The sequence below is a fragment of the Antennarius striatus genome, chromosome 20, assembly GCF_040054535.1.
Source record: "Antennarius striatus isolate MH-2024 chromosome 20, ASM4005453v1, whole genome shotgun sequence".
Taxonomy (NCBI): domain Eukaryota; kingdom Metazoa; phylum Chordata; class Actinopteri; order Lophiiformes; family Antennariidae; genus Antennarius; species Antennarius striatus.
In genome coordinates, this window is record NC_090795.1 from 11,459,025 (window position 1) to 11,602,372 (window position 143,348).

The following is a 143,348-nucleotide window of genomic DNA, read 5'->3' on the forward strand; positions in this document are numbered from 1 at the left end:
TGGGACCTTTCCGCTATAAAATAAACTGAAAGTGTTTTTGCAAGCGAGGACATCCAGTCACACCACTTCTAGACTCAAAATAGACATACCACTCAATATAGACATACCATGTCTGCAAAGCTGGGTTTTTTAAAAATTTGACATAGTTCTTCCAAAGTCATACAAATGAAGATTTTTCTTGGATGCTTTTATTTTATGTTGTTGAATAGATAGATATATGTTGTGTCTACTTGACGATGGATAATAAAGCATTTTGGATTATTTTCATTATGTCGTTGAAACAGCATGGTCTCAACGACATAATGAAACCATGTCGTTGAAATTGCACTGGAAATAATTTATTATAACTGAGGGTTTTTTTAATTTTTATAAGGGTCTAATTTTCACTGAGCAGGAACACTAGGTGTGAAAACATACATGTCAAAGAACCGTTTGCTAAATTTAGTCTTCTTATTGCATTGTTGTCATTACGATGACCTTCAGGGTTCTGCGGACACTAATTGTTTCCTGCCCCTTTAGTGCCACTGATCACTGCACCACAGCAGTTATACTTCCCCATATTGAATTTTCCACACAAAGAAACTAAATGAAAATGATTCAGTAGTCCAGAGTATCATGTGACATTTGTGTAAGCAGAAATGAGCACTTGTCTCCATTTAGCTCCAAGTGTTGTCTCTATGCCCACCTCCTGTTTAAAGCCTGAAGGAGTGCATTTAAAAGCACAGCAGCAACAGATCCTCAGTACAATGCATTTGCTCATGGTGATACATTTAAATGAATAATTCACACACACCCAAAAATAGTTTTATCTGTAGTTCTGATCATCCTTATAGATTGTTTGCTCACAAGTTCTGTGAATCATGTTGAATTAAATGGATCATAATTTACAGAGGGAGGAATTGGTGATTTCTTCATGTGCTCTTTGGTACTTCAAGAATCTTAAAGGGCATCTTACTCCAGTCCATTCCAGAGAAGGCAGACATCTCGTTTCATGAACATCAAAAAATAAAAATCCCAGTGGGTGATTTACTTGTTTTTTTTAAAGAGAGGTTTTATTGTTTCAGAGAGTGATGGATTTTAATATAAACACCTGGAAATTGCATATACAGATCAGTGCTTTTAATCTTTAACTTTTAATCTCCCTTCAACCTCAACACATTATCACTTACATTCAAATCTTTTCAACCAACCACAAGTTCATGTTGGCAAACAAAATGTTTTTTTTTTTTTTCCTTCAAGTCAATTCATGGCTTGAGTTAACAGAGTCAGTGCTGACCCAGGATCAGCTGTAAGACTAAGACAATTGCTGTGCCTGAAGAGGATGCAGATCAAAATCATTGTGATTCAAACAGCAAAGCAAACAAGAAATCAACTTGTTATGCAGAAAATCCTAAATGTAGGAAGTTGCCCTTCAGCACCTGAGTGAAGTCACATGGTCCAGGTTCAGGACTTGTGACTAGGTAATTGGCAAATCATGTACTGGATGTATAATGTGGACTATGAACATGATGGGCCCTTAAGAGGACAGCTCATGCTATTTATAACAGCAAAGTTAAAACTTAGTCCGTCAACACTGACTCTTCAAATAAACTCCCTGAACATACACACACACACACACACACACACACACACGTGATTACTTTACATTTTTACAGATGGTTATCCTTGGTTTCTAACTTATTATTCAATTTCATTTCGCATTAGATCACCTGCAGTGTTTCTGACCAAATTCAGCAGGTTTAGCCTGCTCACTCGGTGAAAAAAACCAAAGGAAAAAAGAGAAGTGGAGCCTCAATGTGACCTGATAATGCCTCACACCACCACACTATGACTGTAATCATTTATAACCAGCATTAAAATTAAAATATAGTCCAATCCCTCCAGGTCACCCTGAGATCTGTTCTTGTTGTCCTCCATTAGGGTCCACCTCAGCCCTCTTGCAGTGACGTCACTTCTTCTGACATCTCCTTTCTGTCTCCTTCTTGTCTCTGCCTCAGTGTTTTGCATCTGTTGTCAGTCTGTCGCCCTCTCTCTCTCTCTCCTCCTCTAGAGGATGGGTCTGTCTGTGTTCCCACATTCGCACCGCTCCGTCCCACTGTGGACAAATGAAGAAGAATGGGAAAATGTTAGAGGTGAGATGTCTCGATGTTTTTAACGTTGATTTGATTTCTTGCTGTGAACAACAAACATTGTGTAGTTTAATTCTCCTTATATAAAACTATTTTTAAAAAAAAAGATTTTTACACACTTTTTAATTGTACTATTTGTGATCTAAAATTTTTACGCATAAAGATCATCAGTTTGTGTTCTGAAAGTGTTAAAGAAGTAACACAAAAAGTGTTAAAGAAGTAACTTTAACACTTTAAGTGCCCTTAAAGTGTTAAAGAAACAACACAAAATACATTACCACTAAATTAAAACTCACAAGCTAAGAAAACAAGAATTCCAGTTTTTATGCTGCTGGTATAGTTTTATTTTGCTGTATTTATCCTCTACACCTTAAAAGCCGGTCTGTGAAAACATTATCTGACGTTAAACCTGTCTGTGCCACAAAAGAGGTTGGGGACCACTGGTCTGGGGGACTCTGGATCAGAATAACCAGGAGAAAGCTAATGGATATGTCGTAATCGGGAGCAGCCAGTGAGTCCAGTCAAATGGTTTGCCTGAACAGAACTCACAGAGCTGCTGATGATGTTGTCCTCATACGGGTGCCAGCTGACGTCCCTCACACACGCATCATGGCCCGACAGTCTGGAGACCACGGCACCGGTCAGCACGTCGTAAACTAGACACAATCAGAGTTCAACATACTGTATTTAGCTCATTATGGGGATGGAATGTACAACACACCCCTCCATCAGAATTGCGACTATTCACTGAGACCCACAAAGACACATGGGGTCACTCACTGATTATTTTGCCAGTGGAGCAGCCAGAGTAGATGAACCTCTGTCCGGTGCTGAATTCTGGGGAGAAACGGCAGCGGATGAGGGTGTGCAGGACGCCGTGGCCACGGTAGGTCATGACCGATGTGTCACCCGTCAGTTTGTGTCTCTTCAGGGCTGAAAGGGAGACCAGAGTCAGGAAGAAAGCAAAGACTCAGTTCAGTTTTCACATTTAAGATCTTATGGTGTCATAATCTACTTTAAATCAGTTCTATAGATTAAATAGGATTATTGTATAGAAAGTTGGCAAACAAGATTTTTTCTTATTTCCTCCTTTTAGAATTTGCAACTTGCATCAAGGCTTTATCTTTTCTTCTCCTTCCCGCCATTTTGACTTCCAATAGGGATCACTCATTTCTCTACACTTCATTTTAATAATATCATATCCCCTCACCCTCATCGTGCACATTCACCTTTCTGTCATTAGCTCCCTCTTTTTATAACATCACTTCATTTTAATCTCTTCCTCTTGTCTTCCTCTGTGTGTCTTCTCTAATACCTCTCCTTTCTCCTGACCCATTCACTCTACTAGCCCCTCTCCTCCTCCCCGTTCCGTCCCATCTGCCTCACCTCTCTGGGGAACCTGCTGCCAGCGGTAATCCCAGTTTTGCTGGGTGACGGCCATGCGGGAAGCAGCCAACCCCTCTTCAGGTGAGAACTTCCTGACATCCCAGAGCTTGATGGATTGGTCCTTCGAGTTGCTTATAAGATAGCGTGCATCACCCTGGTCCAGTCAGGATATAGATGAGCCGGATTTAAAGGAAAACAAGCCTTAGAGTGAGTCCATTTTTGCTGAACAACTATAATTGTACAGATGATAGTATTTGATCAATAGATTTCAACCCACTCATTATCAAAAAATATCCATGACGATCTAGGAATTTTTTTAAATGTCAGACGAATGAAGTGTTTGCTGCATCCCTTTCTCCTCTCCCTCACCTTGCTGTGGATGAAGGTGATGCCGTCTCGGTGGCCGGCCAGTTGTCCAACAGGCTGTGGTCTGTCCTCCCGTAGCGTTCGTCGATCCCACACTTTACACAAAGCGTCATCGCTGCCAGAAAACAGCAACTGAGACGAGCTGTCGGCGAACGCCACCGCATTCACGTCGTCCTCGTGAGCATCAATCTAACAAATGGAGAGGCAAAACAAAGAGTCGTTTGAGACGTGTGTGTGGACGTCAGCAAGTGTGTGTGTACCAGTGTGATTTCCTATGTAGGAGAAAGTTGTAAGAACATGCTGAAATGTTTGCTTGAATGTATTTGCATGCTAGCATGGTTCAAAAACAAATCCTATTTATTTCCTGGTTTATGTAACATTTAACATTATTGTGTCTCCTTCTAATTACTATGTATAATACCAGGATAGAATTGTTCAGAAAATAATCCCATCTTTAAAGTAGTCTGTAAAAATGTAGTGACATTATTACATTAATAACATAATTTATTGAAGACTACTAAAGTGTAATGATGGCAGCATGTCTCCAGAGAAGGAACTTTAGTCCAGATTGATCAATTTGGCACAGACCCATCCGATGCAACCATTTCTAAGTTGTTCAACATTAAATTTATGAGATAATAACATGAACATTCACACCCTTCTTTAAACATGTCAAAAATAACAGTAAAATAATGATAGAAATCAAATTCACTGTCATAATGAGCATGTCTGTAACCATATCAGCATTTATCTCAATGCCTAAGACTATAGATTTGGTCTATATTAGTCTCCTTCTGCTACTGTGCACAAATCCTGAGGAAAGATCTAAACCAACAATCATTTGGTCCAACTCTCAATACTGATCCCTCCAGCTCAGCTATGGCGTTCAGTTTTAATACTAACAACGAAAGTTGGTTAAAACAACATTCACATTCATTTTTAAAAGGATTATTTACACCCACTAATTTGAGTATGTGGCATTGATTCAGATAAAGTAATAAAATCTTGTCACCTGGAGTGACTCATTGGTGTGTTGTTATAGTGTTTTAATAAGCAGTGCCTCAATGGTTACACGTTAGGATCTGTTATAGTTTTGGCCTTTTGATGGGATTTTTAAAGGATGAAAAAAATGAAATAAATAAAACTCCAATACCAGCAAAAAAAAGGGCAAACATAACAAGGTCAGAGATTAATGACAGATACACTGATGCAGAGGTAACGGGGAGGACAGAATGAAAAAGAACATTGGACGTAAGTGATGAAGCAGATGGTGGAGGCCAGCTCCTGACTCCTATGCAGATGGGGCTTGTGAGGGGAGGAGGGAGAACAGTTTAACTCCCCCCATCCTGCTGCAGGGCAGAGATAGACCTTCTGCGCCTGCATTACAGACAGTAAGGTGTTGTACAACTTTATTTGAGCAGGAGAATTTATAGGTCCTGCAGTGTCTCACCTTGACTGCAGGTTGAGGCACGAGAGGCGGACATGACTCAGTAACATTTACAAACGGGCCCACGAGCAAAACACAAACAGCAAATGCATTCAAACACACCAACCTTCAAGGTTCGTTTATTCTGCTCAAGATCAAAAACGTACAGGCAGCCATCGTTTGCTCTGAAAGGAGAGAGTAGAGAAAGACTGAACACAATCTCATGTGAAGGTTTGAAATGAACCTGATCTGATCAAGCTTGACATTGTTTAGATGTGACTCATCTTCAGAAAGACAGAAAACATTCAACCTCAAATAAACTAAGAAAAAAAAAAGAAAAGCAGCGTGACTTAACATTTCTGAAAGGGTTACGATTTAGCTCCGTCAGTCGCTGCCTTGAAAAGAGCAAAGGTACTCACCCTCCGAGGATCTCATTTCCATCTGTGGACGCAGCCAGTGAGAACACACAGAACCTCCTCTCATCTGGACTACAAAACACAATGTCACACACACAGATGGGTTGACCACAGCAGAAACAGCACTGTTGAAACAGCTACGCTGTACTGAATGCCATCCCACACCAAAAAGCTTAATGAAGGCATGCACCACCTCTTATACAATGCTATTGTTAGGAGCGCAGTGGGTTTAATGTTATAGTGATATAATGAGCTGTCCAATTAACAAAGTGACACACACAGTGATGGACGAATGCTGAGGTGGAGAACTCTGGTAGCATCACTCATTCAGGTGGTAATGAAGGGAAAGCAGGACTGTCCGATAGGGAGTGATAGATTACCTGCTCCATAATAAGTTACTATGAGGGAAACACTAACTTGAGGGTCAGGGCGGTGTGGTTTTCACTGTCTCCATCTATACTGCACAAGTGAACTGCAGGGAAGACAAAAAGAGAGCACATAAAATATGATTAAAACTGGTGGCAGAACATAACCATACCATAGCAGTCATGCTGCAAAATGTTCTTACGCTTTGTTCAGAGGTCTGATCCTCTGGGCTACAATTGTCTTACTAGCTTTGGCTAACATGGAAAACAAACAAAGATTACCCTGAGTTAGAAATCACCTCTCGAATCCCATTTTTCACTTCAGTGTACCTGAGTTTAGGATAAACTAATTTTTTCATTCTTTTCCCTTACATTGTAGATCCCCTTTTGTTAGATAAGAGCCAAAATGCAGCTATAGAATCCTCAATAGAGTTATATCAGGATAGCACAGATAGTTACTGAATTATTCCAAGTCGTTATACTTATAAACAAAGAACTGTACTCCTTAGCGTCACTGGCTGATCCCATTGTATCGCATTTCAAAGGTCCCCTGGGCTTACTGTAGTCAGACCAGCTGGAGTAGAGTATATGGTGTGCATCAGGGGTGAAACAGACGTCTAGCACACTCCAGCCGACGTCACGGGCCTTCAACGTTCGCAGTTGGTGAAAACGCCCCCTGCTGGTGTCGTACAAGCGGATGTTCTGGTCTACAACCAGCGGAAAAAAGATTAATCAGTAATAACGGGTAACCTATAGCGGATGGGGGGGGGGGTAGCAGTGTGTGGGTGAAACCTATTGTCCTCACCTAGACTTTTTGCTTTTACAACAGAAATGCACTTAAATAATACACACTCAACCAACCAGTAATTTTAAAAAAGATTTACATTTGCTTGTTTTACCACAAATGATATGATATGTATGACGATTTACATAGTGTTAATAAACCCCATGAATGATTATCACGTCTGTTTGCATTCCTCCTGGTTTTCATGATGTGTCTCGGTTTATTTACCTTGGCAGGCAGACAGGAACATGTTGCCATCCTCGCTGTACACTCCACAGAAGGCTTTCTGCTGATATGTATCCTTGTGGGATATATAGTTTGGCAGAAAACTGTAGAAGGAACAATAGTCAACAGTGTCTGGTTGTAAACATCCCCTCATGTTCATGTTGCAGGCTTCCACAAAAACTAGGAAGCAGACCTTTGTCAGTCAATGATATACAACAAAATGTGCTGCTTTAACCTGTTGATGAATATTCAAATTTCAGCACTTACTGTGTGCGAATGCGATTGCACTCTCCATGGGAAAAACTGGAGCCTCTGCATCTGCCTTGTTCCCTCTAAAAAATAAAAGGTTAATCAGAATAGAAAACAGTCCAGCAGTACAGGAACAAACAGATTTAATGTTTATACGCGAATTACACTATTTGGCACAAACTAATTACAAACCATCTTCATTATTTGGCCAAACATGATTGAAAATACTTAATGTTACTGAATTGTTTCAAAAATGTCTTCACATAATGACTTTGAAAGTTAAATTCAGCCTGATATATGATTTTGTTCCTGTGGCCTGACCTCTCTTAGCATGTGGGTGAAACCATGTTGGCCTTTCAGGGATGAGGACGCTGTGGCCAACAAGATCTGAGTTCTGATCTCACTTCTGTCCACCTCATGTGTGTCAGGTGTGGCATCCACTAAAAAGATAGCATAAAAAATAAGTTTATATTTATTACTGACATGTTTCTTGCAAATAACTTCAAATAAATGTTAATGTTCATCTAGTTTACGCAAACATGTTCTAATGTTTGATAATGTGAAGTGATATAGAGGAGAGTCAGAAAGTAGAAACTGGCAGGGAGTTGAAGAAAACATAAAAAACTCAAGCTGACTATGTAAGAAATACAATTGGTTGGATATTAAAAGTTTTATAGAAGATATATAGTACTGTAATTTGATGAATATGCAAAATAAATTGTCTTGACATAGCAAAATATCAAAATCTTAAAGTTTTTACATTTTATATTTCTCCATTTTATCTCAAGCAAATGAAATCCATTTTTGACTGCATGGAAGACAATGGAATTACTTGCTTTGTATATTTAGAAGGAATACAGCAACACAGAACACAAACAGCCAAATGGACTCAATATACTGTTCTTCTTCTTTTCTTTTTGGCCTTCCCTTCAGGGGTCGCCACAGCGAATCAGTTGCCTCCATCTAACCCTGTCTTCTGCATCCTCTTCTCTCACACAAACTACCTTCATGTCCTCTTTCACTACATCCATAAACCTCCTCTTTGGTCTTGCTCTAGGCCTCCTGTCTGGCAGTTCAAAACTCAGCATCCTTCTACCAATATATTCACTATCTCTCCTCTGGACATGTCCAAACCATCTCAGTCTGGCCTCTCTGACTTTATCTCCAAAACCTCTAACATGTGCTGTCCCTCTGATGTACTCATTCCTGATCCTATCCATCCTGGTCACTCCCAAAGAGAACCTCAGCATAGGTCAACAGCACCAATGACGGTCATTGTTAATCTGGGCCTCGACCGATCCGGTATGGAAGTCGTAGGTTTGATTCGCATGTTTGATTTGGCAAAAGTTTTACGTCTGATGCCCTTCCTGACACAACCCTCTGTATTTATCCGGGCTTGGGACCGGCACCATAAGACACTGGCTTGTGTCCTCTTGCGCCCACATTACGACTCAATATACTATTAGCCCCACAGAAAGAAAGTGTTCTTGACCATAACTGGGTCTCTACAGTGTGTCAGTTGAAGTTTTTAGCTTCAGGAGAAGAGTGATAGCAAGGGACTGAAGTTCTCTACCTTAATGCTTGAAGAGTAAACAGCGTTGGTATGAGATTACCTGGAGGATTGTAGCGGTCACCCAGGCGACCCTCCCAGGCTCCATCGCTGTCCTCATCAGAGTCAGAGTAAGACTGGACCAACTGCAGCCCTGTGGCTCCGCTGCCATGGACCAGCCTTACCTGGCCCCTGCACACGAAAACACATCAATTCGAGAACTAAACACAGTGACATGTGATGATCAGAGATATCCAATCCTTGTTGTGAAGACTACAGGAAAAAACTAAGCGAAATATAATGGGAAACAGGGAAAACAGCCCAGCTACAACCCAGTGGTGAGAGAGCTGCTCGGGTAAGGACAAAGTCCTGGAAGGTTTTTCTGTGAGTAGCTCAGTTGTAACAGATGGGCTTCCGGTATTTGACTGAAGTGAGAAGTTAATATGCTATTTACTCATTTAAACACCTCATTATCATGGTACTATTTAGTTTTGACTCTTAATGCTGTGCTATAATGAAGAACAAATAATTAAAATCCTGTTTTCAAAAAAGCTGTGATGTAAAATTAAAACAGCATGAAATGGTTTACAAATCACTGAAACCCCAAACTCAGTTGACAATATCATAAAGGCCACATCTCAAAGGTTTAAACAGAAGTCATTGTTTTTGATTATTATTTTTTAGAAACTGAAGCCAACAACACGCTTTAAAAATGGACAATGGCATCTATAAGCGTTACAGAGCCTATGTTGTGATGTTGACCACAGAATTGTGTTTTTATTTTTGAATGTAGTCTTGTCTGAGGGCCTGAAGATCAAAATCATCACAATACAGTAATGGTTTTCAGCCTTGTCACTTACATGCAGATTTCTATAGACTCTCCAAAACTTTTTATGACATCATGACTGCAGATGATGAAATCTCCAAATCCTTTGCTATTTTTTTGTGTGAATTTCCCAGTTTGGGATCATTAAAGTATCTTATCTATTTTAGGTTGATAAACATTATTCTGAAACTATCTGCCAACACATAGTAGTGAACCTTCAGCAAAACTCCTCCTCCAGGGGATGTAGTTTTTACGAAGTCATGTTAATAACCTGTTGCCAAGCAACCGCATTATTTCCAGGATTTCAACTGAACTCTTTTTAAATGTTGCTGGAATCAGATATAAATAGGCTAACAATTTTTTAAAAAACAATGGAAATTCTCATTTTCAACATCTGGTATGTTGTCATCGTGCTTTATTTAAAAAATGGTGCTTCAAAGTTGTGCAAGTTGTCACATTCTATTTGTATTTTACACAGCATCACAAATTTTATGGACACATGGTTGCATATAGAATTTCTGATTTCCTCTTTTACAGCACTGGAATGTAGTGAATGCTGAATGCAGTGTTTCCATTATTTGCCACCTTGGCAGTGAGGCTTAAACATTTAACGTATTGTCTGACACATAACAAGTGCTATATCTGAAGTACCTATACCAAAAAGATCCACTTTATGCAGTTTAACACATTTCACAATCTTTATTCTTAATCACACTGTAACTGTCCCTCTCCCAAAATTTTATGTCTCATTTTCGTTAATTAATAGCACAGGAATTTTACACATTTCACATCAACATCTGATGACGCAGCTACATTCTTCCACCTATCTTTGCATCTACATAGTAGCTGAGTCACTGTGACATAAGCAAGACACTACATTGGACCCAGAAGGGGCATAAGTATGGATGGATTTCCCAAACCCCAGTTCACCTCCTCAGTAAGTAAGCCAGTACTTCAGCTAAGTCGACGTCCTCCTCCGGTGCTGGTCTGTCTGCCGTCCTGCGGCCTCGGCTGCGGTTCGGTTCCGAGGGTTCTGACTGCTCAGCTGGGTTGCCACTGGAAGAGCCCCTTCCACCAGACATCCCAGAACTGGACTGGGAGCCCATAGACTGAGGAGGGCCTGGCAGGGAGAATCATTACATATTAAACCTTCGTTAGCACTTACCTGAGGCACCACAGGTGAACGCGTGTCTCTTTATTTTAATTCGGAAGGGACGTGGAGGAACAGATGTTGGGTACATTAGCGGTAGCTACTCACACAGACCTGTCACTAATTTTATTGACATTATTCACTCAACAAACTATTTGCATATCTCCCAATGAACAAACTACCTTTTCTCCAAAGAAATCGTTCTACACATGTGTAACAACTGTAATCCTCCGATAAACAGAACTCTGGTGATTTTGTGGAGCTAACTAGCCAGCATGCTAACAACCCAGCGTGGATATTACCGATGGACGGACTTCGTGACCGCTCGTCAGTCCTGCTCTTCGTGTTTTCGTCACGAAGTTATCGATTTCGAACACGTGTAGCTTCCATAGGGTCAACCAAAAACGTGTTATGGCTTGACAGAACAGTGTCTGCTCAGTCCACTGTCGAGGCTCGTTGGTGAAGCGCCATGTTGTTTACAAAATGTGAAGAAGCCCCGCTCGCCCCCACCCCCCTCTGCCCCGTCTGTCACGTGATCAGCCCCGCCGCGGATCCTGTCAGATCTGCGCAGTAGCCGCGATGGACACCAGGTGGTATCAACGGAGTCCATCGTTAGCCACATATTCTCTGCTTCAAAAACACCAATGTTAAAGCTGTGACACTGACATTTGTTTTACATAATTTTACATCTTATTAATGTCCTTATAATTATGCTTTGATCTACCTATGCAGTAGCTTTGATCGCTAGTGTATAAGTAGATCAAAGCTTTGATCTACTTATACACTAGCTTTGAGCTGTGCACTTGTCAGGTACTACTTTCAGGGTACCTTGACCTACCCTTTGCGGGATGTTGCAGTCTGGCTGCTCTGGTTCTTGTTGTGTACTGTATGTGCATCGTAGATATCCAAATGAAGATCCCCACTGTGGGTGCTGGCGTCAGTTTTGCAGAGACGAGAAGAGCTGAACAAATTTCAACTTCTTCCTTCAACTATGATGGATTGGCCTGAAAATGAGGATGACAAGCGATGCATGATTATGGTAACTCATCTTTTATTAGAAATCTCTCAATCACAGAAGAAAAAAAAACATTATTTACTGTAGAGTATAACTTTTATTTATCCCTTAAGGAGGTTCCATCAGGGAAATTAATTTCTCTGTTGCACACAGCACAGTCAGTATACAAAACACAGAAAAAGCACACAGAACATGTACATCTAAGTAGGCTGCTGCTTACGACAAGTCTGTATGCTTATTGTAATTTAATCTATCTTGCTTAATAAGAGCATGCTGCAAACCTGAAGAGTAGTTCATTATTTTAACGATATATAAGTTTTTATACCCATCATGTTAAAGGCAAAAGCATCTACAGTATTGAGAAGAATAATCTTTTTTTGTCATATACAGTTGTACCCAATACAATGTCAATTAATTTGTTCTCTGCATTTAACCCATAGAGTACAGAGCCCTTCTAGTGCCTGAGAAGCTAGGTTTAAGAAATGCATCCATAGAACACAAACCCAAGGAAAAGACATCATCTAAATTTAAATCGCGAAGTAGTGATTTAGCAAGGTAGCTTGTTCACAGCATACAGGTAACACTTCACAAGGTGGGATTTAGCTAAATGTTCTTTGTACTTCAAAAGCCATTTTAATTAAATGTCAGTACATGCCTCCCACTTATGAGAGTCGACCCCGGCTTTCTGTCTTAGCAGTGTCCTTGGACAAAATGCTTACCCTTATTCCACCTTGTAGCTCCATATCACCACTTGAGTGCATGCTGGCTTTTGTTAAGTGCTTTAAATGGTCATTTAGACTTGACAAGTTCCATATAAATGCAACACCATTGACATCATACATTTAATTCTTTTTTTCAGCTTAAGGAGATTTCAAATTAATCACATACTTCAATTGTAAAGTAATACTTTAAACAGCTTAACATTAAGCAAAAATATCAGCCTAATACAACTTCATTAGTACTGTATATCTATGAAACATCTCATGACTATGTTCCCGTTTGCACATCATGCATAGGAAAATTCAACTGCTTACCTAAATATAACCACCAATTTCTGACAGGAATACATACAAAACTTCATGATCTGTATACTCTAACTAGGGTGACACAACCTCAAGCTTTTCACATGTGTCTATTATGTTTAATTTCCTGAACACTCAATAAGACCCAGATAATCATTGAAAATGAATTGACATCCCATTTATTCACAGTAACTCTCACAATCTCCATATTACAGACTACAGTATAGCTGTTGGGTGCCAGTAGACACAAGAAAGTGTAAATTTTACATGTCTACTTTATCAAGATTCAAATCCTGGATATGTCTTGATAGATTCTGGTGTTTACAATGACTGAAGACACCAAAATTCTGAAACTTTTTAATGTCTCTAAAATTACACTTTCTGATAAATAATGCCTCAATTTAACATAATTACAACTCAAACATTAATTGGTTTGCAACTGATATGTTATGTCTTAGATAATATTATTGCTCAACAGTTTTGCATAATGCTCTGGGTGATTTCTTTGAAGGTAAACATTCATTTTTCCATCTACTCGCTGATTTCCAGTCAGACCTGAAGAAGGACAAATATGAATTATTTCAAAGAACAATTTAAAGGATAGCAAATTGATGACTTACTGGATGAATAAAATACATTTAATTAAATGTTTTATATTTATATAAAGGGTTTGGCATTCCGACAGCTTTGAATTTACCTAACTTCTGAGCCGTTCTTTCAATCTTCTCCAAGGCAGATTTCACATTTCCCCCCTCTGGAACGAGGACCTCAATCTCTCCCACACTGTAGCCAAAGTCAGCTCGATCAAGATCTACCTGCACCCCATCTTCCTCTAAAGTGTATGACCACCGTTCTGTTATAAATTCTGCAAAGGGTACCAGATTCATTTCACCTAACCAACATTCATCCTCCTGCAAGGAGTTTGCCTCACAGTCAGAATTTGTTTTTAAGACTTCTTTTAGTCTTAGTTGAATTTCATGCAAACTAGTGATCTCCTTATATTGAGTACACATCGATACTGCCCTAGTTTGTTGTCTGCTCATCTCTTCTGTCCCATCGACTGCCTCGCACTTGAGCTCCCAACATTCTTTGTTTCGCTTACGAAGCCACATGTTTCTCAAAGTCAAGTCAAACATGGGGGTGTCGAAGTACTGGTCCTGAAACTGTCGCTGGCCAACACACACTGCTAAATGAAAGTGGGAGAAAGAGAGAGTGATGATTGAATAAATGTGTATATATGAATGAATAAGTAACACTAATGAATCTCCTACAGCTACCTTCACTTCAGTTTTGACAGACAAATGGCCCGTATCACTACAATTACAGTAGAAACCATAAAAATTGACATCATCAAATTTCAAAAGTCCCTCAGAGATTCGATGTTTACGTGGATCACATTATTAGTTTGTCTTCTCAGTTACAGCTTTACCCACATGAAAATGTGTTAGATAAATGAAACACATACCACCAATCTGCTCCAGTGCTTTCCGAGTGTCAGCATTGCATAAAAATTTTCTTTCTACTTCCACACTCATCTGAAATAATATAGTGAGAATAATACCAGAAATTGACTTTTTTTGTAGGACATTAGACAGGAATATTTATAAAAATTGTATATGAGGATTTTTTTTTAGTAAAAGGGTGTTCTAATTTAAACTACATTTGAAACCAGATGAATCCTCTGTCTAACATTGCCAGATGACCTTTACTTCACCTGTTACAATTAACATTGGTAAATGTTTATATTTTTACTTTTCCACATTTCATGAAATATTGTACGTGAAATGCACGACTTAAACACAAACATTACAGCACGATTTTCACGTTATAGTTATAGTTCGGTAAAACTGAACTTATACTGGAGACAGACATCCACTTTCTTCGATCTACATTTAATGCAACTTCAGTCATTCCAAATAAAATTACATATCTTCACCACAAACTGGCAAAATCCCAGTTAACGTAGTGAAAGCAACACACATACACAAACACACACCTTCAAAAAGTTAATAGATTTATCCCAGGAATCCTGCATAAGAATCGAGGCGACTGACCGGTCCAACAAGCGCGGTCAGGTTTTAATTGTGCTTTATTTTTGCTCAGGCGCAATTGGAGACACCTAACTGTGTATTCGGGAACATCACTTCCTGTCCCAGCAGCGCAGGAGCCTTCAAATGGTGCAGTTTTAATCCTGTTTACTTCATGAATATTTATTCCACATACTCGAGTGTTGATATGCGCCACACCTAGCATTTGATTGAAAACATGTGATAAATGCGAATAGTGACGAATAACACATCCTCGGTCATAACGCCATTATTCCACCTTAATTAACTCGTGGCAATCCAAGTTGGCAGAATGGGGTCTCATTTTTTATTTACCTTTAAAAACAGGGGGTTCGTTTAAAGGAATATCAAATGTAAGTGTTAGCATAGTTTTTTAAAGAAATAACATTGAATTATTCCTCCTCTTGTCTTTATTGCTTAAGAAGCAACTGTAGATGGATTAATACTATTTAATATCTGCGGGGTTACGTAAGAGACCTGATAGCCGCGTCTGTCCCCTCTGAATGTCAGCAATCAGCCTTGGGGGGAGCTGTGGTCTGTTTACTAAAGGGAAGAAGGAGAGAGGGATAGGACGAATGAAGGGAGGGGGAGAACAAGAGAGCGACAGCGAGAGAGAGAGAGAGAGAGAGAGAGAGAGAGAGAGGGAGGGAAGAAAACTTTTCACTTCTGAGGATCCACAGAGGAAGCGTGTGTGTGTGTGTGTATGTGTGTGTGCGTGCTGGAGCGGCGACCATGCAGGTAAAAAACGCATTAGCTAATTGCTTTGAACTTAATTAAACGTCATTCGCGATCGGTTAATTGTCTTGATTTGAGTGATGAGAGTGGCCTGCGACTGATAGAAGACCGAGCAAACGACGGATTGTGTCACATACTAATCAAATCTCTTACAGAAATCTAACATTAAACCCCAAACTTTTTCCCTGCCTCTCGTCTCTTCTCGCTTGCACTCCGCACACCACCACCAACCACCCCCCCACATCGTCGAAGCGAACACGGCGCACGTACTCCGCTTCAAGTAGCTTTTTTTAGCATTTAATTTGCGCCAATTACGAATAAAAACCGTTTTAATTGTTATAAATGGCCATGTGTTGCACCGTAAGTGCGTAAGGTATGGATATGAGCGCTAGTTTCCGTCGAAAGGGGGTCTTCTGGGCGGCGAGGGAGGAGGGGGTGCGAGTGTTTTCTAACACATCTGTAAACGGAGCCCACGTTCATTAATTAAATGGCTTTAGTCGGGCTAGGCCTCAATTTGCGCTGTTGAGCAGCAGGCGGCGGGCGGTGCAACACTAGATGCCCGATTGGCAGCCCACAATCACAGGGGTAAGGACACAACTCGAGGCCGAGGTTTTTTTTTGGATGTGAAGCTTGTGAGTTTTGTTGTCTGTCCTGGATGAACTCAGTCAGTATATTGGAGCTGCAGTTCCCACCTGGACCAGGCGTAGCTCGCTGGGAGCGGAGACAGGCCAGTTGCAGATAGTTTGAGGAGCGGTTAATTATGTCTGCCTGCTAACAGGCTAGCTAGCAAAGTGACACGACTGTTATTAGCCCAGTCGCTTTTTTTTTTGTGTTCATCGTTGTTAATTTAATGGCCATCTAAGCTTAACCGAGAGTCGGCGTCTGGATTAACCTGAAGTCTGTCCCGTCTTTTGCAGTTTGTCCGATGTGAGTTATCATTGCAGGATTATAAATAATCGCTAACCAGCTTTTCCAGAAACACGATCGTAATGCGACGTTCCAAAGGGGGCTCCTCCACCTAGCTTCCTAGCTAATTGATTCATCTCTGCTTGGCAGAGCTAATTAGATTGCTCATTAATTAGCCAACTATTAGAAGGGAGACGTCAATCTTGTTGTAGCTTGGCTTTTAATTATGAATTGTATGATAACGAGTACTTAAACGTGACATGTTCAGCAGAAATGGACTTGTCGGAGTGTAATTTGGTCCTATAACCCTGCTAGCTTGCTAATTGGCATGGCGAGGAAGTGAGGACTGTAGCTGTGTTGGTATTTCTCCTCATGGCATGAATTGCTCATTTAGATACGTCGAATGAATGATTGCTGCTGAATCAAGTCAAACGCTGTGGTTTGTCAGATTTTCTCGAAATGTCCGGGAAAATATCATTAGGTAGTTAGTTAGGAAAAACAATGTGAGCTTGGATCATATTTAATATATAGGCTACATTTGAGGTCGAAGGGACTGGCCTTCTGTTGGTCAAAATGGGGAAGTTAGTGCTCATAGGGACAATATAGTCATTGTAAATTGTCAAGTGTTCTGTGTTATATTTTGAAGAGTTACTCCACTATGTTATGGCTTTAATACATTTCATCTGTACATGTGATATTACTTTGTTGAAAGTTAGATTGAATGCAAAGCTGTGTGAAACAATGGAGCTTTTATGTGGAACCGGGTTATATATAAATGATGCATCCAGTGATTATCTACTGGGAGAGTGTGCTTTGAAATCTTATTAAAAACAGTACACACTTGAGCCCTTACATTATAACAGCGTTATTTAAACATTTGTATAATTGCGACGAAAATTCTGGAAACAATTCTGAAAGACGTGGATAGTGTAACCAATTAGTAATAAATCTTAAAAAAATATAATGAAATGCTGATCTAATTTTAAAACTGTAAAATGCCCCCTTGACAGATATAATAAACTGCTGCTGATTTAGGGTTCAAATTGTGAACTAGCGGTGCACACAAAGTGCTGGCCACCTGGTGTTGTTACAGTGTTCTATGTTCCTGGTCTCACCATTGAACATCCGTAGATCACCTTTTCTTTTTGTAGTCTAGCAAGTGGAAACAAATGCTGATGTGGGTTTTGCTAAGAAATATCAAAAGATATTTAATATCAATTGTAATTACTGAATTGTTTTCCACTCTCAATAGGTTTGCATAATGTTGATCTGCCAAATCATTATTCGAAGCTTGTGTACCAAAGTTGGAGGACATCAGATATATGTTTTTCTTGAATGTCTTCAAAGATGTCTTCAAGATTGACAATAACTAAAAATAAAAATGATTATAGGATGATAAATAATTCTGCAGTAAAAACTGGATTCTCAAAATTTCTTTTTGTTTTGTAGGAGGAGGCTGGAGAGACGTTAAGCAGCGACAGGAATGGGTTGGCAGAGTGGCTGTGCCCCCTATGCCAAAACGGACAAACTGACAGATCCTCCCTGTCTCAACATCTCACTGAACAACACAGTGTACTTACATCTTGTGTTGACAAACTTCTGGACATAGTAAGTATACTTGTGTATATGGTCAAAATATAAAATTGTCAACCTCATAAACTTTGTGAATCCACTAGATTTTCACATCACATTGTAGTACACGAAGAGTATAACTTGGTAATGGTTCAATTCCAAGCATTGTGCTAAATGAGCCCACTTGTTGCTACACGATAGAGCTACACTTTTACATTAAAAGGGTTTTCGGAATTATCTTAAAATGTTGGCACAACTTGATTGCGAGAGTTATTGCATATAATTCAATGTGGTAAATGAACAACTCTGTTGCCAATGAGGGGGGAGATCACAAGCAGTCTTTTACCAACATTGAGTCTTTTGTCATACACAACAATGACAAAATTGATATTGTTGGTGGGCTACCTTATTAAACTTTGCAGATGTATCTATGACTATATATAATGAAGTAATAAAAGGGCAAGCTGTTGGTTTGGATACTCATGCATAACAAGCAAGACCGGTTACATATTTGCAATGGGATGTTCTGCTAAGATGAAATGTTAATCCTTTTGGCATTCCAATTAATAATTTTTGGATACTGTTTTGTTATGACTATTTTATAGCATTTATTGGAGACCTTCAAGAAAATCTATTTAGTTCTTGATTAATCTGTTGTGACAAAATACTTGAATTTTTGTATCAACAAATGATCTATTCTGACTGACTCAGTGGATAACATTGGCTGACTCTCGCTGTCAGACTTCTTCTCTCCTCCTGCTATCTTTGTGTTACTGTTTTGCAAGGGCACTGTCAGTGAATCCTGGCCTTTGCGCTACCAAGATGATAGTGATTGGTACAAAGAAACACAAACAAGTCAGTGTGTATATTTTGCCTTTATAATAGAGGGAAAACATGTTCAGCCACATGTCCATGCTGAAAGGTGTGGAGCTCTGGTTTTGTAACACAACAAATCGTCTCATGGATATGGATGTGTAGTCCAAAGACAAAATCTGAACAAAATATGTTTTGGAACGGAATGATTACAGGGTTTCAGGAAAGATACACAGTCATAAATTGGGGCAGCAGTAGCGCCGTCCACATGGACCAAGTTCAGCATAGACCAAATTATGAGCATGAAGCTGGAGAAGTGTCAGTTCACCTCCAAAGCACTGCTGAGGTGCCCTTGAGCCAAGGCATAGACCCCAATAAACTGCTTCCAGGGCGCCCACACATGACTGACTTCGCTCCATCTCTCTTCATCATAGCATGTCTGAAGACCCTGTGTGTGTGTGCGCGTGCGTGCTCCGACATTTATATGTGTGGGATATATCTATTGTAAAAAGACAGAAATGTAAATGTTAAAATAATAGGTAACCATTTTTATTGCAAAGTTATTGCTGAAAGTGCTTTCTGTTTTTAAAGTATTTGCTGAGAAGACTTAAAAATGAAAGTTGGTAGTTCACTGGTTATACGCTTTCTAGCAGGGCTGTGGCAATGTAATATGCAGTATCGGTCAATAATTATGATAAACCTATTCATTTATACTGTTCTTTTTTATTTAGAATATTTTCCGTCTTGTAAAACAATGCTAACTACATCCAAACAATAACATGACATTTGAGGTTCATCAAATTACCCACGATTTGTCTTAATGGCATCCTTTTCACACTAGTGGTCTAGTCTTAAACAGCTTCCTGAGGTAGTATGTTGTGGAGGCGACCATGGCTAAGTGGTAAAGCGGGTCGTCCCAATGATTCAAGATCGGTGGTTCGATTCCTGCTCCCGCCGAGTCATTTGTCGTTGTCTCCTTGGGCAAGACACTTTACCCTCCGCAGATTGGCAGCCACGCCTCAGTCAGTCTGCCCCAGGGCAGCTGTGGCTATGTGCGTAGTTTACCACCACCAAGTATGAATGAGGTGTGAATGAATAATGGATCCAAAGTAAGCAACTTTGAGTGTCCAGACAAGAAAGCGCTATATAAATCTAATCCACTGTTGTTATTATTATTATTATTAGTCAGCTGGGATGCTTTTCAATCCACAGGTCTGCCTTGTCAAATTATAAAAAAAATTCTTCTTAATGCACTGTTATTGTGTAAACTATTGTGCCCAGGTACTGGGCACAATAGTATTGGCATACACTAAATAACCCCATTAGACAACTGACTAATTACGTTTTCAATTTAACTTCAAATTTGATAAAAACTTCAAATACAGGGATGAAACTGGCCAGAGAGAGCTACTGGGAAGAATCTATTACTATTGCTTTAGCATTTTTCACTTTGTTTTTGCTTACTACACAATTCCAAACCTTTGGCTGGTACTGTGTATGTGTTAGGAAATATCAAATAGTACAGTTGGATAAACTCCAAATAGGCTGAACTCATTTCTTCAGGCTGATTTTCAAACTAAAGGGTTGCCAGGGTTGCTGTGTGTAATAAACCCACACGTATGTTTGTGTCATGGCCAAATCTGTGCTGTGCAAAAGTGCAAGAATTATCATCTGATCTGAAAGAAGTGGGTTTTTTTTCTGTTAATTTTGCTGACACTGTTCTTTTATTTGCTTTTGATAGGCTGTTGTCCTGAAAGAGGCTTCAAGTGGAGAAGGGGAAAAAAGTGTTCAAAAGTCTGCAAGTAAGTCTGAAAAACCTTTTAAAATATACAAATTTTCAACCAAATAACTAATACTGTAAAAACAAAATGGTTTGCTTTTTAGTTTTGATTAACTTCACAATTAATGTATTTTTGTATAAATGTGATTTTACTCTATAGGTGTATTTTTATAATGTGGTCTCATTTGGTGTTGGTTTTGTGAAGGCATCATTATCAAGCGATAAACTGTCCAATTGAGTATTAAATTTTCATTAGTTTGCGCTCTACAATTTCCTTTCCTTAATTTCCTTCCTTCTTTACAATTACAATTTGTACAATTTCCTCCGGTATTAATAAAGTATCTATCGATCGATCGAAAATCTGCAGTTCTGCAGTCTGTAGTGTATAGCTTTGTAAATATAACTGTAAATTTCTGATATGATATATGTTAATGTTTGCAATATGTGAATATGTATATTTCATATGTTGCATATGTTAATATGTATATGTATATTATTTAAGTATTTATGTATGACCCCCGCCACAATCACACAAATTTCCCCACTGTGGGACAATAAAGGATGATTATTATTATTATCCATCTCTCTCTCTCTCCTCTCTCTCTATGCATTACAACATGAATGTTAAACCTGTGTTCATTTTATCAGATGCTGAATCTTCACAATCAAAACACGCTGAAGACATTTCAGATCCCTGCCAATGCAGTGACAGGTCAGTCGTTACCCAGGCTCTTGGAGAAAAAGAGATGGAGAAAGAGAGGATAACGGGTGATGAAGGAGGTGAAGTTGAAAAAGACAAGGAGGAAAATCACCATACCGGAGCTAAACAGCAAAATGTGACAGAAAACAGGGAAAACCCAGATGTCAATGAAAAGATGGTTGGTAAAGATTCAGTGCCAGCTGAAAATAATACTATGTCATTCAAATGCAATGCTTGCCTGGAAACGTTTCCCAGCAAATCCGCCTTGAGCGTTCATTACAACTCTGCTTCTCACATTCAGAGAATGACAACAGGCTCTGCTAAAAAATGTGGAGAAAATGATGTCCAAACTCCTTCTGTTCCTGTCTTGTCTCGGCCATATATATCAAACAAACCCTACCAGTGTGCTATATGCCGTGTCTCTTACAATCATGCCATCACACTTGAGAGCCATATGAAATCTGTCCTGCACCAGTCCCGCAGCAGAAGTGCTGGAATTGTCACACAAGGTGCAAACAATGCAGTATCCACTACTAGTGTTGGAGGCAGTGCCACCACTAATGCTAACACTGTAGTGACCACATCTGCTACTGGGACCAGCCAGCAAGTTACCACCACCAACTGTGCTCCCCCTGGGACATCAATGATCACAACACCAAATGATGGGGAGCAGGTCCAAACTTCCCAAGTGGCACCTTCCCTACTTGCATCTCCTGTGGCCTCAGCTCAGGCGGTCTCAGCCTTTCTCACCCTCCTCACATCTAGTCCCAACACCCTCTCACACTCCCTCATCCCTTCCCTTTTTACGGCTGGTGCTGCTCCTAGTGCCACTATGCCTCAGCTTGTGCCTCAGCCTCAAATGGTCATGCCCTTGATCTTGAATGGACTCCAGACCCAGCAACCCCAAGAGAACCAGCAAGGCCAGCTTCTTACCCAGTGTGTGCCATTTGTAGGTCTGAGTGCAGCCCAGCAAGCCCTCCTAACCCAAAGACTGAACAGTTTACGGAGCCAGTGGCCCTCTTCAGCTGTCTCAAATGTTCAACCCTGCCCAGAAGAGCAAAAACAGGCTCTTGCTTGTGAGACAGAAAAAGATAAGCAGGAAAGCAGAGACACAGTTGAAGAGAAGGCCTCAGATAAGATCAAGGAAAAGAATAACTGGACTTTGGGGATCGACACAACTCAGAACATTAAGGAAGAGGATAGTAAAGAATTTGCACAATGTCCTATTGTTGAAAGCAAAGTGAAGGCTGAGAATAATGAAGATAATGAGAAGGCACATAGAGATAGCACAACGGATGGAGACGGCTTGACTAATCAGTTGGACCTGGAAGGTGACAAAGCAACTAGCCCCAATCTCTCCCCAGTGACCGCAGAAAAAAGCCTCTACAATAAGAACCTGTCGCCTTCTGCATCTGTACCTAGTAATTCAAGCTTCAGTCCTGTACATTTAAACCTCACACTTAGCCCAGACTCTACTCCTCAAAAATCACAATCGGGCACTAGCCCTTGTGGCTCTCTTGGCACCCCAAGATCCAGCCCGAGTACAAATGCCTTAACTAACAACCAAACTCGACCCTATTGTACATCAATGCAATCCATTCACCCAGAACTTCCAGTACTGTCAGAGTTTCAGACAGAGGTTCTCTGGGCATTCTTTGAATCACGCAGCGAGGCTGATGCCGCAAGTCCTCCAGTTGAGGACTGTGAGGCACTGGGAAGAGAGGTGGGGCTGTCTGAAGAAGAGGTGCGTAGGTGGTTGAGCCAAGCCAGACATACAAAGCAGAGGCAGAAGTCTACAGAGGTAGAACATGTGAGAAGTTTGGCAAAGTACACTCTAGCTTCAGACAATGACTATGATGATGAAGAAAGTTCACTTATTATAGCGGAAGGTGAGGATGACACCGAAGCGTCAGGTAGTCATGCCATAGATTTGTCTCGTAAAAGAGGGAAACACAGACACAGAGTTATGGGAAAGGAGGGTAAGGGAGATTCTTGTCTCACTTCTGACTCTGAAAATGAGGTATATACATCTGTTATTGTGTCTGATGAGGAAAGTCAAAGCGAGTCTTTGAAGGTGGGTCCTGAGAGCCCCGCCAAAGACTACACACAGTGTGAGGGCCAAGGAGACAAGGGGTCAGTTGGAGGAAAGGTGTTGCGCTCCACAACTGTGTTTCTTTCTGATGCAGAGGATGAGTATGAAGATGAGGATGGCGGAGGGGGGCAGAGGGCTAGAAGGAAAAAAAGAAAGGGAGATTTTGAGTGTGAAGAGGTGGAAATCAAGAGGGAGAGACAGGACTCAGATTTAGAGCTAGAGTTAGAGGCTCAAGGGGATCCCCCAAGTTCACTGTCCCATGCAGGGGACCATTCTGAGATTCCAACCAGTGTCCTCCACTCACTTCCTTTGTCTATTGCTCCCTTTTCTACTCCGTTCATGAGTCCCTATATTGTGTCTCTTGACCCATCATTGGTTGGAGATGGGAGCAAGTTACCTATCTTTTCTAACCCACAGACTATCACACGCTTCTCCAACTCTCTTCTCTCACAGTCTCTTTCCAGCCACAACCAAACTTCCTACTACCTGTCCAATGGGGATGACTCTGAGTCTGCTCTAGATCTCAGCATGGGAAAAAGTGGCTCAAAATCTGCTTCTTCCTCATCAACTCTGTCTGATAAAATTGCAGCACAGAAGGGTCAGTTATTGGATGGACTGGGCCTAAGGCCCACTTCCAAAGGCCTGGTAGTTGTCCAGGTGAAGCCTGAATCTGTTACTGCAATGCCCTGTACCAACAGCAGTATGAGCCTGGGTAACTGCAACAGCATGGTAAAGTCAAGTATTTATATGAGGACAGCTGAGAAAATGAATACCACACTATTGGAAAGGGAGCGAGAAAAGGAAAGAGAAAAAGAGCGGGAGCAGCAGCAGAGGAAGTCCAAAGGAAAGCGTTATCGAGATATGCGGCGTTCAAGGACCATCATTCAAGCAGAACAACTGGACATTCTATATGGCTGCTATTTCAAAGACCCAAATCCTGGGAAACACGAATTTGAACAGATTTCGGAGTGGGTCCATCTTCCAAAGAAAGTTGTTCAAATTTGGTTCCAAAACATGAGGGCAAGGGAGCGAAAGGGAGAGGTCCGATTCATCAGTGATGGGACCTTGGCAGCGGTTGGCAAACCTCTCATCAAATTTACTTGGCCTCTTTCCAAACCCATATTCTCCAGCAAACCTCCCCCAAATAATACAGGGTGCATCACTTCTGCTCCAATTGTGCGCACTCTCATAAAGTCTGAGAGAGAACCTGTCAAGGACCTGGGCAAACCTGCTGGGCTGAAAAAACTGACCCCTGTTCCCATCAAGCCCAAAGAAAGTGGTTCCTCTGCCACGGCGTCTCCTATAAGCAGCAGTGCTTCTGCAGTGCCAAAGACCAAGCTTGAGACCACCAGCAACTTCACTATGGTCAAATTTGCACCCAAAGGCAGTAACCCCGGCCTTTTAGCACCTCCTACGGATCCTGTCCCTATTGCCCCTCGACCATCCCAGAAACGAAAGGTAGAAGAAGAGAGTGAGGAAGAAAATACAGATGAGGACAAGGAAGATGAAAATGAAATGGGTATTGTACCAGGTACCAGCAACCGCATGGTACCTAAGCTGCCCACAACTCCCATCAACAACAGGCCTCCTGCCTCTTCAGTGGTGCCTCAGAAACAGAACGGGCTCAACTACTGGACCCCCAAAGTTCCCATTAAGATCAACACACTATCAAGAGAACAATTGTCTCTTCCGACACACACATCTTCTAGAACCATCCCCCCTCCTCCTACCCCCAGCATTGCGCCAGTTAGCCCGAATACTCCCACCTCTGCTAAAGTGGCCAGTCCCTCGACCCCAGTGGTGGCCAAGTCAAGCCCAACAGAAAGCAGCTTTTTGCCCCATTCATCCAGCCGTAGGCCACGCACACACTTGTCATGCCTACAACTGTCTATTCTGCAGTCCTGTTATGAGACTTGTGCCCACCCTAATGCCATGGAATGTGAGGCAATCGGCACAGAGCTCCATCTACCACTCAAGGTGGTGCAGATCTGGTTCCAAAACACCAGAGCGAAGGAGAAGCGCTGGAGGCTGCAGCAAGAGAAAATGGTAAGTGTGATTTTATATATTTTAACTACATATTTATGCTGACTAATGGAGACAAAGCTCATTTAAAAAATTGACAAATTAGGTCACTTAAAATGTCATTCCTGCTTTGTACTTTGCTCCATAAGAACAATGAATAAATCCTAGTCTTAGGAACCCCCAGACTTGATGTTGTAGATATTTCTCTTCTCAAAAATATCTGACGAACAAGAATGGGTCATTAAGGCTAAAGTTGAACTGATCGTGTGAATCAGTTATGTTAGAGCAAGAGAACATATAAGGCCTTGATCGCTCGACAAGGAATGCAGGAATACATTAAAACAGTGTGGTGCATCTCTAAAGTGAGTCTGCACGTGCAAACTTGCTGTCAGAATAACTTTGACATAACTAATGGTGTGATTCCTGTGCCTTGTACATAAATGTTTAAACTATTTTAACTTTAAACTTGTATAAAAGATGCTGGAAGACCACAACACTCTAAAGAAGATAGTGGCATATTCCATAAACTATAAATAATAATTGTCAAAGGAATTTTACAGAGAGTGTTATTGTTAGTCAGATGACTCAGTCACACCTGTAATAGATACATACTTTAATATTCCCGGAGGAAATTGTACACTGCATAACAAATTTTTTCCCCCTTTCCTATCCTACCTATCAATCCAACTTTCCCATTCCCAGTCGCCTCTGACAGGTGGAAAGATGGACATGAGCTCAGGAAGCTACTTGCAATACAATGCTCTGAAAGCCAATCGTCCCATCCTGCCCAAACCTGTTCAGTTGACAGTTACTGAACCTCCAGCTTCTGCAGTGCCTGGCCAGCCAGTGCCAAAGGAGACGCTGACAGGCCGCTGTGATGCATGCAATGTCTCCTTTGAATCCCGGGCTGCAGCAAGGGCCCATGTGTTCTCCTCCCATCATCTTGCAACCCTGAGAACCACTAACTTTGGCCAGCCAACATCGCTTGTCAACAAAAATGGAACCAGTTCCGGCGGACCAGGCAGTGTTGTGCCAGGCTCACACACCCCTCAATCCACTCTGTTAACCAGTTCTGGAGCTGGTTCTGGAGGGGAGATGGTGATTGAGTCACCTCCACCAGTTGCTATCAGCAACAGTTAGACTCAGATCAGGATTGGTCTGTACACTGACTATTCTTGGACCCGTTTGGACTTCTCAGATTTTAATAAACAAATTTGAGCACTAATCCTCAAAAGCTCGGCTTCCCCTGCTCCTCCTATCCTATGCTCAACCTTCATTGACTAGATGTACGCTGATCTATCAAGTTTCCCTGGTTTCCAGACTATCTCGACACTGCTTCACACTTAATCAGTTGCTATTTGATAAGTGATGAACAACTCAAGTCTAGCACACTTTATCCCAATATTTCTGGTCCTAAGCCTGTGGTTATATTTTACCTTAATTTGACCTTCCTATCATTTATAGACATTCAACTTGCAATGCTTGAACTGTCCTACCCTACAGACTGATGCAAAAGTTTTTCCTATTTGGAAGTGGCCATTTAGCAGTCGGCCAGGAAATGCTTTTTTTGGATAAATACAAAATGGTAACTCCCTTTTTGCTCCTGTGGAATTGTTTTTCTCATGCCTACTTTTCTCTTTTAGGGCAAAGATTGCTTTGATATAACTGGACTGAAACATTTGGGGAGGAAGAACTGGTATTGACTGTCACTTTTTTTATTTGCTACAGGAGTGTGATCTGAAGAGTGTTGTGTCCACTCATTTGGGATATAAAAGGTACTTGAGACAGAATATAGCTGTTGAGTTGTCCCATTTACATATTCATAGATATCATGACAATCCAGATGGACAGGGCAAAAAGAGAGGCTGAGGAAGATTGAATCTTGGCATACCGCACTTTGACACATTTTACCTAGTTTGAAATGTTTTTAAGCATTCTAATGCAAGTGTCTTTTTATCAAAAGATACGTTAATGCATGTTGGATGCCTTAATATAAATCACACTTTTAAAGAAATAAACTTTTTTTTAAATTTTTTTGTTTAAGTTACTAGTCCAATGAAACAGGCTTCATTTGTGTGCAAAATATGTCAGATGCTGGCCAGGGTGTATGAAATGAAGATGAGCTTTGTATCAGAATGCTTTTATATCCATCTTTTGGGGAAATATCTGAATGTCAATATACAGTCTGTATAATCTAGAACTTAACAAAGCCTGCCTGCGAAGCTTGTCATTTTCTAGGACAAGGACCTCAATTAGAAACAATTTTTTTCCTTTTGGATTTGACTTACCCTCCAAAAGGTGCAAATGCCATTTTGAAATCTATCTCATTAAAGCTGTGATGGAGGAAAATAAACATTTTCATTGACTGTAGTTGTGTTAAAAACACGGCAGCCTTAAGACGAAACACCTCCAGGAATATGAATTGAAAGTCTGATGCTCCTCTTGATGTGTGGCCATTATTTTCTTCCTCACCTGGCGCAGAGGTGTAGCCCGAATTTTTTTTTTTTTAATTTGTATTTTTCTTTCCAATGAATACTGTGCATAACACAAGAAAGCCAAGTACCAATTTATTTACGTCAATGTTTCTACAAATTATAAAAGAAGCAATTAAAACCTGGTGGAACAGATTTTTATTTAGGTCAAAATCCATTGTTCATAGAAATATTAGGAAAACAGGGCTTGAAATGGGCTGTTTCCTGTTTTTTCCCCCTTGTGTTCTTCAGTTTTGATAATTACTAATGGTAATGTATGTGCTGTGAAAAGAGATGTCTGGAAAACCATGACAAGGGAGAAAGTTGAGTATTACTAGTATCCTCAAGAAACTATGGATACTCATATCTTGGAAGCAAATTGGGAAACATTAAATATGTTGACTGAGAGCTAGTAAGATGGTGCTGTGTTGAAGGACACATATATTAAAGATGTTTTCCTTCAATTTAAGTTGTATATTAATGTTACTATTGATAGTTTTAACGAAATGCAAAACTAAAACAGGAACTTTTTTAAAGAAATATATTAAAAAAGATATTCCAAAGTAATCCTCCCTTTGCTTTCTGTCATTCAAAACCAAAAAGCAATCTTGAGGTCGACAGAGAGCAGGAGAGGTGTTTGTAAATGCAAACTGTAGAGGACATCCCATGGCTTGGCACTTGCACTAGTCCACAATTTTTGCACAAGCTACCGACATTTCAAATGAACACAGCCATTAACATAAGAAGAGTCACAGGGTGTGGATTTTAAAACGAGGATGACAATATCCTTTTCACGAGTAATAATTAGTGCTCCTGTTGTAAACTGTATCTTGTGTGTAAAGCAAGGACTGGAGTGCTTCAAACTTACACACACTCAGACTCTGTTGCACTGTCCAATCTAGATATGTTTCTTATGGAGATCTGCTTTTTAATTCCCCTGTGTTTCATTGTCACTTTGAATATCACTATTGTTATAACTGTACTACTACTACTTATACAATTTATCATTACTACTCATCACTGTTTTTGATTATTATTGATCATGAAAGTTTTTAAATGCCACATCTCTGTTCAAAACAGTATGGTATTCCTAAGAATATTGAACAATAATAGTGGCAGTGTTGTTATGAATTGTTAGATTTTTGATTAAGCTTATTATTTCCTTCTCACTTGTTTTGCCTTTTGTGTTTGGTCTCCATTATGCTTTCTTTGATATACAGAAAAATAAAATCAGTTGAACAACAAAGCAGATTTTAGTGTTGTATGGGCATTTGTTGTGGAACTGTGACGTGGGTTTAAAGTACTGTACAATTAAATAGGTTATGTAGTTCGAGATTTCATATCTAAACATAAGTCGTGATGGTTACAGACAATTAACGTGACTTGATCAAGTGTGCTTTGAATTAATGTACTGTGCTCTACTCGGCTTTACCGGTCTTATTGTGACGAATTTGATTGACAGAATTTCCAACCAACTAGAGGAACCCATGGGATATAGGAACCGGAAGCTGACGCGATTGTCCAATAAGCATCTGGCAGACGGTAAGGTGACGGGTCTAGAATCATGTGTTGACGAATAGGATTGAGATGTGTACGCCTGCAGTACTCCATGACTCCGCCCCCGGCTTCCATTTCTGAACTGAAGAGATATCGCCGCTCGCGCTCAGACTTCCCTTCCATTTATATCTACTCGGTTAAGTAAATAAACTAGACCTTCTGTCGTGAATTAGGGCGATTTCGTAAAGGTACCGTGTTTTGCGGTAGTCTGGGAATGCTGTTTGAGCACTGTGTAGGATCGTAGCTGCCGTTTTATTTATCCCTTTTAACTTTATTAAGCGGTGTTTCCGCCGTTTTTTTTCTTTCCGCCACCCCGCTCACTCGACCCCCCTGTGTGTGAGTCGGGGCCTACAGCGTTGGTTTGGCCACGAGGCGAGTTGGTTCAGTTCGAACAGGGCGATGGCGGAGTTCGGTAACGGACTGGTGGAAGAATCTCTATTAGATTCAGACCCCGGACATCCCGAGCTGGAAGACCCGGGTGTCGGTGACGAAGAACCGGGGCTAGAGGAAGGAGAGGCCGCAATTGAAGACCCGGTAAGTGAAGGGCATTGTTTCTGCTGCAGGATACAACAAGAATAGTTTGGATGCGCCACGTTATGAAAAAAAAAAATTGAGAAGCGATTATCAAAACGGGCAATCCGCTTTGTGTTTTCCCCGCAAATCACGAATCTCGTGTCGCGTACATTAACTGGGAACGCCAGCTCGATGTTAACCGCCATTGTGGTTCACGCAGTGCAGTCGAATTGGGTGGCAACATGCGTGGTGTCGGCCGCCATCTTGGCGCAAAAGCGACGCTAGCTTCTCTGCACCAGGGAGCAGCTCGGGCACTGGAGGGGGGATCTTTGTCGCAAAAAAATGCGAGACGGAGATGCAGGAGATTGTTACGGGTGAGGGTAGGATAGGCCGCCGCCGTTAGCCGCCACCGTGCGAGTCTTCCCTCTTCAGACGGCGACCCGCTCACGGTAATGTCATTTTTTATCGCTTTTCCCGTCTCATTCATGCTGAGTTCCTGCTACATTTCAAAGCAACATGCAGACGACTGTGTGTGAGGCTAACAGGCCGTCTTTTCGCAAGCACAAGTACTGAGTTCCGTCAACTTGGCTAGAGGACTATCTGTCGTTCATAATATATGATCAAGATGATACGAACTATGTCCAGAAAGCTATTACCGACAACTACTCTTACTCATACTTCCGCTAGCAAGATACGCAATTACACGATTCTTACTGGCTAACAAGCTAGTTGGTTTTTTAAAGCAGAGGGTGGAGATAATCCACTTATTTAGCGAGACATGCAGTTTTCATGGGTCCTGAATCGTGTAACAAGATGCAGATCGGCCTGATTTTCATTGTCTAGTGCTAATTGCACGGAAAGGCGTGTTTCTCTTGACTGGTGTGTCCGGTGTTGGTAGTAAAGGGCAGGGAGAGCACGACATGCAACGCAGAAGCAGGGGATTGCGGTTTTTAAGGGGCTGGGTTTGCATCCTACACCGTTTTACCGGGGGAAGGAAGGAAGGAAGGGAGGGGAGTGAAAAAGATGCCACTGTATATGCGACAAAAATGGGAGTCACAACATGTGTGACGGATGTTATCCTGTTATCCGCGAATAAGGGTTGCTTGGTCAGATCCAGACGTGTGTAGTCATGCAGCAAATTTATGATTGTTGGTTTTTATGTGTCAGATTATCGGGTGCGTAGATTGAATAGAGAGGGCGTGTTGTGTCTGTCATCTCATGTGATGTAACACCTGAATTTCATATGGATTGTCGTTGACAGTGCAACCATTTTTAAACACATCCCTGGATACAAGTCATGTCTACACAGACAGTAACTCGGGATGGAGCTGGGATGACTGTGCTGCAGTGCACCACTGTCAGACAGGAGGGTCTGCTACCACGTGAGGACACTATCTGTCCTCATCCAACTATAAATGTGTAATGAATGAATGAATGGCACAGAATATTATTGATAGTTTTTTATAGAATACGTATATCTCATTCATCGTTTACCGCTTCATCTGACATACTGTATGTGAACAATAAAATTCTCGTCTTCAGGGTGCATGAGCTCGGACTGATGTCGGCCAGAAATTCACACATTCTTTAATTTGTGGCCGATTTTCAACATTTTTAATGAAACATATAAATGTATAATTTTGACTTTGTTTACAGTCCATCAGATACTTAACTTTGAATTTTTAAGTGAAGTTGAAATACAGGTTGACGGTGTGTATATCTCCTTCCACAGTGTCAGCATTGTTATTGCTGCTGTGTTATTTATATAGGGTGTAGTTGTAAGTGGGAATGTAAAAGTAACATTTGGGCAGTTTGTTAATCTTAATATATCATGTCTAGATTTGGTGGTTGGAGTATGAGGGTTTAGGGCACAAATTCATCCACCAAGGTGCATTGAAAGGTGAAATGTCCAGTAGCATCAGGAACATTTAGATTGTATAGTTGGTCAGTGTTTGTTGATGACTGTTGTGCACCTCAGTATGTGTTAAATGATGCAGAAGGAGTTGTCCTTATGATTGACTGACTTTTCAAACGAAATATATCTCTCTATTCCAGGAGCTGGAGGCAATCAAAGCCCGGGTGAGAGAGATGGAGGAAGAGGCAGAGAAGCTGAAGGAGCTGCAGAACGAAGTGGAGAAACAGATGAACCTCAGCCCTCCACCAGGTGTGTTTGTGTGTTCCTGACAAGCAAATGCTGTGTGTTTGCTTTTTTCAGTCCTCATTCATTATCTCTCTTTCTCTCTACTGTAAAATTGCCCATTAAAAGAAGAATGTGATGATACACGTCCCAATTTCGCAGTCTGAATTCTTCAGATTTGGAGGTGTGTCACACCTCATTCAAGAGACAGTTGATTGTCGTTCAGGCCACACATTAGCTCACATGAAAAGAAGTCAGAGTTTCTCTCCAGAGAGGTTCACAGTTGTTCCTTCTTTGGTTGGAATGAAACTAATTGAATGCAAACGACTCACATGACTCATTGGGCAAGTGATTCGCTCACGTCTTTGATGACTCTTGGTGGCCCAGAGTACTGTACCTTTGAATGGGCTGTTGGGGCGTGACCTCAACAACTAATGTTGTGTGAGGGGTCGGCCTTAGGGTATAAATATCTGAACCCCCCACCAGTCATAACTGAAGAGAAGCTTCCTGACGAGAGGTGAAACACAAACATTTTGTAGCATGTACTTGTAAAAACATGTAATGGTTATTTGGTTTTGCTTTAACTTTTTTTCCTCTTTGCAGTTGGCCCTGTCATTATGTCAATTGAAGAAAAGATGGAAGCAGATGGCAGATCAATTTATGTTGGAAATGTAAGTAAATGTTACTTGTTGCAACTTTTTATTTTCCCTTTTATAATTTTCTGCTCTCTTAATGTGTAATCTTTATTGCCCATGTTCAGGTGGACTATGGCGCCACAGCAGAAGAGCTTGAAGCTCATTTTCATGGCTGTGGTTCTGTAAACAGAGTCACCATCCTATGTGATAAATACACAGGGCATCCCAAGGGGTAAAGAATCATTTTAACTTTTTCACCTTAATGAAAGGATCAGCCACTCAAGGGGTGGATATTCTGTTTGTACGGAAATGACTGATTCCATTTTTTCCCCTCATTTTGTAGGTTTGCCTACATTGAATTTGCAGACAAGGAGTCTGTTAGGACAGCCATGGCTTTAGACGAGTCCCTTTTCAGAGGAAGGCAGATAAAAGTAAGAGTCTCACATTTTAATGCTGTTTTTTATGCTTCCTTCATTTTAATACAAAGTGTAAACAAATATCCCTTGCAAGAATGTTTACTGAATTGTCCTGTTAACACTTGCCCCTCAGGTGGGTGCTAAGAGAACAAACAGACCAGGCATTAGCACCACAGACCGCGGCTTCCCACGGGCTCGTTTTCGATCACGGGGAGGAAGCTTCCCGTCACGTACACGCTACTACAGTGGTTACACACCACCGAGAGGCAGAGGACGGGCCTTCAGGTGAGCTTTACCTACACAGCTAATCCCTTACACTGTTGGAGAACGTTGCACTTGCATGTCCTGCATCTCACTCACTGGGTGTCTTTAGTAAGGGGTTGGACAAAGGAGAAATTGTTGAACATTTTGAGGACGGATTAGAATGTTGCTTGTTTTCATCTTGTATAATAGTCACAGTTAACTTACTACCACAGCAGAACAAGGATGCTGGTGTCTCATTGGAACAATCGGTTCATCTTCATTTATCACACTTAATGAAATGTCACAGGGAACAGTGGTGGTGTTTATTTTAGGTTTTTTTCAATTTCATAATAGTTGTTGGTGTAGACTCACTCGTCTGACATGGTAACACGTGAGGGGTGAGTGAAGCTGTTGGACTTCTGTCTAGGGTTTGGAGGCATTGTCACTTTGTTTCTGCTGACTATGAAACTGATGAGGTCACTAACATTCAGTTACTAATGTGAGTCGTTGGGTTTGCATAAAAACTGTTCTCACTTTGAGTCAAGTGAAACTAATAGTGATGCTGACGAGTTACCTGATACCTATTAAGCAAAGGATCCACTTTTGTTTGTTCTCTTGATTCAGCGGCTAAGGTGTGGCCTTATTATTCTCAAACAGTTCCCATCTGTCAGTAGGACTCGAATATGTCTCTTGGATGAAACATCTTCAAGCCCTAGATGGAAGTCCAAATGCTTCTTGTTGAACCTTCAGGGATTCATTATGGTATTGACTTTATCAAGAGTTGGAGGTTTTAATAGACGCCGTTATAGAGACACAGAAGCTAAATACATCATGCAGCAGGTTAGAAATATAATTTGTGAGACTGAGACTCAGTGCAGTCAACATTACATCTGGAGCCAAACGGACTTGGTGCACATCAGTTTGCCCTACCCAGGCTGTTCGTAAACCATAGTTGGATTGCTGCCAGTGAAATCAAAAGTCACAGGTATAGACTGCTGGTTGCGGCACGTATTTTCAATTCTTTGCATAGATGACAATTTGGAACAGGGCTATTTCTTATGGGAGAGTAAAAACCACATTGCCTTACTGAAGGGTTTGGATCGTGTGGTCGTTCAAGTGACCTGCAGCATTGCTTCAGTTCTGATGGTTGTCTTTCATGTTCCATCCATTAATTTGGTTTTGGTCAAGAGCTGTTTCTGGAAATCATGTTTATGCTTGTGGCTTCTTTTTTTTATAGATCTGTTAAACACAAATGTGGTTGTTATAAAGCAATATAAGCAGCCTGGTGTTCATAAGAGTGATAGGCACTGGGATCCCGATGCCCTCTTTAGTGGTACTTTAATGGGCATTACTTCAGAGCTCTGCAGTGGGGTCCTGTGGTTGTCTAGTCTAGTTTCGATTGCAAAGCCTCATGGGGTGTCTAATTGGACTATTTTGGACATGTGTACAGCATCTGAACAAGTGCTGCTATAAATGAGATTATATTTCATAAGCGGCTTAAAGTGTAAGTGAACTACTTGCCTTACTGCCCCTTGATGTAAACTGGTCAGTCCTTGTAGGAAAATCAAGGCTACAAAGAATCTCACTGGGAATGCAGTATCAGCTCCACAGAGCTCTTTGTTCAGCTTTTTGTGTTGGAATCGAAAGGTGTGGTGCCAAACACATCCATCAGCATGCCAAATTCCCCACACATGCACTGAGCTTTGAGACGGAGAGATTCTGATTTGATCATCCGTGCAAAGCATGTGGAAACTTCAGACCTTGACTGTTGCTTATTAATGTTTAACTGAGAACATTTTCCAGAAAAAAAAGATGCTGCAGTGTTGTTTTTTTTTAAAGATTCTTAAAACTGACGTGCAGATGTCTTTATTTCAGTGATTTCATAGTCTACTATGCTCCCCAGGCAAGCCACAATTAATCTTATCTTGTGTGCTTTTCTTGTTTCATTTTTGGCCTTGCATTTGACAAGTATTTCTGGAATGAATTCCATTTTCAGCAAGGATGAAAATGAAAAACAAAGGGTAACATTGCTGCTTATTCTTTTGTGTCTGAGAAAGTGTCTGAAATTCAAGGTCAGAATCTCTCCAGTCACTCTGTGTACTTAACCCAGCCACTCCCCCACATACCAACAAACCAGAACCCTGCTAGTTTACTCATTGGTATTTGGCCTCACTGCAGGACAAGGCACACGAAGACTTTGAGAGATTTTCTAATTTGTAATTAAATCTCTAATCTTAAAACGCAGAGATTAATTCATATTTGATCAACTGAATGATTGAACATCGACCACGCTCTAAGTAAACCTGATTTGAATTTTGACAAAAATGTATTTTTCAAACTTTAAAACGTTTTACATTCATATCAAGATAAAACATTATCTTCACAGCTCAGCAAAACATTTTAAACGGGGAGTAAAAAACTAACATTGTCTCCAGTCAGATTGCATTGGGCAGTTCCAAGGCCGTGGAGGGATTTTGATTTGTTGCCAGTAATGATTTATTTGTAGAAATTGTTGCTGTACCTACTGATAACTGTATGGCATATCTTCCCACTGTTAACAGTATTGGTTTAAAAAGTAAATTGTGCCCCACAATGAGCCCTTCATCGTGTAGTGACTTCTCAGAGGGCAGTACAGTCGTTTTCATGAAGAGGCTCAGATCTGAACCTCATATGTTTCCACTGGTGCCTTGTCTTGTTGTGTGGACACATTCACCATAAGGAAAACAGTGATCAAAATCTTTGCATTCAGCCGTTGTGTGCTCAGGAAGATGTCACAGGGCCTGTTAATGGTTCAACTGCAGTGTTGATGACCTTTTGTTTATATGGCGTTAAGATTTAACAAACCCACACCATGCAAGTGCAATTGTTTGTTTTTCAAATACTGGTTTTTGTTTCACACCTCCAATCCTTCCACCCTCGCTAAAAACCATGGAAAGAAGATCAGTCATGTTTACATGCACTTCAAAAATTGGCTCATGGTGTTGGAACATTTTCTCCGCTGAATTGGCTCCATTACTCTTGACGTCTTAAAAGGTTGGAATGGTGAAAAGCAAAGATTTTAAGGTGAGCCAGAAGACATACATATTTAACATGCATAATCTGGTGTGTGTGTGTTCTTGCACGTGCAGGAACGCACACATCCACCCCAACTCAGACTCGTCTTTACAGTGTTCACTCCCAGAAACGAGGGTTCATTACTGCAGCCTGACCTCAGCATCTAGCCTAGCAACCACTGGCATCAGCCCCAGTGTGAGCTTTTGGTGTTTTGTTGCCACCAAGTAAAGTGTATGTGTGATTCAAGTGAAAGGATTGCTGCGTGGCTGCTGTGTATGTGTCCAGCTGTGTTTTTCAGTGTTTGATAATTACGGAGTGGGGAGTCCCCAAATCGTTGTGTGTGTGTGTGTGTGTGTGTGTGTGTGTGTGTGTGTGTGTGTATATATATATATATAAGTGTGTGCACCGTGTCTTGCTGGGGGTACATGTGTGGTGCTGTTTGTGCTCCAGGTCTTTCCCCACAGTGACCCCAGAGGCGACTCTCTCACAGAGAGAGACAGAGAGAGAGAAAGAGGGCGAGAGAGTGCCTTTGCTTTCCCCTCACACTCACACACTAATCACCATTCTCCTATTGGAGATTACAACTTTTTTTGTTGTTGACAAAGCTGCGTTCAGCGCCAGTCTTCCAGATTTGTTTTCACACAAACACTTTGTAAGAACAAAGGCACAATACCGTTAAGATGGTATGTCTTACATGAATTGTGAGCACTGTCTAAACATTGTCATTCGTTTTACTTATAAATATATTATTTACCTTCAGTCTACTTCTGGGACTCAAATCTCAGCAGATCTTTTTCTGTGCCCACATTCACACGTATCCATTCTACTATTATCACACCAGGAAATTGGTGTCCGTCTTCTTAAGCCAACCAGAAAAAAACTCACCCTCTTTTTCTCTCTCTTTTCCAGGGGCCGAGGGCGAGCAACATCTTGGTATTCCCCTTACTAAACACCCCCTCCCTCCCCAACACTCCCTTACTATCAACCTTCTCCCCCTCTTTGTTCCCATTTTTAAAAAAAAAAAAAAAGCACAGTGAAAAAAAAAGGTCCCCATCCCCAACAATAAAAGAAGAAATCCCAGAAGAGAAAAAAAAAGACAAAAAAGGAAAAAAAAACAAAAAAAACTTCTCCTGGACAGAGACTGACTGGCCGCAGTGTGCGATTGTGTGTGAGCGTGCTTGTGCGGAGGTTGATGCAGTCGCCCCTGGTAAGGTATACGCTGGCCTTTTGGGGGAAAATATGGTGGCAGATTTCTTTTGTTTCATTTTTTTTTTGAGGGGGCCAGGGGGGGAGGGGGCAGAGAGAAGATGATGGTATCTCAGGCTGCAGATGTGTCTCCTTTGGTCTGGCTGTGATCTCCTGCTTTCACACCATCACCAACACAGCCCAACCCACTCACCCTCCACCATCACCAAACCAAGAAAAAAAAAAAAAAAAAACCTGGGGGAGGCAACAAGACCAGATACTGTATATATATTTTTTAATGTTCCATACATTTGTGAAGCTGACACTAGCGACAGTCTCTGTTGTTTCAAGTTTGTGGTTTTGGAGTTTATCGTTACTTCCCCAACTCCCCTCGACCCCCATTGTGTCGCCCATCCTCTGCCCCCCTCACCCTACCCTTCCCTGCATTTTATAACTCGTGCTTTTTCTCCCTCCTCTTCCTCGTCCTCTTCCTCCCATCCCACCATTGATTGTGTATTATGTCTGTCTACTGTTGCTGTGGGCAGTGACGGACCTTCAGTGTTTTCGGGATGTTGTACATAATTTTTTTTTAACCGTCTTGTGGGCGGAGTCCTCGCCTCCCTGCCACCCCACATGGCTCGTCCATACCTTTCACCAACTCAGGCATGGTCAAAGCTCCTTTTATTCTTTTGACAGACATCAATGTTTTTATTTTGTGCAACCCCCCCCCCTGCATTCCCCCCTCCTCCCTTCTTCCCCTCTCCCCCACCCCTTCTGTGTTCCTTGTCTCCCCCCCTCCTCTCTCCCCCTCCTCTCTCTGTATATTAGACCACTTCTTGTCGTTTCAGGTTTCAGGACCAGTGGAGGCTGACGACCCCTCCCCAGGTGGCGCCGGCCCCCCCCACTGTCTCTGCAGGGTCTCTCTCTCTCTCTGCTCCCACTATGCACACTCACCCCATCCTGTCCGTGTGGGGGGGTGGTGGAGGGGGGCAGGGTGACCACAGGCCCACAGCAGGGGGCATTTACTACAACAGCAAACGCTGATAACATTTTTAGTCCCTCTCACACTTCGACTCACTCAAACACACATAACACCTGTTCAACATGCACCACAGCACACGGCAGTACAGGCAGCCAGCAACAGGCGGCCAATCCAACACATGATTTCTATCCAGAGAGCTGAAGCCAACATAGCTGAGTGGCAGGAAGGAAAGTCTGGGTGAGCGTGAGAGACAGGACCAGAGAGGAGGGTGTTTTTTTTGGGGGTGGACAGTGCAGACCACAAGACGCCCTCTTTTTCTGACTACATGCAGTGCAGTCACGGCTCGTCTGATAAAAGGCCGACGAGCTCAAAGATTACAATTATTTAATAAATGGAGTGGGGGTGGAGGTGTTATTTTAGGTCGAGGGGGGGGGGGAGTTGGGCTGGGGTTTGTGTTGCCTTTTTTCGTTTGGAAAGAGGGAATGGGTTTGAACAAAATGTTTTGCTTTTTTATTTTCATTTTTAACCCATGACTGTAATTAGAAAAAAAAATAAAGACATTGTGTAAAAATGAAAGTGCGTCTGTGGATTCATTGACAGAATCTGTGCTGATGTCGTTGATGATGTGTTGGTTTCACTTTTTAAATCACTATCAGGTGATTAAAGATTCTCGTCACTAAGAACGGTACAGTCATGATGTTATTGGTCTAGGGTGCAGAAAAAGCGTTAGAGCACTTAGTCACAAAAAAAATGAAATCAGATCAACCATGTCAAAACTTTTGAAGTTTTTGAATAAATCTGTAACCAATAAGGCCACTGGCTCGGCTTTTCCAAGGAAGGCGCTGAAACCCATACGGCCAAATAAAATTCGGCCTTTGATTTTATTTCTTCCTAGTGTGGAGTGACTCTTCTGTGAGCGAGGGCTGTAGGAATGCATGAACTAATGACAACTGCTTTAACATTTGCATCATACTGTAACCAAGAAACACATGTAATAAAAGGTTTGTGTTCAGCTGGCTGCTGTGCTTTGTGCACCGGGTTGTGATTAGGCCTTACATTGGCTGCTGGCTGGGAGTCATGGTTTCAAACTGAACCGGCTTTCTTTGCACATCTGCCAGGAGTTATGAAATGACTGCATAAAAATGTGCCCGACATTATCAAAGCTGTAGGTACGAGGAAATTATCCTGAAACCTATTGTAGATTGTTTTGATGGTGTCACTTTTCTAAAGATGCAGAGCTTACAAATTTAAGCAACAGATTATAAATGAGTCATACAGCATGTAGAGATGATGAAGAATTTATTAGCCAAGGACAATTTACAAATCACACTAAAGTATAAAAGTCCTCATGTCGTCATTGGGCCTCCCTGCTTCAGGGAATGTCAGATTTTCATCTGTGTTTCTTAAAAGCTGCAAAAGAGGACATCAAAGAGTTAACACAAGAACTGTCAACACTTTAAAACAGGAAAACCAAACCAAACCACTGCACATTTAGTTTGCTGTAAAAGACACAGCAGAAGCTGGAGCTTCATCTGTTCAGTTTGATTGTTCTCACCTTTTCTTTTGGTTTTCTTCTTCATGAGTTTTTTCTTCTTCTTGGGTCGAGGGTTATCACCATCCTTCACCAACAAACAAAGTGTTAGCAACGTTGGCAAAATTAAGAGCATCTCAATAAAAACAGACCACAATAGTCCCATTCATAGAGGATGGAGATAGGCCTATTAGTAACATCCTTCTGTGACTCGTGTTCTTTCCAAAATCTAAACATAGCTCCTGGATTTTCCAAGTCCTCAGATACTTCTAGCTGCATCAGATAAAAAACAGGCAGGCAGAGGAAGAGACAACATGAGGCTGGCCAGTCATTACTCGTATGTATGAATGAATTTTGACCAGGCAGATTATTATGTAAAACAGGAAACAGTTCACAGAGTGATGGCATGCCAAGCCTGTGGAGGCACAGAGAGAACTGCTGCCAACAGCTCTGCCAACTCAGCACCAGGCAAATGATGAACGTATAAACAGAGACGCACGACTTCAACAACAGTAGTCTTAGGAAGACGGAAACTCATGCTGCTCAATAGCAACTACAGTCTGTCCTTTCGTGTTCATCCCAGACTCATGTCAAGCAGAAGTCCACTGCTTGATAAAAGCCTCAGATTTCAGTCAGTATCTCCATTTATTTGCATCAAATACTTTGATTTAACAAAGTTAACTCAAACCTGTCTAGTGAGTAAAAGTAATTCCTTCCTGAGGGGTCATACTCTCACTACAAACGTACCTGCCCACCCTCACCGCCTGTCAGTGCTGTGATGTCGCTGAAGTGTGTGATGCCGCTCAGCTGGCTGGACATGGACATCATGCCTCTCTTCTTGTTCTTCTGCTGTTTTGGCACATTGAGACGCACCATCATCGACTCCTCGTAGTTTTTCCTGCGCAGACAGATGGTAAACTTAAACTATATACATTCAGAAGCATTTACCTGCTCAAAGAAAGCAAACATGTAAACACCTGTGCAGCTGATCTCGGCTCTCTCGCTCGCTCTGGAAGTCTCGTCTGTCCTTGATCTCCTCTGGAGCGTCGCTGTACTGCTGTCTCAGCTCCTGGATCACTGAACTCCTGAGTGCAGCTCGCCGCTGGCGCTCTGCCTGGGCCTTCTTTTTGTCTGCTTCTGTCATGTCACCATCTGGAAGAAATGGGTGGAGATGAAATTTTGTTTTATGCACACAAAGAAGAGAGGAAAAACAATTGGCTTGACAGAAATACTAAATAGGGTAAAGACAATTTACCCTATTTAGCTTAAGGATTAGAGACTCTTCAAAAGAGTAAAGCATAAGCTGTTAAAAAAGGAGAAAGGACATCACCATAATGCACAGCTGCAATCCTTGGCGGTACATATTTCCTGCCACTAGGGTGGGCTGCTTTCTTTTGAGCATTGTTCTCAGTTTCCTCTTCAGACTCCTCAGATTCACTCAACTGTTGACAAATTCAAGTCAGACAGTTAAAACACTTTAACACATTTTTTGATCAATAAAATCAAACATTGACTAACTGAATAAATGTTTGGTAGGAATCATATTCAAGAAAAAACACATTAAAGCAACCCGTTTTTGTTAATAACTACAATAATTAACTCTTACTTTGCTGATGAGATTCTCAGGATTAGGGCGCAACTGCAGCGGATCATTCTCAGCTGATATTAACAAAAACAAAACACATTGTGCATTGATGAAAATGGGAGGTTGAAACCTTGTAGCTCCCCAAATTTTATATTTATCCTGCAGCCCCCTTATTATCCATTTGAAACAATGTTTAAAAATGAGTTCTCTGCAGGCATATTTGTCAGAACCAACACAAAAGTTTTCTTACCTAAACTTCCAGTGATGGCTGTACGCAATAGTTTATCTATCTGGTACTTGAGTTTGTGGTCTAGAGGTCGCATCTTCTCCAGGACCTTAAAAACAGCATGGTGAAGCCCTGAAGGTGGATGTTCAACTAGATGGATAAGACAAAGCTGTTTAAGCAGTCAACTCACCGTCCTGATTGTAATCACTCTGTTCAAGGCTTCACTCTCTTTTATTTTGCCTCCCTCTGTTTTGATGCTGATCAGGTGAGTGAGGTCTTGAAGGTAGAAGAGGAGCAAATGGTACCGAAGGTCCAAGAAAGACAAACCCTGTAGGGAGATACAATGAACCCACTGTACTGCAACCGTGTGCAACAAAGCATCCTGATACTTTGTGTAACATGTTAACAGCAAGTGTTGAATAAGAATCAAATCAACTTGATAACCAAGTATTCATTTAAAATATTTACACAAAGGAGTTCTTGGTAAGTTAAATAATGAGTTCAGTTTGTACCTGAAACAAAACCAGGACCTGCATAACATTTTTAGTGTTAACTCAGCCTTGCTTACAGGATCTTTACATCTGATCAGGAATCTGCTCACCTTTGACGTCTGAAATGCTCCATCTTTGACCTGAGCGAGCAGCTCACGGACATGACTCGTCACTGAAGCCACCTAAACAAAGAACGATTTAAGGACATTAGTTAAAAGAATACTTTTTTTTTAATGTCAGGTCTCTAAAATGTAAAGTTTGTATAAACTGAAGAGGATTCACTGTTCCTACCTGTTCCGTGAGAGTTTTCAGCAGCTGTACAGCGTTGGGCAAATCACTTTCAACTAAATCCTGTCCAGAAAGCAAAATGACAGGTCTTACAGCGTCATAAAAAGCTGATAACATTATTAATCCTCAGAATAATGCTGGTAACTTTGTGAATGTGAAAAAATTCTTGACGGTGGCTAATGGCTAACTGGTCAGTTTACGTAACAGAAACATATTAGCACTGACTTTTATCAAGCTAACATGTCAAACAACACTAGATTCAAGCGTTATACAAGTCTACAACGTTAACACACAGAGGAAGAGTATAAGGTTATTGTTTTAGTAACAACCAGCTAGCATCTTCACTCACGTTGTCGATAGGAGCCGCCATTTTGTTTTCAGCGTAAACTACGGAAGCCGCAGAAAGACAAAAGACTTCCGTTTGTTGATTCACTGGAGACGATATTCAGTAGAAGTCATTAAAGTAACGCGTTAAAAGCAGTCAGTGGTAAAAAAAATAAGCAGAAAACCGCAAAGTGGGCTAATCAGATTTTTTAAATTGATATGTCAAACATGTGATGTGATCACTGATCAGCTGCTAACCTAAACTAATGAAAAAGATGATGATGGTGATGATGATGATGATGATGATGAAGAAGAAAAGCGTACTTTACCCCCAATCTTATTTGTATTTTGCGCGCGCACACGCGCGCCCACGCACACGCACACGAACGCACACACACACACACACACACACACACATACACACGCACACGCACACAATCACTTTTAAAATGAACGTTTATTCATAAAAGCCAAATTACAAGATAATCACGTTGACACAAAATCCAAAAAAAATCATGCAAAAAGGAATTCACATTTCAAAAACACACAATTGTAGGATTTTCAACAGTACTGTGTGTTTGCTGGACAAATAAAGCATCTAACCTTTTAACATTTATCAGACTAAAAACAGAAGCTCCATGTCCCCTGCTCCATTCACATTCAATGTGCCCAGTTTTAAAACACACATGTGAAGAAGGAGTTAAAAACAAACAAGTACATAAAACACAGGCAGGAAATATTCTAAAAACCAACTAATTGTTCCCCACAGTCATGACATTAGTTTCTTGAGAGAGAGAGAGAGAGAGAGAGAGAGAGAGAGAGAGAGAGAGTGTGTGTGTGTGTATGTGTGTGTGTGTGAGTGTGATGAAGTGATGACACCTGTCTGACTGTCTCCTCCTCCTACAGACCGTTTTCAAACAGTCAGAGGAGCCTGAATTATTTCTGGAGAGCTGAGTCATGGTAAGTCACTTTAAACCAATTAGACATTAAACACCTCTAATTCCACCACTTAACATTTAGTTAAGTTAAGTAAGTTTAAATAGTCATTGAAAATGCTCTATGAACAAAAGCTGATTTAACAAAAGGACATACAGTATTATTGGGAGATTTTAAAAATATGTATCTTTAATGCTTGTTTTACAATGTAAGGAGGTTTATTTTCTGATGAGATAAGTTGCAACAATCATAGGCCCCTTAAATTCTCATAATATTTAGGTCAAATGACATGAAAAAGATCAAAACTAATTGCTTTACTTATTCTAGTGAGAAGCAGTTAAGTTTTCCCCTGATGTACGTGGGATGCTTTGTGTCTGGGCTGCATTCAGCCAAAATCTGAACAACTCTTTAATCTGGGTTTTATTTTTGTATATCTACTGTTTTGTTAGAAAAATGTCAGAAAAGACTGAAAGAAGAACTCTCTGACCAACCTTCATGCATCTAAAGCAGCTGTTTAATCCCATCTACAGATTTAAAACTAAAGAGACAATTGTTTGAATCATAGCAGAGTAATACAAGCAGTAAGTACTTAAATGAAGCAGGAAAATGTTTATTGAATGAAATAAAATCCAGTTTAATAAATGATAATTAGAATTGTGACTCAGAACATTTGTCAAATAACTGTTCATCCCAGAATATCCTCTCAATTTTGTATGTTTTTTGTGTATGAATGAATCCAAATCTAAAATATAACATTTAATAATGTTATATAATACGTCCGATGTAATCTTGATGTGGCTCATCTTGAAAAGACAAAATACATTGTATGTAGAATCAGGAAGAATTATTATCATCCTTTATATTCATACATGTGTCAAAATTACGATTGCATGATGTACAGCAGGAGAGAGACGAGTGAGGCTGTATTAGTTTAGATCATTATTACCAACAGCAACAGATCAGCAGCTGTTAACGCGGAATATAATGTACTATTATGTAGCACGTTTCTTAATAGTTTACACAAAGTTTATAAATGAAAGACATATTAACATAATGCAGTTTAATCCTGTCAGCCAACCACAGATGTGAACGAATAGATCCTGATTCATCACCCTTCTGCTGTGCGTCATTACTAACGGTAGGAATGTAATGGAGGAAAGATGTTTGACAACTAATGATATTAAAAGTAAAACTATTCTTCTTTTTCTGCTTCTGAACTCCAGATGTCTGATTCCAGAGTGTCCTCTGTCATCCAGGAGTGGGCATATCCGGGTCCAGCCCACCCTCATGCTCTGGACCCTAGTACTTCCACGCACCCTGAGTCGACGGGTCACGTGGGTCAGATGGACCTGATGCCGTTCAGCCAGTCTCAGGTCCTAGCGAGGGGCTGCAGTGAAGACAGGGTGGCTGAGCAGGTGATGGGACTGTCCTACCTGCCCTACAACTCCTCTTTTGTTGGGAGCACAAACCAGCACCAGAGCCACACCAACACTCAGCAGGTGTGTGTTTATTCAGTTGTGGGATTTCCGTTCACATCTGATCTGGATCAAGCACAACTTATTTTAAACACGCGTCTCTCTCTGACTTCAGAACTTCTCCTCCTTCCTCCTGCCGACCCTGCGGGCGCCGGTGAACAAGAGGAGCATCAACAAGGACAGTGCAGAGTACCGCCAGCGACGCGAGAGGAACAACGTGGCTGTGAGGAAGAGCCGGGACAAGGCTCGCAGGAGGATCCTGCTGACCCAGCAGAGGGCCCAGCAGCTCCAGGAGGAGAACCAGAAGCTGCAGCTGAGGATAGGGCAGCTGACGCAGGAGCTGGACACCCTCAAACACATCATGTCGCAGCGGCACATGCAGGCAGCTGAGGAGGGGGCTGCCGAGTCTGAAATCCAGAACCAGATTTAAGGTCCTATTCATTATTAGTGAGCAGGGAGGCCTCTGAGACTCAAAACCCAAAATAAGGCTTCACCAGTAAGAAACTGCTTCTGAAATGGTGACATATAGAAGATATATTAAAGGTATTAAAGAGATAGAATGTTAGGAACCGACGGACAGGGCTGGTCATGGCCCCTGTCCTTTTTCTGGAAACATTTGGGGTTTATAGGGAAAATAAGGATTCTACAGTCATTCCTTCGCAGTACCGACTGATCCGGTGGCAGCGGTGAATTTTACACTCAAATGCTGTAATTTCAAACAAGAATGAACCATATTAACCGTAGTAACCGGTTAATATTGTTGATGTGCTGAGGCAACAATGAATTTAAAATGACATTCACAGCTTCCTCTACAATATGCAGACGAGTCCGTCTTCTTCAGTTCCCAGCTTACGATGTTGTGTTTTTGATAAAGCTGAAACTCTAAACTGGTGCAGGCCTGCAGCCCACCTTCAGCATGTGAAGAGGTCATGGCTGCTCATGGTTGCTAAGCTGTGTTGGACAATCATTTTTGTTTCGGGACAGTGCTGTAGTTCGTAGAAATGGCCAATCAGATTTGTGGAAGTGTGGATTAAGGTTTCAAGTAGCATTTGATGTGTGGAGACTAAATATGCATGTGATATATAACAGTTACGCAAACAAACAGCTGAATAAATAAATACATTTTTGAAAACTTGATAGTTTTCCAGATATGTTCTGAGTTGAGTGAAGACAGGGCACAGCAACAATAAGCAGACTGAGAACTTCCACAAACCTGTTGTTCGCTTCGCAAACAAAGAGTCCCAAAATCTTCATGTGCTCATAATTAACTTACCTGAAACACGTTTAAGGAATAAAACATCACTATGTATTAAACAGATGTGTTATAAGATCTGTTTTAAAAATCATTGCCTAATCACATGCTGGACACTTCTTGTCATTTTCAGAGATTATTACAAGCGTTGTTGCCAAACGATGTTACATAATGGCCTGTGGTTTTCAGGGGAAATCTTTATGTCTTTCTGTGTAATACTCAATCTGTTGTCACTAAATGAGTGTGGGATTACTTGAAATAATAGATATGAGCTCTAAGATGAGATGCCATTGAATGCATTTTACAGTTTTTAAAAAAGAATACATTGTTGAAGGAAATATTTGTCAAAATGTTTTTTTTTAAAAAGAAATTTTTTTTGCATGTGCTTGCATGAAATAGTACTGATGATTTAACTTTTAATAAAACCCCCACCATTGATATTTAAACATGTTTTTGGATGTTAAAGTGGCTTCGGCTCATTATCTGATTCCTCCTTCACTGCATCCGTCATCAGGGAACATGTTGTACATCTGCCACATTATTTACCAGAGGGTGTCAACCCACAGAAACGGACATCGTGCCATGGACGGTTGTGCACCAGCGGTTTCCCCTTGTGGGATAGGCAAGATTTCAACACAGCGGAGAATATAGATGAAGAGCGCAGAGATAGTATCAGTGTTTTGGGCTGCCAGGGCCTTCCTGTGGCTGTGATGGAAGCAAAAGGACATAGAGATAGGAGCCAGAGAGGAGGAGGAGGTGGGGGCAAGAAGCCAGACACCTTTAAAGTGTTTGCTTAAAAGAGTAGTTACAACATCTGGTCGCGATAGTGGGGATATTGTTGAGTATTTCCAAGATAACCAGGGATTCACTGCATCTGGGTCAACTTCTATGTTTAGTTTCCGCATGAAAAAATAGGTAATAAAGACCTAACAAGGCAACGTATGATGTTCACTTCCTTTTTTATATAAAATATTATATAAAACATTTATTAAAAACACAAAAGCAAATTTATAATAACCATTTCTGACCTTAGGTGTTAGTTTCCAATCAATGAATGTGACTCTGCTTTAACCAGAGTGTACTCTGTTCCCTGTGCAGTTTGATTAGTCCAGCGCGCAGAGAGAGAATGCAATTCTGCAAAAGTGATTCATTTTTACATAATTATGTGATAAAAATATACACAATATTACAGTCAGCCTTTAAAAAAGACATCTAACAGAGAGGTTTAAATGCCACCTACAAAAGTGGTACAAGTTGTAGAGTAATATAATACCAAGTCTAGATGAAGTATGGATTCAGCTTCTTTAATCAAGTTAGAGGAAATCTCTGATATGTACTCATAGTATAAAAATAATAAATTGCCTTTTGAAGGACCCTTTTGCTGAGGGTGTTTGTACAAATGGAAGTGAACCTCATGTCATGGTATAATAAAAAAAATTAACAGAACGGAAACTGTAATTTGACTTCTATTTATCCCATTCACGAGTGATGAATGAACAAATTAAGCATGAAGCCTCTTTAAGCACAAAAAAAGGACACATTTTCTTCATCATTGTGTGTGATTTGCATTCAAGGCATCATAATTACTGTGTGTTACAATCAAGTCAGATAGAAATCAGAAAAGACTGTCCTGCATGAAAACACAGCTATTTCTTGTCCTTGATATAAAAGAACCCAAATTCTTCTTCAGATTCATTTACCAGTGTTATGATGTGAGGGCCGTAGTGAATTAGAGACAGGCTGGGGCTATACACTTAAAAATCCTTTCTAAAACATTAGCAAAATAGTTGTAATGAAATAAAATGAAATATAATTAATAATATCCTTGACTTTATCCTCCATATGTGATCTGTGTGTCATATTAATAATAAATGGAGTGAAAGTGCGACAGAAGCTGCTCCCAGTCTGATGTGTGTTGAGAAGCACCCAATGACTTCTTGTGTGAGTGCGTCTGTTGAAATGTCCCTCAAAGTCCTGTGGGGTAATTTGTGGTCCCAGGACTGCAACATCTCTCCAGAGTGAAGAAAGACTGTATTTCTCCTCATATGTACTGTGTTACTCAACAGCAGCAGACTATATGAACCCCAACACAACTTCATTGAAACAGCTTCCATTTCACGGCTCCCGTTATTTAACGGTATTTTTATAGCAGTAGCAGACCAGCTATGATTGGATATTTCAAAATACAAACAGGATTCTGTCTAAATACAAAAAAAACCTTTATTATATCTCTCCTCCTCTTTCACAATGGACTGTTAGATTCTGCAGCACAATGTTTGGCCAGGCCCATCTTGGTCATCCTGTGTGGGTGACGCATACACGCTGTCATGATAGAATGACCCGAAAAGTGAAAATGAATAATAATGACTAATTTGATCTTTTTTTTGTTTTGTTACAGCCACAAATGAAGGCTCCATGTCTGAACTTTAAACCACACACCGCTGTAGACCCCTAAGCAGAGGAGTAGGCTCCAGGAGCTCAGAACCATTCAGATAATCACAGGGGTGGTGGATACTGTTCTATAATTCCATGAAAACAAACTTTGAATCCTGCAGTGTGAGGAGGATAAGAGGAATTCCATCGAGGTTTAAGAAAACCTAGAAAAACAACAACCAGCCGCTGTGAAGAAAATGAATGTTAGGTGTCATTGGACATTCCAAGAGGACAGTAATCTGAAGCAGAACCCACAGTCCAGCAAGCTGTGATTTCAGAACATTCTGCAACATTCCAAACATTCTACAGCCTAATATGATCAGTTTAACTGAAATCTTCTGCTAGGATTTGAAAAAGATGTGAGCAGCACAAAAAGTCTGGCACATTCAAGAAATGTTGGGCCTTTTCCACAAAGTATGGATTAAGATTCCTCAGGACGGCTGCCAGAAGCCAGTGTTTGGATATGAATCAGCAGGTCAGACAGTTGTACGACAGATGATTGGCATTAATGATCGATCCTTTTAGAGGCAGGATTCAGCAAATACAGCTTTTTGTAATATATTTTAATGTCTGTCACAGTGATCTGATAAAACTGTTTGTTTGATGAAAAGCTGATAAATACAGTGTGCCCTCGCGCATTCGCGCATCAACACCATTCTATTGGCTGACGGCAACTGGAAGTGTGCAACGTTCCGTGAGTCTCAAAATTATGTGAGGCTCAAAAGTGCTTTAAACAGTCGATAAGAGTGTGGGAAAAGGTAATACAGAGAGAAAGTGGTTTAATATCAGTATGTGGAGGGTTCATAAACATTTACATTACCATAAATTATAAAAATAAATAGTTTGTCGCTCTATCACGAAATTCGTTAATCGCGTGTGGTTCCTGGAACACATTAACCGCGAGGAACGAGGGCGCACTGTAGTTGGCAGTGAATCCAATATTTAGTTAGGTTTACTCTAACTGTAGCTCGTGCTGTTTTATTAAATGCTGAAATGGGATTATTTTTCTGTTCATCTTAAATCCAACAAATCTTCAACCATTTCCCACATAATAATTGTGCAGAGATGATGGCGATGGACATGAAATGTGTTATTTAATGTGAAAAGACTATGTGAATTATCTACAGTATGTAGTGGGTAAATAAAAGTTAGGACCTTTATTAATAACACTACTATGACGTCATCGCTACTGACCTGGTCATGTCAACAGTCCACATGAGCGTGGACCGCGGTGGATGACGCGTCAGAGCCCTCAGCCGGTGATTTATGGCTCCACCGTGCGGCATCACCATCACCATCCAGGACCTCTGTAAAGATAGCAAACAAAAAACAGATGCATCACTCTGCTGCTGCTTCTGCTTCTGCAACAATGCTCCCACAAATATTTACACTTTTTCTACTTGGCAACAAATAATTTTGAAATGTGAATCTTTAGAAAACATATGAAGTTTATTATACATCTGTAACAAGCAATAAACATGCCAAGTGCTTGTACTTGTTAAGTTATTATTTTTCAAAACATTCCCTGCTTTTAAACCAAACTTAACTGATGTACGAATTAAAACGGATATGATTTCTACACAATGTGAAATGCATAAGTCCTCCTCCTCCTCATGGTCTTCTTTGGTACACTACTCAGAAAATGTTAGGGATGTTTGGCTTTTGGGTGAAATATAAAGTTCCATTTCAGTGATATTACATCACTGTTGACCTGCTGTTCAAAAGTTGATGTATTGCTACCAGAGGCATGGCACCCCCTTCTTGAAGGTTGTCCCTCAGGTCATTCAGGTGCTGGGGTACAGAGTTAGGAGTGTTTTCACCCCGACTCATCCTAACCCCTGGGCGCCTGTGTTTGATGGTGTGGTCAGGGACCCTTGCAGGTTGTCTAGCATACAGTCCATGCTGATGTGAACAGTTCTGAATGGCCTGGAGTGACCCTTCCGTCCTCTCACCTCCCTTAAATGTGCCTGGATGTGAGCAGCATTCATCGTCTGGTTCCTCAGGGTGCTGTTCACAATAAAGCGGTCATCAGGACGTCCACTTCTATGCCTTCCTCTGTCTCTGTTGGAACCTGCTGATGACACTGTGTGATCTTCTAAGCTCAGAGGCCACTTTCTGAAGGCTCACAATGTCATGGTGCTGGTGATCTGGTGTTGTCTTGGTTTCATGATATCTGATTGTGAACAGCATGATGTTTAATTTCTAACTCCAATTGAACCAGTAAATTTATTGATCAATTCATTGAACGAACCCCTGTGGTGAATTTTTACTGCAGCGGTCCTTGTTAGAGAACAGCAAATTGTGCAACTCTGAACAGTTGGACAAATAAAAAAAAATGCATTCAAAGGTTTAAAGAAGGTCAGATTAAGTTCACCTGCATTTAAGATTCATCTTGAAATGCCACCCAAAAGACGTGTATCCCTAACTTACTTTAAAAAGTAAAATAAGAACAAGCTTAAAATTAAAATGACCAACAGCATAATAATTTTATAATTGAAATATCAATTATTTAACAACGTGTGTCAGTGCCAAGACAGGATTAGACTAGTAGAATAAACAGCTGGTCTGATGACTTTTAAGTCACTAGATGTTGAAGTGTAAATGTGCTATTTAAGTGATTTTAATTTGAATTATTCTGCATGTTTATTTAATAAAATTTTTTCTTGAAATGCTGATGATGGGGATCCATTTCTCCAGAACTCCCAAGCCAACCCAAACAGAACAGAAGCAAATAATTTTTAAGTGGTCACAAATCAAACTGGGGACTGTATTATATATAGTTTCTCTAACCTGATTTTAAAATTGTATAAAGGACAAATTCCCCATAAACCTATACAATCGTGTTTGCTTTTGTAGCTAAACAGTACATCATAGCAGCAGTATAAAGAAAAGAAACTACAAAACATGAAAACACGACAATTATTAATACTAAGTATATGAGGTTGATGGTGGAATAAAAAAATCTGTCATTAGTTTTTCACTGTTGAATTGAGAAAACCTTTGAATTCCTTACAAAAAGGAATACAACATAACTGTAGATTTACATAAATGAATGTAACATGTGTATTAATTACGAGTGTAAAATCATGATATATGACAATACGTATTACTTAAGTATTCTCTAGATTATTTTAGAATTATTTTGTATTCCTGATTCTGATTCCTGAGCAGCAGCCTCCTCCTTATAGACGATCTTTGACGAGTCTGGGAAGAAGCTGGGGGAGGTCTTCCGGTTTTAGCCGACTTTTGCCGAAGTGCGTCTCGGCTGCTGGAGACGCGTTCCCCTTTAAACAGACTCCTTGTAACGCAGTTCTCCAGCTGCTCTTTGTCCGCAGCTGTCCGACGGGCGACGCGTTTCCCTTTAAGATGACATCGGATTCGCTCGGACCTCATGTAACGGATCTGTGTGATGTCGGCAGGCGCAAACTCGGACTGAACAATAAGGTTAAGAACCAGTGACGCTGGAAAAGGGGTCCAGCATCCATCCACCCCCCCCCCCCCCCCCGGCGGACATCACCTCCTCTGGAAGTGGCGGGTCCGGTGTTCTTTGCTGGTGTCGGAGGCAGCGGTGATGTCGGGACGCACCGGTCTCATCTGACGGACAACAGCCGGCTGCCACGGGAGACGCGGCGGACGCCGTGGATCCGTCTGTCTCCTACATGTTGTGGATGTTTGACAAACAGCCAGCAGGAATTTGTCTCTCATTAAAAATCTGAAAGGTGAGTAATGGAATAAATGTGGACTTGAAGCCGGCCAGGGGACCCGGTCTGCCGAGGCAGGTGTGAGTGTGGTCGGCCTCGATCTCACCCCCCCTTCCCCTTCAATGCCATTTTATTCTCACACTGCTGCTCTATTTAATTTAGTGTGTTGCACCCCCCCCCCCCTCCTGTACTCTTATGTAAGCCTGTGGGATTCCTTCTTTTTTTTTCTTTTTTTTTTTTGACCGCCTTCCTGGCCCTGAGCGAGGAAAACACAGCCGCTCAGGCTGGTGGAGGCGCAGCAGGAGCAGACAGGGGGGGACTGGCCGCATTCCAGTCCTGGACTGGGAACACAGCCTGCAGCGCAGGGGGGCCAGAAAGGGCCCCTCCGCTCTGAAGAACAACGTGCGACTGCTTTACGTCAGCCTTTTGTACCCATCTGTCTGTTCTGGTCTAACATGCAGACTAATCTTTTATTTATTCCCAGGCACTCCTTTCAGATCTTGATAACACTACACGGAAGTTCCTCCACCTGTTGGGAATAAAAACTTTACGTTTCCCCCAATAACCAGTACCAATAAATACAAAGTGTGTTTAGGGCGCTAACGGTAGTTTTGGTCTCTATAATGACAGATATAGAGGAACATATGCGTAGGCAATGTCATCAGGATTCATGCAAACAAACCTCCAACAGGCTGAGTTGATTCTCCTGCAAGACAAAGAAAAGCAGGAATGCTGACATTTGAGCGGCTGAATATTCGAACCAATATTTGGTTTATATCCTTACAATATTTGTGTTCATCTACTACTGGTGGAAGTAAAACGATTCAACCCCTTTTGTATATGAGAGTAATTGGGAAAGTATATCAGCCGTTTAAGCGACTGCAGTGGATTTTATAATACTCCTACATTCAAACCATAACATAGCTTTTAATCTCGTCTTCATCTTCATCTTCTTATTCTTCCTCTTCTGACCCTTCGTTCTCCTTCCTCGTGACTCCCACTGAAAATGAACTCTGGTCTGGAAAGCTGTACGTCATAGCTGGTCTCACTACTGTTGTGTAAACTTTCTCCTTTGCAGAAACCTTGAAATTAAAAACTTCTTCTGTCACTCTTCTTCATCATCTTCTTCATCCTCTTCTTCATCCTCCTCTTCATCCTCTCTACTACGATCTCCACAACCAAAAGTTAATGCCCAGTATTTAAACCCACCATCCTCACCACCTCCACACCTTGCAACCTGTACAACGACTGACACATCAGTGTGTGTGTTCCCAAGTCAAAGACCTGTAAAGTTTAGTGCATTGTTGTCAGGGGAAACAATAAATAAGTAAATAAATATGTAAATATATATATATACATAAATAAATAGATAAAAGTGTAAATACAAAAGTAAATGGTGTTTTGCTATGTTGACTATCAAACTGTCCCCAGTGATGACGTCTTTATCCTGTCTTGTCTCCTGCAGAGTTCTCCCCCGTCTCACCCACCTCCCCTCTGACCACCCCAGAGATGACGTCCCCAGACTCCCCCCCTCTGGTCTCCCCTTCCCCATGCCCTGCTCCCCCTCCGTCTCTCCCCTCCTCCCCTGTGCCCTCCTCTCCTGCCCCCTCCTCCTCCTCCCTCCCCGTCCCCCCTTCCCTCCCCCCCACGGGTGAGGTGATGGTGCTGGCTCTGGGCAGGAAGAAGCAGAAGGTTCTGATCGCTCTTTCCATCCTGCCCACTCTCTTCCTGGCTTTCCTGCTGTCCTCTGACCCCCTAATCACCTTCTCCCCGCCCCACCACTGCCGCCTGCCGGGGTATCTGATGTCCCCTGAGCTCCTGAATGCCTCCCTGCCCTGGGAGAAGGGGCCGAGGCCCGGGGACGACGGGAGTCTGTCCCAGTGTAAGCAGTACGTCAACGGCAGCCAGTCGGCCGTGGAGGACTGCCAGGATGGATGGGAGTACAACATGACGGAGGGTCTGAAAAACAGCATCGTCATAGAGGTAAAGCCCCGCCCCCTGAGCTTTAGGTTTCAGCCTCATCTCGGTTGTCCGGACGACAGACCGAAGGGATTTGAGACGTTTTCCAACACAGACCCCCAGTTTGATCTCGTTAATGAATGAATGAAATAAAAGTAGCAGCCTGCTGCTTTTGTCACACACACACACACACACACACACACACACACACACACACACACACACACACACACACACACACACACACACACACTGATCTCTGTTGACAGAAATCTACAGTTCACGAAAATCCATCAAGTACAGTATTTTCCGCATTATAAGGAGCACCTAAAAGATTTTCATTTTCTCAAAAACCGACAGTGCGCCTTATAGTGCAGAGATTTCTGTAGTTATTGTTTAATCGTGGTGGAAGACAAACAAAGACGATTCAAATCAGCTGCTGTGGAGTTTAACCTGCTCAACCTCTGTCCTCCCTTTGCTCTTCATTCACTACCAGAGTTCCAAGGCGATAATAACACACCCAGCTCTGATAGACATGGGGTTTCACTTCCTTAGCATGTCCAGACATTGTTTACTTCATTTCAACTCAGAAGGTGGATACTTCACACACACATCCAGAGATGGATACACACACCTTTATTACATGTGTGTGTGTGTGTGTGTGAATCCTGCTTTTACCTGATAAGTTTCCTCACTAGAATATTAGTGGATGAGTTTCATTCTAGACTTCTATTAAAACATGTAGATGAAGGATCACGATTGATGATCCATTCAGCAGCAGTGGAGTCAGGGGCAGTGTTTTTTGGAAATCAATATTGACCGGTTGAAAAATAACAGCCTGAAAGCGTTGTGACTTTTACACTAGTGACCAAGGGGAGCGAAAACCCAGCTGGGTTCCACAGTAAAAGCTCTCAAGTGCTGGTGCTAATGCCCCAACAGGGCCCCGTCATCTGGGCCTCTTGATGTGTGAACCACACCCAGGCCTCCACACCCTGGCATTAGGGCGGTTCACTGGTAATCCACCCATCCCGCCGCAGCGAGCCAAAGTCACGTGACCACCACCCAGGACACCACCCATTTAGCATGTCTTCCAGAACATTCTCATGCAGCGAGTCACATGCAGACTCCTCTTTGTGACATGAACAGGAAGGAAGGTTGTTTTTTATTTATTTTTTTCCTATCATGATGATGCTGCTCTCTGAGCTGGCAGTCTGGTGGAAGCAGGAAGCAGGAAGGCTTCTGATCAGCTTCTCCTCCACCACTAAATTAATCAATAAATGCTTCCTTAGAGACAAACTCTGTAGCAGCTGGAGGCTGTGGTCTTTAGGTCAGCGCTTATGACGACTGTAAAAACGTCGTCGTAGCATCGCTTCAGCTGCCGTTCCAGCTTTTGAAGGCATTTTGGGTAATTTGACAAATCAGCAAGCAGGAGTTATTTCTGCATCATGTTATGTATGTTTCAGTCCTTACCAAACACACACACGTGACTGATGCCTCATACTCCAAACCAGCCTGGGTAGTGGTAGGACTGGTTTTGGTGCATTTTCCCCGCCGTCATGCAACACATTCCATCCGTATGAGCTCTGTGGGTTGGGTCGCTGCGCTGCCCTTAACTCCACTCCCGTGCCCGAGCAACAGGACCGCTGATATTCTGTGACGAGCTTTAATGTTTCTGTGCATGAGCTCCAATTACGCAGGGCCTTTTATCAGCGGCCCTCTGTTCTCAAGCCACCCTCTCCGGATCATTAATATCATTTTGCCGTCAGCGGCCCGGCAGACAGCGACATTAGCAGAGCTCAGCTGTTAACTCAAATCACTGAGACAGTTTAATGTGATTAAAACTCACATCTGAGAGAATATGCGTCTTTTTTTTTTTGTTTTGAAGAGATGTTCAGACTTTCTATTTGGATGTTGGATGAACTATTATGTTGAACCACACACCCAGAGTCTTCTTCTGTTGTAAAATCACTATTACTGCTGCTGATACTGACAAAATACTACTGCTAATAATAGCATGAATGCACCCACTTCCTTCTATCACAACCACATGTTCAGTGAAGACTCATCCTGGGACCCAGTTCTGTAATCCACATTTAAACCATGATTACTGCGTTACATCAGGATGAGGAGGCTCTGTTTTCACCAGTGCTGGTTTTTGGTTTGTTTGTTTTGTCAACAGAATTATGTTGAAACTAGAGGACATATTCCTACAGTACTTCATAGGAGGATGGTGGAAAGAAGCCCAGAATTATTCTCACTTTCATTAACTTTTTGTGATGGAGAAGTTTCAGGTTGCTTAGAAATGTGATCTTTTTCTTGAACTTGTGTTCGGAGCGCTCCACGGCAAAATGACAATAAAAGCCATTCTTCAAATTTTGTTGATTTTCCTTTGAAAATTTGATTGACAGTTTGATTGATATCCTGGAACGGAGCACAGAAAAAAAAAATCACTATACAGTATATGGAAAACAAAAAACATAAAAATATTTAAAGAAAAAAATATTATTAAAGTATTTCATTGATAAGGAAAGTGATTTCATTTGCTCAGAGTGTATTTCTTCGTGAGTAAGTCGAGGTTATTGATCAGTGTGAATGCTCAGTGGGCTGAGTTGTGCGTTTTGGCTCCAGGCTTTAAAATGTGGAAGGAAGTCTGTGCAAAGCTGTGAGTGAAGAGCTTCTACTTGTCTTCATGTGGTCTTTAAAATTAAATCCATTCATTTAACTGACCTGTTTTAATGACAGGTTCAGTCATGAAGCAAAGGAAGACTGGATCTGAATTTAAGGGTGGATTCATTGTAATATGAGATTTATTTATTTTTTGCGGTTCCACGCAAACGACTTGACAGAATGCTGTTAAATCTGGTGGAAGGGTTAGAAATGTTTGTAGGAAGAGACCAGTAATTAATAGAGGAGATCCACGTTCTTTAATTTGCTTTATTACAACAGTGACTGCAGCCTTTTTTGTCGGCAGACGTGTCTCCTTGGAATTTGGATTGGGGTTTAATTTAATTAAAGGGAGTGTTGGTTCTTGGCAGAAGGAAACGCCGTACCGTTCTAGTTTTAATTAGGTTGGATGCTATTTATTACTGATTGACAGAAAATCTGTGGCAGACTATTTTTTAAGTCATTTATAGGGAAAAACAGTCAGTGTTTAAATTTTTTATTTGTTCTTTTTTAAGTCATTCTAATCCAGTGTTTTATACGGTATCTGTTCTGTAAACTAGAGCATACATCAAGTTTTAATGTGCGATCTACCTGGGTGTATGTTCAGGAAATGACTGACAGATCTGTCCCTGTCTGTGTCCCTGCTGTCCAGTGGAATCTGGTGTGTGGTCAGTACTGGCTGGTCCCGGTGGAGGAGGTGTGTTTCATCCTGGGCCTCCTGACTGGCTGTCTGGGCTTGGGCTACACGGCTGACAGGTAAACATGCAGACACATGCCTGTTTTAGCGTGTTCTGCTACAAACCAGTCCGTCTGTCTGCTATTCGGTCGATTTGTTCCCTCTTTTTAATATTCTTGTTCTTAGCATGCACTTTTAGTAAATCACACTAACAGAAAACACTACATGTGTATAAATTAGAATTGAAATTAATCTGATACCGGGGGTTCCTCCATAATTTTATAAATTTGTGTAAAGCAGCGTAAATGTGATGTCACAGTGCTCTCTGTAAGAAGTGCTGCTGTGCTACAAACACTTGCTGAGACGCTTTTCTGTAGATGCAAATGCTGCCTTTTTAATATTTACAGCCTGATCCCAGGACCTTGTGTTTGGCAGTCTGCAGCAGGCACACTCCAGCCACCTCAGATAATTGACATAATGGATCCTGCCCGCGTCTGCCGGGTCGTCGGATTGAAAATCGCACAGAGGACGTAGTTTTGTTGGAATCCTGAGGGAGATGATGCAAATTTAATCAGCTTACAGCCTCCATTAATTTGCTGACCGATTGAGCGCAGCGTCTGTTTGTTAAGACTAGTGAATTAACGCTGCCTTCTGGGGATGCGCTTAGAACAAAAGAGAAGAGTTCTAATCCGCAGGTCAGGAAGGGAGTCTGCTGCGCATGAACGCAGGTGAAAACAGGCCAGTCTTCACATCCAGTGATCGGGTGGAGCAGCTTTTAAACATGCGTTTTACATTTATGTCTGTTTCAGCCTTTGTGGAATATTGAGCTTGATCAAGGTGTCTGCAGGTCCATGATTGCTTTTCAAATTCAATTTTACTCCATTGATTGACTCAGAATTGTAAGACTTCATCTTGTTGCGTCTGTCTGGTGTTGTCTGGGTCGTGTTATCAGCACTCGTACCGCTGCAGACTTCACCCCGTTTCCCTGCTGTAGCTAAATTCTTATATTCACAGTAGATCGGTGCCCCATTTTCTCTTCTCAGAGTGTAGCTGTTAATATTCAAGCACGTTTGGTGGTGTGTTTGCTCCTGCATTATCAGCACTTCCACTATAATTTCGATAAATAATTTAAAGTGTGTTGTATATTCTGTATTGAAGCTTCTATAACAACGTCTCCTTGTTGGGTTGCTTTAAAAAAAAGTGAGCTTCACATCACTGTGACCTCTGGATCGGGAACTTTGTGCTACTTTTGTCTGTCTGTCTGCAGGTTGGGCAGATCTAAGACTCTCCTGATCTCTCTGACGCTGTCGGTGGTGTTTGGGGTGCTGGGGTGCGTCTCTCCGTACCCCTCCATCTTCATCGTCATGCGTTTCTGTTTGGCGGCAGGCAGTGCAGGAGTCTACCTCACTCTGTACATCACTCGTGAGTATTTCGCTATGTGGAGGACGCCCAGAGCCGCCTATAGCCAACGCTAATATGTGAGGCGGGTGAAGTGTTTATAATGGATAACATCTTAGTTTAATGTGTTACCACGTTACTGTAGGAAATGGTTAGTGAGATTAAAAATGACTCACAGTTCACCGTTAACACTAAAGACTGCTCAGAATGACTTCTATGTCAATCTGTCACATGGTTATGGAGACATTCGACCAAGGAACCTACAAAAGTGATCCTTATGGACGTTAATAAGAGATAAAATGAGAGGTTCACTCAGAAGTATTTATCCTGCGGGCGCTTTGACAATCTTAGTAAAATGTCATTCCACAGACTCAGTGACGTTGCCATGGACACATCAGCTACATTAAATAAACGCCAGAAATGAATCTGTTAGGAAGACGTTGGAAGAACGTTTTAGTTCTCTGTTATTTAACAGTTTTATCCTAAATTAATGAATTCTTTGGCGGTTTTGTGATGATCAGAATCACATGTGTTGCTGTTGTGTTTTGGCGCTGCAGGTCTGGAGCTGTGTAAGCCCTCCCTGAGGCTGCTGGCCACCGTGTTGGCCGGCCTGGTCAATGTAGTCGGGGAGTTGCTGCTGCTCGCCTTTGCTATGGAATGCCAGTCCTGGAGGGGTCTGCTGGGCGCCGGCGCCGCCCCGCTCGCACTCTTCCTCAGTTACGGGTATGAATCTGTGTGTGTGTGTGTGTGTGTTTTCACATTCACGTGTGTGATTATATTGTACTTGTGTAATTATGCATGTGTGTTTGGGAAACATCAGGAACAAGAGAGTGAATGAAACTGAGAGTCCTCTGATAAAGGGTCTTGATGCCAGCTGACTCGCTGAAAGCTCTGCTGCTTTGTATTGATCCCAATCCCTTCATCACACCGAGGCTTTTAGCTCATGTCAGAATGCATTAGGCCTACTTTGTTTAAGGTCCCCCAGTTCCTCTAAGACCTCTGTTACAAAATAAGACCCACTGCAGTTTAAAAACCAGATTATTAAAGATTAACAGATGATTGAAGTGTACATTTTTTAAAATAAAAAGGGTAAAAAGCTGAATTAAGAAGTAAAGGGTTTGTGCTACTTTGTGAGTCATGCTGGTTATTTTCCATGCAGAAGAAGCAAATCTGGTTCATAGCAACAAAAGACTTCACCCTCATCTTTCTGGTGTTGGATAAATTTGCAAACATGAAATAGTGGATTTCTGTTCTGTCTCTGCTCTCCATCAGCGTTCCTGGAGTTTTCCCAGAGTCTCCTCGTTGGCTCCTTCTCTCGGAGAGATCTACAGACATGAACTCCTTCAGCGAGAGGAGAAACTCCAACAGAGACGGGAGGGACGACGAGAGCTTCACAGGTGGGTCGACATGTAGGATTGAATGAATGTTGAGCTCAGGAAGTCTGAATTATTTATGGTTTATTTATTGTGTTGCGTTTTAAAACGAGTATCCGTCACACTACTAAGAGCAGGTAATGCTGCTCAATTAGAAGTCCTGATTTATTAAACAAACATATTTTCTGTGAAAATACGACATAATTATGCAGCGCAGTGACCTACAGCTACAAAATCTGAGCTGAATATTCACTGACAGACATTTGTACGACAAATTCACTCTTGTTTAGTTTGATTAACATTTATTTTACTTGTTTTTAGGGACATATAGCAGACGAAACATGGAAACAAACCATAAGGCCAAGTTCAAAAGTTGTTCCTATGGCAAATCAAAAAACAGAAATTCTGATCATTTGTGTTTCGCCCGAGATTCATTTAGTATAATTCCTGGTTTGCAAGTACTATTTATCAAAGTAAGAATAACATATAATGTTCAAAATATAATTATAGTGTCAGTCATTTATGATGAATCAGTATGTAGATTTAGAACTGCTAAACTCTTGACATCAGTGCACTTGATTCATTTCAACATTCTGCTAATTAATTCTAAATCTGTGTGACTGTTTTTTTGTGTTTTCATAATGTCACAGCTACAGTGTAGTTAGCATTCGCAACGACTAATTTTCTTCAGTAGGAGATTTAATAGCATTGATTTAGGTTGAGGGCTCCTCCACACGTTCAGCTCTCTTAGAGCTGCTTACTAAAGAAAACCACTTCCAGTCATGTGTTATTGAACTGGGATTTAAAGACAAGGCCCTTTTTGTCTCTCCTGCTGCAGAGCTGGATTCAGAGCCGACCCCCTCCTCCAGCCCCCACCTGTCTTTCCCTGAGCTCTTCCACAGCAGGAACATTTGGAAGAACTTGTGTGTGCTCGGCTTCACCTCGTAAGTCACACACTCGGCCACGTCCCCCTCCTGTTTGGAGCGTTCCGTTCGTCTCTCCTGCGTTCTCATGTTTCACCTTTGTGGAAACACACCTGTGTTGATTTTTTTTACTGTTGTCCTTCCTCCTCCAGGTTCATTTCTCACGGCATCAGTCACTGTTACAGCTCTTTCCGACGTGACGTCAGAGGCAAAGCCCTCAGCTTCTATTGGACGTACCTGCTGTCTGTGTTCGCAGGGGGTGGCGCCTGGCTGCTGCTCTGGGCGACGGTAGACAGGTGTGGCCGCCGCGGCATCCTGCTCCTCTCCATGACGATGACGGGACTGGCTTCTTTGATACTGCTGGGACTCATGAATTGTAAGCGGGCTTTAGTTTGGTAATCAAGTAAATCTAGAGTCACGAAAAGAAAGCTGTTCACAGTCTTTGCCAAAAGGTTCCTTTAAATCAACCCTGTTCAGGATTTAAGGCCCTGCTTTCTCAGATCCTGACTGGAATGAGGATAGTTTATGCGATACTGAGCTTAGACTTGTGGTCATATTATATCATCATCACACCGCTGACGACTTCATGCATTATGTAAAGCAAACCGGTCTGCTTTGTTCATGGAGAAGTGTCTCCTGGTTGTCTTTGTCTCTGCACAGCATAGGGTGGAAATAGTTCAGCGTATGAGTCTCTGTCTCCCCCTCGTGGCTGAAAATGAGTACGACATTCAGTTTATGTAGGACACTGCAATAGCAGCAAAGGCGTAGATGTGACAGGTTTTGTTCTTTATTCATGCGTCAGAAGCTGGAATCTGAGAGGCGACGCGCTGATGAGAAAGAGGTGTGGAAAAGTTTCAAGGGCAGGACTGGGTGGGCAGGTTTAAAATCAACATGACAAAAGAAGGTAGAAAACAGAAAGGCTGCTCTTCAAAGAGGTAATCCATCACTGCTGATACTCCTCCCTCCTCCTCCTCCTCCTCTTTAGATCTCAGTGAGACGGCCATCACAGTTTTCTCAGTGCTGGGGCTCTTCTCCTCCCAGGCCACCGCCTCCCTCTGCGTCCTCTTCACAGGAGAGATCATGCCGACCATCATCAGGTACGTCTGACACAGCCACACCCAACAGCGAGAGACTGGATCAGAAACTGTTAACATTTATGTTTGTGAAAATACATCCAAAGTGTAGATTACGGTAATATTTTTGCGTTAATGCGGTAAACTGCATCAGAGCTGTGTCTACAGGGGCAGCAGTGTGGGGGCGGTGCTCGCCCTGGGCTGCGTGGGCCGCCTCAGCTCTCCGCTCATGGACCTGAGGAACCACTACGGTTACTTCCTGCACCACGTGGTCTACTCGTCTCTGGCGCTGCTGGCCGTCCTGTCCATCCTGCTGCTTCCTGAGAGCAAGAGGAAGCCGCTGCCTCAGACGCTGGCTGACGGGGAGCAGTACAGACGCCCCCCGCTGGGCAGGAGGAGGAGGGACAATGTGCCACTGCTGGCTACGCCCAACACAGAGACCTAAGAGGCCCGAGGAGACGGATGAACTGTGTTCAATGATTCACTTTGGAGCCAGAATGTTTGCATCTCTCATGTCCATGAAGAGGAGAAACACAGAGCAATATAGAGATACGGATCAGAAGCTGTGAGCTTCAGAACTCATCGTTTCATCACCATCTCGTACGTACGTGTGTTCATGCATACATGGAGAAAAGTCTTCATCTTTCGTCCCTTCTCGACCAATCAGTGGGCGGATCCCTCATCACCTGACATACCAGCATCCACTGTGTCTGTCGTAGAGATTTTAGCTGCTAACTGCAGATGCTCCAAACCAGACTTGGCTGTAGAGATTGGTCGCAAATTGTTCCTTAACATGCGTAGTTCTTTGTTGAGTCCGTTGCTTACGACAACTAAACGAGTACTGATGTGCGCCAAGTCTAAGCTAAGTCAGTTTAGGATACTTTCCTGTGACGCCTGTGGTAAAACTCTCATGTCTGCCACTCCAAACAGAGACGAGAATTCTTCTCTGTTTGCCTTGTAAATACTCTAGATTTAGTTTCTTTAACTTCTTGGGGCATCTGAGAGCAGACCCCGTCACTGAACGCTGTACAGAACGCTATGCAGCGGACAAGTGGGGCAGAGCACTTTGAAACTTTTGTTTTAATCACGATGGTCTTTTTATTTTGACCAAATTTGAGGAATTTTTATGAACGTAAAATATAATATTACCAACATTTGATTCGATGATTTAAACAAAAACAAGCAGAGGCCTTTGAATGGAAAGCTGTTCGTGTCATAGCTGTGTTAATCCAGTTAATTAAATTAAATGTGGCCTGGAGCCAGTTATATTTATGTCTTATTTATCCTTATCGAGCATTATCCTTAGATTATCCAGACGTCCTGGTATTTTTACGATTGAGCTTCATATTATTTTAATGGGCTGACACGTGGATCAAACTTTCCATTTCCTGATGTCTCTGGCCAAATCGGTTGTTAACACTCCTGCATGTTTGGAAACACTGAAGGGCTTATTTTCTTCTGTAGTTACTCAGAAGCTTCTAGCTAATCAATACCTCTCTAGATGACAGTCAGAGCTGTAAGGGACGCTGTAAACCAAGCGCAGCACAAGCTGTATAACATTTTTTTTTTGACAGGATGTGTTGTGGAGGGTTGGGAAACACTCATCTTTTATTTTAGCTGAATGCTTATTGATGCTGGAAAAAGGGCCCAATGATTATGCTCAGTTAGGCTTGAGTCAGAGCTGATGAGGGCCCCAGGGGGCCTGTGAGGGTCAATTCCTTAAACATGCGCTGTGGATTTTATTTTTTATTATTATTTATTTTAATCACTGATGTCTAATTAAGTTAAAGTTCCAGTCTGGAAGATTTAGGGGGATATACTGAAGAGCTGCTTCATTCTGCCAACACAACACTAGATCGAATCGGTAATCCTTCACATCGGACCTTTAAAATAAAAAGATTGTGGAAGCCTGTAGGTGACAGCGCTAGAAAAAATTCTGGTATGCGTTGGCTTTCCTCCAGTATTTCCTTCTTTTCATGGGTGTTTCATGTTAAGAGCGATCAGGACTGTGGAGCTGTTGTCCTCCCAAATCTGAACCAACCAACAAAGCATGTTTTACAGTTTAACTTTCATTATCTAAGCAAACAAAGCACTCCCAATAAACTAATGAAAGTTGTTTGACAAATACAAAACATGCCTCTAAAACAAAAAAAATGAAACAAAATATTACTGTAGTCATATAATTACATTGTGTTCAAGAAACAATCACAGAGTGTCTGTGAGGAAATCCAACCAAGGTCATTTGAAAAATTACAATATATTATTTTTCCTTTTCTGTTGTTCTGGTTTTTTTTTCATGTTTTATTAATAATGTGCAGAGTTTCTTCTAATTTTTGTATAACTTGCAACGACATGCATTAGACATTAATTATTTTATTTGTTAAGTTGTGGCAGGAAATGAAGGCTCAGACGTCGGGGCATTTTTTTTTCAGATTTTATGAAAGAAGATGAGTTCTAACTCTGTCAGGCTTTGTTACTTTTTTCCTCTGTGTTGCACTTACACTGATGATAATTATAGCTATTATTAACTTGAATAGTCGTAACATGTCTGACAACACTGATTGTGATGCAGGTAACTCTATAGCCTGACTCATGGTAAATAAAACTGGTTAAATAAACAAGACATGGACATTTTTTAACACCGTCTACATCATGAATCATGTGAACTACTGCACCTGTACACAAATCAGAGCTGTAGTCAATCTCTAACCAACAGGTTTCTTATGGACTGAATCAAACACCATTATTCCTGCTTCATTCTGTGGTGAAATCTAACTACGAATATTTTATGAGGTACTGTACTTATACTGTACAATTTTAACCCCCTCATTAATTTTGATGTAGCACATTTAAAGATTTAGAGAAATATATTTATTTTGCTCCATTTATCTACCAATATTGGTTATTAAACACTTTGCAAATTTGAGAATAGCAGAAACTGTCTTCAAATAATTATCTATCTTAGATTTATGAGGTGTGAATGTGATACTTGACTGATCTCTCAGTGATCAGTTGGACCATCTGATGTAATATATTGAAAGTCAGCTGGGATAGGCTCCAGCAACCCCCGTGACCAGCAAAAGTGGAAGAAGCTAGAATTTATCTATAAATAAATAAATCCAAATATTAAAGCCATTATTAATACTTTATCTTGATGTACTGAGACGGTGGCAATTACTATTTGTTCCTCAGTTCATTGTACACGAGTTTTGGATTTGTTTCTTTTCGTCAGAACTTTATCAGCTCACGACTTGAAAGGGAAACTTTCAACTTTAACACAATTGTTAACAGTCAATCAAGATGATGATGATGATGATGATGATCTGGTTTGTTTCATCAGAGTCAGTCTGGCAGCATTGCTTCAAAAGTTGGTTATCAAGTAAGCCTGGTTTAGTCATGATGTTCTTACTGGTATTTGCTTTTGAATTTAATTTGTCGACAATGATAATCAGGACTAGTGTACTCAGCAGAAGATCTGCTCCAGCTGTAGGTATAAAGTGTAAAGGAGTGGTCTGTACTGAGAAGTTGCAATAAAAGCTTCTGCTGCTCCTCCCTACAACACAATTCAAACCACACAATAAGGACGGTTTTTCATGTTTCGACAAGAGATGAACAGGAGGATTGTTTGCACAGCAGAGCTTCATTAGTTGGGGAAGAAGAGTGGATCGCATGACCTAAACACATTGTGTAATGTAGCATTGGACTTGAAAGTTGTTACTCATGGAGCAAAATTAAGTTATGTCACACTGCTGTGCACAATTGATCTGAAGAATTAGATTAAATTTTGGATTTTTTAAAAATTTAGTTTACAGCCGAAAATTATAAACCAGCAGAGTATTTTATGGTTCAGAAGTCAATTGTATGATGCAGCTTAGGTGAAGTACCCTCGGTAACCACTAGATGGCCAAAGAGCTCCACTCGCCATAAGGTGTACAGTAGTTCCATAGTAACAGAAAAATAAGTAAATAAAGGGATACCAATAAAGTTTTATAGACTTTCTTCTGGGATTCATGGCAATTTATTTGAATATTTAGTTTTTTAAGAGACCCTAATAAAATAATAATTCATGATTGAATCCATTAGTGGTCAAATTATCATGAATTATTTTATTTGTTACATTTGATAGGATCTTCACGTCTGTTCGGTGTAATGCTGACTGAGCATCAATAGGCTGACAGCATAGCAGCTAAAAAAAATATCTTAAAAAATATTCATCCATCCACTTTCTTGTAGACACTGCGTCACTGGTCTGCTAGAGCCTAACCCAGCTGGCAAGGGGTGAGAGGTGGGGTATAAAACAGCATCATCATTTCACAAAAAAAAAGTTTAAAAAAATGCATTAAATGAATGTTCAAAGCAGTTCATCTTGTTTAACCTCTCTTCTGACCAAACAAGAGCAGCTTCTATGTACACATCACATACCAGGAACGCATGTTGTAGAGACGCAAAACAGCCATCTTACTGTTTGATGCCACCATGACATCAAACATGGTAGGTGTTATCTGATTCTACCATCTTTTGCACTCTCACTTTAATCTTTCTGAACATTTTGTGTAGGAAGTGGATATCTTACTGTTTTGTTTTTTTTAAAAACATTTCAGGTAGCATAGGGTAATTTTATTTCAGAAGTTAACTTATATTTTTGTAGTGCATTCTTGCACCTTAAATATCAAATTTAATACACATTCAGTATATGTAGAAAAAAACTGTCTTAGCCTTCACGTATTGATTCTTGTACTAACATTAAATACTCAGGTTGTTTCTCCTATTAAAAAAACCACAGACTTGTTTGAAGATGACATAAGATGAGGAACCAGACTTAAAGATAGTGGTTTGACAACTATGACACATAACATGAAGAATTCATCTTTCCAACATGATATCATGGGTGATGACTACAAAGCACACTGTAGCCCCTCAGGGCGAACGTCTCTAGTAAAAGAATACTTGAAAAAGACAAGAGTAGGAGACACACATGCGTAGGAAAATATATACACGTGTGGTATAATCTTACAACTCAGTCCACAGCCTAATGGACAGTTTGTCCCGGAAACAGTTTGCGTTGCCACAGCAAAGAACAAAGAACACCCACTTGATTAATGTAACAGCCCCACCTATAGCAGACACTATTGCAAGCTGATAACATCCAGTAAGAACTGTGGTTATCATGACCTTTGAAAAATCTCACTGCAGTCAGGAATGTAGCCTTGGGCACTGAATATTCTGTTTGCAAATACTTAGCGTAACTTTCATGTGCAAATGGTAGTGGTAGAGTATGATATGGTGAGAAATAATAATTCAATGACAAAGTGAGTAATAATGCTGTTATTTTAACAAACAGTGTTAAGTTACCCATATTATTCAGGAATTTAACACAAACATACATCCAAAAATAGGAGTTCATGTTCGAAATATTACATTAACATATAAAACTCATCTGTAATGACTTTAGCTTGTCACTGTACAATCACAATATCGAAGAACTTGTCTCAGTTGAAAAATATGAATTAAAAGTATTACTATATATTATTAAATTTCATCCCACAATTCAAAAAGCCTTCATGTTTGTTCAAAGCAACTCTGCCCCTAGAAAATAAGTGTTAATAATTAATTTCTTATTAATCAATACTCTTCAAACACAGAAGGAAACAGATTAACGATTACATTAATTTATCCATATTATCTCAGCACTTTTCAAACAATCTGACGAAATATACATATGCATTATGTCAAAATTGTTACCTTACACAGCAGTTATCATCAAAATGACCAACAAAATATACATTTCATCTCTCATGCAATTAAACCATTTAAACAACATAAAAGGATTAAACAGTGTCCATTTGGAGTTAAATGTACTACCATGTACAGACACAAACCTTTAAAGCTATGCTGATAAAATCATGCTCGCTTATTTAATGTCATTGTGACCACTTCTGAAAAAGGTCATGCAGGCACCATCTGTTCCTATTAAGTTCACCTTTCCTTTTGAACAGGTAAGTAAACAAAACAAACAAACAAACAAACAAACAAAAAAACAAAAAAACAGCAGCAGGATACAGACCAACATTACTTTACATAATTTAGCCCATCTTTTTTTACAGAGTGTCTTTCTCATGTCCTCCTATTTCCATGAAATAACTTCCAGGTTCTCAGACACTTATTGGTTTGACAGCTGTGCTCACAATTCTGTTTCTTTTTCTTCATCTTCACCTGTTTCTAAGTAATATTCATCATCTGTTGTTGTGTCTGAGCTGCTGTCTGATAATTCCTCAAAGGTGCTAAGGTTGGATATATAACCTCTAGACAGCATCTGTCCTCTGGAGGACTGGCTTTCCACTTCTTGTAGCACCCCTGATGAACTGGGAAAGGGAGGTGAAGAATGGCTTGGAGGTGTGGATATCTGTCTGGACACTGGTGACAGAGGGGGCGTTGCAGGAGGGGTTGGAGGACTTTCTGTATCCCACGCTAAGTGACCAGCGTTCAAGTTAGTTTTCCAGAGATGATCTAGCTTTGAGGCTGAGTTACGATCAGGTGGAAAAGCAGAGACTCCAGATGTCCAGTTTGCCAATCGCCTGGTGAGTGAGCGAGGAAGAGATCTTGATCGGATTTTACCATCATTACCAGGGGTATTCAACATGCGGCAATCTTTACGGGACAGGAAATCATAGTCTTTGCCAGTATCTCCACAGGTCAAGGCAGATTCATATAGGTCACCCACACTCATGAACCTGGATCCTGTGGAAATGCGCCCGGGTCCCGAGGGTCGGCAGGACAGTACTGAACTCACAGAAAATGACTTTCCAGGCTCAATGCCGTACTTTAAGTCTGCATAGGATGATGCAAAGCATTGATTGTCCAGTCCTGGACTTACAGGACCAGTGGACACACGGCTTCTTCTGGAGCCTCCTAAACTGATTCCTTCTCCTGGCTCACATGGTGAGGATGAATCTCTGCGACGATAAAGCTTTGGACTGTAGAAAACATTGTCATCTGTAACATCAGGGGAGGGAACTAAGGAAAAAGGGGACAGAGACGAGAAGGGTGAAAAAGGGCTCCTGGGGCTAGATGAGGATTTCCTGAACTGGGAGGGATAAGCAGCAGAAGGATTGGCGCTCTTTTCAGAACTGGGATCTCTACAAGAGAGGAACTGGTTTGGTGGTGTATAATCTCTCCCATTGTCTTTATAAAACTCAAACTGGTGTGTTGTTTGGTTGTGCCTCAATTGAGGCTGCTTTTTAGACATGTGTTCCAGACGAGAGGTCTGTCTGTCTTGGTCAGTGTCTGAAGTGAGTTTCTCTGGCATATTGTAAACCTTATCTCTGGCTGGTTTCCCAGGAGTAGAGGTTGTTGTAAGAGTGTAATTGTTTTGTTTCCCTGGATTTGCAACTCTTTCCTTCTCCTTCTTTCTCAGCACCGTCCCTTCCTCCAGCTCTTCCCTTCTTAAGTTTTTGGTAGTCTCAAGAGTTGTGTCACTGACGGTGCTGATATCACTTGATCCACTGACAGAGGGTGTTTGGGAAGCTCGTTTCCACTTCCATGGGAATGATGAATCATCCTCAGATCTTTTAGTGCTAAACGTTTGCCTCAGTCTGTTAAAGACCTGATCCATTTTGTTATTAGTTTTGCTAACCCTCTCTGATTCTGACTTTGATAAACCAGAATTCGGAGTGTTGACACTTTTCTTGAGTGCAAACCGGCTTCTCTTTGGGCTTTGTTCATTGTTGCTCTCTACTGAAACACATCTGCTTTTACCCACTACACTCTCCTTCATTCTCTTGTTGGAGCATTCATTATCAAAGGGTTGACTATAAGTTGAGCTGCCAGCACTGAAGCCCTGATTTGAACATCCTGCAGTTTCCTGACTCTGTATAGCTTGTGACTGCTGATCTAAATTGGTCCTGAGAGACGCTGGTGAGCTACTAGCATGTCGTTTAGATGTGGTGTTCTTTTGGACAGGTGCATCTGCTTTGGATTTAATAACGTACACCAATGTCTCAGTGTCACCTGTTGAAGACGAGCCTTCTGTCTGAAGAGACACTGAACTGAACTGAACTCTGTTTCTGACAGGTGATCTGTGGCCATTCTGGCAGTTTTGACTTTTAACCATGACATGATTATTGTTGAGTTTGTCAGTTTCTGTAACACTGGATTTTGAACTTTCTTGGGGGGCAGTTTTTGCTTTGTAAGGCAAAGATAGGGGCTGTGGCAGATTGCTATTTGGCCAATGAAGATTGGTAATTTGTGAGGTCATAGTCTCATCTGGATCTTTGTGTGTTGGTATATATGGAGTATAAATTGGCTTTGTGGGTTGTAGGAAAAGTGGTGATCTTGGTTTAATAGCCTTGGTTTGTCCTTGTCCACACCTGGTAGACATGAGAGCGGAGTAAGGTGGGGAGCTATATCGAAGTGTATAACCACTTGAAAAGTCCGGAGGGTGGGAAAGGGGTGCTGAAGAATGGGAGTGACTTGTTCCAGACTCCAATGATAATGCCCTCTGATGTCTCGGTGTGGTTAAATCCTGTCCACTCTGGTCAGAGATCATAGAGTCACCAATCTTTTGTTGAGATCTCTCTCTTTCTCCAGATGCTAAATCAGCAGAGTCAGAGGATAAGGATCGGTACCGCTCGCCTTTCACCTGTATGCTTGAGGTCTTTGGGGTAAAGGAAGAAAGACGATGTGTACTTTTGGATGAACTATTTGATCTTAACAAAGAAAAGATGGCTGGGGCTTTAATATGTTGTGGGGACCTAGTGGGAGATGGAGACCTAATTGGCTCTGTCACCTCAGCTCTGGACTCAGAACAAGGTATATCCACGCAGTCCTGCCATGTTACTCGTCTCACTTTCTTTCCCTCTGTATGGGAGGAACGTTTCTTTGTGTCTCTTTCTTGGCTGTTTGAGAATGTTGTCCCTTCCTTAGGGCTAGGATTGTCTGAGTAGTTGGGGCTGGTGGCGATAGGTGTGCCTGGGGGGGTTAAGAGAAAAGTGGTGACAGTGGTAGGAGAAGTAACATGGGCAGAAGTGGTGGGAGTAGCAGGAGTAGTAAGGAGGGATGGGCTGGACACAGTTGTTGCTGTGGGATGGCTGCTTGTGGTAGATGAAGAGACACTGGAAGTAGGGGGGACAGGAATGAATTTTGACTTTGATGAAACATTAACTGTGGGAATCAGGCTTGAAACTGTTTTAGGATGGAGAGGCTTGGGAACAAAGCTGTAGCTTCTTTCAAAGCCAAGAGGTGTTGGGCTTGTTTTGGTGGTGAATCTAGATGTCTGGTAAGAAGTGCCAATATATGATGATGCATGACTACTGGTTTGTGGAGTAAGTGGATCAGGGAGAATGGTGTTTGTGGTTAAGGGGAACCCAGAGCCAGTTTTACAGGTAAGACCTTGACTGGGAATGTTAGCGCTAGCAACAGAAGGAAATGATGTGGCTACAATTTGTGGTTCTTTGTTGTGCGAAAATGGGTGGATGCTGTTGTTTTTAGATGCATAATTATTATTACTGTATTTTCTGCAAGTCTCTGGGGATGTGTGTGTGTTTTTTGGATTAGGTAATGTGGGTTGAACTTTAGCAACATTTTCAACAAATGAAATATCACTAATGTTGTGCTGAGTAAAATGTTTCGGGTAAATAGCTATTGTTTGTGTTGCACCTCTGCCATTTTTAGAACTGGACACAACGTCGGGTAGACTCTGAGACTTCCGTGGTTCTTTAATATTTGAATTGAAGTCGAATTTCTGTTTTACTGGCAAGTTTGATTCAAACTCAGGTAAATCCTCAGTATTTCTTTGTTTGAGGCTGTGTGTACCCCCCTGTGTCTTCATAACAAGGTTCACGTTACTTTTGCAAACTGACTCTGTTGTGCTATTATTGTTTTTGCTATCGAGGATTTGACCACTAACGCTGATGTTGTCGTTGGCCACACTAGGAGAGGGCAGGTTATCAGGTAGGCTAGGCTCATCTGTAAGCTTCGCTTTATCTCTGAACTTTAGCAGAGAATTGCCTTCCTGGGTAACTTGTTTCCACCATGAAGAGGATGTCAGAATGGGCCTGGGGAGGGATTGTGTTTTTTGAAGGGGAGAGTGGTCATATGGGGAATGTCTGGTTGGAGAGACTGAGCTCTCTAAGAGTAAGCGTGTGCTTTTGTCCGAACCTTGGCAATTAACTAGCCTCTCAGATTGTTCTCTGGTTAGAAATACTTGATTGGAAGATGAAAGACTAGGGTGGGTCCTATTCATTGTTTGAACGAATGGTGCATCTTCTGGTTCTTTCTTTGTTGTTGAAAACAGCCGTTTTTCGAAGGAAGTTCTTTCTTTGATGGGCCCAGTTTCAGTCGTCCCATAAGAAATGGCTGATGGAGAGAGAAGGGACCCTGACATTTCTTGAGTATTATTATTGTGTGAGTTTTGAGAAAGTTGTGTTGTGAATAGCTGTCCAGCTTGATCACTCTTTGAACTGTTCAGAGGCAAAGGATTTATTTCAGTGACAGCGGGGTCAGCAGTCAGGATCCTGCCAATAGAGTTGAATTTTCTTAAAGACAGAAGTAGACTGCTGGTTGTTGGTTTTGAGCTTATAGATGACAATCCTTCATGACCAATTTGTAAATTCCTTCTTTGTTCATTTAGGTCAAGGGAATGTGAAGACACAGGGGATAGAGTTTTGGCTGTACGGCTTGAAGAACCAGCATCTTTATTGTCCATCTTTCCAGAGTTTACATCCAAAGACACAGACTGATTGTATTTCCTCCTAGATTCATAGTCCACCCTTGCAGGACCACTGTTGGCTGACCAGTCCAATGTGTTCTTCCCTGTAATCACAAATGGAACCCTCAATTGGGCTTGTGATCCATCTGTCAATGACATACCAGCAGTCTCCTGAAAGTGTTCACGGGTATCATATACAGCAGTGTCTGTCGCATCTTGGCTATTACCCTGGGCTTCCGTGATGTTGAATCTTTTGGTTCGTCTTAGTCGACCAGTCCAGTGTGGGGCAAGAACTGCTACCATAGAAGAAGAAAGCATGGTCCCAGGATTGGAGGCTCCCTCAAAATGAGTTAGTTTCTGACCTTCGATATAGTCTGCTAAGAGAACCGATCTGGACCCAGTGCTTGACTTTGACACACATGGATGTTTGCATAAGTCATTACACTCATATAGTACAAACTCCCCATCTGAGATTTTGCGAGTTACTCTTGAATCAGTGGTGGTTTCCTGTTCACTGCAAACAGCCGTGATAACCTCTTCTTTCTTCTTGGCTGATATCCTTTCAATCAATGCAGAGTTATTGGTTGCCTTTAAAAAGGTATCTGGTGGTGAAGATGGTTCACTAATCTGTGAAGAGAAGAGGAATTATTACATCAGATAATTACAACACTGTTTCAGTCAGACATCTGGAATCTATATTACAAGTTGGATTATAAGTTTGCTTTGTCAAGCATATTATCTGCAAACAAAAATGAAAAATATCTGACATCATCACCAAGCATAAAGTAGTGTCCTGTTCCCATAATGCAACGATTTAAGATTTGCATGCCTTGACAAACAGGTTATTTAGAAATTTGTGGGAAATTTGAAAGGCCACACACACACACACACACACACACACACACACACACACACACACACACACACACACACACACACACACACACACACACACACACACACACACACACACACACACACACACACACACACCACTGTCATGTGTACGCAATGTACCTAAGTATTACTTGTGTTAAAGAATGTTTCATGTTGTTTCAAACAATTTCAGTGTCAACAAACTTGTTATCTAAAACTTGATCTTATAAGCCTGGACTGGTTTTGAATATTTTACACATCAGCATGATCCCCATAACATTACTGTAATGACTGTGGTTAATTCTTACCTGACGTCTGCTGTTCCCACTCACACCCTGTCGTGTTTCAGTTAAACTGGTAGAACAGGACAAAGAGCAGACACAATACCAATTAGAAATAGTAATTACAGTTAAAACTGCCATTGCCTGAAATGTTTAGTGCGACGGAAATTTTACTTTTACCTTATATATGAAATATACAAGAATGACTGACTGAAGTTAGAACTGTATCATCTGTCTGATTTACAGGGAAGTTATCTTTAAAATAACATGTCAACTATATTTGTCCACAATAATGGCTGTGAAATGATCTATCTTCATCATTATTGCCGGACATGTTACGTACATTAAAATAAACGTAGAAATAAATATGATAAGCGTACTTTAATTTATAGATCTCTTCAGTTTAGATTTGATTTTCTGTGTGTTTATAGTGAATTCACTCTCAGTGAACTGTGGTGAACACTTGACATTCACGCTGATTTCAGATTCGCACGGTTACGTTATAGAGTCATATATATATTCATAATCATAACACTAAAAGTTGAATCTCAGGACGAACAATTTAAATACACTTTCTTCTTTGAGAAAGAAATCACACTTAATCATTAAATATGAACACCAGTCTTCCTGTGCTCTCACTTTGGTTCATTGCTAAGCAGTTGAGGGATCACATGACTAACACTCGCTACAGCAATGCGGATCAACAGGACGGTCAGCATTCCTGTCCTCTGTCCCTCTCTTTCCCTCTCCTTACTTAACATTTTCCCACCGTCACATGTATCACATGTATCACCTCCTTAGAAATGATCACCACACCCAAATGGTGCTTATATGGTGCAAATGGCAGGTCATCCATCATGCGCACACACGCACACACGCACACACACGCACACACACACACACACACACACACGAAGAAGAGAAAACAAGTTGACACATTCACAGCAAGATGTCTCGGTTGTGAGTACACAGTCAGAGGGGTGTGGGGTGTGTCTTCTCTTTAACCGATAAATTCAGCTCTATTATTGACCTCCATTCACGAGGTTAATGTGGCACAAACTGCATGACACATACTTACCACTAGTGTCACAGTACATGTGTAAACAGAGCGTTTATTTACCCAGAAAAAACCAAGGAAACAATTCTACCATGAAAACTTCCCTTCTATCCATTCATCCTTTTGCTTCAGCCACCTAACTGCCCCTGTGTGTTGCAGGTCTCCTCTCGCCTATCCCAGCTGGCTATAGGTGAGAGGTGGGGTACACCCCAGATAAGACGCCAGCTCATCGCGGGGCTACACGAAAGACTAACAAATACACACATTTACATCTACTGACAATTTGGTGTGACCAGTTCACCTAAGTGGGCTGTTTGTGGAGGTGGGAGGAACCCGGAGTGAACCCACGCAGAGACGGGGAGAACATACAGAATGGAGTCAATCTCTGAGCCTATACCCACTGTGACAACATGCAGTCCAAATTCTCTTCTAATGGGAACTTACAAAATGTAGTCACACAAAAAACATCAGCACACAGGTAAATGATTAACGTTAAGACGTGCTGTTTAACTTCCTGGAAGGAAGGACGGTCTCTTTGTCTCTTTCTGTGTCGGAAACCAGAGTGCAGAGCGTGAAGACATACTGACTACAACACATAATGTTAATTTATGAACAGAAAAACACACATGACTATAATTATGTCCAACAAAACTAGAAGTTGTGTAACTGGGTTAATGTCCTTGTCTATGCGGGGCAGTGTGTTAGTGGCTAAGACATGCAGACACAGTTCAGTTACTGTTTGACTAAGCGGGGTCCAGTCTCCAGGAACAGCTCATTGGGTCAAATTATGAATCTGACTGACAGATAAATAAAACGCTACATTGCTAAAGTTTACAAAATGGAAAAAACTTCAAGTCGTCAGAGTTGCAGAGAAGAATACAGCTGGTTATCAGGTAGCATGGATACTACATGCCAAAATGCAACCTAACTGATTAAGGAATTTTTTAATGTTTTTTTTAGGGGGAATTGTTTGAGACAGGAGAAGAAAAACTAAGGGAAGCTTTAACAAATGGCTAGAATTGAACCCCCAGCAGGTGACAGATGGCTGAAGCCTCAGTATATGAAGGTGTAAATGATCTACTAAATGAAAAATATATATAAATATGCCCTTTATGTAATTTAAAAAATTTACAGACACACTAGGATCTATTATAACCAAAGTACATATCATGTAAACATGACACAAAACACTGTTGTGGACCAAACGTATGTCTGCATTATGAACGTGTCTGCATTGTGTCGTAAGTTCTTGTCCTACTCAGACTCAGGACGTAATGCTACACTGTGAATTCATGCTTTTTGAAGTGTGGATCCAGATCAAAACCTTTTAATGAATCTGCTATAAAACCCTGCACAGATTTTTTGAAGTCTTCTCATGTCCTTGTTTACCTGTGTTGACAGGGGTTTATTTCCTTCTTTAAACTTGGGTCTGGCTTTTCAAGGCCTTGGCTGCTAGACAGTGTGACGAAGATACTTGACGTGAATCGGGTTCTGATGGGCTCCTGGTTCTGGACGTTTGAATCACCACAACAAAAAGCCTCTTCTTGTCTTAGTGTGTCTGTCCTTAATATTTGCGCTGAAATAGATACAGAAAACAGGATTATGATCTGGTCACTCTATGATTTATGGTTATTAAAGCTTCGCCCATCTTTGACAGGTATGGACATGTGTTGATATGCAATCACCTCTGTCGGTCTGTTCCTGTTCGATGGTTGACAGGAGATAATGCTGTTCAGCTGTTTTTTTAGCACCATGAAGATTTTTCTGCTGGAACCTTTCAGCAACTGTTTCATTCCGTTGTTCTCTAACAACAAATAAAATAAATAAGAACCAACAGTAAATACACATAAATGAGATTCAAACATCCGTGACGATCTCCAGACTTTCCCTCATGCAACAACGCAAAACATTTGAAGCTACTGGCTCCTATAATGAATGTCGTCAGAATGAAGGTATTTGTTGCTGGTGGCCGCAGTAACGTGTAACACAACAATAAAACAACAGAGAGAAAACGAGGGTAGAAAGTGAGACAAGGGAAATCAAAAAGGCCCCACTTCCTAATGTCAATGATCACGTCCTCATTAAAAATGGCAAAAAAACAGTGGTTTAATTACAAAAAATTTAACTTTAGTTATCAGATTTTTGTTAACTTATTTTTTGTCTGCAGTCTATTGTTAAGTTCTTACTATATGCAGACCGATCATGTGAGTAGTCAACCCTCTAAGGCCAAAAAAACCCCCACTATAGATGTGATCAATGTATTGTATATATAGGTGTTTGCTAGTTTCTCATTCCCCACAGAAACAGGTTTTTTGGTGCTGTGGCATTAGCACACTGGATTCCACACATTTCCGAATCATCGCTGTCTGACACATGGCCTCTGGACCTGGGATTTTAGACAAGGCTGACGGCAAAGCAGAATGCAATCAACAACTAGCCCGAAGAAAACGATCATCACCTGACTCACATACTACGTGTGACAGGCGAATGCCTTCAAGGCGAACTTCAGTGTTTTGAACGATGCATTTGAACAACACCAGACTGACACACTTTCATAACAAGCACACAATGTCACAGTTCGTGAAAGAACAGCATGCTGTCTGCCCTGAGTGGTTATGCGCTCACCTGGCTGGAATGGTGACACGATTCACTCGCTTCCTCACTTCTTGTGAATCAGGCATTGTAACCAGCCACTGCTTCAAACAGCAACATGGCCCACTGATACCAAACAGGTAGCAATCAAGTGTTTGCTTTGCCAAGTGTTATTTGGGTTAAGATGGAGATACATGACAGAAAGTAGGTCCACAGACTCTCTGGGACGTTGCAGGAGAAAGAAGTTTCTTCTCATCACTGTTTAAACTTGAACATATGAAATGTTCACCACACTGCTGCACATGAACTTTAATGTACCTGAATGTCAGAAAACACCTGAGGAACATTCAGGTGAATTCTTATCATTCCCATCAGTCTTACCTGAATGCAGCTCATCATCACAATTGACACGGTTGATTGCTTTCTTTCTGGGACTAAGGACGGAATGCTCCTTTGATAAATGAATTGCGTTTTATACATTACTGGGCAAATGGCAGGCATAGTGTGTGTGTGGTGTCAGGGTGTTATTGTGGTGCCAAAAGTGCATTTTATTGATAGCAATTTGAATGTGGGGAAGTACTGTAGCTAGACCCCGAAGCCTTTTAGCGTGGCATTCATCCATCACTGTCACTGAGCTTAATTTCACAGCCTTTATAGCAGAATGACAATGCATGCCTCCTCCTGCACAAAGCTGAAACATCCTGCACACTCTCCAGACTTATTACATGCTGAAGATGTTTGGGAATTTCATGTCTAAAGTTGTTCCTGCATACATCAAGAGAAGCTTAAGAGGAGTGAAGTAAAATTGTACAACAAGTAAGCTGATGGAGTCTGTGTGAAGGCGATGTGTTGCAATTTGCGATGAATCGTAGTGATACCACATGGGAACGTGAAGCTCCAGAGGTTTGACACTTTAAGCACGAGTGAAAATGTTGCTGGAAAAACCCCCCAATGATTTAAATATAGATTTTTATCAGGATCTCTTAACCTTTCCTGGTGAATTACATACATATAAAAAAAGTATTAGTGCTAAAGGTTGCTCATAAGAATAGTGTCACACAGCTAAGTCTCCCTCCCTCATCTTATCAGATCAGCAGTGCTGGAGTGATAAGCAGTGGTTGTATAACAATTCGACTCTGCTCACGCCACACTTTCACTCCCATCCAGAGTGCAGAGCTCACACACCCACTCTCATAATCACTGAAGAATGCATATCCGCATTTACTGATAGAGTGTGACACTGAACCCACACCACTGTGTCAACTGCCGAGCATGATGATGATGATGATGATGATGACATTGTAAAGGTCGGTGGGAATCTACATGAGAATGTATAAATACATAAATGCACCTGCTGCTGCAACCATGAATCCTCAGCTACTAAACATGAGATGAAAATAACTACCTGTCATTGTGCTGTCGAGGATGTTTTCCTCTTTTAACCCACAAACCTGATATAACCCCATGAAGGGGAGAATTTAGCTTTTCCTTTCTTGCCACACCATGGACCATCTCACCCCTCCCAACCACCTATCCCGCAGGGAGAACTTATTACAGCTCTGATCTCTATTAGGATTAAAAAAAAAGCCTGACATGACATGACATGAGAGAGAATCTGAGAACAGTATGAAGAGGGAAGGAATTCTGCAGGGTTTTCAACAGCTACATGCCAATGTCAACACAACTTCCTTGTGGATGGCAGTGAGGCTCTGATTCCTTCTTTTCCCAGAGGCGGGAAAAAACATCACACCAACAATGATGGTAAAGCTGTAGGAATGACAGACATTAGTGTCACAATCCCATTAAAAGAACGCTTTAATGAGGTTAAGTCATTTAAATCATACAAGAAAAATATATTGTATGAACATCCGCTCAAATATCTATGTAGTCCAGTAATTCAGGATGCATGTTCACCATACGTTCACTCTTTCTTACTTCAGCTTGGTTGTTCCTTTGAGTGTGAGAAACTAGTGTTTTTCTGTCTTATCTTAAGGGACCCTAACTAGATGAGCAATAGGACACTATTACAATTAGAATGATCAAAATCCCAAAAGCAAATATGATTTTCCTCTTACATGAAAATGCTTTACCCAAATTATTGTGAAGGAAAAATTTAGTATTTAATAATCTGGTTGTTATTTCCTTCAGTGGTTCAGTAGTGTTTGGTGTGTCAATTCAAACAGAGTTGATGAATGAAACCAGGAAACATTTTTAGAGAGCTATCTTTATACAACAAAACTTAAATTCTTACATAAATTAGGAAAAATTATGTCAGCTTTATCAATTTAAGAAAAATCTATTAACAGAATTCTGTCTAATTAATTCATACTTTAGGTAAAAGTCTCTCAGTGAAATCTAAGACACCAAATTAGTTAATTCAAGTCCAGCAAAATACAACCCAAAAATGCTTCTTCTGCCATTTCAAACACAATGTTTTTGTTTTAAATGTCTGCTAGTTGTTTGTCAGGGAGTTTAAAGTTGTGATGCAGTCAAGCAAAGAATTTCACAATGTTGCTTCCAGGCTCCAGCCCATTATTCCACTTCTTGAGAAAAATATTTGGCAAGCGATACATAAAATAAATATTTGGTCCCTGGTTTCCCCGAGTCAATTGGGGTGTAGTGACGCCATTTTTTAGCAGGAACTTCACCTCATGCTTGGGTTAAAACGAACAGTGTAAACATTATTCTCCTCTAATTCTGTGTTGACATGACAAACAACTTGAATCCTAAAGTCAAACCCACAGACAAGAAACATGCATGTTCTTCAGACTGTGTGAGCTGTCTTACACAGCAATGACTAACTGTTATTTCTCACCAGCTCTGAGGCTCCATTACATTTCTGTGCACCACACAAGTATTTTAGTGTCTTCTTGTACTGAGGTCAGTCTCGCTGTGGGTGTGTGCTCGCTGTATCTGCCAGCTAACGATTGCATAACCACAATAATCCAGCCTGAACCAAAGTGTGGGTGTGTACTTAACACTGCAGTTGCATGTAATGCTCAAACTACAGCAAATGATTTGAAACCTAGAAATCTTTTCAAGACACATCCAAAAAGGTCCCCATGAATTCATCATTTATCAGAGTGGTGGCAAAAGGTTGCTAGCACAGGGTGAGCCTGAGGTTTGCTGCCACACCTGCATACTGTCAGACTTGACGTTATTTATGTATGCGTATATAGTTGTGTATAGGGGAGACAGGTTTAGAGAGTATTAGCAGGAGGATGTCAGATATTTAACAGAGCTTGGGAACATGCACAGGCGGTTGAAAGCTGCTGACATGGATGTGCATGTATGAGCTCGCAGAACTGCTGCAAACCTTTACAGCTTAGTCCAAAGAGCAATCCGTCAGATTTTCTTAGGGACACACAACATGCACTGCACTAAGCACCTTTGAATTTCATATATAGGTTTAAACTATAATTATTCACCTCTATATTTTTTTCTTCAACAACTTTCACACTCCAAGATTGAAAAGCACATAAAAACATGTCAGACTGATAAAACCCTACAGGTACAAATTATTTTGACAATCTGAGTGTTGGATGTATAGAACCATCACACTAACCCTAGTCACTGGTGCTGTTGGTGGGAGGTGCCCACATCAAAATCTGTAGGGGACCCCATAAAGGCTCTGGATGCACCTGCAGGTCTTCCACGAGAAGACGACACCAGGCTACTGTGAAAGTGAGCTCCATTACAGATTTGTGTAGAAAACAAAGATCTGCTCATAATGAATATGGCTGGAGACAGGCTGCTTTCACTTCACCCATGTTTGGGCTTGTTTTCTGGAGGCTTATGTTACGAATGAAATGGAGCAGGACCACTGGATCTGAACGGGCCAGTGCAGATGTAATTCAAGCAAGACAGAAAACATCTGTGCAGAAGAAAACTGAAGTAAAAACAAACAAACAAACAAACAAACAAACCAAAATCTTTGGATGCACATGTACATGCAGTATATTAAACAGCCTCACAGCCCATCACGGAGAACATCACTGCCTCCGCATTTGGCAATGTTTATAACCTCCTATGGGCTGCTGGAAGCCTCGACTCTGCACTTCCCTCTAGTGGACAAATCAATACCGACGGAAAGACGAATTGGAAATTTGCAGGTTTATAATAAATACATCCTTTTAAATAGGCTGGGTTTTTAAAAAAAATATTTTTTGTCGGTAGATGGTGTGTTAACTTACGTTTATTCTCACACCCTGCTGCGGCCACATGCCGTCGGTGTCGGAACAGCTGAGCAGGAGTGAAACTTCAAACAGACATAGCATTAAACTCACAGCCGAATTCAACCGAGTCGGGTAATGAATCCTAAACTGGAATATTTTGGCTGAAAGAAGCTTACATTCTTCCAGACAAACTGTACCAATGTTAAAAGTGGAGATCCAGACAAGGCAGTTCGGTGAGTGTTACTCTCCCTCCGAGAAAACAGCTCGCAGCGCGGTTAAAAAGTCCCTAGCACCCGATCGGAGATGTTAAAAAGTGCGTATCGACATTAAACATGTCGATCAGAGGAACATCATTACAGAACACGGAGAAAGTCGCTGTTAAATGCCGTTTAGAGCGTTTTGAACGTACCTTGCTGCTGCAGTCCGCGTCTCGGTCCTGGACGGAGGCGGAGGAGTCTCTCCTCCTCCAGCGCGCAGCTCCGGCTGTGCGTCACTTGTTGACATTCTGTGTTAACCGGTTCAGTGAGCTTCAAGTATTCACACTGACGCGACAATGCATCCAAAAAATTTGTGGAAGTAACATTACTGAAAAGATGACAGACGAAGTGCTCATGTCAGTCCTGCCGTGGAGGTGAACGTCCAACACCTCTGGTCAGACAGGTGAGCGCAGCCACCAGGACTCTGACGGGCCGCGTCCCCTTCCAGAAATTCTCCACCTCGGACATTTCCTTCTCAGGACACCTTATCTGCTTCATGCATTTACTCTGTGCAGCCCATTCTCGTGTCATAACTGTTCACCAATATTAATCCCAAAATAAACCATGACCTCCAGGGTTTACAATAAAACAAATGAGAACAGTCACTCATCCCTCCAGATGTATAATTAGGAAGATTTATGTGCTTCTTTTTGTCACGAATGTCATTCACTCTCAGTTCAGGAGTGGGTTTTTGTCAGCTTAATTGTTTGTCAATAGAATATTTGTATGTTTACTGTGGATCCAGGCAACTCAGCAGCAACATCACAAATAAAAAAAAAGTTTCATACTTGTGCAAGCCAGGACAAAGTTGTCGTCCGTCAGACTTCCACACCCTTCAATACTCAACAGAAAATCATTATGTCTCTGACTCCCTATGCAGGGAGAACACCGCCATCTTCCTGTTCTCACAGGTTTTCCTTATCTTGTATTATTTGCAGGAAGACTTTATGTAGTAAAATATAAAAATATTGGGTTAGCAGGCCTCACAGCCACAAGGTTCTGGGTTGGAACCAGGCTTGCTTTACACGTGTCTGCATGGATTTTCTCCCATAATCTTACAAATAATAAGAAGTCATAAATAATGAAAAATACTGCAGATTCACATGAAACACTTTCAAACCAGTGGAAATCTGCAGTAGACCTAGTTGGTGTAAGAGATGATTCCAGTCAACTCATCAAGAAGTTGTACTTAATAATTCATTCATATACAGTATTCATTATTACACATATATAGATAGATAGATACTTTATTAATCCCGGAGGAAATTGTATTGTATATGGAAAGCCTCAGGAAATTGTATAATTGTATATGCATGTAAAAAGAAAACCAAGACACATTGAATTTATGATATGGCTCTTCTAAAATGGCCAAAACTCTGACTTAGAAGAGAAATTTTAATGTTGTAAAGGTATTCAATCAGTAGTCTCTTTTAAAACAATACTCACAGGTTGACTATACAGTATGTCTTTGATTGCACGTGAGTAACATATTAACACAGAATGAGGATGATTTAGCTCCTGGCAGTGTTATGTAAGGTATATCTTCATGGCAAATATAGACAGGAGGAATGATTACAGCAACCACAAGCAGTTCTAGTGCACACATGGAGACCGGACTGGTGTTGTCCTTGAATTAACTTCTAATTAATTTACAGTTATCTGATCATATTGTACTTGTCCACAAATCTCCTCCACATCTACTCATACTGATATTTAATTATGAAAGTCTAATTGTTACAAAGATCAAAATAGGGGAGAGGTGATTTCATATATACCAGTACTCACGTAGCCTCTCAAAAACATCAGGATATGTAGTTCCAGAAAGTCTCATTCAGTGCTAATGAAGCCTCAGTGAGGTGCCTTCAAACATTTAAAAGAAGTCAACAGCTTGATAAATTAATTTAATTTAAATAAATTAAAACTGAAACAGAACCCAGGGGTTTTATTAAATTTGATCCTTTAATCTGAGGTGTTTTAGTAAAGTTACACTGGAGATTTTCTGTGCTGAATCCAGTCGGTTCCTATTTAGGTGCAGTTCCAGCAGGAAACCACTTGAGGTCAGTGTTGCTACAGACTTCAAGAATAAATATCAGAATCGTTCTAACGACTGCAGACCGATCGCTTGCGTCCAGATTAAGTTAATTACATATGGATTGTTGTTTTCCGGAACAATTAAAAAACAACAACAACAAAAACAAAAACATCACAGATTATGTTTTGTTGTATGTATAACTTCACCCGACAACTTCATTGTGCGTTCAGAGGTTTGTTAGAATTAGAAATAGAATAAAAATTGGTTTGAAAAATCAACTTTGTGACCATCTGTATATGCTAGATTCTTTCCAGCTGTTCTACTTTCCTCCATAGTCTCATATCTCACAATCATGCAAATGAAGAGTCGGTACAATTATTCAGTAAATATAAGCCGCTTTGCCTCAGAACCCCCATCCTCCCTCCTCCCTCTGTCGTCCTCCCCCCTCCTCCCACGGATGATGCAGGACAGTGTGGCTGGTCCTGAGTTCTGACTCCAGACGGCCGAGACCATCAGGAGCACAGTCTTGAATTGAGCGCTGGGATCCGATCTTCTGTCGCCTTTCCTCCTGATCTCTCTGCGTTGACTCCTGGCACTATGACGGAACTTGGACTCACTCGTTTTGGATGAAATATAACAATGGTTCGCTTCAAATGTAACGTGACATTTCCACGGAGCTGCAGCTGAGATTTCAATCAAAGTCCGACTGGATTCTCACAGCATGATGGATACAAATGTCTTGGCTGTACTGAAACTTTTTGTTGTTGGGATTTTGGGTAAGTAAGACTGATTTTTCTTATGTTTTATAGGTCAACAGATGAAACCCTCCACTTGAACAGCACACTAACCCAAGTTCTGGTGAATTTTGTTATTTAAAATGTTTTATTACTGTGCTTATCTAGAATATTAGGGTGGGTGGGGGGGATCAGAGTGTAGAATTAAATGCTCCAGTGTACTTTACTTAAAATTGTATACCATGCTTTCATCACATTATGTACCCCTCAGTGCTGCCTGAGTGTGTCAGGTTGCTAAGTGTGCATAATTAGGATTGCTAAGAAGTATCAGGACCAGGATATGCAGTGCTGCGCCATGCCATCACGCCCCACTGGACAGACCTGACCTATATTCATGGCCAATGGGAATTTCTGGATCTGGCTCATTAACTGGTGCTACACTGATGAAATCATGTATGAAATTTTGCTTCATGCGTTGCAAAGAAGTGACGGATGAATTCAATGCCTTCATGATTCACATGAGTTTAACGGTTGTTGTCACCTTGTGCTGAAGCTTTGGACATGTCCCGTTCTGCACTGATGCTGGAGTGATACCTTGTATTGATTGAAATATGTCAAAGCATGAATTTGCCCAATCATGTTCTATAGCAGCACAGCAGGGCAGAAAGAACAGTGTGACTCAGTGATGAAGAGGAGTTCACATGCTGAGCTGGTTTACAGCAGGAGGAGCTGGTGAAGTAGGGCGAGTGTTCTCGAGAGCTGATGTTCGGTATGACTCTGATTGAACACACCGGGCTTCCTTCCACATAGACCCACCAGCCAGGGGATACAGGATTTAAAATTCAAGTTGAGTGGTTCACAGAGACCTGAGACTCAGGATTTATCAGTGGAGGACTGCCACTACTCACCTGTCATCTCTGGAGTGGTAAACCAGAGGATCGACAGATGACAAAAGCACAGACCCAACACACTTAAGGAAATCCTTTTTGAATTTTAAATAGTTAATCGTATAGCAGGGAGAAGGATGTGGTCGACATCCGACTAAGACCTTCAGCCTAGACGCTCCTGGATCTCTGCCATTCAACAGCTGTGGCCCTCCAGCATTATGACGACAAGCTGAGAAATGGCTTAAAGGGTTCCGTCTGAAAGCAAGCTTTATTATCAGATTTTAGCTTATTTTTGTAGTGTAATGGAAAACAGGAGAAAAAAGACGTTTGATCAAACTGACCCTTATCGGTCTTGATCATCCAAAAATGGATAATGGCGTGAGTTCACTGCAGCTGCTGCTATTAAGATGATGGGAGATATATACTGTATTTCCATGCTCTGAAGAGTAGCAGTGGTTTCCTGCAATAGCTCACTTCAAGTGCAAAATAGTTTCCCTTCAAGATGCAGCGGTGTCAATGAAAAATGAAATAAAAGCCATTAAAGGCAGTCATTCGGATTCGTTGCTTAGAGTCCGAGACCGACATGGTGATGAAGTAGAAACTAGAATACCAAGCCTCCATCTGCAGTGAGCGATGGCTGTGAACATGTGCTCAGCCCTACAGGCTCCTCATACATTCTCTCAGCAAACACACATGCCTTGAGGGTCTTCTGTTGTGCTGCCATCTGAAAAAAAAATCTTCTTGTAAAGCAAAATGTTACTAGAAAATGATACCCACAGGCCTATAATTAGATATAAGTGTGTGGAGCTTATATCTATTCACATCTGCGTCCACGCGCTTAGATGTTCCTGCTCGTGGTGTTTATAACCTGCGTTCCAGGAAGGAAATGACATCCAGTTCACAATTCAAAGCGAATGACATCAGGGAAATGGCTGATTCTGTCTTTGCACAAATTCTGTGCAACAGTGTCATTGGTGGAAGTTCACATTTGAAAAATAAACAGCAACAAACTGTACAGTTACAATAAGCAGTATGTTGTTTTATATGATACTAAATGTGGACAATGGCTGCAGTTTTCCTTTAGAGCAGACACAGGCTGTTGTAAACTAATGGATCTAGTAATATCCAAGAACTCACAGCGGACAACAAAATAATAAATACTGAAGTTCCTCAGTCATAACGGAGTCAGACGGTTAACGGGGGTGAGAAGTTTGGTGAGATTGGTCTTCAACCAAAATCAATGTTTTGTTTAATGCAGCAGGTCTTAAACGAAACACAGTGGGTTGAACCTGGGGATAATACTGGAGTCTCTGGTCTGGATCTGTGTTAAATCTTTTATATTACACGGTTGTGTGGTGGTTATCACATCCCGCTCTATGCAGACCTTTGTCCTGTGAAGAACTGGTAAGCTGCCTGTCACCCACATGTCAGCTGGAATCAGAAGCAGCTTGATGTTATTGGGTCACTGCCTTCCACCTTCAAATATCTACAGGGGGAGACATTTAATATAAATTAATTTGAAAATGAGAAATAATTACCATACAATAATGTGACACGTGCACCTCCGCAGGCATTCAATACAAATAGTTTCCAAATGGTTGATTTTCCTGTGAATACAAATACTTACTGGTTGAGAGTCTCTGAAAAATCAGAGGCTATAGAACACATTCAACTTTTGGCAAGCAATCTCTGCTCTGTGATTGGTTGCTTTAGATTTTCCGGCTTAGATCTTTACTGACTCTAAACCAGAAACAAATAGAAACATGGCGACTCTTCTTCCTTGGTGTGGACAGTGGAACAGGTAAACCATGTTTCACTGATTGAATCTGTGGTCTAGAAAATAATCTTGAAATATATTGTGTAGTTTTCATCCTTTCCAAAGATTTGTATGACCATATGATGGTATAAAGACAGCAGATGAATGAATTTCATGGGTAAAGTCTGGGAAACGGTCCTGAGATGAGAAAAAAAACTTTCCATTGTTGTTTAGCTGGTCAAAGATGGTGGATACATTCAGCCTGCTCTGCAGACGGGTGTGTCTTTGGACCCAACTGTTATTTTCCTCCTAGTCGCTGGAGTGAAGCCAGTCGTCTGCAGAGCTTATTGATATCAGGACTCGTATCTCCTGGAAGGCACAGACACGGGATGTGGAGCTCTGGCCAGCACACCAGTGCAGCTACGCTAGGCAAAGAAACTGGTAGATATACAGATATAAATGATTTAGTCCACATGATTGTACATGGTTTATTCTGCCATTATGCACCTGTAGACCTGACATTCAGAATCCTGTCATTACCCATCACACAAGTGTAGCACAAGCTGTTTAAAAGCAGTATAAATATTTTAGTTGCCGGTTAATGATTCATGCAGCAGGAGGGGTTTTAACTTCATCTGTCCTGCTCATGTCATAACCTAATGCTGAGGCCCTGCTGACACAGCATGTGTTCCACAGACCACAGAGCGCTTTTACACTTTATAGGTGCCTATTAAGCAGCGGTGGGGCGTGCATTTCTCATCCAGGCCTTCACAGGCATCCTACTTTTTATTGCATAAATGAATGCACCTCATAATACCATCAATAGGACACCAGGGATCACAAATTCATACAGAAGCACGCTTACACATATTTCATCACCTTTGTAAAGGCCAGGCAAGCAATGCTTACTTTTAAGCATTCACAATTTGGATAAAAAAACTATGATCACAGATACTGTAGAAACTCGAACATAAAAGGTGATTTTAAGAGATTAGCCAACAAATTTTTAAAAGTCCATTAAAAGTACGCAATGTTAGTTCAAACAAGTTTGTTCCATAAACTGTGCGTTGTCGCTGTTATATACTGTATAAGACACCAGAAGAGGATAACGAAACAAACTGTTCATTAAAAATAAAACAGATTGTTTGCTTTTGTTTTTGAGAACATGCAACAGCTTAACAATCAAAAACGTTAGCTGAGCTACGATTGAAGTGACGATTGAAATGTAGATGAACAAAATGGATTTTTAAAATTTTTAGTAGTTTTTGTCATTTTATTTCATTACCTTTGATTTATTGTTAACAAAATAAAATGACCAAAAATTATTAAAATAAGCATAAAATGCTTTATCCCACAGTGACCTTGATGTTGCAGAATTGAGATCTGATCGGCTTTCTCCACTAACTGCGTCCGCTACAGCACGCAAAAGCCTGCTGTGTTGATTCTGAAGGCTTTAGGCAGATTTCATGCAACCTGACAACACGAGCTAGCTGAAATATGATTGGTTTAAAACTCTACCATAATGTACAGCCGTGGAAGCAGCACAACCAGGTGGCTATTATATGACGGAGAGAGAATAGACCGTAGAGAATTTATTTTTAAACATATTTACAGAAATAATTAAATGTACTTTTCTGAGTATGATTAGGCCAGCAGAGAAGGTCTTGCTGGTTCTGATTGCTCACCACAGCTATTTAGTAGGGCTGTCAGTTTAACGTGTTAATCAGATAAATTACGCTGCAAATTAATGCGCTATAAAAATTAACGCAATTAATCATGAGTGGCAAGTCAATGCGCAAGAATTTTAAATTTGGCCCATTGAGGGACCCGTAGGCTGCAGTGGTACGTCACTTTGTACCTGCGCCACTAGTCAATAGCAGAGTGACTGATAACAGAGATGGACGCGACACAGGAGAGCGAGGCAAGCCCACTCGGGTGTTACATACACAAATCACTGTGTACGTTTGACACATCGTGTCAATTCGTGATGAACCCCGCCCCCCCTCTTAGCCATCACTGGCTGCAGGTGATCACGCTACATCGATTAGCCTACCTGTGCTACAGGGGATTTTGCGCACTCAGTAGTTGATTTATGCCTGTCATGAGGGTACGTCATCGGATTGCTTTGTTAATATTTTAATTCATAGTAACTATGTTGAGCAAAAAAAGAAAGTGGTCGGACGAATATGTGCAACGTGAATTTACATGTACTGTATAACAGAACGTGATGGGAGTCAGCGTTCTGCACGATTTGCAATGTCAAGTTGAGGAACTCTAGTGTGGCACTGGCAAAAATAAAGGAACACTTCCTTAAGCTGCGTGGAAAACAAAAGAAACAGACTTTGCTGTGAAAATGACACCAGAGTAGCACTTGCCTAGGTGAAACCACTCATATCTGAACTGGTCTCTCAATTACAACAGCAGAAGTCACACAGATTTGCAGGTCGGTCATTTCATGTGAATTAATGCACTATCTTGGTTTTCTGTGAAAAATGTGACATTAATGTACAATTCATTAAATACACCATTAAAACATATACGTCTGCCTTAAATTTGAAAAAAATAAATTATTTTATTTTATTTTTTTAACCAAAGAAGGGTTTGGTGAGTGAGCATATGAAACTGGCAGGGTTTGGCACCTCCAGCAAGGTTAAGAACTACTGGCTTGTTGGCATCTTGCTATTGATGTTGGCTTATTTAGAGGCCTGTTATACTATTCATTTTGAATTGCTGTATTGAATCAGCTTTAGTATTCATTTTGATTGAGAGTCTGCTTATGTGTCTTTTTGAGACTCAGCCTTATTTTATTTCTGAATTTTATTTATTTTATTTTATTGTATTTGTATTGCATTTTTGAGAAATGTTTTGCTGATGTGCTTGACCTTTTTTCTTTTGAATTTTATTTATAAAGCCCACTTAACCAATAGAAATGTGTATTTTAAATCTTCTCTTCTAGGTGCATTCTATGGATTAGTCATGCACTACAATTGTGTAATGTCCTAGAATTCAAATTCTTTATTTGTGGGCCTTTAGCAGATAAAGATTGACATTAAAATGTGATTACTGTACTTAATTAATTACAAATCCTGTAATTAATTAGATTAATTTTTAAAATCTTCTGATAGCACTACTATTTAGTAATTTCTAACCACTATAACTCATATTCTGAATGACTGCTCCTGATTTGAAAGTGTCAGTCATTCTGACACAAACTGTACAAATGCAACAAATTATAAGTCATTTTCATGACAATTTTTCAAAGAAAAAAAATCAATTGAATAATCAGCAAAATAGAAATAATAATAGAGCAACAATTGTTGTTTTTTTGTAAGTATGAATGATGCAAATAAAACAAATGAATATTTTGAAGAAGCAGGAACAGGATTATCTGGTGTTCTGGCTCCTCTAAGGAGCAACGGAGCTGACAGAGAGGACGTCTGTCAAAGGCCAGCAGATTTTCAATCTCACCTGAGAGCAAATGGGAGAGAGGGCCATTAGACTGAGTGTGCCACTGAAAACCAAACCTGAAGACTGAAATAATGACAGATGACAGACTGGAATTACTTAACAAAAAGATCATTGACTAATTTTTGCTCATGATTAGAAGTAATGAGCAGAACTAATTTCATTCAACTAAAGAAAAATGTTCAAGTGGTCAGGCAAAATTAACAATTTAAAGTAGTTGTTAGTTATTTTTCCTGAAATTACATGGAAATGAAGGAAGCTGTGATTTTTATACCAAGGCTTTATTATGTGTCTAATATGCAAATGAACAATGTGTCATGATTCTTCCCTGCACCCAAAGACCCCACTCACATGCTGAGGGCTGCTGTTCAGAATGCAAGTCCACGGATACAGGACAGAAGTGTGTGTTTGAGGGAGAGAGCTGGCCTTCTCCAGCTCTCTTCAATCAAATAAGGTATATATTTTTTAACTTTTTATTGCCAATATGAGCCACAAACAGAAATCCACTTTTATCTCCTGTTTTAAAATGAGAGTGTTCAAAACATCACCATCAAGCTCACCATCAAGCTCACCATCCATCACCCACAGTGAATATTTGTCTGTCGTGTCCCCTTCATTCTGGTCACTGTAGAACTGAATACTTGCTGAAGTAAGACAGTTATGCTAAAACTCCTTCTCATTTTTTTTTGGATCATGTAGCTCCAGTTTATTTGTGCTGCTGATTTAGAACAAGATCATATCTCCAGTGGTGGAATTTGTTATTTGACTGACAACAAAAACAGTCGGATGGCCTGAACGGGTAAATTATACAACATCTCCAGGTGCATGATTTCAACAGCCTGTTAGGCAGTAATTAACTACCCGTGTGGATCAATGCAGAGATTGGCATTTAATTAACATTTCAAGCAGCCTCTTCATCTCAAAAACAGATGTTAGAGTTCCTTTGCCCTTTATTAAAATTTGCTCACCATCATCTGAACCGGTTTATTTAGTTGGCAGTAATGCATTACTCAGGGACTGCATGAAAGTTATTTCAGGATGGTGCTTACAAAAATTGATTAATTGTTTTTTCTCTTTGCCAAAGGAGAGAGTCAAACTGTGTTTTTGCAGTACTTAGTAAACAGGATTCACAGTTGTCTAATCAATGGTTATGTTAGCTGTAGCTGGGTTTATTACCGGGTTACAAGTTTATTACCGGTGTGGTTTGATTAGCTGAATCATCATCATACCTGTGTAGCTCCTCTTCAGCCACGGCTTCATTAGAAGCACTGGCATGGCATCATGGGTAATATAGGGTGCCAGATTTTTACACGGTAGAAGAATATATGGGATAAAATAAATAAAATGATGAAAAAAATAGTAATGAACTGTGTAATAAAGTAAAATATATATTATCAAATTTGACAAGAATGACAGTTTTATGGTTTGTGTATTTTAGCATCAATTTACTGTAAGTACTCCTGCAGGAATCAGTTTGTGTAGTTATTCATACATTGCCATCGCTAGATCATTACAGAGGAAGCAACCAGCCAAATTAGCCTGAGTTGCATTTTGATTTGTATTTAGCGAATACAAATCAGCTGATAGTGATACTCTGTATAATTGGGCTCTACTGTGTTGTGGTTCACTGAGGTGTTGCATGTTGTGAAGCTCTTAAATTGGTTGAAATTCTCCTGTCTGTCCTCCCTGTCTCCGATGCAATGTTGAACTTGAATTTATCACTACTTGCTTTACTCCCTCTTCCCATGCTGTCGTCGTTTTTGCCCTTTTGTGTCTCAGACGAGCAGCTGGTTGGCACGGTCCCGACTGCCTTCAAGGCCAAAGTCTTTAGAACTTCAACAACTGACAGAAACAACGCCTTGTTAGCCTTCTTGTTCCTTTAATCTGTTTAGGAAAAATGGTTACATGTTGTTCCTCATTTGCTCATTTGGCAGTTGTAATTCATCTGTGATTACATACCGAATGGATTTTGACATTTACTGGGAGTATGATAGGTCTCACCTCTGAATCAGAGCATTTTCTAAATGACTTTTGTAACTCGATGTGAATGATTCGGCCAAGCCCTTATGTGTTATATCAAATTCTTTTGGTTTCCACCTCCATGTGTCTTTCTATTAATCTGTCCATTTGTGTGTGCATCACTTCTTTAATAGGATCGTAGCCAATGCTGGAGTGATAATGCATTCCTCTGCTGCACTCTGGCTTTTATCACACAGCTTGTGCCAAGGGCTTGTGATTAATGACGAGAACAACTTGACATATTCATTATTGATCAGCTGCGTGGGGGGTTATATTACTGCAGGGGAAACTGCTTTGTTTGAAAAATACATTATATTTAACAAAAGTGGATTGGTTGTATATGTCATTCTGACTCATAAGGAAAAGGAAAATTTCTTGCAGACACAACATCAATATCAAAGTGAAAAAGCTTGTATTCATACAACTTGTTTATCAGGCAGGAGTAATCGGCCCATTGCATGTGAATCTCTAAATTTATAGTTTGTCTTTGTTGTGTAGCCATAACATTTACTTGTGCCAGAAGCATTTCATGTTTTTCGGGATTGAGAAGATAATTAATGTGTGCCTTAATGTTAATTCAAACAACAAATGTTTGGTGTTTGTTGGGCTAAAGCCTTCCAGTGGAGCTCGTTTTTGTGGTTTGCGCAGAGAAAGAGAAGATGTGAAGTGGCTTTAGGTTCCTGTTGGCTGTTTTACAATCAAACCCTCAACCTGGGCAACATATGTGGTAAGAATACAGATGAAAACTCGATCTGAAGTTCTTTTTTTCCTTTCATCCGTTAAAAATAACTGTTAGGAATCCATAAAGTGTGCTGACTCTGTCGACTCACCTCTATCTTTATCTGTCACGAACACCCTGCCTCATTGTGTAACGGTTTATGCACAACAAACACGCATTTTCACAAATCCTAAAAACCTTTAATGAGATGGTTTCATTTAAATCTTCCACTACTGACAAAATGTTCATGAAATTCTCAGTGCAGCAGCTCCAGCTCTCCCACAAGCAAGCATGATAGCTCATAGATGGATTTGCTCCATGGGGACACATTCTGCTGAAGCGTGGCTGTAATTTTCCTCTCCACATTGTAAATGGACTGCATTTTTGTCCCACAAGCTCTTCATGATGTATTGCATTCGGTCAAAATGTGATGCCAAACACCATCCATGCAATCATAAGTTGACCTCCTCAAACACCTGAGCTGTGACCACCCTCCAGATGGCCCAGAAAGGTTTAAATAGAAAGCATTCCTGTACTGAAAGTCCCAAATAATGGATAGTTGTCTTTTTTTTTTTTTGCCACTGGCATTTTATTTCTGTCTGTCTTTGTCATGGTCATCCAGTGCCCCCACCTCTCCTCTTCCTTCTCTTCCTGCTTTTGTTTGCCAAGTACCCAGAGTTCCCCTCTATCTTGCACATCTGTATCATTCTCCAGTCTCTTCTTAACCTCTCCCCTCCTTGACCCTGTTGATCCCCGTGCATGGAATCTTCCATAGAAACAGCCTTGATACTTCTCAGGCAAGAGAGAAGGGAGAGTCCTCCAGACTATATCAAGAACTTTAAGCAAAGAAGGGATTTTTCCATTGTGGTTTCATTCCTTACTCTAGTTTTGGCACAGCCTTCATTAAAAAGCAAGAATTTCATATTTCCTAGCAGGATTTTCACTTTTTTAATTACCATAACTCATATTTCTTCAAGCTGTATTTTTTGTCTTAACATCTCTCTTATCTACAGAGATTCTGATTTATTCATTTAATTTTATCTTTAATTCTGCAGACACATGCGCTAGTGGATGAAAAATCACATGGCAGTTAATAGATGTGATCTGCTCTCTCTTTTCAACCTTTAGTGAAATAACAAAACCACGTTGAGAAGTTTTCATTTTTGAAAAGTCTATATGTGTGTCTGGTAGATCTATTTCTCCCCTGTGGCAGTGGGCATTTTTAAAAACAACGTTGAACATTTGAAACCTTCACTGGACATATTTCTTCCACAGATTGTACAGGTATATAAAATGTTCATGATGTTTCAAAGTTAAAGCAGAAACTATTTAGAAGGACAAAGAGTCTTGACTTTAAATAGGATACAGACAACACAATAGTGTATCACTGATTCACATGAAACCTTTAATTTACATGTTTCATGAAAAATTTACAACAGAAAAAAAAAAACACTTAAAAAAACAGGTAATCAATCATGACTCGAATGAATACTAATGCTTTTTCTAGATAACACTCTATCTGTTAATTGTGTGTTGTATGTTGCAGGTTAAAAACATGATGATGATGTCAGTCATCTTTTACAATACAGAAAAATAATTATGCTGTCATAACCTGTGCATGTGAATCAACCCCCACGCTGCAGCAGGGACCGTACAGACTATATATCGACTATACTGGTTTACCATCAGATGAGAACGATACCAGTTTGTCAGACTGAGCCGGGTCTGGCTCTGAGTCGAGATTGTTTTTCGTGCTGTTCATGGTGCCGTGGTTCACGACAGGAGGAAGAATCTTGTCAGTAAGTTTGCTAGCAGTTTGCCTTCTCCTCTCTTGTTTGAACTCAGAACCACAGATATCCGCTGTTGCCACGATATGCAGTGTTGTTGGGTGACCTAACGTGACCTGGCCAGGTCAATGTTTCTATCACAACAACATCCTCTCCTTGTTATTATGGCAGATGAGGACACTGTGGGGGCCACTTATGGTGGACCTTTACCGTGAGGTCATCCATTTTCCTGTCAGAGAGCTCAGCTGATAACAAGGATGAGTGACAGACAATCACTGTCAGTCAAAGGGTTATTAATGCTTGAAGGTCAAACGCTTTGGGAAGCTAGTACAATCAGTGTTGAGTTTTATTTTTCTTTTAACCTGAAAGACATTCTTACCTTATTTCAACATAACTTAAGCGTTAACACATTGTTTTTTATACGCCATGCAGCAAAAGTATCACAAGTTAAAAAAAACAAGGGTACAAATGAACTACAGTTTTTGGATTAGTATTTCTTCATAGCATAAAATTGATGGAAAATTCCTACCTCCATGTCAGCATCCTTTTCAGCTAAAGATAAAATAAACTTCCTCCTGGTGGAGGAGGTGCGGATAAGTAGCGACATCCTCTGTTTGACTGCGAGAATCCGGCAAACACTTCAGCTAATGTGTCTGAGGCTCCCAATCATCTGATTTTGTTTGTTCATCAGCTTTAATTTGAGGAAGGTAATGATGTTGAGGCTTCAATGAGCTCTGCAGTGGTAATGATGCATTCACATGCCTCGTGAGGCATTTTTTCAGATGTTAAATTGGTCTTTACAGGCCTGCTTACATTCCTCTGCACCTGACATTCACGTCAGCCCTGATTCTGCTGCGTTTACTTAAAAGGTTTTCTGTTTGTCAGAGTGAAAATGTGGCCTGAAAGATGGCTCGTCTTTGGTTATCTGCCTCAGTGACCCGAGGCGGATAACCTCAGTCAGTGTTAGCAGAGCTGTTTATTTATTTGAAAATGAAAGGGGAAAATGAAACTGAGAAGAGTTTTACCCTTGTAAAAAGAAGATTGTGTTGAAATGTTCTTAACTATATTGGTGAAATAATTGTTTTCATTTCGTATATGTTGCTGTAGGTTCTTTAATTTGTTTTATTATTGTCTATCTTTTGTTTGATCTCTGCCATACTGCCATAAAAAAAAAAAATTAAATAGGAGCAGGTATCGATTCTTTTCTATTCCTTCAGTCCACTCTGTTTCGATGGCATTAAAGATGAAAGCTAAGCAGACGTTTTTCTCATTGATTCAGATTGAAAACTGAGCCTTCAGTGATATTCAAAGTCCAGGATCTCTCCAGAGAGCTGAGAGGGTGTCAGGGTTTCATTCGCAGATGAGAACGAGCTTCAGATTTAATCTGACATACTGCGTTTGACTGAATCACTTCACACATCCTCGGTTTGATCACAGTTAATAAAACAGTCATCACTACTGGTGTCTTTACATGATGGTGCTAGATCTGTTACACACATTTATCTGTTGTTAATCAGTCCAAAGTTCGTCACACAGTTTATTAATGTATTTGCTTTGCTTAAATGTATTTTACTTAATGTAACTAAATGTTTCCTGTAATCCTGTAATCATGGGATAGGTGTCAGCGAGCTTACAAAAGGAGGAGCGAGAGAAAATAGGATGAGGTCTCCCTGCACGTACAGATCTCTGCTACATTTTGGTTCTTTGGTCTGTTTGTCTGCGTAGAATGAATAGGAAGCAGTGCTACAGGAAGAAGCACACACACACACACACACACACACACACACACACACACACACACACACACACACACACACACACACACACACACACACACACACACACACACACACACACACACACACTGACGTCTGAATCATTTTACTGTCACTGTCTGAAATTGAATTTTGGACAGAAGACATATTGTCCCTGTAGGCAAAGATAAAGAGTCAGACAAGACATTCATATCCTGTTAGAGGTGCATCATTTATCACATTATCTTAAACTATGGAATCATTTTATAATATCAGAAATCAGTTTCAATTTGCTGAAAAAGTAGAGCCACTTCCAAACATTTCCTCTAGTTAAATTGGATCACTGCATTGGTCGCCAGAACTCGGTGATGAGGCAGACCTGAAATCAAATAGAGGTTCTTAAATAAACTTTGTCATGTGTGTGTGTGCGCGCGCGTGTGTGTGTGTGTGTGTGTGTGTGTGTGTGTGTGTGCTTTAAAACTGAATGGATAACTCTATAAATTCAGACTTTCTTTCATCTCCTCTTTCCCCTCATTTATATTTATCTCATCAACCTATCAGGGGGTGACACATGGAGGTGTGGCCAGCTGAGCGGATATTCTCCTGACAACCTGTCATCTACCCCTACTCTGATTTAATTCTCTCCTACTTTAATATAGCTCTGTTGGCCTCCATGAATGAAGTTTAAAATAATTTTAATACAGCTTTAATTGAATGTAGAAGACTGTTGTTGCAATGTCATTATTGCTCATATAGCTGCAAATATTCTGCTTAAGTGGAAAATGTTTTTGGAACCGAATATAATAACTGCAGTCTGTCAGAATGCTAATTTCAACCCCTACATGCAGAGAATGTAACAAGTTCCCTGCAATATGAATAATCCCCCCTGACACAGCACATCACAAAACAAATTAAAAGAAAAGAAAAAGAGGCAGGTTGTTTGTCCTTTAGTTGTGTTATAAAAAACTATGTTCATTCTAAATCACTGCTTCAGTGTACTTTCAAATTACAGCATTCCTTTGCCAAGAGGCTTTAATGTACAATTTAATTTGAAGCCTTAGTGAAACTTTTTCTATAAGCTATTAAAATGTTAATTTTCCTGTAAGGTACCCTGCCTGGACTGTGATATTTTTTAAATAAAGCTTTGATGCTTACATGTAATTGCTTTCTTTTTTCTTTGTCATAATTGATTGACTATGTCATGAAAAGCTGGCCTTGATCCATGACCAATACACACACAGTTGTAAGGAAAGGCTTTATTAGCGTAGCCGTGTGAGTGTTTCTTGTCCCTGCTGTGCTGCCCATCCTGTTGCTTCTTATCATCTGCAGCTCTGTGATCCTCAGTGAGGAAGACTCACTCAAGTATAGCTGCAGAATGGATACTATGCACATAAGCCATCCATCCATGTGTGGTTCATGAAACATTCTACAATTAGTTAACATTCACACACCAAAATTAAAAAAAATAAAATAAAATAATGAGAGGCTGGCAGTAATTAATGCAAAACTACTTTCTAAGTCTTTGATGTTGTCAAAGAAACCAAAAAAGCCAGTTGGAGAACACAGATTTTCAGTCATGTTTCTGACACAGCTCAGATCACTCGGTTCAAAAGTTGCTTTCACATCAAGTTACTGCAAAACAACATCTTCAACAAACAGAAAGAAAAAATAACCACTTCAATCTAGAGGAGATAGAAGACTGTTGTTGCCCTGACAGGTTATTGGTGATGGCATTCACTCTTTCACGACCGGCTAAGAAAAACTCTTCTCTAGACCATAAAACACACTACACACATTCTGTATAGAAACTTCAAAACTTCAAAAATAACTTGATGACTGGCTGTGAAAGTAGTCGTTTTTTTTTAGTTTGTGCCTTACGGCCTGAAAATTTGTAAGTAGGTATGGGTTTAAGATCCAAATCAGGGCTGTTTTACCATCGTGTTACTTCTTGTGGCAGAGAACGTTTTTCAGTGAACTACACAGTTAGCAAATAGTTTAATTCCATGATGCATTTTTCTGCTAAGGAGCCAAAAAGTCCTATTTTCATAGGATTCAATGATGACTGATATCTAAATAAGAATGAGTTTAGGGCGTAGAGCAGTTTATTGACAGGGAAATAAACTCACTTATTCTCTTCGTTATGGGATGATTGCCATCACTTTACTTTTCATTGAAATATGAAGCAACAGTTAGCTGTAATATCTTAAAAACATTCTCCTCATAACAGCTCAGTTCAATTTACTCATTATATTTGTTTAATATGTATAAAAAAACCCCAAAATAAAACATAATGACAACACATTGTGACTTTAATATGTTATATGAAGTGTTTCTGACTGCTGTCATCACTTTCACCACCGACATGGTGGGATTTATTAACTCATCCAGACTGGAGGATGATTCACATGGAGATTTATGAAGCATTACAAATTTTTTGACAATAAAATTGCAAATAAACTCCTTCTAATTACTTCAAATTCATCAGGTGGCCAAATGTCTCTGAATGAATGCTAATGTTGCTCCATGTCTGTTATGACAGCTTGTTATTGACAGTTTTACAAGGTGACGATAAGATTGTTAATGTTGGGGTTCTGTTTAGAGCTTGTTCCACTAGCAAAAATAATAAATAAATTAATACATAAATAAATAAACACATACATAAATATATAAAATAAAATAATGAAATGAAATCAGTTAATGCTGCTTGGAAAATTTGTTCTTTCCTCTGGAGTGGAGGAGGATTCTTTTTAAATACGCAGTGCTTTTGGTTTGGCAAACCGTCATCTACCAGGATTACAGATGCAACAAGCTTCTATAATTCCCGTCCTGGCAGGACTGAGGCAGCCTATAAATTAACCTGACCTCTCTAACATGTTCAATCACTGCTGATGTGTCTGCTTCTCTCAGTTTGAAGGAGATTCAGTTCTCTTCTGTAATTTATGCAAGCAGCCATTTTTAAATAGGTTGGTTATAAAAGACTATAAAATGTAAAGCGCTCTAAAAACACATGATTGGAAGATTATTCACAAGCAAGAAAACAAGTTAGATGTTTGAAAGACAATATACTCATTTCATAATTATTTGGTTTGTTTTATATTTTATTGTACCATATGTGTTATTAATGTTCTGCTGACACAGCTAAATGAATGACTGATTCCAGTTTACTCTTTATGGACAACTGCACCGTTAAAAAATGTGAGCTTCTTAATCTTTACTCCCACATAGAGGAGAGTTAAAAAAAATCTGGATGATTTAGGGGAAACAGAAAGATCTGACAAGGATCTATGGAGTGTAAATGTGTGAACTTGATTGTACGACATCATGAGAAACGAGTACATTTTTCTTTCTCTTTATAAACAACCAGATGACGTGGAAACTGTTACGCCCAGCAATAACTGTAAATGTCTTGTTATTGTCCTTTAATGCGGTCCCACACGGACCAAAGGGCACAGGTGGGCTAATTGATTTAGCTGATGCCTGGGCAGGAGCTGAGGCACTCAAGATATATTCATGTTGGATGTTAAGCACAATATTTTATATTTGGACTTCCCTGCATGAGGCTCATTGTGAGGAGGAATGAAAAAGAAGAAGAGACCCATGGGAACTAAAAGGCTGAAAGCCAAGTTTTAAAGGCACACAACTTTCAAAGTGCTGGGTAATAATACCGTAATATTTGATTTGATGGATTGAATTATACACACAAGCACAGGGCTACTACTTTTTTCTTTTAGCTCTGAACGCATCAAAAAAAAAGTCTTACGAAATGACTTTCTGTCAATGTGTCTCTAAATTTCTCCGATGACCTTTTAAAGAGTGACAGGAAGTGGATTTAATGCCTTGGGATAGCAAAAAAAAAAAAAAAGCAAACATCTCAGACAGTGTTGTTAGCGGTCTCTCACTCCCCTCAGTCCTGTCTGATAAAGCTGGGGGTGACTCGGCTGTCACCTCCAGAGCCCCTTTCACTGGAAACGGATTGTGTGAGACATCCCTATCATCTTTTTATTCTATAGCAGGGAGCTTCTACTAGCTTTCTCCCTTTTTGTTGAAACTCACTGACAGGATGTCTGTATACTTAATGTTTAGTGCAGTACGTTCCCGTGTGATTTATGAAGATTTTCCAAGGCGTTTGGGGAAATGTAAATTACTAACAGGAGTAGAACTAGATGAGAACATTTGAAGGGAAAAAGGAAAGCTTTTTCCATCCAAGTATGAAGATAAACCCCCTACTTATAATGAGGGGAAGTTTTCAGGCCTGTATTCACTGACATTTTGCTGACTCATTTATTAGAATTCTGTCATAATTTAGGAGGATTTCCATCCCTCTTTAATCCTTAAGAGAACCCTACACAGACATCCCTCTTTAATGTTTAAAGATTGATAGAATATTAACCTTTAAATTAAGGTGAATATTTGAGCAATTTTGTGTTGAAGGGGAAATCTTACGTTTTCCCTTCAACACAAAATACCTGTAAACCATTTTCCTTTACATTTATTTTCTAACGGTGTGAGGTTGAACCCCCCCCCCCACACACACACAGAAAACTCAAAACATAAATGACTCAAATGCTTTGTTCTAACTATGAAAGACACAAGCACCATGTGAAATAATCTGATCACATCACAAACACGCCACCTCAAAACATCCTCAAAGAGGAAAGTCTCTATATTTAGCATGCTAACTTGGTAACAGTCTTTGTCCTGCAGGGCGTCTTTCAAACTGACTGTGCTTTGTAAGCGTGGCGCTTCAAAAGGAGATACACCTTCCTGTGCAGCAGCATGTTTAGCTTCAGTCATTCGTGATGCTCTGCTGCTGTAACAATGAGCTGCCATGTGGCTGTTTGGATCAGAGTACAGCCGTTCTCCCTCTAACCAACATGGAAATGAGCAAAAACATTGCATGTAACAAGCAATGGTTTGATTCAGTTTTGACGATGATCACACATTCAAGTTGACTTTTTTGCAGCCTTCAGTTGTGTTTGCATGCATTTTATGGATGTTAGCCAGTTGCCTGAAGACATGAGAGAATTTCCGCAGGACCAGACAAACGGTATTGGTATCTACCTGATGATTATTAAGCCTTTTTCAACAAACATCACTAATTTACTGGGAATGATGTTAGTCTAAAGCTGGTATACCCGATGTTGGCATAAACATCCAAAAAGAGAGAAGTCATTTATGTTGATGGTCACACTGAGTCACAAAAGTCTTTGGTGATCAGATTTAACACTAAAGTCCAAGTCAAGTGACTCTGGACCAGACAAGGATTGCTTCTCATCTAAGATTTCCACGATGCTGTTCCTTCTTCTGTTCACTCATCCATGAAGCAAAATCTGCTGACAAAGTGCTTCCTAATTACCTTAAGTGATCCCTGTGCCCATGTGATTTACATAGTTTTGAATATGAAACATGACTAATGGGGATATTGAATTAGCAGCAACATAACAGACTAGATGAAGAGATTTGAATTGGGCTCTTGGACATTATCTGATTTGTTATCTGAAATGCTGTGGGGTCAATTAGGAAAGAAAGACCGAGGAGTTCATTATGATTATGTGATTGTCATCTCTGCAAACTGCAAATTTACATTTGAGGGTTTAGCATGCAGGCTAATCATGACCAAATGTATCATCTCTAAACTTATGGTTTGGTTTCTTTACAGTCAACGCCTGGATGATGAGAGGGTTGTTAGGTAAGAATATCCATCCGTCCATCCATCCATCCACCCACCCATCCATCCCTCCATCCATCCATCTTAAGTAGCACACAGGAACCCTCTCCTGTTCTTTGTCACCTCTCAGCTGCAGACAGCTTCCACATAGAGCCCACTACCCCCTGGTTGAGAAAACACTGCAACGAGTCCCGCCTGCAGTGGGAGGTGGAGGCCTGTGGAGATGACTTCAAGAGAGACATGGGTCTCATAGATCCACAGTATTGGTGTAACCTCACATACTTCATCAGGTACGTCAGTATGTGCTCTTATTTTGTTGAACAGCTGTGCAAATAGTTCTGATGAATAGTTATGGTGATAAACCTCTTGAATATTTCATTTGGAACTGTTTACACCTTTATTTCTGGCAATGAACTATCTGTTCCGATCTGATTGTATCTGAATAATGTCGTTTTTATGGCTAACCATTTTTCTCCATCACCCCTTGACATACATAATCAGCTCAGCTGCACACCCTTTAGAAGTCCTTGTTTGATTATGTATACCCCACAAACGGGATTATCAGCAGCACCAAACATTGCTCATACTTATTCATGTTCTAAAGAAAATTTCTGTTCAATTGTATCTTAAAATATGTTGGATCACAAAAGAGAAAATGAATCCCTCCCCTCATATTAGAGACCCTAAATTCTGCCTTTCATCCTAAAATTAATCGTAGATATTCCAGAGAAATCTTTTGAAAGCAGGATGTGATAAATGTAATTTCTCTTAATACGAGTGACCTGGTGCAGATATTATCTGACAATGACTGAAAAGCAAATATGGTGAATGAGGAAAATGAGGCTAATTGAGTAACTCTGATGTACACGTGTAATATTTTTTACAAGCAGCAGTATGTAGTGAAAGCTATCTAACACCTGGGAACTGAAAGTGTTTCATGATATTTCATGATTTTTATGTTTTTCTTTTCTTTTTTTTATTGCTCTTTTCTCAAGTCATGCTTTGCCTTCCTTGAATACAATATTTGTTTAAGTTGTTCTCAAGCTGATGCTGCCCCGAAAGATCAGAAGAAAGGAAATCCATCTCTGGTGTTATCCAGCTGGTATGATTGGGAGAACAATTCCATTTCTGCTTCCCAACAGCAGAGCTGTTTTCAAGAAACATCTGAGCCCAGACCACCCATCCACATCTATCTCTATCCCAGTTTCACCTCATTCCTCTCTCTCACCTTTGCCCTTTTTTTCTTTAACCACAGAGCCAGAAGGGGTGGGATCCAGGGCCACGAGACCGGTCTAAGGCAGCATAACACACACACAGGAGTATAATTTTAATGCTAGAATAGTAACACAGAGTTACAGAGTTTCAAGAAAAAAATACTGAAGATTCTGAGAACCACTGTCTTCATCCAGCTGTGCTCTTTTTCACTACTATATCTTTCCAGGAAAATCTGTTGGAGCTTCATGCTGTTTTCTATTAACACAATGTTTTACACAGATATTGTGTCACTGATTTATTACAGCGCTCAGCAGTTGAAGGAAGGGAAAATGTGAGACGAAGGAAAGCTGTCTAGATAGAAATAACTACAAGGACAGTCCAATGTCAGAGGAACACATGGAGCCATGTGGTGGTCTGCAGTAACAATGATCAGGGTAAACATCTGGGAGGCCAGTTAACAGCTGATGCCCGCATTCTGACAATGACTGAGTGTCAGCTATTGGTCTGGCTATCACACGTGTCAAGGCTAGATGTCGAGGTCAAGAATGTCATCAGAAGACAGACATAGCTTAGGGTCCATGGTGTGAGTGAATGAATGAAGCCTTATGTCTTTTGTGAATTGATGTTCATGGACGGATGGACATGAAAATAGTGCAAAAAATACCATAACCCAGCATGGTTGTAGGTATAAACGTCAGTGTTGTTGGATTAATCAACCACATGGCTTCTAGCGTATCACTGGTTTCACTGATAGTGATAAACCTGTAAAACCCGAATGTTTTCTTTATCTTTTTGGAGTATTTTAGGGTCATTCAGATCATTGTTTTTCTGACTTGCAAGTCAACTGCTAGTTAACCTGCAATGGTTTGTGGTAAAAAAAAAAGAAAAAGAAAATTACTTGAATACTAGAGGTCTATCTTCAAATGACCAAACAAATCATTGAACGTAGTGGGACCCTGCTTAAGGCTTAAAGATTGGAGCTTGTCTCTCCTCCACTTGTCTCTCCTCATGTGCTGGAGGTGTAAATATGCACAGTTATTATAATGAGTCCACTTTTCTCTCAGACCTCCACTCTCGTATTATTTAGCATAAACACAACCAAGGAATACAATTTATTCAGTAGTACTTCAAATATGTGTTCTGAACCTGATGCTGATCTGACCATGGTTCTCACATCATGAGTTTCTATGGATTTATAAGAGTCAGAACCAGCCTCAACCAGTTCTTGTCTGGCATTAATCTAATGTGACTGACATAGTCACACAGTAGGAAGCAAAGAGCGACTGGCCTCTCATGAGAAAAGTTATTCCTTTGGGAACTTTGTGTATAACTTAACATGACGGTGGAGGTTACACAGATATTCTCAGCTGGAGGTGAAGAAGGGTAAAGAGTGGAAGCACAGGAAGAACCAGAGGCTGGTGAGAAGGACTGAGCTTGGAATGAGGTGGGCCTCATGTTTAAAGTAGTGGTGACCCTTACAAGACTTCCTCTATTTGACAAATGAACGCTGCAATACCCCCCCCCCCCGCCTCTTTTTCTCTCTCTCAGTGTGCACTTACACCCATCAGTAATTTACCATTACTAACATATCGATTTTCGAACCTAAGCAGTTTACAGCTGCAGGAGGTGCATGCCTTAATGTTTGAACAGTGTCGATGGTCTAAATAGTTAATGCACACCATTCACTATTATGGTGTGTGTCTGTGAGCACCAGATGCTGCCCTAAAGCCATTTTCAGAAGCCACAGCCTATTCCTCATACTACCAATCACAGCTAATTGATCATTTAGTTGAGCAAGCACCATTTTAAATGAGTTATGTTGCACAGTGGTTCAAATCACACGAGGGTACGAGGGGCTGAAAGAAAGATTCTGTATACACTATTTTGTTTTTATGATGTAAGTCATAGTGTTACAAAATGCAATTTTTTTTTCCAATTGCAAATTGGATTTTTCAAGTAATTTAATAGATACACAGTGGCAGTATTCAATATGCTATTGTGTGTCCGATGTGTGCGTATTTTGTGTGATACAGAGGCAGAGGGGGTGTCAGCTGTATTCCACTTTGAACCAGATCAAACTATCATTAAGTATTTTTTGGATGTTGATGAAAACGTGTTAGCTGCATCTGGGATAAAGTATCAGACAAAATATCAATTTATTTTTCTCTCTCCTCTTATTTTTTGACACCCCCAAATATTACCTCTATTTTTAATCTCTTGGCAATGGCATAAGAACTTATCTTTCTTTAGCTTTTGCCTGTTTTTCCATGATTAACATGCGTAACACGCTGAAGTTCTTGCTGGCCTAATCATACATTACTGCTGAGTTCAGATTTAAGAGGAAGCTTTTATCAGTAAAACATTTCTTATCAGTGGCATGCGGTGCTTTTTTCCCCTAATGTACTTCACCATACCTGTAAGCAGCATCCACACAATGTACTTTTCACCAACAGCTTGCAGTGTTTATATAGCATGAATCACAGCACTTAAGCATAGTGTTCTTGAACAATGGCTTCACTTTGGCGCCAGTTGGTACCTTCAGTGTGCTGCTCACATTTTTGGTTGACGCAGACTGATTTATGAAATGACATAATGGCTTTTTCTATAAAAAGTGTGATGAATAAATACAGCACTTTTTTCATAATACCATACATGTCACTTGCAAGTCACATGTTAATTTTAAATAGTATTTTTTCTATAAAATATACATTTTAAATGTGTAACACTGCCAATAATTCACGTCAATGTGCCATATTTAGATCCTGCTCTATAATCAGTTTCATCTTCACAGTAGTCACTGTGTTGTGATGGTAGCAATACTGAAATGCATGAATGCTGTGCCCTCTTTGTAGTTTTAATAATCACAGAGTGGATAAAGCTTTCAGTCAAAAAGATGTTAACAAGACGTTTCATCTTCACTTTTGCAACCAGCGTGGGTGCGCACAAAGACGAAATAACTGAAGCTCTCTTCCACATATGTCAAAGTCAAGGCCCGCAGGCTAGATCTGGCCCGTGGCGAATTATTTATGGTCCGCAGGATGACTTTTAATTACTAGTACAACCAGCCCGCAGGCCAATGCAGCGGTAGTGAAAGTCACTGCAGCGCAGCAAGTGGGTTTTGGGTTTTAATGCCTCACGCCCTATGCCAGCTAGATAGGCTCCAGCTCCCTGTGACCCACTACGGCGGATAAAGCGGCAGAAAATGAATGAATGAATGTTTATCAGCAGGGCGGCACAATGGCGCAGTGTGTAGTGCTGTCGCCGCACAGCAAGGCGGTTCAGGGTTCACCTCCCGCTCCGTGTGGAGTTTGTATGTTCTCCGTGTCTGCCTGGGTTCTCTCCGGGTTTTTCGGCTTCCTCCCACCTCCAAAAACACGCTTCAGGTTAATTGACCGGTCCCAAATTGATCATAGGAACAAGTGTGTGCGTGGTTGTCTGTGTCTCTGTGTGGCTCTGCGGTGCACTTGGCCGGAGTTTCCCCCATCTCATGCCCTAAACCAGCTGGGATAGGCCACAGCTTCCCTTGACATGTGACAGCAGATGAAGCGGTCATGACAATGGATGGATCGATGTTTATCAGCAGTCAGGGTGGAGGTTGAATGTAGCTGCTCCCCTCAAAAATGGCTAAAAGAAAGGTGGACGCTGAGAGCAGAGGGTTTCACGCCAGGTGGGAGCAGGGTTCATGTTCAAAGAGCTAAATGGTAAACCTGTGTGTCTTCTGCTAAGTTTGCACGTTTCATCCCCGACACAATTCCCCAGCTGCGCATCCAAACTGCTCCGACGCTCTTTATGTTTGGCACATACCTTTATGAACAATTGTTCTCTCTGATGAAGCTGAACAAAACATCACACAGGAGCCATCTGTCTGATAAACACTTTTACTCAATCCTGAGGATTTCCTCAGCTCAGGCTCTGAGCTGAGGAAATCATGAACTTGTACGAACGATGACACACCATCAAATATCAGGGTCAGCCTCAAACAAGTGAGCATCACACAACAGTAACGTATTTTCAGTTTTAAATTCACTTAAATTTTTACATTTGTTTCTACAAGACATGATGTCTCTTTGAAGGAAGTATTGTTTTGTCTGTGTGCCATAGATTTTTGTACTGTATTTTATTTATTTATATTCAGTATTTCAGTTGAATGGACTCAGGGAAAATTGCGGATATGAGCCACGAGAAAGTAAACAACTGACTGATTTTTATTTTACAATTTGAAAGCAGTGTTTGGAAGGATTGTAAAGCAGCACAATAATTAAAATTTTTTTTTTTGCACTTTAATGCATTATTATTGTGCATGCACAATATTATTATTGTTCATGCAATAATGCATGCACAATAATGCATTTAAGTCTAAAATGCATGCAATTTCATTTATGCATTTATCTTGATGTTAAGGAACATATTTTGTCATATTTACAACATATTTACTTTTTTGCTGTTGGCCTGTTGAAAACGTTTCCGCTTGAACTGTGTTAGCTCTTTGTTCAGTGAAAGCAGCGAACAGCACTGAATGCCTGGTGACAGAGAGGAAAGCAGTCAGGTTAAACGTGAAAGGTGTTATATTACCAGTCACAATGATGGATTAGTTTCAGAGCCTCCAGTGCTTTAACACTTGCTAAACGTTTTGTGCCGTATTAAAGGGTTGCTTTCGCTCAAGAACAAAATAAAGAATGCCTCTGTTAAAGCAGATCTCAGTAGAGATTTACTTCTAATCTCTCTTTTCTCTTTATCCTGTTTTGCTCCCCAGTGAGTACCACCTCTTCACCCTCTGCACGGAGGCCAAGTCCCAGACCGTGCACTGCTACTGGCCCAATCCGCTGGTAGAGGGCTACATCATCCGCATACACAAGCACTTTTTCGCCAACTGCACGACTCAGCAAGTGGAGTGGGTGGATCCACCAGATGACACGCTAACCATCCTGATTCTCATTCCTGTTTTTCTCACCCTGGCGATGATCGCCCTGGTAGTCTGGTGTAGCAAGAGGAGCGATATCCTGGTTTAGGAGCGGAAGAAAATTGTAGCAGGTGGAGTCGATACGGGGAAGATTGAATTAAAGTTCCACTAAATCTATACTGTTCAAAGGAGTGCACAAAACTTGTAACTCTTTGCTTCAGTTCGTCAAATTACCCCCAAGTGTTAATAAACCTCATGATGGCACAAAGTAAGTTGTGCCTGACAGTGCAAAGTAACACCATGTTTCATATTTTAATATATTACGTGTAATTGTACAAAGTTCTTGTTATGATTCATCATGTTCAATAGTACAATAATTGTTTCTGCGTACATGTAGAATTTTATAAATTCTACACATTCGCTTGTTGCACAGTAAATTTTGTATGCTGTTGGAGCTGGTAGCTGGTTTGCTTAGCTTAGCATAAAGACTGGACGAAAGAGGAAACAGCTAGTCCGGCTATGTCCAAAGGTAAAACAAAAAAACAAAAAAACAAAGAAATATCAGCATCTCTTGAGCTAATTCAAACACTATATCACATCGAACACCAAACTGTAAAAAGAATTTGTGGATTGTTAGACACTGTACTTGCTGTAGTCACTGTCATTGCCTGGAAAATAGTAGTGACTCCAGGGACGTAACTATAGCTGACAAAAAATCGGCATGGAATAATCTCGTAAAATCACAAACCATCACATTCATACCAGTTGGGACTGAACGCATAATACACATTATTTATGAGACATAGAGTTGCTGGTGAATATATTTTGTCACATATTGATGGCTGTTTTCTCTCAACTCCATTATTTAAGCTAATCTTGGTGAGGACAAGAAAGGAAATTTCCATGACTGGCAGCCATTCCTTCAAGAGACAAAGACTTTTCTCATTTGAGGTAACCACATATTTGATTAAATGATCAGTGGGATGATCAGTCAAAAGTTGTAGTGTCTAAAGCTCATCAATTCAGACTGTTGACGTGGGGGATGCTTGTCAGATTACTGTTTAAGGCCAAAGCCTTCGCCAAGGACCAGAAGCAGTGACCGAACTGTTATTGGAATGATGCCCCTAGAGGATGTGCTAAATACTTTCACACGAATCTGCATGATGACTTGTCACAACTGGAGAGGACACGCTGGTGTACAACCCAAAGACAAGGCAGCACGATGATCGCTTGATTTTGGGACTTCAATTTCTTTCTGTCACGGTGTAACTTATTGGATTCTGTTGGATATGGTGTTAATACTCACAAAGAGGAGCTCTCAACAGAAACAGAAACCATGAACTCACATTGAGACCTCACGCTGTACAGTATACTCTCTGTCTGTGCTGTCTACTGTATCTGCATTACACCCTATTGTTAATCAAACAAGTGACACACACTGATGATTGGACGTGAGTTCACGTGTGAAAGGTTTGATTTAAAGATTGAACCTCGTCTTTTTTTTGAGACAGTCCTCACTGCCATGGGGCAAAAATAAAGCAAGTGTTGCTTTTTCATTATCAACCAAAGCATCGCCAGTACAGTGCGCCCTCGTTCTTTGCGGTTATTGCGTTCCAGGAACCACATGCAATAAATGAATTTCGAGATAGAGCAACAAACTATTTATCGTATTATTTACGGTAATTAAAACATTTATGAACCCTCCCCATACTGATATTAAACCACCTTCTATCTGTATTACCTTTTCCCACACTTTTATCGACTGTTTAAAGCACTTTTGTGTCTCACGCAGTCTGAGACTCACGGAACTGAGCGCACTTCCGGATGCCGTCAGCCAATAGAATGCATGTATGGTATCATGTGACTGCCTACCAAAAATCCGTGATGAGGTGAAGTCGCGAGGGCGCACTGTACACTGTTGTATGTGGAAACCCAGCAAATGTACCTGAAATAAATGTCTGTCAAACATCTGCTTGCCCTTCATTACAAGAACAAGTTCATACACAAACAATAAACACTTGATATGTTTCTGTAGTCAGTCTGATAAACATGCTTATTTTTTGTGTTTGACTAGCCAAAGATTACTTTGCCAAATGCATACAGTAGACTACTGAGAGGTATCTGAAAGATTTGTTTTGACAATTTTTGATGCATTACTATTTATTTTTGAATGTTCTGCCTTCATTGAAAATATTAAGTAAACTGCTGTGCTGTACATCCAGAGTGCATATGGGGGTAATGAGATAAGCTATTTTGTATGAAGCATCATTGAGTATGTTTTGATAATGCATCGCAGCCTGTTAAAAGCTATAACACACCATAAAACTAATCCTTGCTAATACTGTACACTGACAGATAAAGGACTGATGATAATAGAGTACATGCTTTTAATTTGTTATAAATAGCTATGCAACTATGTGCAACAGATAGTGTAGAACGCAAGCGACTATAGAGAACTCATTACATCATAATCACTGACTGTGCGTGTGCATGTACTGTATGTGTGTGTGTGTGTGTGTGTGTGTGTGTGCGCGTGTGTGTGTGTGTGTGTCAGAAGGGAATTGCAATCAGCAGCTTACATTGGCTGGTTATGAGAGGGGATCTTAATTTCATTAGTAATCTCTGCTGGCTGAATCATTTACTGTGTTACATACAGTATTTAGGGCCAACTGCAGGTCGGTGGTTGCTGTCCAAGTTTACTCTTTGTAGTTGAATTTATGGAGAAAAAACTAGTTGAAACTGGCACAAATATCCAAATCTAATTCTTGGCTTCATATTAATTTAATTTAAGATTAAAAAAAAAAAAGATTATACTGTATACTGTTATAAGAATGCGTTCAGAATGCCCACTCTAGTATCTTAGTCAATCACAATCATGCATGTTAGTGTGTGCAGGGCCCTGAAATACACACAACCACATACAGGAGTCCTGCCCCTTTGTGGAGTGCTTGTGACGGGGATGGTGCAAAGCAGTGCTCCGGAGGTGAGCTGACACCTCCTCCTGTCTGCTCACACTCTGGGTGTTTTTGGGTGGGAGCAGGAATCGACCCGCCGATCTTGGAAAGATTGGATGCTCTACCGCTGAGTCACTGCCGCCCCATGTTTCCATCAGGATCATGATTTCTATGAGTTGAATTATGATTAAGTGTTCAGAATTTGTTAAGCATATTTACACATAGACTTGATATGCTACAAGTCCATTGTTAAATGTCTTGTAAAAAGGATTAGAACTTAATATCCTCATTTTCTTTAATGTGTCGAATATCAAGGAGAAAGACATTCCATAAATGTGACAAAAAAGTAAATATTAGGTTGTGTGAATATTTCTGCCTGAAATATTCACACAACGTAATAGTTGCTTCCTTGAAAATGAAGGGAAGAATTTCAAAGACCTTTTTCCATTTCGATAGAGGGAATATACATAATGAAAGAGTCGGCAGAAGTCACTGTAGGTACACCTATTGATTGAGAAAAGGTGGTGATGTTACGGCTTAGCTTGATCTGTGAACCACTAAAAACACATGTGAAATGGGAAACAGCTGTTTTACAATTGATTGCGCAAAAGCTATAGACCCAAAAAGAAACTGTGTCTTTACATAGAACTTGAAAAGCTTAAGAGAAAAGAAGATTACTGCTATTCAAACATCACTGCTTTATGCAAACATGTACGTATATCCAAATTCAGAAATTACATCTGCGCAGTCCTCTGCACATCAAGAATATCCACTGGTGCTGTCATCACTTTAATTTCACCAGTGTGTGAAGTATGACCAACTGTGAAGGCTTTCTGAGCCCCTTCAGGCATATTTAATTCCCCAGCATTGAACTCTTATATGAAAGACAGGAATCCAGTAGGGATCTATGGATATGAGGTATATGATATGATATGTTTCTCAGGGATCTATGGATATGAGGATGGACACAGATATACCTGCAGCTGTAAATAAAAAACCAATATATCCTGTTATTACACTGCAGTAAGTCCTTCTTTTATCATCAACTTCTGCACAAAAAATAGCATTAACACATTTCATTTTAAAACCCTACATGCAAGAGGATCATAGGAAACTACAAACCTCCTCCAAGGCAGAGCTTTTCCTCCATAGGTACCTTCTCCCTCCTTTTTATATGCAACACCACTATTTAGTTTCTTTCAACATGAAAGTACACCTTGAATTAGACCAGATCTCAATACCAATGCCTGTCTTTGATAACAAGTTTCACAAAAGTACTTTTTTGAGTTTGAACATTTATTACAAAATTCTGAGGTTCCTTCTTTGGGACAATTCTGTTCCATCAAGTTACATTGTGACCCATCTAGTAGTATTACGTATGAAAGATAAAAAAACTTTTGAGGCAGATTTATATCTAATTCTTAATATAAGTGACACAAATTCCTCGTCTACCTTCTGCTGGGTTCACTTTAATAATTTTCTTTGATTGTCTTGCTGTGCCAGTGTGATCAAAATCTGTCAGGTGGTTCATGCATAGTGGTTGAAAATGGTAAAAAAAAAAGGTCTTGTAATAATAAAGAGAGTGAAAAAAGTAACAATGAAAGCAGATGCAACACAGATGAACACCAGCAGCTTGTTGATGTTTGCTCTTATCGTTCAATCTGCTTAAGTCCAACAGCTTATCTGGCTTTAGCGTAATTGCTAAGCTAGCTTACTCCCATTAAATGTCTGCGATAACATATTTTAATGTTACCATAAGATGACGTACTGTAAGTATATCAGGGTTTCTTTCCCTCCTTGTTTTCTCCCTCTAGGTCCTTGAACCTAAAGACACAACCTTCATTTCAGCCCTCATTTCAGAAATCTCCCAGGCTGCACCTGGGCAGACAGGCCAAAGTACATAAAACATCTGAGGAATAGGGATACAAATTGTATTTCTTCCTTTTAAAAAAAAAAAAAAATTGAATTCATGCCTCCAAACTTAAATTTCATTCTATCTTTTCTTTTTCTGTGGATCCTACTTAATATATTTGTAAAAATGTGTGTTACACGAGATGGAAATAAGACAAGGTACAAATTCTTTGGCACGACAGGGAAAATATGCTTTTGGGAAAAACCAACAGAGGCTCTGGGAGAGTTGAGTCAGAGCAGGAACATGTGTGTGAATGCATTTAGATTGAGATAATATTCTTTTATTAAGACAATATAGTCCCGTGTAAATCTATGAAACAATACAAACACAACCAGGCAATGGAGATTTAAATCTTATCGGCGCATCATGTAAATACATTCAGAGTAAAACAATGAAGTCTTCACTGTCAGTGGGTGATGGTCAGTAATGTTGATTTGGTTTTCGAATCAGTCTAATCTCCCAGAGGCTGGTCTGTGAGACACAAAGCTCCAAACGACAAACCCCTGACCACAAAACAATCACACTATCATGACTGATGCTATATAAACAAACAAATGGAAAGATAGCGGGCAATATCTATTCCATTTGAGACTGTCCAGGAAACAAGTATTTTGTTTCGACTGAGAGGCAAAACAACGGGGTTTAGAAGCAGAAAAACAGAGGAGACAATAGTCCACTCTCCCATGAGTGGCCACATCACAGCGCTGCTGCTCTCAGGGATAGCGTCTCATAATGCCTCAACGGCCAGCGGCTCGGAGGCAGGAAGGATATTAAACCTTTTTTCCCAGAGCTGACAGAAGAATACAGGGAAGTGGGTTGACCCGGCAGCTTTGACCAAAAGGGGTGCACCAAGTGTGGGACTACCATGTCTCCACAGAGAGTGGCACTGTTGTGACTGGTGAACTGGTAGCAAAGTGCACAAGCATTGAGAGTTGTTAGCTTCTCAAGGTTGAGCTCACTTCATGGCATTGTACTCTGGTTATTTTAGCAAGCATTGTAATATTAAAGCTATTGAATTGATGTTTGGAAAACAACAAGGATTGTTGAACCATTGAACCGTTTGCCCCTGTGGGCCATCAGTCCGCAGGGTTTCATTATACCAGTCCTCAGAATGTGATTCCACAATGAATTCCTCCCCTTAAAAAGACATGATTAACAAAATCAGTGGGTGCAAGTTAAAAGTCGTAACCTTTGGCCTTTGGCCACATGATGCCACATTGCTCAGAGAAGTGAATTCAAAACATCTGAGGATATTTTCTGAAGAAAAGACAAATTCTTAATTGATGACATGCACTTTATGTAAATTAGTTGTTTTTGGCAAGGTAAATGCTAATTGTATTAGATCACATCCGTATTGTTATACATCATAGTGAAACAACGTCTTGTCTCAGTATGACATATCAGATAGAGGAAACACATTTTTATGTGTGATTTAATAGCTGCCATTGTTTTCTTAGTTTCCCCTATAAATTTCCTCCTTTCTTCTATAGTTTTGACCCAGCATGCACACATGGAGGAGTGTTTTCATAAGAGTTATTTTTGATGCAATGTACACACTATGACGGATCACTGCAGGGATCAGATGCTATGTTTTGATTTTGTAACTAATGGTAAAAAACTAGTTCATGCATATGTTTATGAGTCTCAGACACACATAAAACAAACACACGCTCTACGCGTGTACAGAAATAGAAATACAAGGACATTCATTTGGTGGGGCTTCAATGATTGGGTAAATGAGCAAGAACAGGCACAGACCACACACACATACACACACACACACACACACACACACACACACACACACACACACACACACACACACACACACACACACACACACACACACACACACACACACACACACACACACACACACACACACACACAAACACTCTTTCCCACAGTAAAAAAGCACATGACCCAAACAGGACATCCTTACCCTTTCAAGTTCCCACTCTCTCCCTCCTCCCTCATAAATGACTATTTTCCAGTTTTTACTGTTTTTTATGACATTTTAAAAAATGTATTCACTTTTTTCCCTCTAAAAGGAACAGTACACTCCAAAGTGAAATTTCAGTTGTGATCTTAAACATGTGTGATCACTGGGGTTTGATATTCATGCATGCTAACCACTGTACCGCTCAGGACATCAGCTGACCGGACTTATGACACAACGATCATTCGAATTTCTTTTTTTTTTCATCTAATTTTTTTACACTGAAAATAAATCTCCATGAATCAGTGGTTTGAAGTTAATGCCCATGCTGTTTCTCGATGAGTCTTCATTTTTTAGACTTCTTCTTCATCAGTAGTTTGCTCTATTAACCTGCCCAAATTAGAAACTAAAAATTTCTCCCTCTTGCTGACGTCCCTCTCTGTGGCCTTTTTGTCCCTCTGAGCAACAGTGGCCCGTAAGTCACAGACAAAAAGTCTATGTTTTGACAACAGGGAATTTTTTGTGTAATAATCCATCATGGAAATTCCTGCAAAAACGATCTAAAACGTTCTAAAAAAGGCTTGAATTTCTTGTGTCAAGGAAAAATATGTTAGTTTGATTCAACTTAAGTGTCCTCTGTTGAAGAAGTATTAATATTTACTGTATAATTAAATGTTGATAATGATTTAATCACCCTGCCAATCATCTTGTGTTCACCTTTTTTCAATCGCTCCTTCCATTCTTATTTTCAGCTTTCACCTTTCTCATATATATCTTCTCCCTCTCCACCCCCACATCCTCCTCTCTCCTTTTCCCCAGTGATCTCTTTGCCCTCTTCTGTCTGACTCCCCCATTGCTTGCCAAATCACCACACAGCTGGACTTCATCACACTCTCACACATGCTTGACTTGAACACACTGCTCAATGCCATTACTAAATTAAGTTCTGCCATGTGATAAGCACAGAAATTTTTGGAATAGTGCGATTGTGTGTGTCCTTTTCCACAGGCTGGGGGCCACTTCAGGAATTTATCCAAACATCTTGTGTCAGTTTTCCAACAACATTGACATATTTAAGCTTTCATGTTTTTTTCAGACATCTGTCAGTGAAGTTCGTTGCTTTGATAATTTCTTGTTTGCAGTTCTATCAGGTTTTCTATGTTAATGCTTCCTGGCTGAAGTGAATCTATTTATTTCTCTATATATGACACAAATCTGAAGGCTGTGTGACCAAAAAGGCTTCTGAAGTAAAAATGTAGTCACTTTGCATCAGTGCATGGGGAGTAAAACCAATTTGTGGACAATTGACATGAAAACAAACATTCATTTTTTAATATGCTCAATGTACTGTTTCCTCCTCCCCCTCAGCATACATTCACCATGCACCCTTTTCATTTTGAATACCACGACCGGTCTCAGAGATAAGCTTAGTGAAGCAAAAACACATCGTTGTTTACTTGCAGATGTATTTGCATCAAAACCGGATACAGGTTACTTGAGGTCAGCAATGTGCAGTAAAGATTAAAAAAAAAAATCTCATCTGAGCAAAAATAAATCTCGTTTGAATGACACTCATCTATTTTGAATGACACTTTTACTGTGTATTTTTCATTATTGCCATAGATATGATGCCAAATGAGTGATCTGATGTCAACCCAGAACGAACCGCACAGCCTGACGATCTGACAACATGATATAAATCTACACCCACTTTGAACAGAGCACATCTAGATTCATGTAGATATAAGAGCTAAACTCTCCATCAGATGAAATATTAATCATTCCAATGTAAAAATTGGGTCATTGCTGGAGTAAGAATGGGACTTGAAGGCTGAATACGTGTCAGAGAACGCACTGAAGATTAGGATACAAATTTATGCTGACTTCCTGTTGGTTTGAGCTCGATCTCATTATCTTTTCTTGTTATGGATTTGTGAGCGCCATAGTTGGTAGATTCTTATTATTCTTTGCCCTGTTCAGGTGACAGTCTATTATTGGCTGTGTCTTTAGTACTGCAGGTTTGGTGGCGCATGGAAATTTGCATCAGTAGCTCAACATATAATTCTTTATAGGACTTATGACATGACATGGATTTTCTTAGCAGATGCAACTACCTCTGGTTGCATTTGCTTCTCAATTTTCTTCCAGATTCGTGTCTTTCTGTTTAATCTTGGAGTTGGGAAGTCAGCATTCTTGTGAGAGAAGTGCTTTTTGTAGACTTTTGAAACCTTTAGTTGGAATCAGTCAGCAGCGTCTCTGTCTACACACTCCATGCTGAGCTTAGCTGACATGCTGTGGCTCTACATATACCCCACAGACATGAAAGGGGAGTCAATCTCACCCCGCTCAAAGGCAGAAAGAAGATAAGCTCGTTTCCCAAAATATTCCCTTGGCTCTGTTTTTGGACTCTGTACACTGGAAAAAAAGAGATAGATTATTAAATAAGAAAATCAACACTGAATTTCAGGTGAGAATTAATGGTAGTGAAGTGTTCTGGCCATGCAGGAAGATCATTTCATAATCCAAGCAATGGCAAAACAATTTTTTTTCATTTGAGAAATAAGTGGGTAAGAAATAATACTGAATGACTTTTATGGGTGGCAGTAGCTCAGTCCTCCAATTCTTGGGCTGGGTTCAGCAGGGTTGCCGGTTCAAGGCCCATGCGGGGCAAAGAATTTCTTACTTTAAGGCTTTAAACTAAAGTTCCCTACAACAACTCTCTACCTGAGAGTTCATAAATGACATAAAAATGTGTCTGTAGGAAGGTCGTTATGTTTCATGGTGGGACATAATAAGAGCACTCCCCACGTATTGGTAGGCTCAGAAGTCATTTCACTTGTCTGGTGACGGGTTGGTGCCTTGTTGTATTCTGGGTGTCGCATCCTGCTGGTGCAAGTACAAAATTGGAATCAAGAGAGGCCTTTTTAAAAGCAGAACTTCCATCAGCGTAGTTTTCCTGTTTACACTCATTCACACACACACACACACACACACACACACACACACACACACACACACACACACACACACACACACACACACACACACACACACACACACACACACACACACACACACACACACACACACACACACACCAACACACGCATGCATGCATGTACATAACAGATTATGCATATCTCTGGCATGCACACTTGCACACACATAGCTGCATACTTGGGTGTGAATTATTCATAATTATAATAATTATGAATTATATATTTAGGATTAATGATGTGGTCATCCACATGTTTTTGCCCACTACATGACCTCCACCGACAAACCAGCTGAGCTATCATCAATCTGAATTTCCCATGACATCATCAGACACGATAACTCTGCTTGTTTGAAGAATTTTAAATCCACATTCAATAAAAGAATGAAAACAAACCCACTGTGGCATGCAGGGAGAGTTTGATTCATCATCAACTCATCTAAAGGAAGAGAGAGAAGTTCAGATGGGCATCAGGGAGAGGAGACAGGAAAAGTGCCGGAGGAGAGATGAGGATTCCAGATAATAAACTCTTTATACGACACGAGGATGCTGCTCGGAGCTGGAGAAGGTTTTACCTGAAGAAGAAAGTCAACTTTAGGAAGGTTTGACTTGTCATTTATTGTTAATCAATTACAGTGATAGATGAGTTGGTTTGGCGAAAATGAAAGAAGGGATGAACTTTTTAAAAATTTTAATATTAAATATTATGTTTGCCTGACATGAAAAAGGGAAAATAGAAATATTTATTTTCAAGAAGTAATATCATGTCAGGAGTAATTTTAAATATGTTTTAAAGCTGCTTGTTATTCATGTAATAAATGTGAGAATTCTTGACTTTGCTGTGGTAGCTTGATTATTCTTCTGTTTTATTTGATACAAATGCAAATAGTCATGCGCACTTGAGGCTGCATTTCTGAACAGCTTTGAGCTAAATGCTAATGCAAGCTTGGTGATATGCCTCCAATTACCATACAGATATAAAGTTACTGTACTTGCAGAGTTTATTTTTTCATCCCGTGTACATGTGTTAGTTCTCTCTTTTATCACTTTCCTCATTCAAAGAGACAGAAATCACGTCATTATTAAGGATCACTTTTAAGGGTTAAGTCCACTTAAAGCAGTAGGACTGACGGTAGCCGCACTGCATCAGCAATGGTACAACTGAATTATTGTTGAGTGTGTCTCATACAGCCTTCATGTTAGGACCTTTATAATAAATCTATACTTACTTTAGACCTGAATTAAGTCATCTTTGTTCTCATCACGCCAACATTCAGTGGTCTGCAGTCGTAGAGACATTTTGTTCTACACCAAATTAATAGACTGAACGACCCACTTTGCTTGAGCCACTCTATTCTCACAAACACATATCATTATTTACAGTGGCCTTTCTTAAATTCTGTGAAGAACTGGTGATTCTTTTTTTGGTACTTCTTTTGGTGATGTTTGAGTTTCATGTGTTCAAAAAGTGTTCAGCAATGAAAACAGTAATGAGTCCACTCGGCTGTGAGTCACCAGGTCTTGTATTTATTCCAAAACTACTCTTTTCTCCGGCTGAATCCTTCTCTGTCTAAGAACATCTAAAAGCTTTTCTGAAAGGGCTACAAACCAATTAATTTCTCATGAATTAATAGACATTCAAAACGTTCACGGAACAACATAATGTTGCATGAGTCACTACTTTAGTACAACATTTAAAAACTCTCTTGTGAAGTATCCTGTCATTCAACAAACCTTTCAGTGAGTCTCTCAGGAAATTCATTGTTGGAGAAGATGAACAATATTGTTGTACCTCAGTGGAGTTAAGGTGAAAATACTGAGAAATGTCCAACTGTCACTACCAGTCTTCTCACCGTCCAATGAAAGCCCCATTAGATTCCTGTTACCAAGCAACTACAGCTTTTATGAAGTGCAGTGGTCACTATACGATACCACTTACTGTGTGAGAGAGTTTATGCTTTTAAAGGGCTCCAGGGTGCACAGCAGCTGGGTTTGATTTGCATAGCATCCAGTATAAATACTCACGAAATCACTGCAGCTGTTACAGTATATGTAATTTATAATCCACAGAGACTCAACCTTAGATCAATTGACAATATGATATTCTGGAGTATATTCTTTTTACTGACTTTTTAGCATAAAAAGTCAAAATAACTAATACTAACTAACTACTGGAGTTTGTTCCCGTGCGTTTATTTTACCTTTCTGATGGTGTACTAGGTTTTACTTTGCCTCTCGGTAGTACGTGAGAATTCACAAAAGCATTTAAAAGGCTTGTCGTCGTGAGTTATTATCAACATGTTTGCATTTGCCTGTGGGCTTTTCATTGGGTGGCCTATCCTTATAAAGGCTGTAAGGGCTATCCAGCACAACAACCGACTCAGTAGGTTGTGTTGACCCACTACAGCTAACATAAATTATTAAAAGACAAAAAGTCCCCGATCGGAACAATGTGTGGCGAACGAGAGTGGAAAGTTCAGGGCTCTAGAGGAGGAATGAGGAGCGACGGCCCCTTTGAAAGAATACGAGTTCATGTGTCTTACAGAAACCCTCATCCCTCAGGGAATATTCCTGCTTTCAGATAGCTGCCAAGTATTCTACTGAGGCCGTTAACACCAGTAGAGGAGACACAGTCAAGTGTCACAGCGGGTGAAGCTGTAGAAGGTGAAGCTGTCCCTCCAGGATCTCTCAAATACCACTGCAAACATTAATTCAATGCAACCCTGCAGCATTTATTTACATGCAACCAGCATGTTTTACATAAAAAACCACTGGGATGCTGTGCTTTTTGTCTCTGTATGATATGATCTCCACGAGGGGTTTTCCTTCAGGGAGCAGATGGGGGTGATGGATGTGTCTGTTTTCAGAATGTATTAGACTGTATTTTCTTGCATGAAGACCTCTATGAGTTCATTTCAATCAATAATCAGACATGTAAATGTTTCAGAAGATTTTTGAATGCTGCTCTAAAGCATGAGCTAAGCTTTTATTTTTAAAGACAACAGAATTGATGTCATGCTAGAACTGTCATCACAATTACCTTTTTCAAAGATTTGGGGTGAAAATCAAACCAGTATTGAACCGTTTTATCCAAATCTAGGAGCAGAGGATAAAAATAAATCTGAACTGAGTCTCAACACATTCTTAGTTCACACTCATCAAAAAACAATCAGCGTGAAAAACACAAGCCCAACTTGCAGCTCATATTATTTCTTCCAGCCCTATTATTCTATTTAAAAATCCCAATAGCCATTTAATGCAAGTATTGATTCAGTTCTGACATTAATGCCTCTAGGACCTTGCAGCCCCTAAATGTGTCTGTCAGCTTTACAACTATTGTGTGCTGTATGTTTCCATGGAGACTGCCAAGGATCCAACAAGAAGCTGGTTTGAGTGACAGTCAGGGTGTGTGATGGTGGGCTGTGTGGTTTCACATGTAAAGACACAGCAAGGGAAAAGCTTGTGATCAGACACTGAGAGCATCTGCCATCGAGCTGGGACTCGTTTGAACACGGGGAGAACTGACACGGTCACAAGAAGTCTGTGACCGTTTCTTTGCGCGGTGTCCAAGGGTGTGTGATGTGATTGATCACATCACTGGGATTTTTTCTTCTGAAATGGTGGATTATTACTTTTCAAAATCAATCACAGCTTCCTGAAGCGCAACAAAGCCATTGCCATGGATGACATGTTTTTAATGAATTCAAGCTGATGACTGTTGCTACCAATCTGCCAAATCCCATTTCTATTTCAATCCACAGCTGAGATTTTCTTGTCTTTGTTGTTTAGAAGACAAACATGATCCTTTCAGGAGCTCCATTATGAGTTCAAAGCTATATTTTACCAATAAGCAGGACCTGAGAGGTAAATGGCTTTAGAGTGTCCAAGACAACGGAAAACCTGCTTTTCTGACACTGTGTGAAATCAGGCCAACAGTCTGAATTATTGAACAAACACTCTTCAGTGAAAGCTGCCTTCAGATGACAAGAACTTTGCTGTTTGCTCGCTGCAAAGTAGGGCACAGAGCAGAGTGCAAAAGCACGGCTCAGGGATGTCTTGGGTTTCATCTGATCACTGATTATTCTTCAAAAAGGAAACGGGATTTCTATGTGAGAGCACGATGAGATTCACTGCTGCTAAACATTGGTTACTTTTTGATTTCAACGTTATGTGAAACGTCTCTCATTTCACATAAAAATGTACTTAACTTTAGTAATGCTCAGATTTAACTGTGTTCACACCTGGAAATCCTTGCACTTCAAATGATTCTGTACAAATGATTCCTATATTAAAATCTTATTTTTATACATGACATATCATATCTCGTTTTAAAATATCTGCTAAGGTTTTAAAAGTGATTACAATAATTCATAAACTAATCTGAAAAGACATCCTATAGACAGATTACTGGTACAACTAGAACCAATGCAGTCACAGACTGCAACACCCCTGAATCAAGATTTTACCCTGACCTACTTGGATAAGTCAAAGATCAAAGCTAGTTCTCTGCCCTTCTGTCATTGATCAAAGCACTAGCTTTGATCTATGGTCTTACTCACACTGGCCCTCTCCCTCGTCTTTCTATCTTATCCGGTCCCTGACTGTACAAAAGTTGAAATTTGACATTGAGCTACTTTTTTCAAGGTCAAGGTCATCGTCGAATTTTCGTCCTCATTGCTGCCTGAGTAATGTGCTTTTAGTTTCATCTTTCTATCTGCAACGGTTGCAAAGATATTTGGTGGACGTACTAACGGACGGACAAACGAACACTGACAATTACAATACATCACCGCTTTGAAGCAGGATGTAATAAAACAATAGCTACACATAGGTGTGTTGTTTCTTTATTGTCCATCAGTGTCTGCTACTGAAACTACTAGTGACTCATTACAGCGACTAATGTCACCATGCAATGAGTCCTTTTTTGGCTGTGACACTGCAATTTACTGTGAATATAAATGCAAACCAGAGACACCATTTATCACACTCCTTTTGTTCTGTAAAGAGTCACATTTTATCTGCAGTGTCTGAGAGATGACTGTGATTTTATAAACACAAAAGTTTTCTCCGCGTCTTCAGTTCTTCCAAGCAACTCAGTTGGGAGTCTGTTCACCCAACAGCTTCAGGGAGTATCATGGCAGCACTGTGTGGTTCCAAGAATCCACTTTCTGCTGTCAACAGAGCCATGCATCAAGTCTTTAGATGCTCTTTCAGTTTCCCGAGGTGCTGCATTGTTGAACCTCTTTTAACATTCAAATTTGAACATCTCCATAGACACTGAGCCGTGACATGTCATGCTGGAAAGACAGCTGCTGATGAAATGTTTATTTTCAGAGAAACTAATGAAATATATTTAGCATAACATACCACGGAAAGCTGTGACAGCAGCCTTGAATGGTTCTCAGCCATGATACAGGCTTTTTTCCCACCCTCATTTCTTTCACATCTTAAAAAAAAAAGCCTAGACTGACTGTTTCAATTAACCACCATTATAAAATACAGGAAGTATGAGTGGAAAAATACAGCTGACCATCAACAACGTACAGCAGGGTAAACAGAGCTCCTGTTTGCCAGCGTGCTGATTGGCTTCCTCCATCCATGTGAGCAGAGATGTCTAAGGGCATGGCGCAGATTTTCCAGTCTGAGGGTCAAAGCTGCCGCTGACCTTGTTTATCTTTTACTGTCCTGTTAATACAGTAATGTTCATTTATCATTTCTAAACCCATGTGTGATGAAGTGTCTGGTTTCACGGTGAAGTTTCGCCACTATATTTTTTCTTTGTTTGCATAACTTTACATAAATCTGTTAATATGTGCTGTGTCTAAAAATAGTTTCAAGCTGTTTCTTCCTTACAGGAATGCAAATGTTAAATTTTTTTAGAAATTGGCTTCAAATGTTAAGTTACAGCACTACTTCATCTTTCTGCAGAACACAGCACATCAGTTATCTCAGAAATAATATGTGGCCTGTATGATGGAGGTTTGGATCTAGTCCTGGATATGATCCTCTACGAAGTGGAACTGCTGGTTTCTTTAAAGTCTGTACTTTATTCCTCCACAACACTCCATGTCAGTTCAGATTCATATTTAGCCAATAACCCATTATGGATGATGCTAAACAGATTTATAGGGAGACTTTCAATATAGTATGTGTTTATTCTGGTACTCATTACATTATATAAATGAAAGAATCCCTGTCATAACAGATATATAAAAAAGTTGCTTGAAATCACATACCAACAGTTTGATATGAAATATTTCTGTAGTCCCAACGGACCGACATGCTACTTTATTTAGATGGTGTACTGTTATCATGAATTTAACATTAAAAGACAAGAATTAAGTTGATTTTAGTTGGGGAGGATGTTTTTGGATGTCGTACTAGTATCATGTGTCCCTCGTGAGGCTACCCTCACTGACTTGATGAATGAGGTGTGAATTCTCACAGACAGCCAACACACACCAGCTCCACAAGAGTAAAACTGTTATTTTCATTCAGTGCTTACGCACAACCCTACCCTTGATAACACAACATGTAGGACTTATGGTGCTTTAAAGTGGATCTGAGCAGGGACCCCCTGCCCCCTTCTCCTTACAGTACTACCCTTCTTGGAAAGGATGTTTGCTTTATCATGCTTTGGGGCTGAAGGCCCTGTGGAGATTTGTTGTTTACACACACAGATAATGCAGTTTAGTTTGACCACTGGCCTGCATCCTGCCTGTTCTGGAATAAACTCGAGTAACACAATGGACCCCCATGGGTCACTCTTGGGCATCCCACACTGTCTGTCTAGTCCTTCCCCAGCAGGGGTTTCTCATGCAGTGGGTGCTTCTGAAAGGAGCTGAAGTAGGTAGTAAGTAGACTGTCAACCGACAGAGGTACAAACTGTTAATGGTACGTTTCAGCCCCAGCCCCGTCGGGGTCTGTCACACGGCCTTCGGCCTCACCTTCTGAGAGTTTGTAGTGTTTGTCATTGTTAGCATATTTCTTGTGTTGAGTCTGAAAGGGAAGCAAGATGTCATAGCACTCACTTCTGGGCATAAAACTGGAACCCAAGGGATACATGAAATAATGGTCACAGAGTACTTTCATTTGCATTCCAATACAAATGAAACTGTTGGAATAAAGCTTTGAATCAGAGCTCAGTGGTGTGTCTGATTCATGGCTGGTCTGTGATAAGGCGTGTCCTTCAAGGGTAAACCTGACAGACAATTACAAGATGAATGTGTTCAGTGACAAGTACTAGTTTTATAGTATTGATGTATTGATCCATCCATATTACTTTACATGTTAACACATGTTGTGGCAGCACTGTGTCCATCGTCTGGTTGAAGGTGGCACAAAAACATGCATGTGTTACCATTGCTGTTATTACAAATATGGTTGGAAAATCATCTTTTGACAGCCACCGCTGACCTCTCCTACTACAGGTAAGGACATTGTTTTATATTCAGGTCATCTCATATTTGAATAAAAGTTAAAACATGCAAATCTAACTAATCCTGCAGAAACTTTAGCGTTCACTTGAGTGCTGAGCAAATAGTCCTAAGCAGAAGATTATTTATGAAAGACTGATTTAATGGCCTCCTAAATGGGAGCTGCCTTTGGAACTCTTTAAATTAATGGTTTATTTATTTAAGTTTTTTTCTGACTGGAAGTCAGAGTCTATTTTTGTACGGTTTTCTTGTAAATTCTGAAAGACTAGTAAAGTGTTTTTGGTCTTTGGTGTTTTTTTTAATTGTTTGACAATAAATAAAGAAAATTCTCGGACCATGACCTCCACGCTGTTTGGGAATAAATGAGAACTTTGATAAGAATGGATGAATTTCATTACCATGGTTACAGAAAAATCAATAAAGGGATGCTAAGAGTCACATTAAAGTCGATCTACATATTTTCTGTCGATACGAAATGTAAATAAATCAGCAACAGTCTGACGCTTAAAGTTCATCATCACGACCTCCTCCTGTGGAGAAAAAGTCACACTAACCATATTTATTTACTGATCAAAGTTAAAATGCTATCTGTGGTAATTATTACACAATACCTGCGTCACCATTGATTATGTCAACACTGAGTCCTGTATTTTTTGGGTGCCTGTACACAATGAAAATTATCTGCAGATGGGACAAAATGCAGGTGCATGTTTGATGTTCATCCGCAAACAGTTCAAGTCATTTTACTCCCGTGTTCAGAAAAATCTAGACTTATTTGTTATTGAATGCATCCACATCCTTTTATCATATGTGTCTGCTGGAGGATGAAACTCAACTTCATACTTGAACACTAATTCTTGATGTATGTCTTCTTCTTCTTCTACTTTCGGCTTTTCCCTTCAGGGGTCGCCACAGTGATTCAGCATCCTTCTACCAATATGTTCACCATCTCTCCTCTGGACATGTCCAAACCATCTCAGTCTGGCCTCTCTGACTTTATCTCCAAAACCTCTAACATGTGATGTCCCTCTGATGTACTCATTCCTGATCCTATCCTTCCTGGTCACTCCCAGAGAGAACCTCAGCATCTTCATCTCTGCTACCTCCAGCTCTGTCTCCTGTCTTTTCTTCAGTGACACTGTCTCTAGACCAAACAACATCGCTGGTCTAACCACAGTTTTGTACACCTTTCCTTTCATTTTAGCTGATACTCTTCTATCACACATCACACCTGACACTTTCCTCCACCCGTTCCATCCTGTCTGTACACGCTTCTTCACCTCTTTTCCACACTCTCCATTGCTCTGGACTGTTGACCCTAAGTACTTAAAATCCTCCACCTTCTTGATCTCTTCTCCCTCTAACCTCACTCTTCCACTTGGGTCCCTCTCATTCACACACATGTACTCTGTCTTACTGCAGCTAACCTTCATTCCTCTCCTTTCCAGGACAAACCTCCACCTCTCTAGCTTCTCCTCCACCTGTTCCCTGCTCTCACTGCAGATCACAATGTCATCTGCAAACATCATAGTCCATGGAGATTCCTGTCTAACCTCATCTGTCAGCCTGTCCATCACCATAGCAAACAAGAAGGGGTCAGGGCTGATCCCTGATGCAGTCCCACCTCCACCTTGAACTCCTCTGTCACACCTACAGCACACCTCACCACTGTCTTACAGTCCTCATACATGTCCTGCACTGCTCTAACATACTTCTCTGCCACTCCAGACTTCCTCATACAATACCACAGTTCCTCTCTGGGCACCCTGTCATAAGCTTTCTCCAGAACACAATGCAGCTCCCTCTGACCTTCTCTGTACTTCTCTATCAACATCCTCAAAGCAAATACTGCATCTATAGTACTCTTTTTTAGCATGAAAACGTTCTACTGCTCACAAATGCTCACTTCCGCCCTTAGTCTAGCTTCAACTACTCTTTTCCATGACTTCATTGTATGGCTCATCAGATTTATTCCTCTGTAGCTGCCACAACTCTTAAAAATGGGCACCGGCACACTTCTCCATTCCTCAGGCATCTTCTCACTATCTAAGATCCTGTTGAACAACCCAGTCAGAAATTGTATGCGACCTGTCCTAGAAACTTCCATACCTCCACAGGTATTTCATCAGGACCGACTGCCTTTCCATTCCTTTAGTTGAGGATGTTTGTCTCTCTAGAGAGAGTAGAAGCAGCGTTGTGTTTTTCTCATTTCATATCTATGCAGCTCTTTCCCAAAACAGAAATGGATTTGCTTTCCTTAAAAATTCAGAGAAATGATGCATCATCTATATTTACTAACTTGCACATTTTGTAATCTTTTAAAGTGAAGGATCCTAGAATTAAAATGATTGTATTTAAGTTTATTTTGTTGTGTTTTGTGATGTCATGGTTTAATTATCATTTTGACTTTTAATTCTTCATTCTGATCTATAGAACGCAGGTGGACTCATACAAACCCCCTACTGTCTTTTTCCTGTGCGTACGGTGATAAATATCTAATGATGACATGAATGAATGAACCTACGTGACTTGGGTTTGAAGCATATGGTTCAGTTTTAAAGGCGCTCATAGAAAATGTGTTTCGTGTTTCGTTCAAGGGATTTATCAAACTGTTCTCTCCCACTGTCAGAGGGCTTCTGGCTTCAATATTCTTAATGGTATTCAACAGACATACAAGATCTCTGTTTCACAACCGCAGCCATTTCACACTGATGCAAGTACACATGTCAAACACATTACACTTTATAATGCATGACCTCACTGTTAAAAGGAGGATGACATATTCGTGAGCAAGAGATTAAACCTTTATCAAAAAGACCTACAAAAAAAAATATGAATAGTATACAAAAGCTTAGTTTTAGGATTGTGATAAATATTACTGACTGACTTCAAACCTCAGCTTTCCTGCACATAGTTGTTGTTTGTTTTTTTGGAACATGTCGCCATTACACTATTTTTGTGCACCTTTATGATTGCCAAAGCTTGTCGCGTAGCCTTCTTGTGGACGATGCCAGATGAGAGGCACTTAATGTGGGGGAGTACGTAGGATTGAAGACACCCAAGAGATTTGCCAACAAACAAGAGGCTGATGAAACGCTCAGAGAGGAAATGAAATGCACATAATAAGATTTCCATTTTTGAAGAAAACAAACAGCACTTGTATGGAGAGATTGGAATAGATGTAATCCACACAGTTAAATACACAGTAAAGCCTTCAGTCCTCGATAGTTTCAGCTTTTTCATAAAGCCAAGCACCACTTAACCTGATTCACATTGGCCAGAGCCCTTCTTTGTTGTATGTGTTTGTTGTATATGACAACGGGTGATGTGTTTATATTCTCTTCTAACTATCCATTTGTGTATCCGCTTATCCTTCTCAGGGTCACGGGAAGCTGTAGTCAATCCCAGCATGCAATGGGTGAGAGGGATTTACAGCTTGGATGGGTCTCTCGGTCTCTCTGTCTGTCTCTCTCTTCCTGTCTCTCCTCCACTCCTCTCTCTTTCAGAGCTCCCAGTGACTTCAGTCTCACATGTTGTCATGGTTTAAAAGCAAGCCAAGACAAATTTTGGATTTAATAAGTCATAGTTATTGATTGCTAAATGCAAATTGGCAAAAAGAGCAGCTGACCTATCATAAATTGGAAACCACGGTCTGTGTGTCCTCACAGACTTCATGTTGTGTCATTCACAACTATGTCAATCATGAACATTAATTGCACATGTTTGACGTTTATTGATTCAATTCACATTTTTCTTGCCCTGATACGTGGGCTGAACGTGTTGCATGAAGGTAAACTAACGTCCTTTACTTTTAGATGTCTTTCATTTCCATGTGTTTATCATGGGAGAGTGTGCTTATTTTTGGGTTGAGCAATCAGGTGTACCTTGTTATCCTCTTCAGAAGGTTCTTGGAGAAAATCGCAATCTGCTTTGTCTCCATCTCTCTCTGTAATTAATAGACATCTGTCTGAAAACAGATGGCTATAATGACATACACAAAATGATCATTTTGAAACTCAACCCAGTAGATGAACATTGTCTGTTCAGGCTTTATCTTATGGAGAATGTGACAAACCAGATTAAAATTCTAAGTTCAGAGTAGTGGAAGGTACTGCCACCATATTTAGCATAGTGAGCAGTAGTTACTTCAAGTGGCAGGATATCACTCAAGTCAAGTGTTCTTGAGGTGCCAAGTGAGCATTAGTGATGGGACTAGTGTTGATGATTCCTGAAACACACACTCTGTCAGTTCTGTAATGATGTTATCTGTGAAATGCTGCTGTAGATCTAAGACGGCACGTCTTCTGTCGTCTCACAAGTGTTTGTGTTGTTGTCAATATTGGAAAACATTGGTTTAGACTGACTGATTGACGAATAACTATTTTTCTTCTAGTGTGCGTTTTAGTGTGATTGACAAGGATTTGTCCTTCATGATGATTTCACATCTCCATCTGCAATTCTGTATGTTTCCTGTTTGTAGTGTCACTATAGTCATGCAGATTTGTGGATTTTGTGCAATTTTTTTCTGTCTTGAAAGTACCTAGGAAGGTAGCATAAACGATGATTTTGTATATATTTAGTTGAATTACTACCTACTTACAGTATTGGTTTTAACTAATTCACAACTTAAACTTGTAAAAATTGAAAGTCTGAATTCTTAATTGTTTTGTTAAGTTTTTTTTTTTTTTGTGGGACAGCAATTTGCGCAAATTCAGTAGAATGACCCAAGTCTAACTGGTTGTTGACTGAAGTCCAGTTCCGCCTCATTTATAAATCGTTGCTATGAATAAGTAATAATAGATACTGAATGGACTGCTGAGATGCTATTTACTGGCAGAACTGCTATCAGCTTCTGACTTTATCCAATAAGTGTGTGTGATAGAAGGAGAGTCAGCTTTGGTTCTAGTTCTTTTTAATTGAGCCAGACAACCTAGTTAATGATATTTTAGGTATCAGAGGGTTCTCTGTAACTTGTTTTGATCCAGTCAGACTATAAAACCCAATAACCAAATGGTGCCAGTTGTTTTCCAAAAAGAACCGTACTCAGCTTCATTTCTTGTACTTTGTTCTGGGATACATCTGAATCTGTCTCTTGGGTTCTGTAATTATTTCTTTCTGATTGCTTTCATCAGTAGCGCAGCACACGCAATCTGGCCTGCGGTTCTCTCCATTTGTAAAGATTAATAACAATTTTTCTCACATTACTCAGGATGTTATTGTCGATGGTTATCAAAAACGCACTGACTTTTCCACAAAAGGGTGTCGCCTCTGTGTCTGAATGTTGGGATGCGAGCCAGATGCCTTGTTGAAGGGAATTAGTGTCCTACTGGGCTTTATTCTTTGTTGAGATCTTACTCACACTCAGAGGGAAATAACCAGGAGGGACTGAAAACTACTGAGAGGAGATGATAAGGCTTTCCATATACCGCGTTCAAGTCAGCAGAACAAAGCAAAAAGAAGCCAAAACATCTTTTCACTCGGGCTAAAGAGGCCACAAATAATTGATTCTATTCTTTATTTCCTGCTGCGTCTGAAGAACAGGGCTTCAAGCACACATTGCCTGGTTCACAATACACTGTATGTGGTATAATTAGTGAAATTAGTGTGAGTGCACTACTTTCACTGTAAATGGTCAAAGGAAGAGCTGACCTTTATAATGATCATAAAGAAATAAAAAAACTAATCAAGAATAAAAGCTTGTTCAAATTCAGACAGACAGACAGAAATTGTGCTGATGTTTGTTCAGCTTGTTGGATCTCAGCAGCAGATGTGTTCTTGTTCACAGCTGCATCTCCGGCCCACATGGAGGGACAGAAATCAACACATTTCTATACAAGGTTCTGTTTGTGTGGAACACTGGCTCCACTCTGACCTGCTGAATATCTCTAATTCAGAGCTGTTTATTAAAGATGATAATAAATAAGAGTCACAATAACAAATAATGGACAAAATGGATTTTTTAGACTTCTCTATCTAGATAGGGGAAATACAAAACCAAGATAACATTTTTAAAAGAGATAATATTCCACATCTTTTGGTTGGAAGTTGATCAAAATGTCAAGTCATAATCATCTGTCTGTGTCAACAAGCCCAAATATGTCAAAGTCTGCCCTCTAAAATGGGGAATAAGCAGCCACTGAGTTAAATACAAAATCACTGTCGTAGTTGTGTCTTTGAAATCTTGTATTGACGATTAAAACAACGTCCTGGTTTTTAAACCAACTTCTCCTAAGTGTGTCAGTAAATCTTTTCTTTATCGACAGAGATCACTGTGATTTTAAAACTGTCTGGATAAATTTGCAATCTCACAAGCTTATTTAGTTTTACCTCTTCATTGTAAAAAATAGAGAGCGATATGTGAGTGACACTGAAAATACATCTCTTGTGAATGTCCTATCCGAATTTTTAGTTTGTAATCTGCTGGCTTGAAACCCGGCTGGCATGAACCTGCAAGTGTTTGTCAAAACTTTGCTTCAAGCATCTTCTTGCATTTGTTCATTTATGTCCAGACATTTATATCCATCAAGGGGGAAAAGCTCCCCAAGGTTTGGCTTAAGCTCGATTGGTGATAGGACAATAAACTCATACAGTTTATTTAAGACATAAATTTATGACTAGCCATCTGCAAACTATTTTTCTTTAGTGGAAGGAGCTTCAGATGTTTCAGCAGGAGAGCTTCTTGGCTGGTCAAACAATATATTGGAAACCTCCAGCAAGTTCTTGTCGTATTCAGGATACCGCTGCGCTTGTAAATGTGTTAGTTTTTAAACAATAAAAGTAATTAAAATGGATCAAACCCATCAAAAAGCGACCACCTGATTGGTTGATTTTGTATGTGCCTCTTGCATCTTTTCTTCTGATAATCAGTTCAAATAGAGAGCTCCCATACATTAAAAACATGAAGCTATTAACAGCAATGACCGCAACCTCACCCCAAAGAGACAAAGGGAAGGGATTGGCGCTAATAACCCTCCGCTTCATTATAGCATCCAGACAAAAAACATCTTTGTTCCAGTGAGTGGGGGTCTACACTGTTCCACTGCAGGATGTGAATGTCACAGACTGTCTCAGAGTAATTTGCTCTTGCATGCGTCTTGTTGTATTGATATCGTATTGACCTTCAGTCGTGTGGCCATCACTGAGGGGGTAACTTCCAAACAAATGCTGCCATTTAGGACGTAATCAACCGAAGGTTCAAATACAGGCCATGTTGACTCCCAGGGAAGGTTACATGATACTCGCACAAGGCGCAGGATTATTCATCACCAAAATGTTGTTATGCTTCTACATGTCTACAAAATTGGTCAGTATTATTCGTCTCAATGGTTGTAATTAAAGCGTGTCAGTTTTATAGTGATTTCTAAGTCTTGTACAACACTAAATACAGATGATAGTAGGTCATACCTGACCTAAAGCCAATCTCACCTCACCAAACCATTTCAACATTTCTTCAATCACTTAATAATTTAAGGCAAAGAGGATGATTTTTGGACAGGGACTCTTTCACTGTCATTCAAGTGAAGTTATTTTGACTTGCAAATGTGCGTATGAGTATTAATGTGGTTATACATCACCTGACAAGAGATCGTCTCATTGGAGTTTTTCAAACCTTTTTGCATAACCACATGAACAAGAAAGTAAATTTAAATGTCATATATCCGCAGGAATAGGGAGAGTATTTGAGTTACTTAGCCTTTCTGAGTTATGTGGGAACGTTTGTCAATTTATCTCCAAAGAGCAAGTCAGCTTAACGTGAAGGGAAGAGAAGCTGTTAGACGTGGAGCTCCAGACTGATTCTGCAGTCATTATTCTTCACCAGCAGTTTGACAGTAATAATCGAGTTGACGTATTGTTTGTTTGGAATGCAAAGATGCGTTAAAGGTCAACAAAATGATGACAATGTAATCACTGAAGCGTAAGGCATTAGTGTTTCCGTTCTCCTTGTGTCATGTTGTTTGTCCTGCAAAAAAATAAAAAAATAAAATACGTCTGAATAACAACTTCTGAATGACAGCAACCGGATCAAGCACGGGATAAATGAATCAAGAAAATGTGTCATGGATTAACCATACATAAGAATTGCATCTTCGAAAGATGAAAAATGTGTTATTGTGTTAACTTTGGCAAACTATGTTTCTATGGCCTTTATAAAGCACATGTGGCTAACACAAACACACGCACACGCACACGCACACGCACGCACACACACACACACACACACACACACACACACACACACACACACACACACTGTAGCAATGAAAAACAAGTGAAATATTAAGATTTCACGACGTGATGCAACAACTCCTTTGTTTTCTATGTTTCACATTAGATTCTTGCACAATGATCTGCAATTAATCATCTATTAAGTCCTGACAGGTCTGTTGTGTGACGTCGACGTTACAACTGTGATTTGGTTTGGATTCAAGAAGAAGACACAGAGGAGACGTTCAGTTTAACAGGGAATTTATAATCCACAGAGAGTGTAAACAAAGCTGTTCCTTTAGCTGTTGAGTGACCTCTATCTATCTATCTATCTATCTATCTATCTATCTATCTATCTATCTATCTATCTATCTATCTATCTATCTATCTATCTATCTATCTATCTATCTATCTATCTATCTATCTATCTATCTATCTATCTATCTATCTATCTATCTATCTATCTATCTATCTATCTATCTATCTATCTATCTATCTATCTCCATCCACCCATGGCTTGAACTTTTTTCAAGTGTCTCACCACATGTTATACATAATTTATCAATCCTTTTTTGAGTCCTCTCATGTGCTGGTTTGATGAATTACCTATGAAAGAAAAACAGGAGAATGATCTAAACATCATTGCAGGTCAGTTCCAGAATCAGTTGAGTCCAGCTAAATGTGTCCCTCTGGAAAAAAAACAAGTGGTCCATGAAGAAAGGGCATTTGAAATCAGTGCGACCTTAAGACTTTCAGGCCAGTGTATCCACGTTCCCCGGAGAACAAACTGCTGATCTGATTCTTTTATTCTTTCTGCAGTCAGGCTGCTAAATCCTAACACGAGTAACTTAAATGTGAGCCTTAAAATCAGGTAGACTGTGACTGTTCCCTTTGTGCTTCTGTTTTGTGTTGTTCTTATCTAATGACTGTGCACAAGTAGTTCACGCTGACCTGAGTGTGAATCACATTGTTTGTAGATAACTTTAAAACCAGTCTGAATTTACAGGGTCCCATTAAATAAAGATGAGGCTGCAGCGTCTCATCTTGATTTTAGATGATAAGAAGGCTGTATTTAATAATATGTGGATAGTGCAGTTTTATCTAAACACGCCAGGAGCCATTTGTTCTCATGGAAAATCATCCTCCACTCAGCTTGATGAAAAACAAGCTGAGTGGAGAAAGATTTTAAGCCTCATTCTTTAGAACAAATACAAAATCCAGAACTTTAGTCTAGACTATGGATGGACAGGAGAAAGAAATGTACTTTTCATCTATGTTTATCACTGAAGGCAGCACGGTGGTGTAGAGTGTTCTCCCTGTGTCCGGTTCTCACCAGGTTCTCTGGGTTCCTCCTGCCTCCAAAAACATGCAGCTTAGGTGAGTTGATCACACTAAATTGTCTGTGGATGTGAGTGTGAGCGTGAACAGTTGTTTGTCTTTCATGCCTATTGATTATTATCTGGGGTGTACGAGCCTAAACATGTAGAAGTCTGCCTCACCTTTCACCCATAGCCAGTTGGGATAGGCTGCAGCAGACCTGTGACCCGAAAGGAAGATAAGCAGATGTAGATGAGACGACTGCAATCTACAAGAAAATGGATGGATGGATTATCACTGCATTTTCATGCTTTTTCACGTGTCATTCACTCTGCATCAGGCATTATCCTGTCATTTTAGGTGTTGCTGTCAGAACAACTACGTCAGATGGCAGAATCAAAGACAATAAGAGTCAACATGAGAGAGGTTTCGGGTGGTGGAGGGTGAAAACAAACACAATGCAGGAAACCTTTGATCATGTGTCGTGTAAAGCCGACTGTGAATGTTGTCCTAATTAAACCGACTTCCACAAGTTTACTTATGACATTTTTTAAAGTTATTTGAATATATATCTCATTTCCCCCATGAACAAGTGGTCCAGTGAAATTTATAAAAATCCACTATGTTAAATCTACTGGTTTTATGCTTTTTGCATCTCAAATTGACCAAACTATAGACATAAGTCACCTATTAAACATATGTGTTTGTCTGCTGTAGAATTACATTGGGGCTCTTACAATTTAAAGCCAACAATTTGTTGAGTTTTTTTTCTTTAGTTAGTTGCTGACCTGTAGCAGCTGCTTTTGGTATGTCCTGTTTGTGAATTGGACACATGATGTCACATCCACGTTGTGTTATGTTGCTTCATGGTTTGATTCATTCATAAAGCAGTTGATTCTGTGCCTCTACCATGTCCGCGGTGGTTAGGAGACAATTACATCTACTTTTCCTGTCTTTCCTGTCACTCAGGCGTCATGACCACTGAAAAAAATACTCCTTAGTTTTCCCAATATTTATAGTTATTGTAACATTAAAATCTAAAGCCAACCCTTACTTTTTTTATTTAAAGAAAAATCTTGAAAGATTATGTGATAAACTTGAGCGGTTTCTAACTGATGGCAAACAGGAGCCCATTAACAAACATGGAGTGAAGTGGACAGAGTAGAGTATATGTATCATAATTTTGTTTTTTCATACATAGTATTTGATCCAATAAAGGCAATTCTATTCTATTCTATTCTATTCTATTCTATTCTATTCTATTCTATTCTATTCTATTCTATTCTATTCTATTCTATTCTATTCTATTCTTTTCTATTCTATTCTATTCTATCCTATTCTATTCTATTCTATTCTATTCTATTCTATTCTATTCTATTCTATTCTAAAGATACCACCATACACAAAAGTTTCAAACTGCCCTTTGCTCACTGTAATCCATCTTTTGCGGGAAAAAACAAAAACAAAGTCAAGGATGATGGAGTTATAGTTATAGTTAAAAAAATCCCTTGAATTAAAACATCACAGCAAAAATGAATAGTTAAACAACTCTGAATTACTGGACTTAACAAAAGTTATTCTCTTATGCTAATTTTCTCCCTCTGGACAACCTCCCTGCTATCTGCAGGGAAAATGACTGACTGCTGGCTGTGGTCTGCTCAAAGGAACAGACGTTGAGTGCTCGAGTGAGTTTGTGTTTGTCTGCCTTCAAACAAAAGACCTTTGTGACAACTGATGCGATGCTACTTTGCTCGCTACCATCCTGAAATGATTAAACACACTGCAGCATTTGTGGAGGATTACTAACTCTGTATAATGAATATTGATGTAGATGTATGATAATTGTGATGCTGCGCTATTTTGTCACCATCGTACCAGCTCAGCATCATAGAGGATTTAAATCTCAGTGGTGTTAATCTGTTCTTCATTTGTAGTAAGACAGAGAAGAATAATGGAGGCTTATTTGGCCACAGAAATGAAATGGAACTGAATATTCTCAGATTACTGTCCTCCATCATACAGAAGCCAATCTGACAGGCTAAGTGTTTTTGAGAGTGTCCTGTATGGGTTTTCGGTTTTAGTGTGTGTCCTTCAGCTTCAGCTCTTCACTTCTTATGTTTGTAGAGTTTTTAACGCCAGTAGCATTAGTTCAGCAGGATAACAGGGTGGGTTCACGGGGTACTATGTAATGAAGGTGGTCACTGGTCAATGCTACAACCCCACTTTTTAATTTAAGATGTAAACATGTGCATTTTTAAAGATCACACATAATGCTGCTTCAAATCACTGTCACTTCATGTAAACACAAAGTGAGTTGTGTTTATGTTGCATCATTCTGGAGTGAGCTTTACGAAGCATGAGCTGAGAAGAGAAGCATCGTTTAAACTAAAACATTAAATAAGAAAAGAAAATTCCAGCAGCTACATATTATCTTTGATTTGTCCTCCATTTCTCACTCATTAATTTTCTTCCTTTGGACAATGTGGATTCTCTACAAGGACAAAAAAGAACAAATGATAGCTCACTGCTGTTCACTGAAGTAACAAACGTCAGTTTGTTAAGCGTCAAGTTTTTATGAGCAGCGATGTGACGTTAAACAGTCTGGAATCTTCCTTAATTATTTTTGGATGCTTGGTTGGATGTGTTTGGGAGAAATCTGAGGAATGGAGATGTAAAAGTCAAACTTCTTTTTCCCTCCCGTGAATGCAGGCTTTTTGTCTAATTCATTTTTTTTTTTACCTCACCTGGCAGCTATGTCTACACCTGCTCATCCATATTTCATTATGCAGTCACTTGTACACATCAAACCGCTTATCAACCGAGTATTTTTATTTTATTTTATAACAAATAACACCTGTTGCATCAGCTTACATGGTATATACTGTATGTGTGTGAGCGAACGTGTTATGTGTGCGTGTCTGGGGGATGATCGAACGCCATCAGTGCCCACAGAGCACGGCCGTGTCAGTCAAGCAAATAGCCTTTTCCTGTCCTTATGAAGAGGTACCACAAGTTGTTTTAATGCCATGTAATCCCAGTCCTCCCAGTGCATCTGAAATAGCTTTTAAAGGTTTCCAACAAGGAAGCAGACACATTTATATGGACCGTTTTGTTTTGCCTCCTAATCTTTGTGCCATTTCACTTCACTTTCTATTTTATTATGGGTATTTGGGTTATTATGGGTTATATTATTATTTTCTGGCCTCATCTAACCAGTGTCGCTCATATCATCTGACTGTTCCTGAATTTAAATTTAAGGTGACCAGGAAAAGCTGAAGTATGTGTTATCAATTCCACTTCAGCTCCTAAATTTAAATTGTTTCAAATAATTTAAAGAAACAACATCTCATAATCGGCGGCACTGTGGCGCAGTGGTTAGCGCTGTCGCCTCACAACACGGTGGGCCCGGGTTCGTGTCCCGCTCTGTGCGGAGTTCGCATGCTCTCCCCTTGTCTGCGTGGGTTCTCTCCGGCTTCCTGCAATCTCCAAAAGCATGCACTTCAGGTTGATTGGCCAGTCCCAAATTGCCCGTAGGAATGAGAGTGTGTGTGAGTGGTTGTATGTCTTTGTGTGTGGCTCTGCGGTGCACTGGCGTCGTGCCCGGAGTGTCCCCCGCCTCACGCCCTATGCCACTGGGATAGACTCCAGCTCCCCGTAACCCGCTGCGGCGGATAGCAGTGGTAATATGACTGACATCTCATAATCAAAGACTCCTTGATTCCAACGGAAACCACTTCAGTTTTATCACCCAATAGTCAAAATGCTATTCAATTAAAAACATACTCTTGAAGATTTACACTTCCTTTCAATTTAGATAGCTATTGATAAGCCTTTTCATTATTAGTGGTAAGGAGTCTCTGCAATTCCCTTTTAACGGCTGCTCCCCTCTTGGTAAAGCACTTGATGAGGAGAGCCACGCGTCAAGAGTTGTCTCTTTGAAGCCACTGCCATTGAATGAATTCTTTATGAAGTCTCTTGTTGATAATGAAATGCGTTTGATTGAAGTGATTTTAGTGTTACAGCACTAGAATCACAACAGCAATCTGAATAGATAGAAGAAATTATGACGTAACGTCCCATCTGGCTTCTATAAGGTTCAACACATCTCTGTCTTCCATGCTCCTGCAGTTACTTTTGCTGCGCTGCACATACTCAAGGATCAACCATCTGTTATTTTGTAGTTATCACTTACTAATTGTCAGAAAGTCCAATCATGGGTAAAACTCTGTTTTCTAAGGCTCAGCGTTAATAATTTGATTCAAACAGTAATGGGATTTTGCATGAGATTGCTGTGTTAACCTACTGGACCGAATTGCCTGGAGAGAAACAGCAGCTGATGAAAGGAAAAAGGCTTTTGTCTGTTAACCAGCTCTGTAGCCCCTTACAGACTCAGCCCTGCGCAGCTGGTAGGTGCTGTCTGACATCCCTTTACACAATGTTATAAAACATTTTATTTGTACATTTTGATTCAAACAGATCACTTCTATTACATTATCTGCTTTTGTTATGTAGTTTTGCTCTTTTGCCAAGGTACCATCCTATTTCCAGGGAAAGTGCCCCACAAAAGCAGGATTCCTGAAAACCCCCTGACCTGTTTTAATAGCCTCTTCACCACAGTGTCTTGTCCTGTCACAGTTCCCATGTGCCGGTGCAGAGGAGTGAGGTCAGAATCTTCTGACCTGTGAATAACTGGAAATGGTTTCCTTACAGTGGACAGCCCTGTCTTATTCATCTCCAGTCAGGTGTGAGCTGATAGAAAGGTACAGTAATGAGTCTTAGTTTTTACTGACACTGACCATGACCCTCACCCCCTGCTGCTAAGGCATTATGTGTATGTGTGGATGGAGGTGAAATAATGAGTCAAAGTTTACCTCTACTTCTGCACCTGCTGTGTTCAGATGATCCCATGACACACATGACTGAACACACACACACACACACACACACACACACACACACACATGCCATGGAAGCAATTGACAAAGAAGAATGTGAGATCAGGAGTGTGAGAGCTGAAACTCACTCGTGTTCGTACATCACTGCAGCGGCATCACTTCATTTAACTGCCTCATTTTCACTCATTTCTGCACAGCTGACTCCACTTTAATGGAACATGTTTTACATACTTTAACTGAAGCAGGAATGAGTTGTGACTTGTCTTTAAAGAGCATTACTTCAGGATGTAATACGTTTACTTGCGTCTCTGGTTCACATGTGGAATTTGTGTTGATTATAAGAGTTGTAATATATTTGTTTTTGGAGGTGGGAGGAAGCTGGAGAACCCGGAGAGAACCCACACAGACAGGGGGAGAAGATGCAAACTCCGCACAGAACGGGACTCAAAGCCAGAACCACCTCGCTTTGGGCCGACAGCGCTACCCACTGCGCCATCGTGCCGCCCTTAATTCACAATACTTTTATTATAATTTATTTTTGAATAATATTTACTATTTTTTGAAAAATACTGAGGGTTTTGATATTTAAATGTTTTTAAACAAAGGTAACATTTTTTTCTAATTTTAGCTAACAAATTAGCTAAAGTTATTTGTCTTAGCAATGAGGAGTATTCATGTCGAAAGGAGGGAGACTGATCATCTGGAATTACTGTTTCAACCAAAAGCATATTATTGTTTTGGGAACAATTTTTCATAGCAAACAGCTGGAACAACACAATTACTTCAGAGTTAGAATAAAGTTACAATTAAATTCACCCAGTTTGTTCAATTTGTGCCTAACTGTTCACCTAATTGCAAAGTTTTCCAAATTTTTACTTCCTTGCAGTTGTAATTACTTCTTGTGTTGTATGGTCGTACTACTGTGCTGCTGGGCACTTCAATTTCCTTTGAGATCATTAAAGTATGATTTGATTTTAATTTGAAACATTTCAGTGAGAGACACATTGGCATGAGGACACAGGAAGCTGAAAGTTCGCAGAAAACATGCATAGAAACCTCCTCCTTGCTGACTGGCAGTGCAAGCTGCCAGGCAATATAAAAACCCAAGACAAACTTGCTTGTTATTTGATAGACGGGAAAAATATAATCAAGCAATACTGAAGCGAAGCAAAATAAATCACACAGGAATTGATGAAAGTTCTGAGTAAATGCGTTGGAACAATAAACTGCTGGAGGAAAAATCCCTGAAAACGAGAAAAACTAAAGAAAGTGTGAGCAGCAGGAGTGATGATCTAACTAATGGCTTCCAGCCAATCATCCTTTCTCGCCCAGTTTTTCCAATAACCATTCATCTTCCTGGATTTCTCTTAACATTTTTGTCAACACAGATTGCATTATTCAGTCATTATCCCCCAGCAGAGTATTTATGAAAACTGTTGTGACAAATGATCCAAGATCTACCCGAGAGTGTTGAGCCAGATATGAACGCAGGCTCAGTGAGAAAAAAGAAATATCATGACAATAAGGGATGGCATTTCAAGTTAGTCTTACAGATGAGAGTTACAAACTCAGTTACTGTTAACGGATGTAATTAAATGAAATAAAGGTAAATAGAAATAAGTTAACAAAAATGCCGTTTTTTGTCAGAACTCTGTATTTTTATTCTTTTTGCGTTTTGTCCTTGAAGAAAATCTCAGTTTAATAAGGATTAATATAATCTCT

General features: G+C 40.4%; 9 protein-coding genes and 1 long non-coding RNA gene across 18 annotated transcripts; 5 read left to right on the forward strand and 5 right to left on the reverse strand.

Moving 5' to 3' along the window:
• Nucleotides 1-1,004: 1,004 nt before the first annotated feature.
• Nucleotides 1,005-11,363, reverse strand: dcaf11 (ddb1 and cul4 associated factor 11). Its single transcript, XM_068304268.1, has 15 exons — nt 11,174-11,363; nt 10,652-10,841; nt 8,960-9,087; nt 7,668-7,786; nt 7,365-7,429; nt 7,101-7,201; nt 6,649-6,795; nt 6,141-6,195; nt 5,727-5,795; nt 5,435-5,492; nt 3,885-4,070; nt 3,516-3,669; nt 2,910-3,062; nt 2,679-2,785; nt 1,005-2,095 (listed from the first exon to the last, which is right to left on the reverse strand). The coding sequence occupies exons 2-15, from the start codon at nt 10,825-10,827 to the stop codon at nt 1,994-1,996; spliced, it is 1,620 nt and encodes a 539-aa protein (XP_068160369.1). The 5' UTR covers nt 10,828-10,841; nt 11,174-11,363; the 3' UTR covers nt 1,005-1,993.
• A 374-nt stretch (nt 11,364-11,737) lies between these two features.
• Nucleotides 11,738-15,042, reverse strand: thtpa (thiamine triphosphatase). 3 transcript variants are annotated; one of them, XM_068343924.1, is made up of 4 exons: nt 14,905-15,042; nt 14,374-14,443; nt 13,606-14,094; nt 11,738-11,875 (listed from the first exon to the last, which is right to left on the reverse strand). In XM_068343924.1, the coding sequence occupies exons 1-4, from the start codon at nt 14,941-14,943 to the stop codon at nt 11,844-11,846; spliced, it is 630 nt and encodes a 209-aa protein (XP_068200025.1). In that variant the 5' UTR covers nt 14,944-15,042; the 3' UTR covers nt 11,738-11,843. The 3 variants fall into 3 exon arrangements, with proteins under 3 accessions (XP_068200025.1, XP_068200024.1, XP_068200023.1); XM_068343923.1 differs by lacking the exon at nt 11,738-11,875 and adding an exon at nt 11,902-13,463 and having other exon boundaries at nt 13,606-14,091; nt 14,905-15,041; XM_068343922.1 differs by lacking the exon at nt 11,738-11,875 and adding an exon at nt 11,902-13,463 and having other exon boundaries at nt 14,905-15,041.
• A 651-nt stretch (nt 15,043-15,693) lies between these two features.
• Nucleotides 15,694-29,311, forward strand: zfhx2 (zinc finger homeobox 2). Its single transcript, XM_068343921.1, has 6 exons — nt 15,694-15,712; nt 16,627-16,636; nt 18,065-18,223; nt 20,742-20,802; nt 21,429-25,618; nt 26,297-29,311. The coding sequence occupies exons 5-6, from the start codon at nt 21,527-21,529 to the stop codon at nt 26,732-26,734; spliced, it is 4,530 nt and encodes a 1,509-aa protein (XP_068200022.1). The 5' UTR covers nt 15,694-15,712; nt 16,627-16,636; nt 18,065-18,223; nt 20,742-20,802; nt 21,429-21,526; the 3' UTR covers nt 26,735-29,311.
• A 366-nt stretch (nt 29,312-29,677) lies between these two features.
• On the forward strand, nt 29,678-39,218 carry pabpn1 (poly(A) binding protein, nuclear 1). Of its 4 annotated transcripts, none has more exons than XM_068343964.1 (7): nt 29,678-30,156; nt 32,191-32,299; nt 32,876-32,943; nt 33,033-33,139; nt 33,251-33,338; nt 33,457-33,608; nt 38,634-38,819. In XM_068343964.1, exons 1-7 carry the CDS (start codon nt 30,022-30,024, stop codon nt 38,674-38,676), a joined length of 702 nt encoding a protein of 233 aa, XP_068200065.1. In that variant the 5' UTR covers nt 29,678-30,021; the 3' UTR covers nt 38,677-38,819. The 4 variants fall into 4 exon arrangements, with proteins under 4 accessions (XP_068200065.1, XP_068200067.1, XP_068200064.1 ...); XM_068343966.1 differs by having other exon boundaries at nt 37,530-38,779; XM_068343963.1 differs by having other exon boundaries at nt 29,679-30,156; nt 38,654-39,218.
• Nucleotides 39,219-40,069: 851 nt separating this feature from the next.
• On the reverse strand, nt 40,070-43,318 carry ngdn (neuroguidin, EIF4E binding protein). Its single transcript, XM_068343583.1, has 11 exons — nt 43,258-43,318; nt 42,912-42,971; nt 42,731-42,802; nt 42,320-42,457; nt 42,154-42,238; nt 41,925-41,977; nt 41,649-41,760; nt 41,296-41,470; nt 41,066-41,216; nt 40,343-40,406; nt 40,070-40,197 (listed from the first exon to the last, which is right to left on the reverse strand). The coding sequence occupies exons 1-11, from the start codon at nt 43,276-43,278 to the stop codon at nt 40,178-40,180; spliced, it is 951 nt and encodes a 316-aa protein (XP_068199684.1). The 5' UTR covers nt 43,279-43,318; the 3' UTR covers nt 40,070-40,177.
• A 411-nt stretch (nt 43,319-43,729) lies between these two features.
• Nucleotides 43,730-50,467, forward strand: cebp1 (CCAAT/enhancer binding protein (C/EBP) 1). 4 transcript variants are annotated; one of them, XM_068343587.1, is made up of 4 exons: nt 43,730-44,192; nt 45,242-45,306; nt 45,392-45,667; nt 45,759-50,466. In XM_068343587.1, exons 3-4 carry the CDS (start codon nt 45,392-45,394, stop codon nt 46,071-46,073), a joined length of 591 nt encoding a protein of 196 aa, XP_068199688.1. In that variant the 5' UTR covers nt 43,730-44,192; nt 45,242-45,306; the 3' UTR covers nt 46,074-50,466. The 4 variants fall into 4 exon arrangements, with proteins under 4 accessions (XP_068199688.1, XP_068199685.1, XP_068199687.1 ...); XM_068343584.1 differs by lacking the exon at nt 45,242-45,306; XM_068343586.1 differs by lacking the exon at nt 43,730-44,192 and having other exon boundaries at nt 44,215-45,306.
• LOC137614081 (uncharacterized) lies at nt 45,913-52,981 on the reverse strand. Its single transcript, XR_011039031.1, has 3 exons — nt 52,846-52,981; nt 50,523-50,635; nt 45,913-46,050 (listed from the first exon to the last, which is right to left on the reverse strand). It is a non-coding gene; the product is annotated as an uncharacterized lncRNA (long non-coding RNA).
• slc22a17 (solute carrier family 22 member 17) lies at nt 52,461-65,716 on the forward strand. The gene is made up of 10 exons (XM_068343582.1): nt 52,461-53,047; nt 54,495-55,012; nt 58,305-58,408; nt 59,596-59,750; nt 60,284-60,449; nt 60,999-61,123; nt 61,938-62,043; nt 62,175-62,398; nt 63,008-63,119; nt 63,264-65,716. Exons 2-10 carry the CDS (start codon nt 54,539-54,541, stop codon nt 63,538-63,540), a joined length of 1,743 nt encoding a protein of 580 aa, XP_068199683.1. The 5' UTR covers nt 52,461-53,047; nt 54,495-54,538; the 3' UTR covers nt 63,541-65,716.
• A 2,689-nt stretch (nt 65,717-68,405) lies between these two features.
• On the reverse strand, nt 68,406-83,259 carry zmp:0000000991 (uncharacterized). The gene is made up of 5 exons (XM_068304200.1): nt 83,191-83,259; nt 77,700-77,818; nt 77,404-77,590; nt 74,985-75,030; nt 68,406-74,427 (listed from the first exon to the last, which is right to left on the reverse strand). The coding sequence occupies exon 5, from the start codon at nt 74,116-74,118 to the stop codon at nt 69,277-69,279; it is 4,842 nt and encodes a 1,613-aa protein (XP_068160301.1). The 5' UTR covers nt 74,119-74,427; nt 74,985-75,030; nt 77,404-77,590; nt 77,700-77,818; nt 83,191-83,259; the 3' UTR covers nt 68,406-69,276.
• Nucleotides 83,260-85,576: 2,317 nt separating this feature from the next.
• Nucleotides 85,577-112,312, forward strand: LOC137587517 (receptor activity-modifying protein 3-like). Its single transcript, XM_068303968.1, has 4 exons — nt 85,577-85,846; nt 103,850-103,879; nt 103,989-104,148; nt 109,827-112,312. Exons 1-4 carry the CDS (start codon nt 85,792-85,794, stop codon nt 110,080-110,082), a joined length of 501 nt encoding a protein of 166 aa, XP_068160069.1. The 5' UTR covers nt 85,577-85,791; the 3' UTR covers nt 110,083-112,312.
• Nucleotides 112,313-143,348: the final 31,036 nt, after the last annotated feature.

Excerpts from the sequence above, each read along its gene's own strand:
- LOC137587517 (XM_068303968.1), top strand. The coding sequence starts at position 85,792 with ATGATGGATACAAATGTCTTGGCTGTACTGAAACTTTTTGTTGTTGGG. Across the intron at positions 85,847-103,849 it reads TTTTGTTGTTGGGATTTTGG|TCAACGCCTGGATGATGAGA; the intron begins GTAAGTAAGACT and ends GTTTCTTTACAG. Across the intron at positions 104,149-109,826 it reads AACCTCACATACTTCATCAG|TGAGTACCACCTCTTCACCC; the intron begins GTACGTCAGTAT and ends TTTGCTCCCCAG.
- ngdn (XM_068343583.1), bottom strand. The coding sequence starts at position 43,278 with ATGGCGGCTCCTATCGACAAC. Across the intron at positions 42,458-42,730 it reads GAGCATTTCAGACGTCAAAG|GGTTTGTCTTTCTTGGACCT; the intron begins GTGAGCAGATTC and ends ATCTCCCTACAG. Across the intron at positions 40,407-41,065 it reads CAGGCGGTGAGGGTGGGCAG|GATGGTGATAACCCTCGACC; the intron begins GTACGTTTGTAG and ends TTGTTGGTGAAG.
- thtpa (XM_068343922.1), bottom strand. The coding sequence starts at position 14,943 with ATGCAGGATTCCTGGGATAAATCTATTAACTTTTTGAAG. Across the intron at positions 14,444-14,904 it reads AATCTATTAACTTTTTGAAG|ATGAGTGTGGAAGTAGAAAG; the intron begins GTGTGTGTTTGT and ends ATATTATTTCAG. Across the intron at positions 13,464-13,605 it reads AAGAACGGCTCAGAAGTTAG|GTCTGACTGGAAATCAGCGA; the intron begins GTAAATTCAAAG and ends GTCCTTCTTCAG.
- cebp1 (XM_068343584.1), top strand. Across the intron at positions 45,668-45,758 it reads GCCACACCAACACTCAGCAG|AACTTCTCCTCCTTCCTCCT; the intron begins GTGTGTGTTTAT and ends CTCTGACTTCAG.
- zmp:0000000991 (XM_068304200.1), bottom strand. The coding sequence starts at position 74,118 with ATGCTTTCTTCTTCTATGGTAGCAGTTCTTGCCCCACACTGGACTGGT.
- pabpn1 (XM_068343963.1), top strand. The coding sequence starts at position 30,022 with ATGGCGGAGTTCGGTAACGGACTGGTGGAAGAATCTCTATTAGATTCA. Across the intron at positions 30,157-32,190 it reads AGGCCGCAATTGAAGACCCG|GAGCTGGAGGCAATCAAAGC; the intron begins GTAAGTGAAGGG and ends TCTCTATTCCAG. Across the intron at positions 33,140-33,250 it reads TACACAGGGCATCCCAAGGG|GTTTGCCTACATTGAATTTG; the intron begins GTAAAGAATCAT and ends CTCATTTTGTAG.
- slc22a17 (XM_068343582.1), top strand. The coding sequence starts at position 54,539 with ATGACGTCCCCAGACTCCCCCCCTCTGGTCTCCCCTTCCCCATGCCCT. Across the intron at positions 55,013-58,304 it reads AAAACAGCATCGTCATAGAG|TGGAATCTGGTGTGTGGTCA; the intron begins GTAAAGCCCCGC and ends CCTGCTGTCCAG. Across the intron at positions 60,450-60,998 it reads GCACTCTTCCTCAGTTACGG|CGTTCCTGGAGTTTTCCCAG; the intron begins GTATGAATCTGT and ends GCTCTCCATCAG.
- dcaf11 (XM_068304268.1), bottom strand. The coding sequence starts at position 10,827 with ATGGGCTCCCAGTCCAGTTCTGGGATGTCTGGTGGAAGGGGCTCTTCC. Across the intron at positions 7,787-8,959 it reads TGACCGCTACAATCCTCCAG|TGGATGCCACACCTGACACA; the intron begins GTAATCTCATAC and ends CTATCTTTTTAG. Across the intron at positions 3,670-3,884 it reads TCACCTTCATCCACAGCAAG|GGTGATGCACGCTATCTTAT; the intron begins GTGAGGGAGAGG and ends TGACTGGACCAG.
- zfhx2 (XM_068343921.1), top strand. The coding sequence starts at position 21,527 with ATGGAGAAAGAGAGGATAACGGGTGATGAAGGAGGTGAAGTTGAAAAA. Across the intron at positions 25,619-26,296 it reads GGCTGCAGCAAGAGAAAATG|TCGCCTCTGACAGGTGGAAA; the intron begins GTAAGTGTGATT and ends TCCCATTCCCAG.